This window comes from Neovison vison, chromosome 3 (assembly GCF_020171115.1).
Source record: "Neovison vison isolate M4711 chromosome 3, ASM_NN_V1, whole genome shotgun sequence".
Classification (NCBI taxonomy): Eukaryota; Metazoa; Chordata; class Mammalia; order Carnivora; family Mustelidae; genus Neogale; species Neogale vison.
In genome coordinates, this window is record NC_058093.1 from 199,314,225 (window position 1) to 199,457,015 (window position 142,791).

General features: G+C 50.8%; 1 protein-coding gene across 1 annotated transcript; it reads left to right on the forward strand.

Annotated features, from left to right (window-relative positions):
- Positions 1-12,475: 12,475 nt before the first annotated feature.
- TMEM132B (transmembrane protein 132B) lies at positions 12,476-107,409 on the forward strand. The gene is made up of 7 exons (XM_044243538.1): positions 12,476-12,497; positions 20,959-21,145; positions 66,319-66,462; positions 95,272-95,477; positions 98,920-99,190; positions 100,951-101,142; positions 102,064-107,409. The coding sequence occupies exons 2-7, from the start codon at positions 21,074-21,076 to the stop codon at positions 103,210-103,212; spliced, it is 2,034 nt and encodes a 677-aa protein (XP_044099473.1). The 5' UTR covers positions 12,476-12,497; positions 20,959-21,073; the 3' UTR covers positions 103,213-107,409.
- The last annotated feature ends 35,382 nt before the right edge of the window (positions 107,410-142,791 follow it).

Sequence of the window (142,791 nt, forward strand, 5' to 3'; positions counted from 1 at the left end):
AGACAAATGTGCATAATTACAGTCCTGATTTTTTTTCTTTTTACAGGCTTATTATCTTCATTGGAATTAATTACTGTCTTCCTTGGAGATGGGTCGGTTTGATGGGCTTGCTTGTGTTAATTCCGCTAGCTGACAGGGGGTGGGGGGGGGTGTTGAGTGAAAACCTGCACAATCCAAGGGTCCCTCCAGGAAGGTGTCCGACCCCGAGGAGCGTTGTGCCAGTGTCCCTTACTGGACTGTTGTTGTTGAACAATTTGTGTTGAAACCACAGGGAGTCTGGATTCCGGTACCGAGGGCCGCCGCACCTCTAGTCTGCTTGGAAACAGAAGTCTTCCCGTCTGTTTTCTACCTTTCCCTTTGAAAATACTATTTAGCATATGTTCTGTGACCCCATTCTTCAGCAGCCTTGGTCGAAGTAGGTTTACTACAAACGCATCCCTCTTCCTGGGAAACGCAAGGAGGTTCTTTCTTCCTGAGCGGCAAACATGAAGGCTGTCTCTGAAAACAGGAAGTCAAAGGCTGGAATTGCAGCCGTTGTGTGTAGCTCACAGTAGCTGGTCACCGAGGAATTCGCCAGGATATTCAAGTTATTGGATTCTTTGAACTCTGCCCTTTGTAGCTCTTTGCATTAGTGAGGATAATTAACGTTAGCTGTTGTAACAAATAACCTCATATCTCAGTGGCTTGAAACGCTGTCTGGGGAGGCCTGGGTGGAGTTTCTGAGCTACATCCAAGTAGCTTCATCCAAGTTCAAGTAGTGGTCAGGGACCTTGGCTGCTTCTATCCTATGCCCATGCCATCTGGAAACTATGTTTGTGGCCATGCCACCCTTGAGGTTTCCATGGAAACTCTGGAAGATCGTATAGGATGCTTCCAAAGGCCAGGCCTGGATGTGGTTTACGTTACCTCTACCCACGTTTCACTGGTCAGTCTGAGGAGATGTAACTTCAAGGCAGCCTGGGAAGCACAGCCTGCCTGAGATCCCCGTAGTAGCAGCGGCCAGCTGAACATCCGGGTTTGCTTTCTTGCTCTCGCCAAGCGTATCTGCCATTTTCTGCCCTGATTGTATGTCTTCATCTCTTGCTTTTCTCTCACCAAAATATTTGTTTCCCATCCTCAGTTTTTCTGTTTAAAAATCCAAGTTCATATTCTCCTCTACACTTGTGTTGAGCCTGAGCTCGTGCCTTCTCTGTTCCTCATTTGATCACGTGCGGTCCTGTGTCATTACGTAAGTCCTTTCTGTGGGTAGGTCTTGTCTCCTCCGTTGTTCGCTGTTCAATATGTTCCCGAAGTGGCCTCCTAGAAGAAGTTTCCCGTTTGTCTGTAAAGGGCTGCGTAGCCCATACAGAATGAGAACAGTTTCTATTTTAGCTCATAATTTATGCCAAAACTCTTAGGAAAGTAGACACGGGAAGGAACTTTTCCTCACTTGATAGACAGTATCTTCCAGAGCTCTCAAAGAAACATTTTATTAAATGGGAAATCCAGGTGAGGAAGAAGGAGGGGGAGGTGTGCGGGTATCACTGCCGACACGGTACTGAATGTCTAGCTGAGACGCCGAGACGGGGGCAGGAACGAGTTATGAAGATTACGTATCCGTTTCTGCTGTGGAACAAATCACCCTACTGTGAAGTTGTCTGAGACAACAGCCATGTGCTTCCTGCCTAATGATCTGTGTCTGCCGTTCCGGTTGGGCTCAGTGGGACAGTTCTTTCTTTGGGCCTTGCCTGCACCCTCGGTCAGCTGCCAGATAGCCCATTTGGGACACTTCACGACACAGCGGCCTAACCACGACCACTGGGAGAGAAGGACATGCTGTCCTTCCTGCAGGTGGAGTCCTAGTCTAATAAGAAGGTGAGCTTCCGGAACGAGACTGAGTTGAAGACGGGATTTATCACACTCCAGCATGTATGTATAGACACCAATCCAGTTTTTTTTTTTTTTCCTGGTTATTGGTTCTGAGACACTTTCGTCCTAAAGTGACTCATCTACAGTATCCGTTTGCCTATGCAGACATCCCTTTCCTTGTGTCTGGCTTTGTGTGCACGAGCCTTCTGGTTACCCACTCAGCTAGCATGCAGCCAGACGTCTGTGCTGTCAGCATAAACATTAGTATCACACTGGGTGCGTGTATTCTGGGTGCCGAGGTCAACTCTCCTCCAATATCCCGATTTTCTGACTTGACTTCTGTGGAAAAGGGAGGTGGCCAGTTTGAGTGACCCTAGGCAAAAGAGGGCTGAAGTACGACCCTTAATTATTTCTGAAATCTTGTGATGGCAGAACCCACCTGTGAACTTTTATGAAATTTGCACATTGATTGTGTCATGGTGCAACTCAGAGCATCTTGGAGACATCAGTGACCCTATGTCATGTTCTCTTTCGGGCACTATTTAAAACTTCCCAGTTATAAATGTGGAAGAATTATTATTTAGCTACATAAAGCCATCTATGATGTTTTAGTTTCTTGACGGTGGGGGTCACACCAGAGGTTAAGTGTGGAAAAAGGGCCAAATGGTTCTCCTTTACCCTTCATAGTAATTCTGACATTAATCCTGAGGAGTTGAATTCTTTCTATGCACCAGGCACTATGGTGAATATTTTGCATTTAGTATCTAATTGGATTCTCGCAGCACCCAGGCAATGTAGACATTGTTGTCCTCACTCGCAGATGAGGAACTTAGGGCGTGAGGAGGTTAAACCCAGGTAAGTAAATGACACAAGGCTGATGCGAACCCAAGTCCGTCTAACCTCAAAGTTCCGAGTTCGACTCCCGTTAAGGCTTGATCAGGAGGCCTGTGGTAGTTTTCAAACAGGTGGACACACTCTAGTGACACTCCTCTCATGGAGACACGGAGCTTAGTTCCTCTCCCCTTGAGCGTGGGTGGGGAGACCTAGCGACTCACTTGGAAGGACTGCACCGTCCAGACACAGTATGGGTCTGTGACTTCAGAAACCAGGTCACAGAAGGCAACACCCCACCCTCCTTCCTTTCTCTCAGATCTTGGCGTGCTGGGGACAGCCAGCTGCCATGTCATGAAGACACTTGAGCAGCCCTCAGAGAAGACCGCGGACGAGGAACGGAAGCCTCCCGCCAAGCGCCGTGTGGGTGCACCGTCGTGAAAGTAGACCTCCAGCCCCAACCGAGCCTTCAGATGACGCAGCCCCAGCTGACGTCCTCGCTGACTTATCAGACTCTGACTCAGAACCGCTCAGCTCAGCTGCTCCCTAATTTCTCACCCAAAGGAACTGTGAAATAGGGTTAATCGTTTTGATCTGCCAGATTTGGGGATCATTAGTCCTGTGGCAGTAAATAACTAAATATACATCCCTTCCAAGTAAAGATGAACCCAGGCAGGCTTGTCTGAGCGATCACCAAGCCCGAGCTCACAGGTCTGCATCGGTCAGGTTTCCTTGGAAACCTTGACTGACAGAGGCTGGTGTGGCTTTGCCCCACATCATACACTTCATTGCACATTCAGGCAATGCCGCTCGTGTGTCACTGGTGCCCACATCTCCGAATACTTCTCTAGGAGCCGAGAGCCCTGTTTCAACCCTCCTACCCTCTCCGGTGTGGCTGCATGTACACCTGTGAGCCCCTAGTTGCGTGGGGGCGCTCTGTGGATGGCCACTGGCCTGCATGAACCGGATCGGGCTCAGTCTGTCCCCCAGGCACCGTGTGGCCCACTGACTCGGTGGGTCAGTAGGTGTCTGATTCAGCTGTGGGGGCCTGACGCGGGCAGAAAACGCAACCAGTTGTCTCCCTGCATCAAAGACCAAGAGATTCCTTTTTAGCATTAACCCGAGGCCACCTTGGAAGAAATATTTAAAATAGACATGTTTAATGAGCAGGAATGGAAAAGTCAATCTCTCTCTCTGGGGAGAGGTAAAAGGGTGGGGCAGGGTAAAAGGGAGTGTGGAAAGGCAGCTGTGAGAATGACACTTAAACCAAAGTAATAAATTGGATTTCAGGAAGATTATGGGAAAGGGGGAAAATTGAATCAAGGAGGACCTTGAGAGCCACTGGCAATTGTGGGCATCTGGGGTCTGTGGGTTTCTGAGAGTGTCCCCGCCTCCCCCTCCCTCCTCACCTCCCGGGATAGGGGAGCAGAATGGGGTCTCCTCCCCTTTGTACAAACTCTGATGTGTTCGGTCAAAATCTGAGGGTCCTCGTCCATGCCCAACGGGACTACTGGGTAGCCTTATGTTGCCCCCTCTGCAGCATCCTCCCCGTACTGCTTCTTGCGGTTTGTGCAGCCAACCTCACGCATCCCACATCTGACAGCGGAAGTGTGGACCTGTCTCTTGAAACCTGAGGGGCAGGGAGAGGGAAATGGGGGGGCTGCTGATTTTCCTGCACCACATTACCAGGCACCTTGTGCCCCCACATCCCCTGGCCTTTCAGATGGCCCCCCAAAGTGGCCCTTGCAGCTCCATAGGCCCCAAGGGGGCCAGTGGCCGGGACCTGGTGGGTGCGGGTGGAGAGAAGGTTACGAAGGGGAAGGACGGAGCGCTCAGAGAGTGCGTGAAGAGTGGGAAGCTTACACAGGGCCGAGAGGCCAGTCCCTGCAGGTGAATGCTGCGACGGCCTTCTCTAGCTGCTCCACACGTCGGCCCATTCAGTCCTCACCACAGCGCCGAGAGGACCCCTCCTCAGACTGCAAGAAGCATTGTGTCAGAGGCATTTTTGGGTCAGTGACCGCTCAGACAAAGGAAGGAAAGAGCTCCGGGAGGACCTCTGCCATGGGGAAAGCATGCAGATCAGTGTTGCCGTATATCTCCCTTCTGTGCCCAGCTTGCCTCAGTCTCTCACAGGAAGCGTGCATGAAAAAGGAGGAGGCTGGGGAGTGCAGGTCAGCCCAGCCAGGTTGGCACCCTGCCTACCCCATGAAGCAGGGCACGGGAGAGAAATCTGGGAGGTAGCCTGGCGTCACACAACATGAACCCCAAATTCCGGGTGTGCTACTTGCTCTCTGGTGGCCCCACTTCCCATTCTTCTTTCCGCTCTTCTCTGCTCGGCACTTTGGGGGTTTCTTGCCAATGGGTCACTTCACCTGGGCTCCCTTGCTGCTGGCTGGGCTCAGCCCATGTCGGACACTGGCAGGAGACCAGACGGCCGGCCAAGGGAGGTCGGGGTACTCCCTCCTTCCTGCCTGGTCCTGGCGATGGCTGCATCCCACCAGGGCTCTCGCTGTCCCCAGGGGGTGCAGAAATGTCATTTCCCCACTAGCCCTGCAAACACGGGTGGTCACAGCTTGGCGCTCAGGCTCCTCTCTGAGTTCCTCATCATCCCTTCTCAGTTCTCTTGACCCTGCTCGTACCTCTGCAAAGCACATGTTCCCTCCGTCCAGTACTATTCCACCAAACCAGCGTGGAGTCCTGCTTCCTGCGGGGGGGCTGCTGGGACCCACGGCCTATGGGGCTTGGGCTCTGCCGTGTGAGTAGTGGCAGAAACGTATGGGTTTGCTCATCTCTTCTGGGAACAAGGCCCCGGTCGAGGACACGGGGCAGCATGGAGAGACGGCCCCCTCCTGTGTCACATGTGTGCTGATGTCACAATGTTTTGAGAAAGGCTGGGGTGAGAGGGATGCCAAGACTTCTTCTTCTTCTTTTTTGATTTTATTTGTCAGAGAGAGAGAGAGAGAGAGAGCGAGAGAGCACAAGCAGGGGCAATGGCTGGCAGAAAGAGAAACAGGCTTCCCGCTGAGCAGGGAGCCCGAAGCGGGGCTCAATCTCAGGACTCTGGGATCATGACCTGAGCGGAAGGCGGAGGCTTAACTGATTGAGCCACCCACGTGCCCCTCAAGGCTTCTTTTTGGTGGCAGTTCATGGCTAGTATTGGACTTTCCATTTAAGGTCCTTTAAAAAATGTAATACTTTGTTGCACTTGCTAAAGAGACTTCTCAGAACATTTAAAGTTCACGAGGGCGGAGAGGCTGCTGGAGGCCGTGGTGCCTTTGCTTTGATGCATCTGAGTTGTAACAACACGGGGTTGTGCCTTCCAGAACCCGAATTGTCTTTTACCATCGGCTCCCTGCTCGTTTGCACGGTGGGGTTTGCACAGTGGTGGGATCCTAGCCACTTAGCTCTGGATTTTGAAACAGAAGAAAAAAAAAAAAAAAAGGGAAAATGGTCTCCCTGGATTTTTCAAGACAGGCTTGTAGCCTGGGGTTGGGAGATGTTTCATGGTAAGTGGTGATGTAGGCATTTTGGGGAGGGTTCACACTGGCATTGGGTCTTTTCTTCTGGAAGCATCAGGCTGCCCACGGAAGGAAGTACTAGGCATTAAGGAGAGAGGCGTCTCCGGCAGTCCACACGGGTTTATGGCTCTCTCGGTCTCTCCCCATCTTCCCGCTGGAATATGCTTAAAAGCCAGTGGAAGTCACCACAGTTGAGATGATAAGGCAAGTAAAATCGTGCCACCAGCGGACCATGAAACGCCGTTTCTCCACTTCATGATAGACTTTCGTGCTGTCATAGTACATCAGTTGTTTTCAGTGCAGGCGGTGCAAAGCTTCCATCAGCTTCACCCAACATTGGAGGCAATGGATGGCACCAGGCAAGCCAGGGAATGGCTCCGGCTCTGGGCCACCCAGGGGCGAATCGGGGGCGCTGTCCGGGTCCTGGACCGCCCCACGTACCATCTCCCTAGCTCCCTGCCCTGCCAGCCCTTTGCCGTGCTCTTTTGTCTCCCTCACACGCAGAGGGCTGACTTCTGCCCGCTCAGAATCCCTTCCACGCGGAGCACGAGTGTTTAGTGCCCTTGATTGTGTTTCTTTCTGTGCTCGCAAAGATCCTTCTCCGGGCACGAGGGCAGACTCTGTTTAGGGTGTGAATAGTGCCATTGATTAGATCGCTGCTTCTTTCACAAAAGGCGTGTTCTAGTCGTGACCTTGGAGCCAGATCTCTGCCGCTTTCTCCGTGTGGCCCTGTGAGCAAGTGACCCCACGTTTCTGAAATCATCTTGTTGTGTGTCATTTGGCAGTGACAAGGCCTGTACCGGGGGCGGTGACAGTGTCCCCTGCGCTGTGCATGGGTCAGCTCCCCAGAGGGGCCCTGCTGAAGAGCCCCCAGGCTCGGGGCCTCCCTTGCAGGCTGCGGGACTGTGATGTCTCTTATTTCTCTGCTTGTCTCAGCAGCTGGGACTTTTTTCTTTTAATTGACGCTAATAGGGGACTGGATAGGGTTAGATCTCTATAGCCAGGGACCTGCGGTGGGGAGTCCACATTGCAGCCAGTGTCTGGAGAGCTCGGCCCCTTGCTGGGACATTGACGTTTGTGAAAAGGGCCTGTCTCACTCAGGACTGTCTCTTCGGGATGGAGGCTGGCTGGTGGAAGCATCTGGAGGTGGACCACAGGGCTGCTGCCCAGTCACCTTCTGCCTCCTGCTCATTACTCCTGCCTTGAGTTTGTGCCCGTGTGTGTGTGTGTGTGTGTGTGTGCGCGCGCGCATGTGTTCTGATGGCTGTGCAAGGGTGCAGGTGTGCATGTGAGTGTGTGTGTAAGTGCACATGTATAGGACATGTGTACTTGAACACGGCAAGCCTCTTACCACCTCGGAGCCTCTGCCCATGCTGTTCCCCTTATCTGGAACACAGATCCTTGTCCTCCACTGAAACCCCAGCTCTCACATACCTCTTCTCAGAGAGGGCTCCTTTGTTGGCTCTGTCTCACGGTCCCCACCACCTTATTGCATCTTGTCCTCATCTCTGTGTATCTCTGCACCAGTCCGGGCTAGTTGACCCTGTGAAAACACACCTCCCCCAGTCTCAGTGGTTTAAAACAACAGAGGTTCATTTTCCCACTGAGGTTCGGCTGGGGGAATCTGACCATCTGTCTCTCAAGTGACCCACACAGCGCCTCCCCTTGGAGGCTGCTGGTGGCAGTGACAGGGGCTGCAGGGGCTTGTGCTCTTGCGTGGAAGGGACACATAAAATGTGCTGGTCATGGTTGGTCGCTCGGCTCCACCCAGTGTCACGTGAGTCGGAAGCATAAGTCAGCCCTCCCCTGTGTCCAGAGCACGAGGAGCTGGAAATATCTAGGGAAGGTCGTTAATGACTGCTACACTCATTGTTTGATTCTTGCCTTGTTTGTTTTCTTACGACCTTGTAATGGTCTCCCTCCATGGAGTGTAAAGTCCAGGACAGCGGGAGCCTCACCCGCCTCGTCCACCACTGATTCCCGGTGCCAAGGACAGAGGTTAGCACCCAGTAGATGCTCAGATACATTTAACTGATCATTTGAATGAATGAGTTACAGTCCAGAACTTAGAGATCCAGACACAGAGTGTAAGTTGGTGAAACTCCGACAGAGTTAGGAACTAGGTATGGACAACGGCTTCTTTTTATGTCTTCCCAGGCATGCTGACCTTGACGTTCTGGGACAGTCCTGACTTAAATGTTTGGCTCCTGTTTAGAAGCTCACATATTTCCAATAACATGCTCTCCTTCCGTGTTCAGAAAGTGTGGTCCCAGACTCCTAGCATCTCTCACGAGGGTGAATCAGCCAGACGGCATCAGAGGAAGCAGACAAATCATTCCCTTGAGACTGAGTGGAGTTTTCAAAGAAACTGACTTTGCAGGCTCTGACCTTGAAGGTTCGGAGCTGCAGCAGGGATTTCTCTTTACTCGGATGTCAGGCCCGTGCCCCCACCTGTGCTCAGTCTCCCAGGATGCTCACGCCCTGCCCCCGCCCCCGGAGTGGTGCTGGGTGCGCCTAGGGCATTCTCATGGTGCCACAGGTCAGCTAACCCAATGGCCACCACACTGCCGCAGAGCCCCTCATTAGTGCAGCAGGGCTCCACTGCCCGAACAGATGTCACCTTTCCTGCTATTGTTCTAGGCCAATTAACGGTCGCTTTCCTCCAAGGGTCTGACCTGGTATGGACTCACTTCGGATATCGTCATTATCTGGAGTCATTGTCATTCCTTCGGGACATGCAGCGTGGACACGTTTGTGAAGTTGAGATTGATATGGGGTGAGCGCTGGGCAGGTTGAAGGTGCTGGTACATGCGAATCCCTGTTCCCTCCCCCAGCATCTGGACAGGGATGTGTTTCCCTGTCCTGAACTGTCTCGTGTGTGCGTCTTATAACTAGGTGGATGAACTGCCTTGTGGGGTAAAAAATCCAGCTTTTTACTGCTGTTCCCTGTTCTTTCACGCCTGATTCCACTTCAGAATTTCCTCCTCTGGACCAAATTGGTCTCTCCTACTCAGAGTACAACCAGATGGGTATAGCCTAGTTCCACGTAAAGAATTTCAGGGGTGCGGGAATAGGTATAATCAGCAAAAGGAGAAGTCAGAGAAGTTACAAGCACATAATCCTCCCTAATTGTGGTTGACTTAAGACTAAGACCTAATTACTATGGAGTAATTGGTCTATAAGAAAGATTTGGAAGCTGTTGTAACTCATACAATGGGCCAAGCAGGGGATGGGATGGGATCATTGGATTTTAATTAATTGGTGACAGGAGAATTCCTGTTTCCTGAAGGAGAGCTCCTCATTTAGGGAGATTTATACACTTTGGGATTCTACGAGCTTGCAAATCACTTCCATTGAATTTCTGCCCAGCTGACATTTATTGAAAAGCCGCCAGGTAAATGGAAGGTTACAAGAAGTCTAATCTGATTTTTGACCCAAGTGGTGTTCAGAATGTCAATGTATTTGTGGGCTTCTCTTAACTCTACTCAATTTCAAGGTTAATGAGGTTAGAGACTCTATTTGTTTTTTTTTTTTTTTAATGCCCCAGGGTGTCTGTCTGCCTATCTACCTTGTCTTTAATTTTTTGTTGTTGTTGTTGTTCCCTTTTGTGGTGTTGAAATAATTCCTGGTGATTTAGAGGTGCGTGAACTTTGGGAATGTCCGAGTCAAGGGTAAATATTTTACCATCTTAGGGAGAGCTGACCATCATTATCATTTGTGGTACTTCTTGGAAAATGGTTCTTGTAGCCCTTACTGATTGTCGACCCATTGTAACCGTGCCTGCCTTTGAAACATTAGCACTGGACACAAGAAGAGTATGTTCTAGAGGTCTGCTCTACAACACTGTTGCCTGGAGGTAGCCATACTGTATCGTGCACTTGAAGTTGTTAAAGGTAGATCTCACGTTAAGTGTTCTTACCACAGTGAAAAAAAGCATCAGTCCAGTGATGGCTAAGGAGTTGTCATCATGTTATGCCTCGCGGTGGACAGCTATGAACTGGAGATGATGCAGAAGCAGCTTTCTAAAGGGTGTAGAGAGAAGCAGACCCTCGGGAACAGAGAAGAGCATTGTGGGAATTTCCCGCTGTAGGACTTAGAGACTGATGGCAGTCCCCGTGCAGGGAAGCCAACTCGCAGATAGTCCAGCCTTTCCCCGAGCTATCACGGAGGGCAATGAAGATGCTGTAAACAAATACGCCCATTGAGAGAGGGAGCGGGAAGTGGGTGGGTGGACAGGAGTGAGCTCATGCACAAGGATCCTAATGTATGTACACGTGTCCTCACACACGTGGACCCCGAGGTAGCCATAGAAATACGGTGTTGAAGCATGAACTCTAAGGTTCACGGCTTTGTCGCTTACTCTTTCATGACATATTTATGGAGGGCCTCCCGTGGGCCAGGTACTTTTCTTGGAGGTACTGCAGGGCTGTAAAGAAAAATCCCTGCCCTCACTGAGTTTACAGTCTAGGAGACAGAAACAGCCCATTGCCAAGGCTAGGAAATAAAATAGAGTAAGTTTGTGATGGTAACTGCTATGCAGAAAAATCAGGGCAGGGGGTGACAGGGATGGCCAGTGTGGGAGATGGGTCTTTCCATGGGGTCTCCAAAGAGAACCTTGCTTGGAAGGTGACATCTGAGGCAGGTCCTGAAGGTGAGGGGTTCACGGTACAGATGTCACCAGGAGGAGCAGCCCAAGGAGAAGGAGGCCGCAGCAGCTGTGTGCCTGGTGCCGACGGAGCAACACGGGCTGGTGGGGCTCGAGCCGTGAGCAAGGGGACAGCAGAGTGTCAGGGAGGCAGCAGGTGCCGGGCTATGTAGGGCCTTGTGGATCTTTGTAAGGACCTGCACTTTTATGGGAACGAGAAGAGAATTCTTCGAGGATTTTGACAGAAGAGTGGAAAGAGCTGACTTCTGTTTTAACAGGAGAGCTCTGGCTGCTGCTTCGGGCAGTATGGTGGTGGGGACTGGTGTGGAAGGTGTGGACAGGATTGGGCAGAGGGAAGGCATTATAATGGTGTATGCTTCCAGGTAGACCTGGTGGGCTTTCTGGACAGATCAGAGGTGGGCTACCGAGGAAGGAGGGGTTCAGGATGAACGAGGTGTCGGCCTGTGTGACTGGAAGGGTGGGTGGGGGAGAGCACGTGGTCGGGGGGACGTGAGGGATGGGATTAGGGCATCAAGTCTGAGATGTCGGACACCCGACTGGAGCTGTCCAATAGGCAGCTGGATGAAAGAGGCTCAAATCTGGGAGAAAACTCCAAGCCGTAGATAGAACTTCTTGATTCTCACACATTAAAGCGCCACCCCTCCGCCTGCAAGCAGTGAAGTCACCGGGCGCTTACAGTCAGATGTCTGTGGCTGTTAAATACCGCTCTCAGTGAATGTGGGCATTCCTCTGATGGAGGGCTGCTGGAGACCCGGCTCAGGCCCGATCTTTGCTCAGTCAGCCACGAACGCAGCCCTGGTCCACTAGTTGTTGCCATCTTGTAATGGAGAGCCTAGCCTAATTCCTGGTGCAGGATGTTGCTCTTGTATCTCAGCAGGGAAAGCACCAGGACCAGGAACAGATTGGTGCTGATCACGGCTGCTGGCCGGGCCCTGGTGCCCCCAGTGGCCTGCAGGGTGCCCGGCTTAGCAATGCCCTTCACGGCCACCTGGAAGAACCCAGCTAGCCAGCATGCAGAGGGCACGACCCTGGGACCCTGGCCTCATTAGTAGCTGCTCGCACTTGGAGAAGCCAACCCGCCCATTAGGCAGGCGAAGAATCCCTATTTAATGAGGCCCTTCCCAGCATAGGTACACAGCGATCCTTGGCCACACAGCAGGAGGCAGATTCCTGCTCAGAAGCAGACTCTGAAAAGCAACTAGAATTTTCTGAGTGTGATTCTGGTCTTCATGACTGGGCCTGATGCAGAGCTGGGGACGCTGTCATCTCTCGGCAATGTGCAGGCCCAGGGAAGTGACTCATTGCACTCAGCGTCTCGTGCATGGACTCCGGAGGTGACCCTGGTCAGTCCTGGGGGCGCCCCTCTCCTCCCCACCTTGGGACCTGCTTCAGCCGGGTTTCGGCCACTCACTGCACCCCTTCTGGGCGCCCAGGCCGATTGCCCTTGCCAGCTGGTCCCCGTGGCTGGATGGTGGCTGGTTCTGCCCTCACTTCCTATTGGGGAGGAGAAATGCCAGAGCTCCCCTTCCCTTCGGGTCAGAGAGCAGGGCTCTAGAGGCTAGAACAGAACGCTCAGTGTGCACCGTGTCCTGCCTGTTCGTGCTCGCAGACACACAGCCCTCTCTGGGGGGCCGGTAAGAAAACGAACAATGACTGTTGTTGGCAGAGGGGAGAGGGGCTGGGGAATCTGGAGGCAGCAAAGGAAGGAGGATTCACTGTTTCACTGTTGTCTTCTCTGTATTTTTAGAATTTTAAAACCCAGCAATCTATTATTTATTCAAGAATTAACATGTTTATTAATAATGTTATTAAACCTTACTTATTAAAAAGCAACATTATGGGGGCTTTTGGGTGGCTCAATTGGTCAAGTGTCCGACTCGATTTTGGCTCAGGTCGTGACCTCAGGGTTCTGGGTTTGGACCCCCACTGGGCTCCACGCTGGCTTGGAGCCTATTTAAAAAAATAATAGGGCACCTGGGTGGCTCAGAGGATTAAGCCTCTGCCTTCGGCTCAGGTCATGATCTCAGGGTCCTGGGATCGAGTCCCACATCGGGCTCTCTGCTCAGCAGGGAGCCTGCTTCCTCCTCTCTCTCTCTGCCTGCCTCTCTACCTGCTTGTGATCTCTGTCTGTCAAATAAATAAATAAAATCTTTAAAAAAATAATAATAAATTAGCAATATGATTCCCAACTCCGTATTTAGGTGCGGCCGAGAATGTCTTGGGAACACAGAGGAGAACTAACGGCCCCCAAGGCCGGCCCCGTGCACAGGCCAGAGCCCCTGGTGCCCTCTCTCACGCCGGCCGGCGCATCTTGGCCTCTCCTCTTTAGGGGGACCTAATGGCATTTGATCCCACGAGTCATCTTCTAGAACAACAGTTGTCCTCCAGGGTGGGCATAGGAAGGAACAGAGGGGCCGACTCGGAGAAGTTGTACCTCGGAAGTCGGTATGAGGGATGGTTTCTGGGTTGGCATTTCCTGGAAAGTTTTTGGGGATGTTGTCGGCAAGATAGCGGGGGAAGGAAAAGATTAATTGTGGCGATTGTCTTCGCTGTCTCCGGGCTTGGCATGGTGATGCCGATAAAAATCAAAGATGCTGCAAGTGAGGTTGAGTGGGAGAAATAGTCCTGGGTTTGGCGGCTGAGAAGGTGTGGGGGGACGGGGCGGGGGAGGGGCTGCCTGAGTGTTCGCTCATTCCCGGGATTTATTGTTCTCAGCTCTGGGAAAAGAAGCAAACTCAGGTCACTCATACCAGCCTGCGAGGGACTTTAAAATATTTAAGAAAGAAAAGAAGATGATATCGTTGCCTTATTTCCTGGGGTTGGGACGTGGGGGCCACGGGTTGGCTGCCTTCTCGCGAGCTGGTTGAAGAGGCAGATGGGGAGTGTCCTGGCTGGATGCCAGCAGAAGTGCCAGTTGGAGAGTCAAACAAAAGAAGAAGAAACCAAACAAGAGAGAGAGAGACAGAGAGAGAGAGAGAGAGAGTCGAGGATGGCAGCTTTCTATATTTAAATAAATGTTTATTTTTAAACAAAATGTTCCTTGATTAGACAAACATATGGATATGTCCCAGCACACCTTCAGTGTTGTCCCCCAGCTTCTTCTTTTCTTACCACCTGGCTTCATTCTCTTCACGTTTTAAAAGAACTAAATACTATATACCCAATCGGAGCCTTTCCGTGCCTCTTGCTGGTTTCATTCTCTCTCTCCTCTGAGGTGGACATGATCATCATGGTGCATGTTTTCATGGTTTTTAATATAAACTATACAGAGAATGGTTGCCCACGTGCTTACCGTTTTAATACAAAGTATTAGGCCATGCGGATCCTTTTGTGACTTGGTTTTTTCCTCCCATTTTTAAAAATTTTAGATAATTAAGATATAATTAACATACTATAAAATGCATCCTTTCAAAGTGTACGATCCTGTGTTTTTTTTTTTTTTTTTTTTTTAGTAGATTCATCAAATTGTGGAATCCTCCCCACTACCTAATTCCAGGACATTTTCATCACCCCCCAAAGAAGCTCTGTACCCGCCGGTAGTCAACTCCTACCAGACAGTTGGATTGTTTTCACTTTTTGGCTGTTCTGGAAAATGCTACAATGAACATTTGTGTCCAGCTTCTTTGTGGACACTCTGCACTTTTTCTGTGCCAAGCTGGGAATTTTCTAGAAGGTTCTGACATTGCTAGGGAGCGCCCCTCACCCAGTTGAGGTCAGGGTTCACTGCCGAGTCCAGAGCAGAGCCGTGGCTAGGGGCTGGGTGGCAGGATAATACCACGGCAGGAGGCTGGGGCAGGGTGGTGGGGAGAGAAATGTTCCCAAGAGGAGGAGGAATCGTGTGAGTGGGAAACAGCTCATCAGGTGTTTACTAGCAGGCCAAAAACAAAACGTGTTTTCTCAGAGATCACAAATGCCTACAGGGACCCGAGGGACACAACACATGGATAAAGTGGCCTGTTGGAGAGTTCCAGCCCCAATGGTGGGGACAGCCTTCTGTGGCTCTGGCTGATTGTTGCCACAAGGGGGATGTGGAGTAATATCGCCTGGTCTCTCCATCTTCCCGGAGAAGCCAGAAATCCCATTTCTTTGGGGGAGCATATGTGTGGATTCTCTGCATTTAAAAATATTGGCAGCTAGTTCAAATTTCGCAAAAATGCGGTGCTGGGGACAGTTAATAAAGGATGGGTCGGGCCACGGTGAGCCCAGGGGACCACATTCTAACCTCTGGGCTTTCTGTTTAGCTTTTCCTAGTCAATCAGAAATGCAATAAAGGAGCCTCGGCCCTTGGACTGTCCCCAACTGACACAGTCTCGGAATTTTTTTTCCAAGTTCTATATAAAAATTTGATGATGGGAAGTCAGGAAATCAAACCAACGAGGAGAGAATGTTTTGAGTCTGAAAGATTCTAAGTCCCTGCTCGAGACTCCCGGCTATTAAATAGTTTTAGACCTTTGACTGCCAAACACTGCCCGACTCGTCAACCTGAAACGCTCTTCCCACGGCAATCTTTGGCAGCGCTGCCTTTGACAAAACAGAAATGAGGAGGGAGTGCCTGGGTTTTATGGAATTGCAGAAGGAGATGATTTATTCATCCCAGATCCTGAGAGCTGGTCATTAGATCAGGATGAAAAGAGCCGCGTGACAGGCAGAGTGATGGACTCGGGAGCCTCTGTCCCCTTGATGGGCCTGATGAGCAGCGATCGCTTCTTTCCTTTCTGGGCGGACTGGTGTGGGGGGCAGTCCGGGAGTGGGAAGCATGTTCGGAGGGGAAAGGGTGTGAGGAGGGACCCCAAGCAGTGGGGCTGCAGCAACTGCCTGTCTTACTAGTCTGTTGTTCAAAGATCAGCCTGAGTCCAGCCTCCTCCAGGAAGCCTTCCCTGACTTGCCAGTCTGTCTTCTCCCAACACCTAGTCTCAGGGTTCGCTAAGGACATGTTCCTCTGAGATCTTGTTCCAGCTGTTGTTGGATAGTCCTTGATACCAGATGAGGACCAACCACATCCCAGGCAGAGTTCTAAGTGCTGGGGATACAGTAACGGGCAAACACATTCGTAGGAATGTATGTGTGTGTGTGTGTGTGTGTGTGTGCACGCGCTCATGAGTGGGGGTGGGGACCAACACAACTGATCAATCAGTTAGTCGACAAATCACTTAGTAGGTGGAAAGGTAAAAGCCACAGGAAACAGAGAGCTGGCTAACGGGGCCAGAGCTGTAGGTACGGGGATGGAACTTTAGATAGCGTGGTCTGAAAGGGATTTACTGAGCAGGTGGTGTTTGAGCAAACACTGAATGGATATTCTTTTGCCTTTAGCACCTTGTGCTCATGCTGAATGGTTTGGGATAAGCTTTTCCCACGATTTTTTTTTTTTAAGCTTAAAATAGATTTACTCATTTATTCAACAAACATTTGCTGAGGGTCTGTTTGGCTTCTCGTCATCCTTTGGGTCTCAGCTCAAATGTCATTTCCTATACAGGCAGGCCCCAGACCTTTCATTGTCTCTTGTTGTAATCTATATTCTAGTTTAAAATAAAAATGGACCCTTTTAATTTAAAATTTTTTGTATTTATTTGTATTTAATTTTTTTTAATTAAAAAATTTGTTTAGCTTTTTTAAAAAAGAAATGCGATTCTATTTCATTTTAGGACAGCATCTTCCACGACCAGGACTTGCCTTCTTTATTTACCTGACCAGCAAGATAGGGATCTTATCTGTTTCGTCTACCAATGAATTCTCAGTGCCTAACGCATAATATGTGCTTACTAAATGTCACTGCATAAATCAGTGTGCCGGGGACCATAGTGACTGTCATGTTACAATAGGCTTTGGCCTTTGAAGAGTCAGGTTCATGCCACCCAGCAGTCATCTCCTTGGTATTTTGCCCAAAGGAGTAGAAAGCTTATGTCCACCAAGATGTCCTTCTGTAGGTGCGTGATTAAATAAATCGTGGTCCAGCCCAACAATGGAAAGTTATTCAGCACTTAAAAGGAATGAGCTGTCAAGCCACGAAAAGATGTGGAAGAACCTTAAATACATATTTCTAAGTGAAAGAGGCCAGTCTGAAGAGGGTTCACACATAGGATTCCAGTGATAGGACATTCTGGAAAAGGCAAAACGACGGAGACAGCAAACAGTTCAGCGGCTTCCAGGGAGTGGGCAGAGGAGGGTTGGATAGGCAGAGCATAGGGGACTTGCCAGAGGATGGTGAGAATTCTCTATAGGACACCATGAGGGTAGATGGAGGTCATCCTGCGTTTGTCCAAGCCCATCGAATGTACGCCACCGAGACTGAACTGTGAAGTCAGTCATGGATTTTGGGTGGTGGTGATGTCAACCTAGGTTCATCGGTGGTAACAAATGTACTGTTTGGTGGGGAGGCTGATAGTGGGAGGAAGTAGTGGAGAGGGCAGGGGGCTTCTGGGGAGGTCTCTGTACCCTCCCTTCCATTGTGCTGTGAACTTAAAACTTTGTGAAAAAACAAAGTCTTAAAGAAGTGAATGACATTGTGGTAGTGGAGACAGACCTACCTTCTCAGAGCAACGAGTATAAACACACTGGCCAGCCAGGCCCAAGAACATGGCTCAGAACTCAGCGGGCTGGTAACTCCTTGTCTCCCGGAATGCAGAGGGCAGCCCTGGATCTTTACAGGTGTCTGACTGCACCGTTTAGGTGTGGTCAGTGAATTAAACAAATAAGCACTGAAGGCCTACAGTTTTTTGGGTGTGTCAGCTGCTGCAGGCACCTCCCGATCCCCACGGAGTAAACAGGCTAGAGGGAGATTGGAGCTCAGCCTCCTTGTGCTCACTGGGAGGAACCAGCACAACCTCTCCCGGGACCTTTGCTCAATGTGGTCATGAGCCAGTAGGTGCCTTGCTTTTGGTCATTTAAAAATGTAATGCCAGAGAAAAGCTCTTAAGACGGAGATTCCCGACAGAGGTCAGCCTTTCTTGCTCCACTTCTAGAGAAGAAGCTCATGTGGGGAAAGCGTCAGCAGCTCAGCCTGGGAGCTCAGAACCATTTAGAGGTTGGTGGAGGTGGTGGGGGAATCATCGATGCAAATGGCACAACTTGCTGGAGAAGAGTTCAAGGTTTCGAGCCCTCCCCTCCCCCTTCTCTTATTTCTCCCTCCCTTCTTCCTCCCCTCCCTCCCCCAAACAGCCATGATGGTCATCATGAGTTAGATGCTGAGAAATGGCAGGATGTGGCTCTCGGGGACAAGCTGCTGGTTTGGGTCCCCCATACCCCTCCCCTGTCTCCATCTCTCCTCCTTCTTGCCTGTGTGTCTGAGCTGTGCATTCAAAAGCGGCCTCAGCCCCACCTTAGGGGTCCTGGAGTCCTAGGGAAGATGCTCAGCTTTACTCAAGCAGAAGCTTCCATGGGAAACAGGGCTTTGGGAACCAAGTCCTTCTGGGAGGATGCTGAGTGCTCAGCCTTGAGGGGAGCAGCAGCCAAGTAGCAATTCCTGCCTGACCCCTCCGAACACACACACACACACACACACACACACACACTTCTCCACCCCAGGGAAACAAACATATCTAATGAATATCTCACAGCCACAATACTGATCTAGATTCCTCAAAGGCAGTTGGTAATTATTAAATTGAGAGGATCGTGAAGCACTTTTCTAAATTTGAAAGGTTTATCCAGGACAGATCAAGGCCAGGTAAAGTTAATAATTACAAACCCGTTTCCATAGAAATGGACTTATTAGCAAGCATGCCAGCTGCCTGAAACTAAAAAGACCCCTTTCCTCCAGTTTGAAGGAAATGACTTAAAATAAAAACCTGTGCGTAAGTGACTCTGAGTTGATCCGTTTGTAGCTGGACTTGGGCAGATTCCTGTAGCTTGGGCAGCTCATGGGCTGGACAGTCAGAGAGAACCAGGAAAGGCCCGGGAAGGGAGGAGGGGGCTGGCCCTTTCACACAGACCCTGCCCCCTCTGCCCTAAGACTGGCTGTTTCTATACCCCTGAGACCAGAGTGCAGATTTTGCAGGATCAAATCGCTGAGAACACAGAGAGTTATGCTCCTTTTCTTCTCTTGCTGGAGGTCTCAATTTCTTGGCATTTGCCTTGCTGAGGTCTACCAAGTGCTGAGAACCCAGGAGGAATTAGAAGCAACTCCCAAGGGGCACCTAGGTGGCTCAGTGGGCTAAAGCCTCTGCCTTCGGCTCAGGTCATGATCCCAGGGTCCTGGGATCGAGCCCCGCATTAGGCTCTCTGCTAGCGGGGAGCCTGCTTCCTCCCCCGCCCCCCCGCCTGCCTCTCAGCCGACTTGTGATCTCTGTCTGTCAAATAAATAAATAAAATCTTTAAAAAAAAAAAAAGAAGCAACTCCTAAGTCATGGTTCCAAGGACAGTGCAGCCCAAAGAGGAATTGAAGATCTCGTCCAATAGGACCAAGCATCTCTTGTAGGACACTCAACAGATGGAGAAGTAAGGACTTGCTGTGACCAGAGAGGAAACTTCAGGCTGGGGAGAGGAAGGAGGGTGGCTAAAGGGAGGGCCTCCGTCCCTAAGACCCTGAAATCCCGCTGGCAACTCAGAATTAGCTCTTAGCCTCCCCTTGTTCTGCCTTTTTACTAGAGATACCCAGGTAAACTGGGGCCCCCGGGTGGGGGTTCTCCTGTGTATCCATTGTCCATCTTCTCACGAACTGAGGGATCTCTATGCCATACATGCTGTCTTCCCTGTGCAGAACACCATGACAAACAGATACTTGAGAACAGAGCTCCCATGTCCCAACCCAGCTTAACTGGGACAACCAGCTGTGTCATTTGAATAAATTTGTATTTCAGGGTGAATAGCCATTTCTGGCTGCTGGCCACAGTATTGGACAGAGCACTATCAGAGAGTTTCTTAAAACCTTGCCTGCATGGAAGAGGGTTGGGCATGACCAGTTCTATATGGAGTCTAGTGTCATTCTGATTTGAGTGGAATTCTGCATCGGGCAGGTCAGTTCTGTCAATACTATCACTATGTCTGACCCTTGCCTCTGTACCTCTTGGCTGCCTCTCACCATCCAGTTGGGGTTTTCACTCTCTTCTTAATCAGCAGGTGGGAGGGGAGCTGTCCATGGTACGACATTTCTGGTGGGCGACCAGCAAGCCCAGGTTGATTTTCAAAACTCTTTCTGCAGACCCTGTCCACACCCTGAAGGCTTCCAAGCCCATTTTGGTCCAGGCAGGCCCACTGACAGTAAAAGAATAGGATGGTTTGTGTGACTCAGGTCTCGGGGAACCATGAATCGGTCACTCTGCTGTCAGATTCCTGGGGTGGGGATAAAGTTAGCCTCAGGGGTGACGGGAAAGGCTACAGAACAGGAGTCCTTCACAAATCCTGTGCTGGATGACTCTTGTCTTAACTTTCTGTTCAGTGACGTCTGCCGCTGGTACAATGGGCTGCCTATCATTTACAACATCCCCGTCAATGACAAGGCGCTCCCGTGTACAAAAATACTGAGAATGACGCTGGTCTTTTTCATGTTTCTGTGTCCCATCCGCCTTCTTCCCCTCCTCCAAACACATATGCAGTGCTGCCACTCCATGAATTAAGGCAGGGGAATTCTTATGTCTCATCTCACTTCAGGGTCATGAAACGAGGAATCCCTGTACCCTCTTATGTGTCACTCATAGCTACGTAGTGGACAGGGAGCTATGGAGTCCTTCCCTGCTTGGTCTCCTCATGCTCCCATCAGTCCATGACGTCACCACCCTTCTCCCCAAATCATAAAGCTCTGAGTTTGAGCCACAGGTCCACAGGCATACAGATACGCAAATGTGGAATTAGCCAGAGTCCAGGCTGTGCCTCAGGAATGGAGGGAGGCTCAGGGCCCCTCGCTGTGTGCAAACATGGGGGTGGGGAGAGCTGTCTGAACTGTTTACCCAGGGAGGAACAGATGGGTTCCCACTGAGCCCTGCAGACGGACGGCCCACCCACTTGGAGGTGTGGGGGTCACTGACAGCCCATGAATCAGGCTCTGTCAACACTGTTGTGTTGGGCTTTCGACTGGCAAGGAGGAACATGGCATTCATGCCTCTTGCCGTTCTGTGGAGCCTCAGGTTTTCAACTTCACTTCGACCTGTGTTTGTTTTCCAGGGCAAATGGCACCTTCTATGAGATCCTGCAAGTGGACTTTGGGATCGACAACAGCAGCGGCCTGGCCGGGGCGCAGCCCATCACCTGGCAGGTAGAGTACCCAGTGGAGGACGCCATGAGCGAGCTGGCCGTCTCCGAGATCTTCGTCAGCCCGACATCCTTTGTGGGCATCGTCCCTCTTGCAATGGTGAGAAATCTGAGCTTCGGCAGAGGGTCACCAAGAGGTTTTCTTGGTGCGCTTCTAATGTTCCAAGAAACATGTTTTATAAACCTGTTTTATAACCTGTTATTTTTTTTTATGCACCTGATGAGAACGTTTAAGCAAGGGAAATACACTTGGATTACATTTTATTAGCCTGCTTTCTCTAATGCCTTTTTGGAAACTATTTGGGGTCTGCCGTGAATCTCTTCTCCTTTGTGGATTTTGGTGAATATTTCCTGGGGGCTCCTGTTCTTTATGGTCTCAATCTGGGCCCCCATCAGGACCGAGTGCTGGGCCGAGTGGAACGCACCAGGCGTCAGAGTGGGCACAGCGCTCTGCACGCTGAGTGAGCAGTTCTGGCTACTCAGCCTCACCAGGCAGTTCCCAGGTAGCATGGGGCCGGGCAAGCTGAAAAATGTGATAGCCTGAAGCAGCCTTGTTGGGGACTGACCCGCTGAGCCTGCAGAGGGTCCCAGAGTCCGTAAAACCACGTCCCGTTTCTGTTCTTGGCCAGGAGGTAACCAGATTTTCCCTCTGAGCTTGGTTAAGGCTCCGTTCATGACCAGGCTCAGGGGCCCATCTCAGAACAGGGTCATGCATGAGGGTCCAGAGTGTAAAAGGACAATGCTGGTGAGTCACAGGGGTCACCAGTCCCCAGGAGTGCCCCATTCCTAATACCCCTTCCCGCACTGGAAATGTTTGGTGGAACAGGAAATATTCAGCATTGCTTCAGCCTTCCATCTGGCGACAAAGCATGAGGGTCAGCACCCAGATATTCTAGAGAAATCCATGGGTGTTTCTATTATCCATACTCCAGTTGGATACCAGGGTTGAGGTCCTCGCAGATGAAACCCTACACCTGCCAATAAAGTCTGCAGTTCCCATATCGAGGTTCTTATGCTTGTCTATGCCCAAAACATGCTTTCCCTGTGTGTCCCCGTGCCTGGCTCCTTCTCTTCACCTTGACTGTTAAGAGACGCACTTTCCAACCATGTGGGCCAGAACTGGCTCTCTGTTCCTGTCACCCGGCTCTTCCTGTTCACACCTCTGCCCTGTTTCAGCTTCTTTATAGATGTTATTGGTGTTGGAGGTGCAGGGCTCCCCTTCCATCCCCTTCCTGCAAGGTGAGATCGTGAGGGTAGGAGTCCGTCAGTTGTGTCCACATCTGCGATCCTGGCACCTAGAACAGTGCCTGAGACAGTTGCTGTATGCTGTGAATGAAGGTCAGCACATGAATGAACCCCTTGCTTTCATCCCGGCTACTTGGCTTATCTAGTTCTCGAAAGTTAGCCTGATGGAGTTGACCTGCCTCGGCTACAGTCCCCACTTTGGTTTCGGTGCAGTCGCAGTCAGCAGGAAATGGCCCTGTTAAGGGGCAGAGGGAGACGGATGTGGATTTTAAAGCAGAATGAGACTGTTCTGATTCTCCAGATCAACCTCAGTCTGGCTGAGGTTGGCTTATGGTTTTACCCTGCGTCCTTACCATGGGGGCTCTGTGCTTAATGGGTGGCTCTCTGTTCATGGGGATTCTGCAGCCTCCTGTTGCTTCTGAGGACGGAATTTCGAGGGAGAAGGTCACGCCCTCCTCTGAAGGGCAAGTGTCGGTTTTGGGAAGAGCAGGAAAGGGGGCTGGAACCAGGAGAGGGGCAGAGCCCCGTGGTTGGCCAAGCGCAGAAGCCCCCAGACCAAATCCAGGGTCAGACACAGCCATAACCATTTGTCGTGGGTTGTTGGTGGCTGATTTCACGCTGTTGTGGTGTGTTCAGTGTTTGCAACAGTATAGCCTTGGCCAAACTTGGGTTTTAGCATTTCGCCGGCCCTAATCGCTGGCCCGAAGTCCCCTTCTGAGGAGAGTGCCTGCCAGTGTGGACCGTTATCTGCTCTTATTGGGCTTCAGGGGATGTGCTGGTTGTCCAGTCTCTTGGGATCCCCTTTCCTGATGAGATCTTCGTTACAGACACACGAATGCTCTTTGCTGACGGAGACACCCTCTCTCACGATGCTGCCTGAAGACCTAACTCACAGCTCCAGGCCGGGTGGGCTGTCCCTCACAGGGTCAGGGCTCGGGGCTGGGACAACACAGAATTGGGGTGGGGAGAGAAGGAGGTGGTGAAACCCACACAGGAAGGAAGGAAGAGCCTGGCAGGGCAGGGAAAGCAGGCATTCAGAATGTGGTCCTAGATCATGGGTTGGCTTTGATGGTCTCTCTGCAGGGGTCGGCGCTTCCCTGTGGGGTGTCCCTGCTCTTTTTTTTTTTTATTTCTTTAAGATCTAATTGGCTTTATTAAACGTTTCGTGAATCGGGCAGTATCTTATTTAGAAAGTAGGGAGGACTTCCAAAGGGCTACAGAAAGGGAGGGGTTCTAAAGGCAGGACAAGAAAATTATAAACAGAAAAAAGGATAATTTCAGGGGAGGTCACCTTCCATTGCAGACAAAAGGGTCTCAGGTAAATTATCTCATCTTCCTTTGGGGGATCGAGAGGGCCCGTGGGACAGGTTGCCTTATTGGTGCTCATCAGAACATTGCAGACCAACCAGTTAATTCTATGTTCCTGAGGGAGGCTGACACTTTCAGGAGGCCGGGTGTGGGGCCCCAGTTTGGTGATGTGGTCGTAGCATAAGTGACTTCATTTTGAGCCTGTGGTTTTCTATGTTATGATATGTTATGTTATGTTATGTTATGTTATCTTATCTATCTTATTTTAATTCTATTCTATTCTGTTTTATTCTATTTATCTTTTCAATGTTCTAAGATTCATTGTTTATGCACCACACCCAGTGCTCCATGCAACACGTGCCCTCCTTAATACCCACCACCAGGCTCACCCAACCTCCCACCCTCCCCACCTCCAAAACCCTCAGTTTGTTTCTCAGAGTCCACAGTCTATCATGGTTTGTCTCCCCCCTCTGATTTCCCCCAATTCACTTTTCCTTTCCTTCTCCTAATGTCCTCCATGTAATTCCTTATGGTCCACAAGTAAGTGAAACCGTATGATAACTGACTCCCTCTGCTTGACTTATTTCACTCAGCATAGTCTCCTCCAGTCCTTTCCAAATTGATGGAAAAGTTCAGTATTCATTCTTTATGATGGCTGAGTAATATTCCATTGTATATATGGACCACATCTTTATCCATTCATCTGTTGAAGGGCATCTTGGCTCTTTTCCACATTTTGGGTATTGTGGCCATTGCTGCTATGAACATTGAGGTACATGTGGCCTTTCTTTTCACTACATCTGTATCTTTGGGGTAAATACCCAGTAGTACAATTGCTGGGTCATAGGGAAGCCCTATTTTTTATTTTTTGAGGAACTTCCACACTGTTTTCCAGAGTGGCTGCACCAACTTGCCTTCCCACCAACAGTGTAAGAGGGTTCCGCTTTCTCCACATCCTCTCCAAAACACGTTGTTTCCTATCTTGTTGATTTTGGCTATTCTAACTGGTATAAGGTTCTCAGTGTGGTTTTGATTTGAATTTCCCTGATGGCCAATGATGATGAACATTGTTTCATGTGTCTGTTGGCCATCTGTATGTCTTCTTTGGAGAAGTATCTGTTCATGTCTTCTGCCCATTTTTTGACATGATTATCTGGTTTTTTGGGTGTTGAGTTTGAGGAGTTCTTTATAGATCTTGGAGATCAGTTCTTTGTCTGTAGTGTCATTTGCGAATATCTTCTCCCATTCCATGGGTTGCCACTTTGTTTTGTTGACTCTTTCCTTTCCTGCTCCCTTGTCTTACTGGCTGGTGCCTGGAGGTGGAGTGCAGTGGATACCCGTGGCGAGCTTGCCTGCATATGGAGGTTTCTCTGCTGCCCTCCTTCTGTCACCCCCACTCCCTCCCCTCAGGGGACCATCCTGGTGCTTTGCTGCTCACGGAGGCTGGTTTTATGTGTGTTGTGCACGCGGCATGCCCCTGACCATTTGACGCCACCCGGTGCTCCCCATCTGGCTGGTCTTTACTCAGGGACAGTTTCTCACATTGGGCTTTCATTCCTCTTGGCAGGAAGGCGCCGGGGTTGGGTGGTTGAGTGGTGCTGTGTATCTCCATCTATCTCTTAGAGCACTGGGAAGAGCGGCTCTGACGTGGCTCCAGAGGACCAGAGCTGTTTTGTAAAGTTGGCCATGGGACCGAAGTTGGTAGTTCCTCCTCTTGTAGTCAGTAGCTGTCGCCGTTCCCCAGACGCACAGCTGCCAAGGGGAGCATTCTGCCTACCGTGCTTGGCAGGGAGTACCTTCTACGGGCTTCTTCCTTTTCTCTCTTCCTGCCTTCCCCTTTCCCTTTCCTCTCTCTCTTCTTTCCCTTCTTCCCCTCCTTTCTTCCTTCTCAGTGGCAACTAACTCTGGGCAGCTTCTGCATGGAAGACATGACGCATCCACAGAACATCCACAAATGGGCTTCTTGCTGTATCAGTTGTACCCAGAAACAGAAACCACTTAAGTAGGGAGGACACAGGGATGGAAGCCTGAACACGCAGCTCAGCAATGAGTACGATGAGCAGGCAGACACAACAGAAGAGTCGGGAACTCTGGCCAGAGCAAGATTCCACTGGCCCGGGGCTGGAGGAAGGGGAGGCATTCCTGGGAACCAGGCCTGGGCCCCCTGAGCAGCCAGAACCCCACAGGGAATGGATCTGAAGGTCCACAGGCTCTGGTTGAGGCCGCTGTCTTGCTGGTTTTGTTGCACAACATGACTCCAATGTCCCAAGTGTGTCCTGTTCATCAGAAGCCTGTGCATTCGGGACACAGCCACAGTGAGTCCTGGATCTGCCCAGAATGTTCCACTTGGCTGGTTTCTGGTCTCTTTTCGCCTCAAGAGTCCACTCGGAGAGGCCTCTCCTGGCTGCTCAGACCAAATTAGTTCTGTCCTTCTTATACTCTTGTTCCCTTGCTTCTTGTAGACCCCACCAGTGTTCTCAGCTCACGCTTATTTACGTGATTGTGCATGTCTGTCTCAGTGTGGCTCGGATTGTGAGAAAGAATTTAAACAGAGAAAGTTTGCACTAAAGGGTCATTCTTCATAACAGAGACTGGAATAATGACGGATTGCTTAGTAAGAGATGAAGAGAACTCTGAAGAGTGTTCGAATGGCAGCCTTCACGAGCATCCACGGCTCCAGGGCTGAGCTGGGGGCCCCAGGAATGAGCCCCCCCCCCCGCCCTGAGATCCAGTTCTTGCTGGACAGGGTGTGGTCCCAGCTCATGGAACGTGGAGAACTTGCAGAGGTAGCATGCCAGTGGAACTTCCTGGAATCCTGAAGACTGTTCTTTATAGAAAGATGTCTCATCAGAGGCATTGGTGGCTGCTGGGCAAAGCTGCTGGGTGCCGGGCACTGTAGGAGCTGGGCATGGGGATGGCTTCCAGTGCTGGAGAAGTCCCAGCACGGGCGCACAGCCCATAGACAGGGTGCACCAGAACCCCAAGGCAAAGCCCTTTCCCTTGGAAACATCTCTCCAGCACCCCTACTGACAGCTCAACACGTCACCTTTTGGCAAAGGAAAGGGCTCAGGCCCATTTACATAGAGCAGGTAATGAGGGCTGAATTTGGAGCTGGGCAGCAGTAGGTTGGAAAGCAGAAACAGGATCGCAGGCTCCTGGATGGGAGGGACCCTGTTTGCTCTCATCACTGGGGACTCCGTGCATGATGCCGAGTATACAGTATTTGCTCAACAGATGAATGGATGGTCATATTTACTGTCAGAACCCAAGGCCACTGGCTGGAGCTCTCCTTTGCTGAGTCAATTTCCTTTTGCTGCAGCAAAAAATCACTCCAAGCTTAATGACTTAAAGCAACAAGAAATGATCATTTTATCGTCTGGAGGCCCGAGAGTCTGAAATGGGTCTCACTGAGCTGAAATGCACCTGTCAGCAGAACTGCATCCTTCCTGAAGCTGAGACGGAGAAGCCACATGTTGCCTTTTCCAGCTCCTAGAGGCCACTCACATCCCTTGGGCCCTGACTCCATGTCATTCAAACCTCTGCTTCCGTCATTACATCTCCTCTCTGACCCTCCTGACTCCCAGAGTCCCTTAGGAAGGCCCTTGCAATGACATGGGTGCCACTTGGATGTTAGCCAGGAAAATCTCCCCATCTCAAGAGTCTTCACTTTTCCTCTTGCCAGGCGAAGTAACATATGCATAGATTTTGGGGATTATGATGCGGACATCCTAGAGGGGCCATTATTTTCCCCCCACCTGCTTTGCTCAGGCTATTTACTGAGAACTCTCCATCTCTCTTCCCATGATCTGTTCTGTTGCCTGAGGAGCTTTCTGGGTCTCAGTGTCATCCCCAGCCAACCCACCCCCTCTGACACCTCCAGGCTCTGAGGACACTGCTCTCCTGGCATCAGGGAAGCCCTCTGCACTCTGCTTTTCCAGAGGATCTCACGATAGAGACCCCACAGGCATGGTGATCTCTAGCCTCTTTGTTTACACAGACAGCCTTTCATCCTGGAGGGTAGGGGACCACCATGGGCCTGGGGCCAGGGAGGCTTCTGTTGTAGCTCCTCCTCCAACCCCAGGAGCTGGGGAGAGGAGACCTGAGGGCAGAGCCTACCTGGCTTCTCATTCTGCATGTAGCCTCCGAGGGGTCCCCTAACTTCTCTTTGTTATAGTTTCTCGTGTGTGAATCCCAAGAAAGAACACTGGTCCTATCTGCTGCACAGTGATGTCATATGGACCAAGGGACCTAGAGCAAGTACAAGCATGCTTACAACATCCAGGAAAATGTGAAGGTCATGCGTGCAGTGGAAAGCACCCCAGGTAGATTGAACCGGATCCAACTGTTATGTCGAATTAACGACCCTCTCTAGCTTGTCAGTTTTGTTATCCTGTTCATTTACTTGGGTGATGCACATACTGGGAAAATTTCAATGATTTTTGCCTTTAAGGTAGTTGGCAGTAGAACATTTTGGTCAAGAGTACAGCTTGTTGGGTCAACCTGTTTAGACTGAAATTGGAACTTTAGTGTTTACTGGCTGGGTTATCGTGGGCCTATCACTTTACTTACCTGAAACTCAGTTTTCTCGTCTGTAAACTGAAGAAATGGGGTTTCTTGTCTTTTAGAGTTCCGTGAGGACTCAGTCGGACTACAGGGAGGGTGTTACTGTGTTGGCCCAGCATCCTGTCAGGACTCAGTCAGCTTTAGTCATCATTATTTTCGTCAGGGCTGCCATTTTCTCTGGCCATATGCGGGCACATCTGTCACACTTTGGGTGAGGGCCAAGCCAAAGTTCAGTCTCAGAGTGGGTGGTGGGTTCTCCTCCTGGAGGGAGCAAAGAGTTTGATTTCATGAGTCAGAGATTGCCAGTGGTCAGAGGTGGGGAGATGAAGACCTGTTATTTGGGGACTCGGCTGTGACGGGCGAGAGGGGGGAAGACTTGGGGTGGGCAGTCAGCTGTAACTCCACCATCCGTCTCTTTATCTGTTTGTCCATCCATCAGTCTCACTGCACCTTCTGAGGGGGCACCATGACCCTGGAAGGCAACCCAGGCTTATGATTCGGAACTTTGCTACCAAGTTGTGTAGCCCTGGGTAACATTGGAGACTGTTGACACCTTTAGGGTAGAGAAACAATCTCTACTTCATGAAGGCAAATCTGCAGCTTTGGGGTAATGTCTGATAGGACGAGGGAGAGACCCCAGGATTGGAAGCCAGGACAGGAGCTGATCCAGGGAGGAAAACTTGCAAAACAACAGTGGCAGTGATGATGTACTCATCCATCTGTCTTTCCACCCATCTGTCTGTCCATCTGTCCGTCCATCTACCATCTCTATCCATCCGTCCTTCCACCCATCCATTTTGTTTATCCAACTACCCATCTTTCCATCCATCATTCTGTCCATTCATGTCTGTCCACTCATCCATCTTTCCATCTGCCCATCCATCTGTCCATATGTTTGAACAGCCATCCATCTTTTCCTTCATCCATCCATCTGTCCATCTGTCCTTCCATCCATCCATCCGTCCATCCATCCATTTGCTCATCTATTCATCTGTTCCTTCCTTCTTTCCTTCCTTCCAGTCAATTAGTGTACAACGGACATTTATTTAGTATATACTATGTGCTGGGTTTATTATTTTTTGGTACAGGGAGAGGGAGAAAGTGGAGCTGATGGAAATTTTGGAGTTGAAAACCATTTGTGTCTGATAATTCCATTTCTAGCAGAACAGCACAGATGGTCAAAACCTTCCAAAATCCCATCTTAAAAAGGGCAGTTGAAAAAGAGGAGTGTCACAGCTCAGGGTAATAATGATGTTTTCTGCATCATCTTTAAAACCTAAAGCTTGAAAATAATCTTTTTGCAGTTCCCTCCATGCCTGGGAAATGCTAACTCGGTGCCTGTTTCTTTTCATTATGGAAGCGCAAGTTTTCTGCCTTTCCCCTTCCACTGTGTCCCTTCATTCTCTCTCACTTCTCTTTAGTTTTCTGCCCAATTACTGAGCTTTGAGCTTAGCTTAGAGATTTATTTCCAGGGGTGCTGCAGAGTGCGGGGCTGGAGTCCACTATCCCACTACCGTTCTTAAAACTAAAAAGCGCCTTTCTGCACATGCCGGTAAAAACACATTATCTTTCCACAAGGTTGGAATAAAAAAAATGAACACATTTGGTGAGTTTCTAGGCAACTGGGTACACGGGCTCCGCATAGGAAATAAACAAGAGAAATAATCAGATCTGTCCTCAGTTGTATCCGCCTGAGACTTTACCAGACCTGGGCACAAGTACTTCTTTCCTTCCAACAGGACTCGTGTGCCTACTGTGTGTTTCAGCAGATGCTGATGACGGCGGCCCAGGGCCCCAGCTTGCAGGCTGCTCCCATGCCAGGACAGTCCGTTCCATCCGTTCAGGTCCAAGAACTCACGCCGGTAGCAGGACGGAGAGACCGGGGAAGTGGGTGGGCAGTGTCAGAGCATTAAGAAGATGTCTTTCTGAGGGTCCGGTGTCTGCCCTGAGGCCTAACCGAGGAGGACGAGGCAGCAGCAGAGGGAGCAGAGCCCGACTGCCAGCAGACCCAGCTGTGGTGTGACCCAGCTGTGGTGTGAGCTAGGACCTCCAAGAGGGCCCGGGGCTAGAGCGGGTGGAGCAGGGGTGGGGGTTGGGAAGCGCTGAGAGTGTGCAGGGGAGGGCAGCGCGGGTTCCGCAGGCCTTGGAGGTAACGGCTTACGCCACACGGGCCTCCTGGTGCCCGGCACTGTTCTCGACGTCCGTATCTGTCTCCTGCAGCTGCTATGATGAATTACCACAACCCTCATGACTTGCAACAGCACAAACTTATCTTGCACTTCCCGAAGTCTGGGATGGGTCTGGGGGGCAGAAATCAAGGCGTCAGCGGGACCGTGTTCCTTCTGGGGGCACTGGGGGAAAATCAAGACCCTCATTTGCCGGTTTTCAGCTTCTAGAGGCTCTTACGTCCACTTGCATTTCTGTGTCCCCTTTCCTGGACTGTGACTCCGATCATACGTACAGTAACAACCAGCAGGCTTCCGAACCTGGGGCCTGCAGAAGGTGTCTGTTGTTAGAATTCAGGGGTCCCTGAAATCGGATGGGGACAGATAAGCCACCCCCCATACATAGACATGCCCACATATGTTTGTGCACATACACACACAGATACACACACACACATACCGAGTGCTGGTCTCTGCCCTCTGGCAGTCCACCGCTCGGGGGTGGGGCAGGGGACATACAGACAAGCTCGGCGCAGTGAGGGCACGGATGGATTCCCATTCACGATCTCCCCTTGTGGCTGCACCGCCAGCTCCCCAACCCCAACCTCCCCACCGTCAGATCTCTCTTGCGTGGTTGGTTCAGCTCCTGCCTCCACCCTCCACACCCTGCCGTCTGTACTCTGCAAGTACACACAGAGCACTCTGCTTAAACACGCATCAGATCCTGCAGACTCCGTGCCGGAAGCCCTGGGACGGCCGTCCGGTCCTCCTGCGCCGCAGTTCTCCCTCCTCACCAGCATATCCAAAGCTCGCTTCACCCACCCCGAGCCCTTTGCTACCCCAGGACCTTTGTCTGGGCTCGTCCTCCACCCAGAATCCTTCCCACAGCTCTGGACATGTCTGTCACTTGTTCATTCAAATGTCAGCTCAGGTATGGGCAAATTCTCTCTAGGGAGACAACGGTGGCTTTTTTTTTTTTTCTTTTGGTCTTCTGTACATAGACCTCATCTCAGTCATTCTACACATTTGGGAGCAGAGTGGGGAGCGTGGGGTGCCTTGGAAGGTAGGAAGAGGGGGTCAGAGAGAGAGAGAGAGGTTCCGCTGCCTGGGATGAGAGGATTTGTGGTCTCTAAAGTGGGGGGGCACCCACCTTTGACTTCCTGCCTGTTCCCCTGGGGCCATGAGAAAAGCTCACAGGGAAGAGGCTGCTTGTCATCCCTAGAGAAGTGGGACCCTGGGCACAGGGTTCCCAGCCTTTGGAATGACTCCCAGAGTCTGTGCCCATCTTGGATCTGGACCAGGAGCGTGCCAGTGACAGTCACAGTGGGCATGGAGTTCCGGCCCCTTCTTGCCTTCAGCGATAACCCAGACTCCTGGTTCTTGTTTGACAAGCAGCGAAGTTTTGAAATGATCCGAGTTGACGGCAAACTCAGATCCCCAAGGGACGCTCAGTGTCGGCGCGGGCAGATTCGGCCACTGTGTCCAAATCCTGGACCTCACGCTTAGTGGCCGCCAGACCTTGGGCAGGTGGTTTCCCTGCTCTGGGACCCAGTTCCCCGTGGGTGGGATCAGCCCAGGCTTGTGGTGAAGTCACGCGTGAGAATTATCCAGGGCAGAGCCTGGGGGTAAACGGCCGTCAAAACTAGGAGTCTGGAACAGCGGCGTGTGCAGTAGAGAACACGAGGGGTTTCTGGCCCGGTGCTATTCCGAGTTCATGGGACGGACGAGGCACAGGTGCAACATGGAGAGAGACGTTGTCACAGCAGGGGCCCCTGGAGCAGAGAGGGACCACAGCAGGTGCTCCCGCCTCCAGCTCCTGCACAGCCCGTTTTCCTACGCCTTTCTCCTCCTTCATACTCAGGGAAGCTGGGTCTTGCTGCCACAGGAGGGAGGGCACAGGCCGCGTCTCTCCCCAGGACCAAGCCCCATGAAACTGCTCTTACCCGATCTGCAGGCACCTGCTGCCAACCTGCCCACTTGCTGTAAGCGTCCATGCTGCTGGGCCAGTGGCTGTGAGTCACTCTGCTTGCTACATGGAAGCTTTGGGCACCCTGGAGGCGACTTTATTTTCTTGGGATCATTGTGCCTAATGGCACCCCCCACACTGGGCACTTAAATCTTGCGAGGCCCCTGTTTCCTCTCATGGAGCCACTCTCTCCCTCCCCGGCTGTCGGGGTTTGTCCTTTGGCCACCCGGCCTGCCTGTGGCTGACCTTCAGAGGGGCCCTTGGAGCCCCCCCCGCCCCGAGCCAGCCTGAGCAGGGACGTCCTGGCCCCCAGGATGGTCCAGCGGGGGTCCGCCGCCCCTCGGGGTGTCTGCCGTAGCTTTGGGAGATCTTAAGTGGAAGGGCAGTTCAGAAAGTTTTAAAGGCTTAAGAATGAGTGTCTTTTTTGCCCTTAGTCTTTTGTTTTGTTTAAAACTTAAAAAATAAAATCGAAGAGTGCTTGAACACATCCTCTTAAAGCGTTTCAGGTAAGACGGGTGTGTTTGCGGACCAGCCCACAATCCCAACGTGCTTCCCCCAGTCAACGGTGGTTTATCTTTCTCTGTGTTTCCCGTCTGGAGCTCTGTATCTACATTTGGACACGTATCTGTGGCTGCAGAAAACACACCCAGCTGTTTCGCGTGTAAGTGTGCGCGGCTGTGCTGTAAAACAAAGGGCGCTGTGCTGTGTATCGCCTTCTTAATGGTCGACAATATGTCTTGGAGGCCGCTTCAAGCCCATGTGGATAGAACTGCCTCATCCATTTTTTAAAAACCTGCTCTGTCATATTCTGTGACGGGCCATTCCGTCCCCTTCCCTACCGATGAGTATTTACGTGGTTCCCATTTCTTTTCTTCCCCTTTCATTTGTTACTCTGATGCACCCTGTGAGACGCCATCTGGCTTGGGGCTGGGACGTGGGTTTACATCCTGTGCTAAATGGTGGCGTGCCGGGCGGGGCTGTGCTGAGGCAGGTCCGTGTCTTGGGGCGACCGTCGTGAATGATCACCAGCCCGACGGCTGAAAACAACAGAACTTCTCACTCCGTTCTGGAGGACAGAGCTCCAAAAGCAAGACATCAGCAGGGTCACACTCCCTTTGAGGGCTTGAAGGTTCTAGGTCCTTCCTTGCCTGTTCTGGCTTCTGCTGGCTCCAGGCCTTCCTTGGGGTGTGGCCACCTCGCTCCAGTGTCTGTCCCTGCCGTCAGAGGGCTGGCTTGTGGGTTTGCCTCTGTGGGTCCTCTCCCTGTGAGGACTCCAGGCATTGGCCCATCCTCATCCAGTCGGACCTCATTTAACTAACGACATCTGCAAAGACCCTCTTTCCAAATAAGGCCCTACCCTGACAGTCCAGTGGGCATGTATGGGGGGAGGGCGGGACTAACCCACTACAGGAGCAGCAAGGGCGAGTGTCTACATGCATAGCACGAACGCGCTGACTTAGATCTAGACGGCGTTCCCCCGGCAGCCCTGTCCCACACTGTGCCCGTCGCCAGCAAGGACGGTGACTTACAAGGCTGGGAGTTCTTCAGTCAGCGACGGAGCGGCGCCCATTTCCATTCAGTCTTGCCGGTTAGACTCCCTTTGCCGGGACAAGCACGGGGTCCCAGCGCCGCCGAAACGCATTTTTGTTGAGTCCTGACTTCGCAAGTCCATCCAGAAGGCCCGAGTGCCTCTCCTTCTACCAAAACAAATTTGTTAGTGTCCTTACCTGTGGGAGGCAGCACGCAACCCTTGGCAGCAGGGGTCTGGAGTGAACCCCCCCCAGCAGAGCTGTCGGGTAGGCGCTCTCATGTACAAGAAAGAGCGAGCTAGCCTGCAAATAGCCGTTAGCTTGTCTATACACACACGGTTTCACCTGATTGATCCGACCCGGTGGCAGCCAAAAGGAGCGACTTTAAATGGTCAAGGAGAATGTGTGTCCAGTGGGAGGGAGCGTTTTACAAATGACCAGAAATAACCGTCTTTGTCGGATGAGATTAAAGCCGCGCGGTTTGCACACACTGCTGTACGCACACTTCTGACGGGCCCGACGCCGCTCACCGGCCCCCGGTCGCGTTATTCCCGAGGGTGACGCCGCTGCGCGTGGTCACGGAACCGGTCACCGCGGTGGCCCCACGTCGGCCTCAGATGTTAGGTCATTTCCTAACTTATATTTAAAAAATAGCAACATCGAAAGGGCTGCTCTTGCGGAGGGAACCGGAGTCAGCTAAGTGGAAAAGGAGAAGAAAGAAAAACCCATTAAGATGTTTAGTTCAGTTGACCTGCGTCTTTTTGGCAAACCTTTGCTGATGGGTAATTTCTGAAGGTGAATGGGAAAAACAGACCCAGTGAGCAAGTCCGGGAAAGAGACTCGTGGCTGTCGGGCAGAGGAACGAAGGATTCTGGGGGCCTCTCTTGCCGCCGGAATGTGACGGGACACGTCTTTAAGGCTCCGTCAATACCATTAATATTTATGACCTATCTCACGAAAACATCCGCCGAACAGCCCATCCATCAACGACTTCTGCTCGGGCATTGTTCTGTTGCTGGGTGATGAGGCCCGAATGACAAAATGGAGAGCAATTACGTGAAGGGTTTTATTTGCTTCTGCTTTACACACACCCTTAAAGATGGTAAAATCATCAGGAGGCTGCCCTCTGAGAACCCAATTTTCTCTTTGGAAAGAGAAATCTCCTTGACCGTCCACGTGTGAACTGGGTTGTTCGTCACCATGTGGAGTTATGGATGGGCAAGTTGTCTGTGAGCGCTGAGCCTTCCAGGTGCCTCCTCCGAGACGGAGATTTCTGGTTGGAAAGGACACTCCCGAGGCCTTGCCGATGCAAGGACTTGGCCCGCCCTGTGCTGGACTGCAGGGAAACAGGTGCGCTTAAGGAAGGCCGGGCTGCGGCATGTCAGACCCAATCCACCGCTTGCTTAAGCCCTGGGATCTTTGGCACAGCCTGCCTTCATGAACACTGGTCATCCCACTGGTATTAAAGGACATGTAATTCCCACTAGGATAGCCTCATCATCAAGGCTTTGGAAGGATGATCAGTGAGATAATGACACGTGCCCAGTGCTTGTCCCACGACGTGCGCCCGGTAAAGGTTAACAGCTCCTTCTCCCCTGCGCGCCAGCGTGCTCCAAGGGGACGCACTTGACAGCCATGGTGAGAGCAGAAATACTTCATAACCCGGGGTGAGGTCACCGACCAGTAGGATTAGGTGCAGCTGGTAAATGATCGTGCCCTCCGCCCCCCGGGAGGACGCGGCAGGACATATGATAAGGCACCATTTTTTTGTATAGGTTAGTGCAGAGCCCAGGACACCTCCTAAGCGGCTTCACTTCACCAACCGCACTTCTGATGGGCCGGAGCTTCTCCCTGCCCTGCGGAGGGCCCCAGGGCGGCGGTCCCCGGGGCGCCCACTAGATGGCGCGCGCACACCAGCTTGCGGCCACCCCTGCCCCGTGCTCCCCTCCCCCAGAAGGTCCCTATGCCCCTGTCCCTGCCCCTGCCCAGTCTTCTCCCTGCTTACCTGCCTTCTCAAGCCCTTCGCTCCCCGGGGAGCCCCGGTTTCCCCAGGTGTAAGGAAGGAAGGTGCCCTTTGGGGGCAGCCCCACCCCGCGCTGCACCTGCTGTGGGACCCCTAGCCCCACCTGTCACAGCCTGGAAAGGGGTCGCCTCCGTCCGCCAGCGCGCCGCGGCCCTGCTGCTGGAAGGACACCCGTGGGCGGCTTTTTTCTGGAAAGGCCTCATTGTTTTTATGGGAGAGGACGCGCGCTCCTGCTAAACTTCTGAACTACCTAAGGAAAGTCAGAACCGCGGCAGCCCCCGCAGGGCCATGGGTGAGATTATAGGTCTGTTACTGGACACAGCCACGTCCACGGCCATGCTCCGATGGGGGTCGTGCCCGGAGAAGTGGACAGCAGGGGACGCCCTACTTGACAGCAACGAGGTCGAACTGTGTTGCCAGCTTGTGAAGCGCCACATTCCCCTTTTTACTTGTATTTAACCGAAGACAAAGAATCTGACGTGGAATTTCTGAGCTTCGAAAACCAGTCACCGCAAGAGATGCTGATCACGAAACACTGTGACGGGGGAGTTTCGGGGAAACAAGTCAGGGCCGGAGCCTTCTTCTTTCTCTTCTTACTGTCACCGCAGGCTCCCCAGAACCTTGTTCCCCTGCTTGGAAAGGCCAGCTTTTGGTTCCCGCGCAGCAGGTTTTCTTCTCATTTTAGGTCTTTATGTATGTATTTGTGCAAAAATACTGTGTTCGGATTTATCGGGCTGCGAGGACACGCAGAGCTGTGGATAAACTAGTTAACATCACCTCACGTAGGTCCCGTTTCACAGGTGCGTGTGGTGGGAACACTTCAGGTCTGTCCTCTAAGCCGCTGTCTGGGGTGCGGCACAGCGTTGCTGACCGTCCTGGCCACGCTGTGCGTTAGCGCCCCAGGACGCATCCGTCTTATTCGTACCTGCAGCTTCGTACCCTGGACCAGCCTCTCCCATTGCCTCCAGCCTCCAGCCCCCAGCGACCGCCGTGTACTCTCTGCGTCTGTGCGTTTGACGGATTTCGGTTCCACATGTGCATGAGAGCACGCGGCGTTGTCCTTCTATGTCTGGCTTATTTCACTGAGCAGACGCCCTCCAGGTCCTTCCACGCTGTCACAGGGGTTGGAGTTTCCTTTCCTTAGGGATGAACAACTTCCGTGGACATGTGTTCCCATGTGTCCCATCTTTTATTCCCTCACCCGTCCGCCTGTAGGTTGTCTCCTCACTTGTGAGTAACGCTGCTGTGAACACGCGTGTGCAGGCGTCGCACGAGAGTCCACAGCGTCCGAGCTACCCCATAGGGCGGCCGTTGGTGGCATGTGGTCATTTAAACGAAAGCTGATCTAACGTTAAGTCCCGTTAAAATTCAGTTCTCCGGTTGCACTGGCCACGTTTCAGGTGCCCAGTAGCCACGTGTGGCCAGTGTGACTTCATTAGCGCAGATACGGGATGTTCTATGCCTGAAGACGGTGCTGATACCGACCCTCTTCTTTGACAGGTGTGTCCCTTGGACTTCTTCCCACTTTCCTCCGCTTAGACAGTGATTAGTTTTACATATATTTGCACACTTCTGAATTGTACCCCGTTTGTGTTCCGTTTCAGAACCCGACGTCCCACTTTGATGCTCATCCGTCCCTCACGTCCTCCGTTACGTACCCGCTCACTTCATCCGTCCCCACCATGGTTCCAGAAAGGATGAGTCTGATCTTTGATCACCAAAGGCCCCTTTCTGTTGCGAAAGTCTACTTTTTCATTCCTTTAGTGTCATTTTAATGAGGTCCCCGGGGGGACCAGTGAGCTAAACCAAGTGGTCAGCCGCTGCATTGGACTGAAGTCCTGAAATGCTTGGTGAACTGTGGAAGGTTGTTCAGATCTCGGGGACAGGTGGCCCGTCATTCTTTCCGCACACCTGACCGAGGGCCCGTGGGCCAGGCTGCAGGGTGGGAGCCAGGACGCATGAGGGAACCTCATTTCTTGGCATCGGTGAGGGCAGCAGGGGCATTCCACCCAGAGACAGAATCTCCTGCCTTTTGGGGGGAGATTTCTTTGGTGGCGGAGGAGGTATTCTGTCCCACCATTAGAGACCAGACGAAACCACTGACATCCTTGAGTGGAGTAGTCATGCCTTCATTTCTTATCGAGACCCAGCTGAAGAAGCTGCTGGTTCTTTCCTGAGAGAAGGAGTTGGGCCTTTAGAAAAGACCCAGGGAGGGGGCGCCGTGGGTCTGGGGGTGGGGTGGGGTCTGCCACCTCGCTCCTTTTCCCCCTTAAGCTCCCGCCCTTCTGACACGGAGATCTGTAGTAGTGAGTGCTGCCTTGCCATGTGGCTGGGTTTAAGCCTGTTGTGTAATAATGTTTTTCTCTGAAAGAAAGACCCTGGCATCAGGGGATAAGATGTTCGTGACGGAACCCAGAGAGGAGAAATCCCAATAAGGCAGACAGAAATGTAAATCGGGGTCTCGGGGAGATACCTGCATTCCCACATTCATTATGGCATTATTCACAAAAACCAAGGTTGGGATCATGTCCCTCCACGGATGTACCTCCACGGATGAATGGTTGGAGAAAAGATGGCGTATACATACAGCGGAATAGTCTTCTGCCTTAAAAAAGAGGGACCTCCTGCCATTTGCGACAGCCTGGAGGAACCTGGAGGACGTGGTGCTCAGTGAAATAAGCCAGATACGGAAGGACAGACACTGCACTTGTATGCAGAGTCTGACCTAGTCATCCTCATCGAAGCAGAGAGCAGGGTTCCCGGGGGTCAGAGGGGAAGTTGGGGAGACGCTGTTCAGCAGGCATAAAGCTTCAGGGATGCAAGATGAATGAGTTCTAGACACGGGCCGCACAGCGTCGTGCCCGTAGCTAACCACGGGGTCTCGGACGCTGAAGAGCTCCTTAAGAGGGTAGATTTCAAATCAAGTGCTCTGACTACGAAAAAGAAACAGCCAGTCCCCCGGAGGAAAATTTTGGAAATGATGGATAAGTTCATTTACCTTGACCGTGATGAAGGTTTCATGGGTGCCTGTGTGTGCTCAAACCCATCAAAATATGTACATTAAATACGGACAGCTTTTTGTCCATCATTTACAATTCAATAAAGCCGTTAAAAAAAAAAAACCCACAAAACAAAACACCAAAGACATCTGGAACCAATGGAATGATGCCTCATTGATTGATAATCCTACCTTTGCAAATGAATCAAGTTACTGAGTAGGCTCATAAATCAGGAGAAGGTCATGAGGAAGTTCAACCCAGAAGCCGAGAGCTAAGGGGATGTTAGGGACGCCAGACGGACTACAGCTGGTGAGAAGCCCTGATGGGGATCAGAAACCAAGCTGCCGGCTCAGCTAGATGACCCCGCAGCTGTGGGACACTGCAAACCAGCTCACCTGCTTTCGGGTTCTTACCCGTGGAGACAATAATACTGACTTCACAGGATTTCTAAGATCACACAGAGAGATTAAAACAATTTTTTCCTAATGTTTATGTATATATTTTAGAGAGAGAGAGGGAGAGAGACCACATTGGGAGGAGAGGCAGGGGACTGGGCAGAGGGAGCGAATCCCGAGCAGACGTCCTGCTGAGTGTGGAGCCTGACTCGGGGCTCGATCTCAAAACCCTGACATCACAACCTGAGCCGAAACCAAGCGTCAGACACTCAACTGCCAGAGCCACCCAGGCACCCCGAGAGATTTTAAAATTTTGAAATTTCCAAAGGGTGTTTTAGAAATGCAGGTTTTGTGGCATTACATCAGCATTTGGGCTTAAATAAAGCAAGTGTGCCTCTGTGCCATTAGCATTTTTGCACTCTTCAGTCTCTCAGAGGCGAGTACGGACGGCCCTGTGCATTCCTGGGCAGTTGCCAGACATCGGCCCCCTTATGCACCGGGGATGTCTGGATTCTGGGGGAGTCTGAGCTGGTCTGACCTGCTGGCCCCTGGCCTGCCCTTCTGAGAGCCCCCCAGCCCCCCTTCTCTCAGTCTCCCTGGGCTTCCTGCGCCTTTGGGCTCCTGAGACAGGATCTTTCCCCTTAGCCCTCGGGAGACGCTGTGTAGGGAGGAAGTCCCTGTTCATTTATTTATTCAGATGTTTATTGAAAGTCCGTTACAGCCCCGTCGGTGCAGGGTGTTCAGTAATGAAAGCCCTGGTCATGGTTCCTGCCCTCGGGACCAACAGTCTAGTGCAGTGTGCGGCGGGACAGACTGTGCAAATGCAAGAGAGGAAAGATTTAAATAAAACCCAGGATGAGTCTGATGCCAGACCTGTGGGTGCGGTCAGAGAAGGTAAAGGAGCCAGGCTTGTGGGAACCGTTCAGCTGTGGCCTTCTGGGACTTATGACCCATTCCTTAAACACACTGTGCATTTCACGCCAAAACCCAGGCATCACACCCATCTATATAGAAAATTCAAAGTTTAGTAAAAATGATATTTACCACTTCCTATGGGCGACGTGCCGTGACATTTGTCTCTTCTGCTCTGTGATTGTATTGGGATAGCTCGGGTGATGCTGCTTTAGAAATCATCCCCGATCTCGCAGGGACTTAAGATAATAACAAAGGTTTCATTTTGGCTCACGCTGGACGACTCACGGGCTCTTCGGGGCAGGGGTTGGCAAACCCAGAGTGCGCAGATCAAGCCTAGCCCATGGCCTGTCCTTGCACAGCCCGGAAGCGAAGAACGTTTTGTATCGTAAGAGTTAAAGAGAAATGAGAAGGAATATATGATAGAAAACTTCTATGGTCTGCAAAGCCTTTCCCAAAAGTTTCCTGACCTCTGGTCTAGTGGCTGGGCCTCACCCTTATTCCGGGAACCCATTTTGGGTCTTGGCCAGTTACTGCAGCAGAAAGAGGAGTAACTGGAAGGTCTTGCCCTGGGTTTGACCTGCTCTGTCTCCATGCTGTCCCATGCCCCTTGCTCTCACAATTCTTTGGTCCTGCTGGTGGCGGGGCTCAGCCAACCCCTAGGGGCCCCAGAAGGTGACTTCTTGTTCAGTGTCAGGTAAGGGCACCCATCTGGAAACATCGGCCTGCGGACGACGCGTACTCACGACTCTGAAGATGACCCCAACTCCTTTTCGTTGTTCTGGGAAGCAGTGGCCGGCCACCGTTCTGTTCTCTGGTTCTGCGTGTTCGGCTGTTTGAGATCCCGCGTGTGAGTGCGAGCGTGGGGCGTTTGTCTTTCTGGGTCTGGCTCATTTCCTTCAGCATCACGTCCTCCAGCATTGTTGCAAATGGCAGGATTTCCTTCCTTTTAAAGGCTGAGTATTCTCTCGTGTGTGTGTGTGTGTGTGTGTGTGTGTGTGTAGTACGTATACGGACACACGTATATAACGGGACCTACAGATCACGTTTCTGTTATCCGTTCATCCACAGACGGGCCTTCAGGTGGCTTCCACGTCTGCACTCGAGTGAACGATGCGGGGTGAGTTCGCTCTGGAGACGTCCTGCACAGCACGGTGACCGCAGTTAGCGATGACGGTTAATTGCATTGTGTGCTTGAATCGGCTCCCAGGGTAGATCTTGAGTGTTCTCCCCTCGAGAACACACGATTTTTTATTTGTCAGTTATGCCGCAGTAAAAAAAACAAAAAAACAAAAAAACAATGCTTCTTGGGGCCCGCTAAGTTGATTTCCTGACCCTCCGCGACAAAGTGACCTTGACTCTGAGAGGTGGAGGACGAGAAGACGGTTGAGGTGGCGGGAAAAGCATGGGAGCCTGGAGACAGGGACTTGGAGCGTCCGGAGAAGTCATTGAGAGGACAGCGGGGCCAGGGGAGCCCCGAACATGGCCCGGCAGGGGCCAGAGAGGCCGCAGCCTCGCAGGACTATAGGAGGAGGCTGGATTCTCTGTGAACTGTGTAGCAAGTCACCGGAGAGTTGCAGCAGGGGATCTGATCTGACTGATGTTTCGGAAGTACTGGGAAGCCCGGCTGCTGTGCGGGAAACAGACTGAGGACCAGGACGGCAGGATCGGGAGGTATTGCGAAGGTCCACGTGGAATGGGCCACGGTCTCGTGGCAGGAAGGAGGTCGGGGCAGTACCCAGTGGAAGTGGAGGGGTCCCTGGGGACGGGAAACCCCAGCCAGTTCCTTGCGCTGCCCTGAGAGAAAAGGATCGGGGGGAGGGTCCCGATTTCATTATGAGTTTGGAAGAAAGTTTAGATAATCAGGTACCATCACTGCCGCCTAGAAACCCCCTTCCGAAGTCGCCTTCAGGCGATGGGAGGTGGTTGGCCCCGAGGAAGCTCCTAAGAACCGATTATCGGGTATCCTCTCCATTCGCAAATGTCCCAGCCTAAGACAGATGCTATCGGCACTTGTGAAGTATTGTTTATCATCGCAGAGCTGAATTATGCTTGTTGAGATCACGCGCGGCGCGTTGGAACAGCTGCCAGGCGTTTGTCAGGCCGGGCTCCCGGGTTTCATGCAGGCGAAGGTTCTCGGGGAGTCTCCTCCCCGGCTCTGCGGGACCCAGCCCCACTCTGAAGTCCAGGGAAGCCCCTCCCTCTCAGACACTAACTGTCCTCATCCCGCTGGACTGGGGGGAGAAGGTGGGAAAGATGCCCTCTGAGTCCTCTCCTTGACCGTGGACTTCAGCTGTCTCTGCGCGCAGGCTCCAGCGCAAGGCTTCTGACCACCTTTCCCGCACACGGGGAGCAGGTGTCACCGTCTTCGGCACGGGCCTGGGAGACGCGTTGTATTTCTTGTCCTAGTTCACTGTGTGGTGTTAGGCCCATTACCTCACTCCTCTGTTTTCACCTCCTGTGTTTTTGTTTTTATTTTTGTTTTTAATTCAATTTCTGCAAAAATAAACTGTTTTAACTATTTGGCAACACTCTTCAGACAGGTTAGTGGTTCGCGGCTCCTAGACTGAGAAGACGCAGCGTAGGGAGAGAAAAGGAACAGCGGAAACACAGTCGTGGGGCAGAGAAGGGAGGTTCTTGAACCTTCAGGAACATCGAGCGAGCACCGTGCCCGAGGTCGGTTTATTGCAACTCTGCCCTTTGGTCCCCGCTGTGTGACCTTGGAGCTGAACCCCACGAGCCTCTGTCCTCTGTCAGTCAGTGGGAGGAGGGGCTCTCCATGGGCACTGCTGGGGGAGCAGGGGAGCAGGGCAAGGCACCCCCTTCTCAGTGAGTGACAGAATAATTTCCTTCAAGCTTGCTAGGAAATTACACGCGGCTCAAAGTAATCACACCGTCTCTTGAGGAACTCTTGCGAATTCGGACTGGAGTTTCTGAGTCTAGCTTCAGACTCTCTAGGGAACTCGTGTAAAATGTGGGTTCTCAGGCCTCATACACAGCTGCTGAGTTATTCTGATTTCACTTGCCAGTAAATGGCCTTTCTCTTCATGTCTTTAATGCGTAGTCGTCACAACAAACCTTTCGAGGGTGAGGACCTCCTTTTTCTTTAATGCGTAGTCGTCACAACAAACCTTTCGAGGGCGAGGACCTCCTTTTACTGCTCCGTGGCTCAGAGAGGTGTCCTGCGGCAGATCGGGGGTGGGGGGGCTTTTGGTCGTGGACGGCGCATCCTTCCCACCAAACTGCTTTTCTAGCATCGAATGAAACCCCTTCTGTTTCTTCCGTACAAGTGGTGAGGAAATTGAGTCAGGCAAATAATTCCATTTTTCAAATACGTTTTTTTTTTCCCCCATTGTAGAAACTTGATGAAACACAGACATTTATAAAGAAAAAAATAAAAGTCCTCTTTCCTTCCACTGCCTAGAGACACGTCTTGACACATCGATTTCCACTTTCTTGGCTCTGGATCGATCTTGTTTTTAACAAGACGATGGCCATCTTTTACTTTGGCTTTTTTCATTTTATACTTGGGTTGGTTTGCGACCATGCATAATAACGCATCCCAGAATTCGGTGGCTCGATACTGCTGTGGTGTGGTCACTCGTGCGGCAGCCGGGGTGGCTGGTCCAGGGGCCTTCATCCCGGGCGGTCGGCTGGGGCGCCTCAGGGCCCCGTGTGCAGCCCCGCGTGTCCTTGTCACAGCCGTGGTGGACAAGGGGTGAGCGGGAACGTGTACAGCGCATTACGGCCTGGGCGGAGAGCGGGAACACCGTCTCTCTGCCGTACTCGGCACAAGAGGACAAAGGCTTTCATTCTCGTCTCTTGCAAAGAAGAAGTACTCTCTCCATTTCCCCTGAACTCCAACATTCTATGCGAACGCTTAAGCTCATTTAAGACAACTTCCAATAACACGACCTGTGTCATTTTCTCCGCAGATGAGTATAAGGAGAAAATGAGGATTACGTGATTAGATCACGAGACTGTATCAGATGCTTCAGCTTCCCCAGAAAGGGAAGAAAATAGGGCTCGTGTTTTTTCCCGGGCTTGATGCACGCACGGGGGCCCTGGAGGTCGCTGCCCTCCCGTGGGTGGCTGGATTTCTTCTCAGCACAGCTGGAGAGGGGGGACCTCTGCTCTGAAGCTGGGTGAGGGCAAAGTCTGCACTGTGCTTTGCCTCACTTTGCTTCTTGTTTTTGTTTTTGTTGTTGTTGTTGTTTTTTAAACTGCTTTGCATGGTACCGTGATTGGAAGCCATACTCCAGATGAAAGCAGCTGAGACCCAGAGAGTTCTTGTGTGAGGTAATCACATGGAAGGCAGACACCCCCGGAACATCTCCTCACTCTCCGAGGCCACCTGGGGCTCCCTCCCTTTTCTCTGAGTGCCACTGCTTGATTCTCTGCAAGATTCCTTGTGTCTGGTTTTGGGACTGTGGCTTAACCTCCCAGTGTACGTGAACATCTAGATCAGTAGTTTTGTTGCTTTGTTTTATTATTTTCTTAATTAAATTTAACAGTTTTAGAACATTATTTGAATCCCTTTCTTTCTGTGGTTTTGGAGTCTGAAATGGAACCATAGATGAAGCCGCTCTGGATAGCATGTAGGGGGGTGAGGGGCACATAATCATCTAGGCCAGCTGCAGTGGAGGATCCAGGCTCCACTCCCACCAAGCAGCCAACCAGTTCAAGATGTCTGAACACACGCAAGACTGCCGTGTAAGGCTGTGCAGGTTGTGCACTGCACATGGGCATGCCCAAGGCTATATCATTCACACCCTAGACACTATAGATCTGGGAACTTAGTAGGACAGTCCTACAGCAGATGGCAATCAAGTGCCTTATTCTAACCAATTATGATATACTGGCATATTATGATAATTTTCTGAGAGTTGGAGGAGGCACTGTTTTCCCATTTGCATATGAGGCTCCCTGTGGACTGATGATAGCTTTTTGGCCCGAACATTTTTAGGGAATGTAAAATTTCCTGCAGGATTCCAGAGTAGTAACTGAGTCAACAGTCTTCCACAAACACTTGATGAGCGCTGATGACTCAGGGCTAGGCCCGTGGGAGAATCAGAGGACCGAGGAGCTGTATCCAAACAGGGAAGACCAACACGACACAACCAAAGACACACGTGGTTATGTCGTTGCCGTTGTGGCAAGTGGCAAGTGCTGTAACAGGCGAGAAGGGGTGTCATGAAAGCATACTGTGGGGTGTGAGCAGATTTGCTGCAGGACCCAGGGGAGGCTCTGGAGGGGACGGTGGTGGCCGGTGAGGGCAGACAGCCTGTGCGAGGAGAGAGAGCCGTGAAGGCTGAGGGTGTCCAGGGTGCAGGAGACGGATCCCGTGTACATGATGAGTTTACACAGGGCACAAAACTGTGTTAAATAAAACTGAATTACATAAAGAGAAAATTGCTTCCTTTTAATTCTCTTCCTACCTTTTTGCTTAGGTCAAGAATGGAGTCTCACTTGGATTCTACTGTCTTTTTTAACAACTCTCTGGTATTTGCTAATTTCCACTTTTAATAGAGAAATAGTGGGTCCTTTGCCAAAGCCTTGGACAGGCGACAGTCTCCAGATGTAATTTAATAATCCTACTTTGTTTCAATTACAGGCAGCGTTCTAGTTGCCTGGCAGCGTGGGGTCGCAGCAATGAGCGGGCGCTGAAACTGGCCAAAACCCAGGCTGAAAGGGCAAATAATCAGTGGGGAAAATGGTGCTTGTTCTGTGAACTTCAAAAGATTTGATCTGAACATTAAAAGCTCTCTTACTGTCAATTAGAGGGGAACAAAAAAAACCTTGCAAAATCAATACTTATTTAGATCGTTGTAGCCGAAACATCAGCACCACCGAGAACGGCAATGTTTTCTTTCTTGGTGTGAAACTCACTCGCGGTTGCGTGAACTCAGAGCACCTTCTCGTGTAACTCACTAGACACTCACACTGTACACGTGGCAAAACCATTCCCACGTTTTCTTCTTCCTACGGGCAATGCGGTGAGATTTCTCCAAGGTCTCCTTCCATATGCCGTTGTCTGGCTGGGTCCGGAACACCTCGGCTCTCTCCATCACGAGCACTTGCCCCCCGTGTGTTGACCAATCCCTACTGAGGCAGCGAGGGTCTCCGGATCTCTGGTGCCCACAGGGTCTCAGCCCCTCGGCCAGCTGGTCCTCGCCCAACTCCATCCACACGGAATCTCATTTTGCTCCCAACATCATTACTTCTCATTTCTTTGTTGCACTTTCAGCTCTGCTGACCGGTTCCCTCGGTCGATGATCCGCTGTTGCCAGGCGCTTTTATCCCTGGCAAATGTGAATACACTCTGCTGAGTAGGAGCTGAATAACAGAGGCACCGTTATCTGCCACTGACCGACAGGGCATCATGAATGCGACTGGTCACTCAGCAGGATGTGCATCTGTTTCTTTAGGCACTGACTTGTGGGCTGAAGAGCTATCAGAACACACTTACAGATGACACAATATACCTTGGTGGCTGAAAATTGAACCCTGTGGTAGGGAGATGGGTATTATTTAGCTAAACGGTGGTCAGTGAAATCCGTTCAGGGTGGAGCCTTGCAAAGCCAGGACTGCCTATGTGTTTAGTTTTAGGCTTCTTTTTATTCGTGGTGAGTCATAGTGACCCTCCCCTTTATGTTATGGGCGCCTGGGTAGCTCAGTCTGTTAAGCGTCTGCCTTTGGCTCAGCTCATGATCCCAGAGTCCTAGGATTGAGCCCCACATCGGGCTCCTTGCTCAGGGGGTGTCTGCTTCTTCCCTCCCTCCGGCTCGTGCTCTTGCTCTCTTTCTCTCTCTCTCAATAAATACATAAAATCTTGAAAAAAAAAAGTTTATTTAAGCAGCTAAGTAAAATCCTACAAAATGTGAATTGATTCAAAGAAGTCTCAATTATGGCATCAATTTCAAGAACTGTGCATGTCCACAGCTGGGAGGGGGTGGCTTGGGCACGAGCTCCAGACCACAGGAGGGGGTGTTCCCAAATGTACTGTCTGCTCTTGAAATCCAGGTGACTTTCTCTAAGTTCTTCCCAAAGTATCACTACAGGGCTCCGCCGGCCACGTCTGGCACTGGGTCCCTGCGCCCCTTCCTCCGAGCTGCATGGAGACATGCATGTGTGTTCTGTGAACATTTCTTTGCAATATCATGACATATCTCGAGGTCAGTGTGTATGTAGACCCCAAACATTTTCCCTTAATAGGCGTGTAGTATTTCCTAGCAATCCGTCCTCTTTTTTTGGCCATTCAGATTGTTACCTTTTTTTGTTTCTTTCTCTCTTCCTTTCATTTTTGCACTACAAACAATAAGGCAACAAGTGAACTATAGAGATTGGGGAGTATAATTGTTAAAACTGTATTGCATAATTTGAAACTTGCTAAGAGATTAGAATTCACATGTTTCTGGCAACAAAAGAAAAAACAGCCCATGCGTGACTATGTAATTAAATTATTGGGGTGAAACTTACCACAATATATATGTATATCTAATGGTTACTTTTACACTTCAAATATCTTATAGGGTTTTTTCAATTATAGCTCTGCAGTGCTGAAAAAAGAAAGAGAAAAACGTTACAAAATACAGAATGGTTATATTAACATCAGAATGATACATTAATAATAGGTCAAAGAATATTACCAGTGATTACGAAGTGCAACTTATTATGATAAAGGACTCAGTTCCTCAAGAAAACATAACAGTCCCGAATCTGTACGTGCTCAGTAACAGCTTCCAATAAAAGAAGCAAAAATTTACATAAACGAAAGGAGAACTAAACACGAATTGATGGTTGTAGTTGGAGGTTTGCACCCTTCTCCCTCGGTAACTGACAGAACAAACACGTCAGCAGAAATCCGGGAAGCTGGATCTTGGAGGAAACAAGCCATTTACCCAAGGCCACGCGGTGAGTGGAAGATCCAGAATTCTGGATCAAGAATGACCCCAAAGTGCTCCCTGTACCACACTGCAGGTATGATGCCTGAAAGGATTGATGTCCTTATTAAAATAAATAATAGAAAAATGTCCCAATAAAAAGGAGGTTCTTGCCCAGGAAAGATTTCACAAGACCCTGGCAGGCCACGTTCCCTCTCTGAGTCTGTTTTCCTCCTCTGCATGATGGTGATAGTTGGCCCTTCCCTGATTCCCAGCCGGGGATGTTGAGCGTCTCCTGACATGAGGTGCAGACGGCATGGTGTGCTACGGAGCTGAAGTCCCAGCGACTGGCAGGGGAGGGAGGGGAGTGGCAGGTGTGATGAGGAGAGAAGATGGGTTAGAGCTCATTGTACACACTGGGAGGTGACCCCCGGGCTGTGCTGTGCAGGAGCCTTAGTTTGGTCTGTAATTGAGCCTGGCAATTCCTCTCTGCATTAGGCAGTAGCTGGATTTGGCCCAGGACTCACTGAGAGTGTGTCTGAGTCTCCATGAGGGTCAGAGGAGAGACGGAAGCATGTGGTTGTTTCCGTTTGTGAGCAGCCGCTGAAAATGACCAGGGGCGAGCCAGCCCTAAGCGGGGACATCAGCCCTGCCAGCTTCTTTTTTTTTTAAGAGATGGAGAGAAGGGGGGTAGGTGGGGCAGTGGGAGAGTGAGAAAGGGAGAGAATCTTAAGCAGGCTCCACCCCAGCGCAGAGCCCAACAGAAGATTCGATCTCACAACCCTGAGATCAAGACCCGAGCCTAAATCGAGAGTCCACTGTTAAACCAGGTGAGCCACCCAAGTGCTCCAGCCCCGACAGCTTCTTAACCACAATATGAGGAAGTCAGTCCCAAAGCAGAGGCACCCGATGAGGGTTGGAGCTGAGTCTGGGTCAGCCTGGAGGTCCTGGGTTGCAGGTTACAGAAAGCTCCATTGGACTGGATCCCCTGGGAACACCCACCAACCTCGCAGCCAGTCACGGATCTGCAAGGTTCCGGATGCTGATTGGCTCTAGGCCTGGGTTCCGGGTTCATCTCCGGAGCTGGAGGTGGAGTTAGCTCCTGCCAGAAGAACCCAGTTTGAGGGAGTCAGAGGTCAAGTTCCCCAGGGCTAGAGAGGATTAGAGCAGATTTGGGGCCAGACTAAAAGAGTCTGGGCATGGCCAGTGTCCCTCTTTCTGAAGTAGTAAGTCACTTTGGGGTTTTGATGACTCTTCGAAAATAATCTCCAAATCCACCGTGACATATAAATGTAGAAATTAGGTTAACTCCGGGTCTCAGGGGACATGACACCGTCTAAATGACTGGGTTCAGTGAGTCCCTCTTTGCTTCAGTCATGCTTCACCTGCCTTCCCAGCACCAAAAACATCTCCTCACCGAAGTTATCAAATGAAGGCATAGATTTTTTTCTTTGCTAGTAATAGGATTAGCTCAAACCCAATATTGGAGCTGCCTACCTGCACCACCTCCCCGCCTTTCAAAAATATTGAGAGGGGTGTATGTCTGATAGCAGCAACCCAGAAGGGAAGCTACTCCATAGCCCCAGTATCCATACTGGTAGCCGCACCCAGAAGGGAAGCTACTCCATAGCCCCAGTCTCCATACTGGTAGCCGCACCCAGAAGGGAAGCTACTCCATAGCCCCAGTCTCCATACTGATAGCAGCAACCCAGAAGGGAAGCTACTCCATAGCCCCAATATCCTCATCTTCCTTCTTCTGAGGAGGCTGGCCGAGCACAGCCACCAGACCCCTGCATCCCCGCCGTGTGGTTACCCTCCACTCAGGTGTGGCCCAACCTGGGTGTTGTTCAGCGTGGTCTCATAGTCCTTTTGTCCCAGCCCGTGGCATTGTTGGAGAGGAGAGAGGGACTTTTTGAAGACTGTGATGTTACCCCTCCGGTATTTGGGAAATGGCCAAGCTTTGTGTTCTGGTCATTTCATCAATCTCCGATTTAGTTCATCATTTCTTTGAAAAAAAAAAAATGGAAACTTGAGGATTTTTCAGAGGGTATAGATTACAGAAGATGATGATTTCTATTTCAATTAAGTAACGAAATCCAGACAACAGGCAACTGCCTATTTGGCAACTTGAATTTATTATGAAAATGGGAACAAAGAAAAATACCATCCTCACTGGTTTCTCCAAAGTGGTGAGAAATTTGTTTGTACAAGGTTAGAAAGGTCAAACTTTTCTCTCAATGTAGGTGAGAGCCGTAGGGTTTTTTTGTTGTTGTTGTAGTTGCTTGTTTGTTTTTTTGTTTGTTTTTTCTGGTGGCATAGGTCAGGGCTGGTCCTTTGTGCCTTATTATACAATCTTAGAAAATAAGCCCTCTAGTGGGTTGACTAGCACTACCCCACCCCCACCCCCAGATATGTCCCAAGTTCTAACTTCTGGTGTCTGTGACTGTGACCTTGATTGGAAATAGGTCCTTTCCAGATGTAATTAATTTAAGGATCTTAAGAAGAAAACATCCTAGACTTCTGGTGGCCCCTAAGTCCAGTAACTGTCATTTTTATGAGAAGAAAGAGGGAGATTTCAGACACGCAGACACCCAGGAGAAGGCCCTGTGATGATAGAGGCAGAGCCTCTAGCCAAGGGATAGCCTGGAGTGTCCCCACCTCCCCCCGGAGCTGGAAGGCAGAAGGAAGGATTGTCCTCTAGAGCCTCTGGAAGGAGTGTGGCCCCACTGACACCCTGACTGCAGATTTCTGACCACGAAATCTGTGACAGAATCGATTTCCAGCCTTTGTGGTCATTTGTTATGGTGGCTACAGAAACCTAGAAAGTCCACGGTGTGTGTAAAGATTCAAAGAAGGGAGGTGGTTGGAGTTGACCTAACAAAGCTGGGAAGACAAAACAGATTTGCAGCCAGTGGTCTCGTCGCTTTGAATCCTGAGACACCATTCACAAATGCCGGGACAACCCTGCAGCGACTCTGAGTCATAATAATAATGCTAGAGTAAACTGCTCACTTTATAACCTTAACGCAGAGGCATGTTAAGGAAAAGATGGTGAATAATTTATCGGGCAGATTGGAAGAGAGGCTTCAGCGTGACCTCGCGTCTTTCCTCTTGGCTGGGTAGTGCGGAGAAGGTAGGATGAGGATGTGGTCTTCACAGAGCTTTGCTTCTGGCTGCCTTCTTCCAGCTGCTCCTCAGATAGGCATTCTAAAATGCCTTGAGCGAGCAAAGTGTATTTGGGACAGGTTTGCCTGTGGGGACGTGTGAGGAAGCCATTACTTCTGACTGGAGATGTCATCTGGGAAGCTTTCATATTGGAGAGAAGACTTTAGTAGAATCTTGAAGGATGCCTGGAGGTTTTCCACGAAACCAACGTGGGAGCAGTGAATCTGGTAAGAGACCTTTACTGAGCACCTACTATGGGCCGGGCAGTGATCCCAGTGCCTTCAACACATCATCTTAGTGAAGCCTTGTGACTTCTTTGTGAGGCAGACGTGCCATTACTGACCATCTCTGATAGGTAAGGAAGCCGAATCAGAGTGCGTTTCAGTGACCTTCCAGAGAGACACAGGTGGGATGGGGACCGGGACATCTGGCTCCTGAGCCTAGCCCTGTACCCCTCACCACACACCACGCTCCAGCTGCTCTCAGTGGCAGGAGCATCGGAAGAAGGGGGAGACAGCTGCAGCCCAGGGGCAGGTAGGGAAGGTGTAGGCATTCTCCGCCTACCCCCACCCTGCTGCCCCCAGCGATATATGATGTTTCAGTTTCTTCTCAAAGTAGGATCAGTCCTGGACCTGTCATCGGTGAGGGACCCTCCTGTACCCCTCTGTCCTTCATGTGCTGCTGCTCCCTCCTTCCATGGCATCCCTCTCCCCTCCTTTTCTTCCGACACAGTATTTATTGAATGGAAGACGCAGGAAGGAGCAATCAGAAATGGGGTCTCGTTTTGCCCTGGGTTTACTGAGGTATAACTGAGACACCATAAAATTCACTTGTTTTGCATTTTGTTGAGATGTACGGGGAGTTCTCTCAACCAGCCCCACCACAGTCAAGATACAGCACATTTCCATCCTCCCCACAAGCTCCTTCTTGCCTCTGCTTAGCCAGTCCTTTCTACCCGGCCAACCTCCGACAACTACTTGTCTAGCCGTTGTCACTCTCATTCTGCCATTTGTAGAATCTCACATGAGTGGAATCGTCCAGTATGTGCCCCGGCTTCTTTCACTGAGCATTACTGCTTTTGGGTTCATCCACGTCTTTGCACGTCATCAGTGGATCACCGCTGAATGATACTGCATTGTGCGGGCGTGCCGTGCTTTGTTTCTTCATTCACCAGTGGCTGTGTGGCTAGTATGTTTGGCTAATATGAGGAAAGACTCGGTCCCTATATGGCCATTCATTCTCATTCTTTTGGGGTGAGCTCATAGGAGTCATTCCATTGTCCTTTAGACTAAATAGCTCCTGTCTAGACATATATTCCCCCTTTACACACAAGTCCATCATCAGTAGCATTTCTGGGTCTGTTTCTAGTGCTTGGTTTTTCTCCTGGTTACCTACTCCTGTCAGATTGGCTCCTGGCCTTCGTGAATTTCACCTTGTTGAGCACCAGGTTTGGCTGTGTTCTTCTAATCGGTGTTGACTTTGTTCTGGCTTGTGAATCAGTGTGATTCTTTTGAGGTGAAATTTAAGCTTCTTCAGGATGGGTCCATAGCAGCCTTTACTGGGGCTAATTGAGCTCCACTATTCGGGCATGACTCTCTGAGCATTCTGTCCAGCATCCTCCATCCTGCAATGTTTCTCCAGTCTGGCTGATGGGAACAGACTGTGTCCAGCCTTGTGTGTGTTCCAGAATCGTTCATCCTTACAGCTTCTGGAGATCCTCTCCTCGGCCTTGCGCTCACCGCTGAGTACTAAGCCAGAGACGCCAGAGCCCCCCCGCAGAAGTTAGGATACATCCCTCACACAGCACTCCTTTCTCTCAGATAAACTACCTCCAAATTCTAGCTGCCTTCACCTCCCTAAACCCTGACCTCTGTCGTCTGATCTCAACAACAGGGTGGGGTATGATTTGAATTTACTCTTCTTACAGTAACCAGGGGACTCACCTTCATGTTTCTTTATTTCTACTGGTTTTCATAGTGTCTGAGAACAATTGTTTCATGTGTTTTCTCTGATTTTTCCAGTTACAGCAGGTGGGACATTACTGGGTCATGACTGGAAGCAAAAGTCCGAGCATTAATTTTTGGTGGGTGAGGCTGATCAAAAGGAAGTAAATAAGCTAGGTAATTTCCAAATTGTGGTGATTTCTAGGACATAAAATAGAGTCATGTGTAAAAACAGTATAGGAATGAGACTACTCAAAAAAGGCCCTCCCTCTGGGGATTAATGAAGGAATCAAGAAAGGGCTTAGCATTCTGTCTGGCACAGTGTTCTATGCTTTTCAAGTACCAATATTATATTCTTCTTAACAAGCAGAATGGCATGATGGCTATGGGCACAGACTTCTGGGTTTTAGTTCTGGGTCCAGCATTCAATAATTAAATCTTGGCTGAGTTTTTGTGCCTCTGTTTTCTTATCTGTAGAATGGGAATGACTAGGGTTCCTCCTCATAAATGTATTATGAGAGTTCTATTAATGAAACACGGAAGTATAAAGAGTGCCCACATACCACAACTATGCCATAGCATCTTCAGATTTTGTTGTTTTTTTTTTTCCCCCTTATGCCCTGAGTATGTACTGAACAAATGATTCTGCTCTGCTGTGTTCCAGAGGGAGGCCCAGGGATGTCACTCTGCTGAAACTCCCGGGCAAGCACACCCCACATTCAGGGGAGCTTTGCCAGGGTCCTGGTGTGTAGGGATGATCCTCTGGCCCAGGCTACACGAGGCAGGGCTGGACCGGGACAGGTGAGCCCCGTGGTGGACACGGAGCCACCCGTTGTACAGAGCAGAAAGCCCTGTGCTCGGATGTGAGGTCTGAGTGCTTCCTGTGTTCTTTGTTCCTGACTCTGCTCTCTTCCTGCCAGTCACCGTCGGCCTTGATTTCACCAGCTCCCTAGCTCCCTGTCTTTTCTGCCATCTCCCTCATTTGTCTGCCCCTCTGCCCCTTCCTAGTCTGTCTAGCTTGGTCTGTCTTTGTGTATCTCCCTGTCTGTCTGTCCCCCCTCTCTTTAGGACTGTACATTCTCAGTCTTTCTGTCTGTCTGCCTTTTTCTCTTTTGGACCAGAAGTTCTTCCTCCTTCCCATGCCCTCTCTTCAGTCCCTCCCCACTCCTGTCCTTGTCCTCCCTCCCTCCCTCCTTCTCCATCCATCCTCACTTGGAAGGAGCCTGCCTGAGGGACTGAGAATCAGCCCAAAGCCGGCAGCCCGGGCTCTCCTGTGCAGTGCCATCATGGGGCACCAGCCGGTCCACAGCCGCCGTACGGGGGGTTGTTCAGGTTAGAACAGACTTCACCTTGTGGCCTTGGGTTTCCGAGCTTAACCTCAGGAGTGTTTCTCTCCGAGGCGCATCAGATCTGGTTTAGCTTTTCATTGATGTTGTCTGCTTGCTGGTCCTCTGGCAACCGGAAGGTATGTTCAACTTCAGCTTGGCTCATGCTGGATGGGAGGGTTCCTTCCCCCCAGGCAACAAAGAAGCACCATGTACAGGTTACAGTTGTAACGGAGGAAGGAAATCAGAGAAAACACATGTAATTGTCACCCAGAGCTGGGAGACAGGAACACAGGACCCGCCCGAGCTGGGGGCAGCCACGGCTCTGTGCTCTGCGTGTGTCCCTGTGACTGCATGGTGTCCGTGACGCTGTCTTCCTCTTCCCTGAGCTTTGGGAAAGCCCCATACCATGACCACATATGGCTTCTAGAAGGTTCCATTCCAGCCGCTCATCCATTGTGGGAGGGTCTGGACCAGAGTCCACAAGGCCCAGCAGCCTACCTCTTCTGGTCCCCGACACGGGGTGACAACCTCTGAATGGGACTTTAACTCTGACCTCGTTTTGATCTCAGACACCCTGACTTCTAATTTCTAAAGCTGCAAGACCGATGTGTCTGTCACTCGGAGATAAACAAGGACGCCGGCTCCAACTGAAACAATGATTTTCAATCCCACTGTTGTATATTACATAACTCTGAAATCAGCCCAGTTCCTGCCACGTGATAGTTATTTTGGGATTCTAATAATTTATTAGCCACAAAGCAGTAAGTGATTTCAAAATTCAGCTCTTTATGAGTCCCCAAATAACATGGAGAAAGTTATTTCGAACAGGATGGCGCTCGGAAGGAGCTGATACAATGTGTCCCCGTGGAAGTGAGGTTCGATGTCTCCTGGGTGGCCGCGTGGAGGGAAGAGACCAAAGCTGTGTGGAAGGACGTGGGACCAGCAGCCACGCATGGTGCCCGGCAAGCTTGCCCATGCCCGTGACTAGGAGTAGCGAGGTGGTTAGGGCCACATAATGGACGGGGCTAGGGGGTCACATGCAGCGAAGGTGGTTTCCCGATGGGCCTCACAGCCACGTTTCTGTCCACCGCCCACACAGCAGGATACATGTGGCTGAGTCCTGACACCTCTCTGTGAAGCCCGAGGGTCCACAGGGCACAGATCTGAGCCAATGACAGACAGGATCCAGGAGGCTGTGTGGGGACAGAGACCACTGCCTCCTGCACAGCCTGCGGGGGACGTCAAGGTCTGAAGCGTCCCATGGTGTTGGGAGGGCCAGACCGAAAACTAGAGAGCATCACCAACAACGCATGAGCTCAATTTGAACAGACAGAGACAAAGAGATGCAAACGTCTTTAAAAAGCTAGACAGAAACAGCTACCCGGGGCTTTGGGGCTACGCGGCTGTTTCTACTAAACCTGAAGTTTTGCATTTGTAAAATATCTTTTTACGAGGTGTTCAAATCAAAGCTTGTACAGTTCTGTCTTTTATCCTTACAGCTTTTGAGTCAGGCAAAGAAATGGGAGTGTTGGCTTCGTTCTGCAGGTGAGGAGCGGAGCGGAGAGGTAGCAGGGCGGCCGGGATGATGGGCTTTGGTGTCTGCGTGCTTTTGTTCACATCCCAGCTTGACTGCTTAGCACCAGAGCGATTCCAGCCGATTGGAGGACCCTTTCCAGCCCTCCCTGATTTCCTCATTTGCACGGGGAGGATGAAAATAACAATCCTTCAGTAGGGACGTTTGAGGATGGAGTGAGATATGAATAAGACCGGTTAATTTTTATCGAGTACTTATGATGTAGCAAGCTGTTCTTCAGTGATGTTCACTTTTAGATGTCAACACCTATAATATTGTATTTATTATAAATATGCATCATTATTAACTGATAACGCACATATGTCACTTAGCACGGCGCCCGGCACTTACCCAAGTGTTTAAGGAAAGTTCCTTTTCATAAACAACGGTCATTAGGCACCAGCCATGTCCTGTATCTTTATGCACTTATTCACTGATTTGGTCCTTCATATTATTTAAAAATTTCCCGGGAGTCTGAATAAATGCATTTCCCAAATGCCTTCAGCGACATTCCCCAGATGGCAATATCCTCTCTCTCTACACGAACATGCCTTATTCCTGTTTTTAGGAAACGTTTGAGTCCCACCCATGATGATCTGTTACCTCCAGATGCTTCACCGTGAATTTCTCCAACACTGTTGCACAGGTCGAGGGAGATCATCCAAATCAGGAGGTTAATAACTGATACAGAGAATTACCTCGGCCCCAGACCTTACTCAGATTTCTTCAACTGTCCCACTTGTACTCATTATAGCAAAAGAAACATGCCTGTTTTTCTGTTGGAGGAGCCGTTCTGGGACCACCTGTACATTTGTTATGTCTGCCTGTCCTCTTGCGTCTGGGCATTTCTCAATCTGCCAGATTCAGACTCGGAAGCCTTTGAAATGCACAGGGTAGCTGTCTCATAAAACCTGCCCCCAAATGTGACTTGGGTATTTCCTTATTGTCAGATGCACTGTTTTCGGACACGCTTCAGAAGCGATGTTACGTCCTTTTCTTAGGATGTCTATTTATCCCGTGAAATGATGTTATCTTCGATCATGTAGATGACGCGATATATGCTGGATTTTGGTGCCATTTAGATCCTGCTTTTCTCTCTGAAGTTTGTAGATCTCGTGCATAGGGACAGGTTGGCACTATCTGAATATCCTGTTTCTGATCGTACTTTTAATTACCGGTGGCGTGCATGCTGACTCCTGCCTGAAGCAGTTACGGTAATAAATGTTGGTTGCCAGATGGTGATATTTCAATGTCATCATTAGCTTTTTCATTTGTTAGTTGGAATTCTACCCTAAGGATGATGTTTCCTTTCTCCCCTGTTTGTTTGTTTGTATCAGTATGGACTCAGAAGCTTATTGGATATCATATATGTCATATAATATGTTACATTATTATAATTGACTCTTACAGTTATTTATAGTGCTGTAAGACTCTCCCGGCTTGGCCAGTGGGAGCTCCTTCAAGCAGCCTCCTGGGTCCTTTTGACATTTGTTCCAACACTGTTCCCTTCTGGCTCTATGATATATTTTGGGCTCATTATCTTGTGCTTTCTGTCCTTCGGCCCTAGAATCAACCATTTCTCTGAGGAGCTCTGTTTTCCTTTCTTGGAGAAGATACTTAGAGCTAAAATCTGGGTCTAGGTGTGCTGATTGCTAAGGTGTAATTGCATCAGAAGCCTCTGAGCAAAGAAAACGAGGGAGAATGATCTAAATCCACACCGATATTTGCACACTCATAAACACACACACACACACACACACACACTCGTCCCCTGTGAGTTGATGACTGTACCCCCACTTCCAATTCATGACCAGAATTCACATTCACCCTTTCTTTTTTCCATTAAAAAATGTTATTTATTTGTTTTAGAGAAAGAAAGAGAGAGCATGAGTGGGAGGTACGGAGGGGGATATGGAGAGAGAATCTCAAGCAGACTTTGTACTGAGTGTGGAGCCCGACCTGGGGCTCCACGCAGGGCTCCATCTCACCACCCCAGAATCACGACCCCAGCCAAAACCAAGAGTCAGACACCTAACTGGCCGTGCCACCTGGTTGCCCCTCTTTTTTCCATTTCAGATTCAATTCTCTAGCAGTGCGAGAATTGGCCTTTATTATCACCAACATATCTTGTTTGCTCAGTCCTCGAATGCCCTAAAGTAGTTTTGGAATTGCTAACCCACACTGTTGTGGAAAATACACCTAACTAGAATTCAGTATGTGTTTACACATATTTTAATCTTTGGCCCGAGAGCATACAGTCAAGCGAGTATGCTGAAAGTTATATGCAACTCCTGGATTTTCATAGCTCAAAACAACTCACCCCGCAGGTCCAAGACACTTCAGCTGGAGGCTTTGCACTGCTTTACCCTTTCTCTGGACCCAGGTTAACAGAGAAACAAGCCAGTGTCCACCAACTAATGAAGGAATAAATGAAGTGTGGGTCTGTGCATACAATGGAATAATACTCGGCTGTTAACAGGAATGAAGTGCTGACACAGACTACCAATAGCCTTGAAAACATCATGCTTTGTGAAAGAAGCCAGACACAAAAGGACATGTATAATACGATTCCATTTATATGAAATGTAAGGAGAAGCCAATGTGTGGAGGTGAAAGCAGGTGGGTGGTTGTGAAGGGCTTGGAGGGTAGAGAGAGGGTGAGGAGCGACTAGCACATGCACATGGTGTAAAATATTACACGGCAGGTCAAACAATGAATTGGATCCATATAGTGGTTAATAATAGTGTGGCATGCTTCTGTTTCCTTACCTGTAAAATTAGAATCTTTTCAAAGGATTTAAAAGGATGGCAGATGGGGTGCCTGGGTGGCTCAGTCAGTGAAGCATCTGACTCTTGGTTTGGGCTCAGGTCATGATCTCAGGGTCATGAGTTTGATTCCTGCATCAGGCTCTGCGCTTAGCATGGAGTCTGCTGGAGAGTCTCTCTCTCCCTCCCCATCTACCCCTTCACCCATTATGAGTGTGCATTCAGTCTCTCGCTCTCTCTCTCTCAAGTAAATAAATAAATAAAAACTTAAAAAAAAAAAAGATGACCAACAAACAAGACATACCCACAAGCTCTTTTTTAGAGCACTTTGTTTGGCTGGATTTCACTGTCTACTTGAACATAGGTATGGGCCATAAAACCTGTGTGGAATGATGAGCTCAGGTCTAGTCAGAAGCTCTAAGAATACAAAACCCCATGCTCTCCCTTTTTTCTGCCACAGCGACAGTGGCTACTCTGAACCTGAGTCCAGAGTAAGGATCATGCCATGCAAAGTCATGAAGATTTACACTCATGTCTTAGTCTAAGAGTTTCATAGCTCTTACATTTGTGTTTTTGATCTATTTTTAGTTTTTTTTTTGTACATGGTGTGAGGTAGGGGTCTAGCTTTTTTTCCCCCATGTAGATATTCGGTTATTCTAGCATCTTCTGTTGAAAAGACCATTCTTTGAAATCTTTGAATTGTCTTGGAACCCTTGCCAAAAATCAATTGGCTGGAAATGGAACATGTGAAGCTGTATTTCTGGAAAATCAATTATGTTCAGAAAAGGGTCAGTCCTCCAGCTTTGTTCTTTCCAAAGATCATTTTGAGTACTGGAGTCCCTTCATTTCCATATGGATTTTGAAATCAATTTGTCAATTTCTGTAAAAAAGCAGCTGGAAGTTTCGTGGTGATTGCATCATCTACATAAATCACTTTGAGGAATATTATCATCTTAACATGATTATCTATTTCAATCTATGCAGGCAAGATGTTTTTACATTCATTTAGGTTTTCTTTCTTCTTTTCAACGATATTTCAAAGTGTTCGTGTACATTCTTATACTTTGGTTAAATTTATTTTAAGTGATTTGTTATTGTTGATGCTACTCTACACAATAACTTACTTTTGCTTTAATTTCACTGATTTCCTCATTTTATCTTCCTTCTACTATTCATTCCCACTCTATTCTTCACTTGTCCAATTCTGTCACAGATGGTATCCTAAACCAACAAAACACTAATATACAAAGAACTCTAAGAAACTCATTTAAAAAATACAAACAGGCAAATAGGAAAAGGAAAGAATAGTTAGAAAAATAATATATTCAAGCAATTCACAGGAAAGCAGAAGAGAATAGACAATAAAAGTACAAAACGAATGTTCAACTTACTTTTGAGCTCAGAGAAATATTAAAGTAGCAACAAAATGCCATTTTTTTAACCTTTCATACTGACAAAAATTAAACAGATCGATCCCATAAAATGGTGGCAAGAATATGGAGCCACAGTCTCATGTGTTACTGATAGATAATGTTACTACATTATTGAAAAACAATCTGTGGTACTTATTAAAATGAAAAATGTACATGCCTTTTGAGGTTTTGTTCCTGTTTTAGAAGTTTATGCATTATGGTATGTTGACCACAAGTAGAGCTACCTCTCTCCTGGTCCGTCGCCATTACAACATCACAGACTCTATTCCTTATGCTGTGCCTTTTATATCTATGCTTTCTTCGTCCATTCTGTTCTTTATTTCTTTCTTCTTTCTGCTTGTTTCGGGTTTAGTGTGCTCTTCTTTTTCTAAGTTCTTAAGGTGAAAGCCTAGGTTATTGGTCTGAGATTTTTTTTTTCTTTTTTACAATGCAGATTCAGAACCATACATTTATCTCTAAGTGCTACTTTCTCTGCATCTCATAAGTTTTGGTATGTTATGTTTTTGTTTTCACTCAGCCCAAGGCATTTTTCTAATTTCCCTTGTGATTTCTGCTTTGAACTGTTTATTGTTTAAAAGGAGGCTATTTAATTTCCACATGTTTGTGGATTTTCCACATTTGTCCTCTTTTCCTGTTCTACTTCTACTCTGTTCCTATGGGAGAACACACTAGTGAATTTTCCATTTGCATTTTTGTGCTTTTCAATTCCAGGATTTCCATTTGGTTCTTTTGTTCATAAGTATTCATAATTTGTATTTCTTTATTGGCATTCACTCATTGGGAGGCACGTTTTTCATACTTTCCTTCGGTTCTTTAAATTTTTTATTTTTTTATTTTTTAGTTATTTGAATTATTTGAAATAGATTTAAAACATTTGCATCTTTGTCTAGTAAGTCCAACATCTGGGCTTCCTCAAGGACAGTTCTTCTAGATTGCTTTTTGTCCTGTGACTGGGCCATACTTTTTTGTTTGTTTGCATGTTTCCTAATTTTGTTGTTGTTGTTGAAAAGGGAGAATTTTAAATAGGATAATGTAGCAACTCTGAAATTAGGTAAACTCTTTTTCCCTGGGTTTATGTTTACTGTTGTTTGTTGTAGTAGTTTGATTAGTGGTTTTCATGAACAATTCTGTTAAGTCTCTATTCTTTGTTGTGTGTGGTTGCTGAAGTCTTTGTTTGGCCCATTGGGTAGTCAGCCAGTTTGTGGGCAGAGATTTTCCTAGACACTTGAAATCAGTAAGTGTCCCAGTGTTTACCAAGAGCCTCTTTGTGTGTGTTGGGACATAGTTTCAATACTAGCCAGGCATTTGACAGCGCCACCTCAGCTTTCACTTCCTGATTTCATAGAACCTCAAAATCATCAAGAGATGAGAACTTAGAGCCTTCTCAGGTCTTTTTTGAGACCCAAGTATTAGCTTTTTTTTTTTTTTTTTTTAGATTTTATTTATTTCTTTGACACACAGAGAGAGAGATCACAAGTAGGCAGAGCAGCACAGAGAGAGCAATAGGGAAGCAGGCTCCCTGCTAAGCAGAGAGCCTGATGCGGGGCTCCATCCCAGGACCTTGGGATCATGACCTGAGCTGAAGGCAGAGGCTTAACTTACTGAGCCACCCAGGCACACCCCTCCCCCGCCCCCCCCCCAGGTATTAGCTTTTTAAAACACCTCTGCACATCTCATTCATCATCTTTTCCTTTTAAGGTTTTGCCCATTTTTTTGTACCAAACTTTATTCACCACCTGCAGCATCTATGAAGTTAAACAATTGTCTATAATTGCTTTTAACAAATATCTCTGGGGAAAAAGCTTTTCACACTGGTGAACTCAGACTCAAGACAAATACTGACAGCCTTGCAAGTGGGATCTTCCAGGGGGCTATCAGGCAAGTCAAATAATGGCAATTCTTGGGAATTAGGGTCTGAAAGGTCTCCAGCCCTGATCTGCTCTCTCCAGTGGCTTTGGTACTGCAAATCCAGTGCTTTTGACTGTGAATGTGGGCTATAATTTTTTAAAGCTACTGTAGGGCTGAAAAGTAGGGGATGGGAATAAATCAAGTTAAAATGTCACAAAGTTCTCCTTTTTTAACCAAGATTCAGCCATTTTTCTTGAATAAATGCTCTCCTGGTTGCATAAGCCTTTGTTTTCTTTCCAGAGTTCTAAAAAAAAAAAGATTTTTGAGCCCCCCCCCCAGTTTTCTCATTGCTTTTATGGAGAGAATTTTTGAATTTACTTACTCTGCCATTTTCACTGATGCTGCTCTAGTGTGCAATATTAATGGAAACTCATCTTCATGAAGGAGCATAAATACGCTTTCAAGAGATAAAACCTGGAGCTTGCACAAATAGGATCAGAATAAAAGACTTGTATTTTGATAGATGGTGAATTTCTAGCAGTCTGTGGCACCAGGGGATGATATAAATGTAATATTTAACAAGATAAATTGCTTTCTCATTGTGTCAGAGGCAGGTAGGATTGCCTTTGGGATTGGGGGGAAGGTTGTTGATGGACACTGGAAAACATGGTTGTAAAAATCTAGCCACATAGTCAAAAACTAAAGGAAGAAACATGGCTGCAGAGGTATTTGAGATAAAATCACAAGCTTGGATGAGTTGTGATTGGTTGCTATGAGAAATAAAGTCACCTCCCTTGAAACCCAGATTGATAAAATTATTGTGGTGTCCTCCTTAAAGGCTGTGATCTTCTACAGGGTAAAGATTGGTGTTCATTTTAGAGCATAGCATGTTGCCTATTTACATGTGTATTTGTGAAAACTTTCAGTTGTGAGTTGGCTTACAATTAAAATTGGCTTAAGTAAAGCAGTTTATTTTATATATCAAAATATCCAAAGATAGCAGACAGAGACATAGCTGGATTCAGAAACCCAGAAATCTTTCCCAAGAATCAGTCTTCTCCTACTCTTGTCTTTGATTTCCTTTGTTTGCATTTCACTTGAATCAGTCTGCCAGGACATGACATTGGCATATGTCATTGGGCCACATTTGGGTCATGTGTTCATCTGTGAAGCCTGACTTGGTAGTCTGAGATCAGCACCATCCAAGCCACATTAATTGGTAACAAAGTAGGAATATGCCCAAAGGAAAATAAAATGTCATCATTACAAACAGAAGGCTGGATGGACATTCAGCATCCACGAATGCTCATCAGGCAAAATTAATGCCTGCCCATTACACACAGCAAACACACATATGGATTTCTTCAGTTGCATTATGAATAAAATTTGGCCATTTGTTCTGGAATCGTGATGTAGTCTCCATTCTTTGTACACACTGTAATCACACCCAGACCCACATCACTATCCAACCTTTGGTGAGTTCTCATCTCAACTTCTGTAGTGCTTTCTGCTTCCTGTCCTTGCTGTATCCCTTAAATATAAAGGTACGTATGGTTCATGTCCCTGGTGGGAATGGGATACTCAGGAACATGGACTAGAATTACATGCTTTTGGACTCAACTCCTTGAGACTCCATACAGAGGAGAGGACATATGTAAAAAAATCCCAACTTATTTTTTCGTCTTACTCAGATTGGGTTGGCATTGTTTATAACTGTTCATTACAAAGTTGATTTTTTATTGACAAGTAGCTATTATTTTTCAGGTTTTCTATCAATGAATAATAAATCTATAAACTGGGAGTAATACTAGGAATTATCTTGGAAGGGTTGTTGAGTAAATTGAGTGAGCAATTAATTACATGTGAAGTACTAAGCACACTGCCTATCATCATCATCATTATCACTCATTGACTCCATCTCTTATCCATATTCAGGCTTAAGGTGGATAATGAGGGGCTGGTTTAGAAAATCAAATGTGGGACCCACTTAATGCTTGAGCTGAGATTAGGTGCTCCAAGAATGAAAAGAACACTTGAAATAATTGTCCATTGGGTTGATTCTGGTGGAGCTGACTATCGAATGTTTGGGGGATCTCACTGCTGAGCCCCATCGCCCAGCTTCCCACCGGCTTCTCCAATTGGCTTTCCCTTTGGACAAGAATGGAAGGAGCAACTTCACCAGATTCCCTTTGTGAAACTACCCAGTAGTACTTTAACTCACTCATGGAGCCAATCTCTCATAGTGTCTATGGCAATACCCATATTTACTGAGCTCTTCTTGCTCATTATATGGGAATTCTGTTCTAAGCTTTGTACACAGATAGTTTCATTAAATCTTCATGAGGTCACCACACAGCACATAGTTTTATTACCCCCATATTCCAGATCAGGGAACTCAGGGACAGGGAGAAGTAAGTAACTTGTGGCAGACCTGGTGATGGACGATAAAAAGACATTTACCCACCCTATGTCCTGCCAGGTCCACTACAGACACCTGCTCTCCCAGGCTTTTCTGCAGGTGCCTGGCCATATGACAAGCTTTGGACTTCCTGATGAAAAGGGGTAGATGCAGCAGGTGCACTCTCTCCCCCTCCCAACTTTTCCCTGCTGAGACAGTGGACAGATGGCTGGTGTGATGGGCGCCATCTTGCTCCCTTGAGGGACTGGCCAAGAGAATGGCAGAAAAGCAGCCCTGACCTCATGGCGTCACTGAAACAGAGGCTGAGCCAGTTTCAAAACCAGGCAGTCCAGTTCCAGAGCCCGTGCCTGTGACCTCTCTTCTGCACTGCTTCTTACACACCAGAGCCCGTCCCTGCTTCTGCAGAGGCAAGGCAGGTCAGAGCAAAGGTGGCTGAGACCCTTGGGGAGTTTACAGTCTAATGAGTCGTTAGAGATGGAAACATGAACGCGAGAGAAACATAAGGGGAGCATTAGTGGTTCTTCCCATGCAGGGCAGACTAGACGGTGCTCATTCACACCGTGGAGGGCAGAAAAACCCCATTCCTCTGAAGGAAGTGGGCGTGGAGGCTGAGATAGGGCGGCGGGAGCAGAGGCTGGCGTGGTGGAGGGCTCTGTGTGGGAAGAGGAGGAGTCACGCTTAGAGTGCCCTGCGGTGGGAGAGAAGAGAAGTCCGTGAGGCTCCCCATGGGGAGGGACCGTGGGAAGGGCGCGAGAGCCGGAGGGTGGGTCAGATCACCGCCGCAGGGGAGCGTGGACTCTACCTTAAGAACAAAGAGAGCACACTTCCAAAGAGCTTCAATCTAGGGGAGAAATGATCTGAATCCCGTCGAGATAAAAAAGATCCTCCTCAACTGTCGTGGGGAGCGGGGACACGGGAGATGGTTTGCGGGCCGTTGTGGCTGTGGGGGGTGGTCACGGACATGGCAAGAAGGTGAGAGGCAGGACACAAGTCGCAAAAGCGGACCCGACGGGGCCCCAGGGATCGGCAGAGGAAGTGAGAAAAGGACGTGAAGCCGGTGCTCACAGACGCCTGGGCCTGGGGGAGAGGGAGGCCAGTGGCCCTGGGCTCCGGAGGGCAGAGGTGGACGTTGTAGGACTAGTTCTCTTCTGTTGCCTGTGCTGTTGTTCGTCCTCTTCTTCTAAAATCTATTTATTTATTTGAGAGAGCAAGTGAGCGGGGGTGGGGGTTGGGTGTGGGGAGCGGAGCAAGGGGACAAGCCGACTCTGTACTGAGTGTGGAGCCCACGCAGGGCTCAATCCATGACCTTGAGATCATGACCTGAGCTGAAATCCGGAATTGGAAGCTTATCCGACCGAGCCACCCAGGTGCCCCGTTATGTGTCTTTCTCATCTGAAGCGACACGGAGGTTATGTTCACTGTGTTAATAAGCTCTGCACATAGACAGTCACTTACCAAGTGAGCCTCGAGTCGAGATTTGGCGAATGTTGGAAGGCACTCTGGCCGGTGTGTGAGCCCTGCTGCAGGCTGTGGGGTGCGGGGGTGGTGGGAAGGGTCCTAGAGGGACATGACAAGGCCCCTGCCCCCGGGGGTGGAGAAGGAGGTCTAGCGGTCAGGCTTCCTAGGGTTGGTCTGGGAGGGAATGCTCCTGACTCCGGAATTTCCGTGTTTTGGGGCTTGGGGAGTTGGTCTTCACAGATGGAGTTTTAGTGGCAGGGCGTGAGCTAAAGTGGAATTCATCTGGCTGGCAGGCCCCTGCCTGCTCGTGGGCTTCCCTGTGTGTGACCTGCATCCTCTGCTCTCCTGTGCAGGACACGGAGGTGCTGAACACGGCCGTCCTCACCGGGAAGGCTGTCTCGGTTCCCGTCAAGGTCGTGGGCATTCAGGAGGACGGCTCCGTGGTGGATGTGCTGGAGGCTGTGGAGTGCAGGTCTGCGGATGAAGACGTCGTGAAGGTACAAGGGACCTTGCCACGGGCCTGCCAGGGATCCAGTCCTCTGGGGGCCTATCCCTCTGTCCCAGGGTCTCCTGGGGCTGAAGCCAGGGTGACCACACTGAGGAGAGGGGACTGACCCCTCTGGAGGGCTCCTGTTTCCCTCCCCAGAGTGGGGACCCCTGGCGTCTTAACAGAAATAATTTTCTTTCCCTCCTTTTGGTTATAGGACAATATTTCCCTAATTTTAGCAATCGTATGTCATCTCAATGTTTGCCAACTTTCTGTGTAAATAATATTATTTACTCAACAGATTTTCTTTCCTTCTGAAGGGAAGGAAAAATTCTTCCTCTACCCTTCATGTGCTTCCAGCTGGACTAAGAGTTAAATTGACACACGACAGATTAACAGGAGAAAAACCCCAAAGTTTTTTGTAGTGTGCGCAGAGGCACAGTAAAAAAATTGAGACCTAAAGACATGACCGTGGCAGGCAATTTCTGTACTTTTAGACAAGGAGACAATGAATCTGGGAGGACTTGATAAGACAACGAAAACTTCCCTTTTGGGGCTCCAATTAGTAAGGAATTCTACCAGACGGGTGCTCTGACCAGCTCACCTGAGGCATACACCTAGTAAGGAATTCTAGAAAGAATGTGGGCTGGGGTAGTAACGTAGTAAAGAGTAACAAGGGATGTTTGTATGCCTGTCTTGTCCTTCTTACCACTTTCTCTAAATTTCCAAGCTCAGCGATGAGGATGTCTCTTTACTTCCTGGTACCCGGAAAGGCATCTTTCACATGGGACATTTCCGGTAGCAGAGGGGAGGGGCCGAGTGTCCTTGCACAGGTTGTCTCTTAAATCTTTTATTTAAAATAACCCATATGTCCCTGTACCCCTTTATAAAGACATTACAGCCCATGGTCTCAGTGTGCTAATTTTTTGTTAATATAAATAAAAATTAAAATAGATTGGCCATTAAAATAAAAATTCCTCCGTGTGCCTCCTAACTTAATTTGAGTACAGGATTAGGTAATCTGGCTATGGGGCGTTTCCTCTGCGTTCTTCATTTTAATTAGCTGTATTTAGGACTCCAAATTCAGCCAGGAATCAGCCCACGGATTATTTCATGTTCTTTGCAGGGGTCTGTGTGAACTTCCTAATTTAGAGTTTCTGCCTGTTTTTTCTTGGCACACTGGTTGGCCATTTCTTTTTGCAACAGACCCTCATGGAGAAAGGAATTGAAGCTTCAGAGCTCTGCTTTCTCTCTCAGGTTGCTAAGGGAGGCCCCCAGGCCCATCCATTCATTCTAGAAGAATAAGGCAGTAGGTTCTGTCTCCCTTCAATGCCACAGTTTCCTGTTGAGAGGGGGAATGAAACTGGTCCCAGGCTGAAGAACTTGGTGGTAGACAGAAAAGCCTCTAGGGTTCTCCTTGTGGTGGAAAAGATTTGGGAAGGGGCTGATTTCTTCTTGTGGTGACCCTACAGGAGGCTGCGCCTTAAGCCAGAGAGATGGTTTTGATAAAGAAGACTTGATGTGTCTGTGAGGCTTAATTAAAAAAAAAAAAAAAAAAAAGTTAATCCTTAGGAAACCCAAGTTTGGCACAGCCTGCTTCCTGGGCTTGGAATGCTAGTTCTCACTGGAGACAGGAGGGGGATTGGCTTCAAAGCATACACAAGCCTTGCCCTGGGGCTCCTGGCGGGCCTTGTACTCTGTGGGCAGGTCGGATTAAACAAATCTAAAGCCTGCTGTATTCAGAGTTTAGGAAGATCAGAGCCAAGTCATACAAGCTCCTCCTCACGGAAGGAGAAATAGTGATGGTGCATCGTCCTTGATTGCCTTTGACACTGCACATTATTTACTGTCCCCGTGTCACTCCAGAGGGAGATACCGGGGTGGCATATGGAGATGGCATCTGGAGGATGGCGGCCAGCCCAAGTGTCCTACTCCCGCAGCCCCCTACACCTGTGCTCCCTCCTGAGAGCCTGGGGGAGCCCCCAGGGCAGAGAGCTCTGTCTTCCAGTACTGCCTTAGACTTGCTCATTTCCCCTGCACAGAAGTAAACTAGAAACAGTCTCTGCCCAGCCTGATAGATACTTTGCTTTGGAAAACAATAGTTTTGGTGTCTTTTTGTTTCTGTTTTTGTTTTTTACTTAATGGTCACTTTTGTGGCCTCACAAAGATGGAGCTTTCTTTGAGCAAACTAGGACCTGATCTTCAGATTAACAAACTGGAGTGAGCAGACCATCAAGCTTGGAGCTGCTTCTCTGACTGTTCTAAGGGAGCCCAGGCTCTGTTGCGAATCCTGGGGTCCAAGTCCATTGGGTCTGTGTTAATTAATTGGCTGTGGTGCGTTTGTCCTGGGTTTAGTGTCAATATTTGTAGTAAATGTCGCCTCTACGCTGAGACAAACAGCATTACCCTCGGCATCCTCCAGGGCCATTCCCAACCTGGGGGGGTGGGCATTTGTTAGCACCCCATAGGGAGACCATCCCCTTAACCTGCACAGTTGTCATTCCGTCACTCCTTCACGGTTGCAGAGAACACTGTGTGTCCCCCGGGGAGAATCTTGCAGGGTTCCACAAAGATCTTTGTGCCCTGGAAGTTCTGTGTACTGGGACTGTGGTTTAGGTTAGGGAATAAGTATGAGGAAGCAGGAAGTAGGAAGATGTTCGTAGGAAGTTGGAAGTAGGAGGTAGGAAGATAAGTAGGAAGATGTAAATTGTAAATGGATTGGCTTCTTTAATTTGGGATTGAACGACTTGGGAGGGGGTACAGAATCTGAGGACATAGATGATTTCAAAAGGCTGGAAGCTTGGTCTAATCTGGCAAGATTGGGAAGAATAAATTTTAAGTTTTAACTTCTATGTAAAAAAACACACACAGTAAAGGATGCATCTTAATCGTTGTATGTGTGTGTGTGTGTCTATCATTTAATTTTTTGCCACCCTGTAAAAATTGTCAAATTCACATAGAAATCTGGATTTCCAGCTTCTTGTGAAAATCACAAGGTCAGGTTGCTTCCAGGGACCCTCACAGGGAGCTGCCTGGAGGACACCTCTGTGCGTCATGCCTGGGTCCCCGAATCGCCGCAGTCCCCACCACTCCCTTCCGATCCCCCTCGGAGGCTCGTGGGGCATCTGTCCCTTCTCGTTGCACTGCTGCTGATGGTTTTCTGATAGTAGATTTCAGAGGAAAGAGAGGCATGTCTTGTAACTTGGCTTCTGTTAAAAATCAGCAACAAATGACAGCTCTCAGTCACCCGGGCCGAGAATTCTGTGTCTTTCTAGGCACGGGAGCAACCCTGGAAATTGGAGTGTTTTCTGCTCACAGTCGTCTGGGGGGCAGAAGGTCTTTGACATCGGTCACAGAGACGTGTGAGGTTCAGGACGTGTGAGGGTGCAGCCTGGGGATGAGAAGGAAAGTCCCAGGGGTGAGATGAAGAGGGGGAGACAGGACAGCTCTCTGTAAGCCCTCCAGGGGCCATCGTTCAGGAGATAGTAGATTCAGCTACTTAAATCCCCAGAGTGGAAATTAAAAGGGAGCTGCTCTAGCTCACTATAAAGAAAGAGAACATGTATGTTTAGTGAATCCCTTTGGTTCAGATTTCCGAAGGTCAACACAGACTCAAACCCTGACTCCGCCTCCCTCTCTGTTGGACCTTGGACAAATCGCTTCCCCTCTCTGAGCCCCATTTGTTGTCTATAAAACAGGGATGATAATGACACAGTGTGGAACCTTCCACAGGGAAAGTCAGCATATGCCCAGAGGCAGAAGTACCAGTAATCAAAGGAGTCCTTGAAAATCCCTGAGAGGACACCTGGCTTCAAGAAATGCAAAACACAGTTGATATTTAAAAAAAAAAAAAAAAAAATTGTCTCCTTGCATTCAAGCTGTGGCCAGATCTCCTGGGGCTTCGTCGGGCAAGGCCAGTTTGGAAGGGAGAGCTTGGGGTATCACCGTTAGACTGAAACAGAGTTGGTGGTGGGACATGTGCCCGTCTTTTATCCCTCTCCCTTGCAGCTTCCACTGGAAGTGTCCTCCGACGCAGCCTCCAGTCATTTCAAGCACATGTCATTGAATATTTGCTTGTCAAACCTACATGTGATGGAGTCCCACGATGGAGCTTTGGGGATAATAAATAAATAAGCTTCTATCTGAAGGAAGTCACTTGGCACTGGATCTGTAACAGATCAATACACCTTCCTATCTGTGTATTTCTGCATATCTTCATATCTATGTATGAATACCCATTCATATCTGTATATTTTAACCCCGACATGATTGCAAGTCTACAGAGTCTATGGCTTTGTCTTACTAGCAATGCTCTCCCCAGTCCTAAGCAGAATCTAGAACATGGTGGGGGCTCAGTGAGTATTTGTGGACTCTACCAATGAATGACGCATGAATGCTAGAGCTTCCCAGAGAGGACAGGCCAAGAGTGGTTACTGGATCCTCGTCGGAACACCTCCAGTGATGTCCTATTACTGGAAGCCTTCAAAGAAGGGGGTAGGGGGGCATGGCATTAAAGACCTGGCTCCAGCACTATGACCCAAGCTGCTTCTGTTCTCCTGGGGGCAGTTCTTGTTCCACAAATACTTAACTGATGATGGACGTGTGGGGGCAACGAATCAGGTGCTCTGGGAGCCGCAGAGGTAGAACAGTATGAATTCTGTTGTTGGGAACTGACAGCTGAGCTAATGCGAATTCACAGTCAACATTGGTTGAGAACATAGTAGGTGACAGGTGCTATTTTAATGAGGATGTTAGAAATACGGGACCGTCTTGTCTTCACAACAAGACTTCAAGGAGGTGATCCTACTATTGCTAAGTTTGTACACGAGGAGCGGGCATGTAGACAGGTGAGTAAGTCCCTGGGGCAGTGCATGTGGGGACAGAGTTCCCAGGCAGTGGCCCCTGGTCATCTGGAAGGGTCTTCCTCTGACCCCCCATGACCAGGAGCAGAGCCTCATTCTGGGGCTTTCTGATCCAGAAATCTGGGATGTTTGTCAAAGACTTTTGTTTTCCTCCTCATCACCTGGAAGGTGGTGTATTAGTTTCCACTTGCTGCTGTAACAAACTGCTGTGAACCTTGTAGCTTAAAGCACTTTTGTTATCTTACTGTACGGGTCAGGAGTCTAGAGTGGGTCCTTGGGGCTGCATTCCTGTCTCCTTGCGTTTTCCAGCTTCTAGAGGCCCCTGCATTGCTGGCTGTGGACGCTCCCCCATCTCCGGTCAGCACTGTAGCCTCTTTCTACCCTGCTCTCCCGCTCACTCTCCCTCTCTGCCTCTGGTTCTATTTATCCTGTTTCCGACTCTACCCTCTTGCCTCTCTTTACCAAGGACCCTGGTGATTACATTAGGCCCACCCAGATGACTCAGGCTAATCCTTTCATCTCAAATCCTTAAATGAATTAACTTTTTCCTGTGTGTGTGTGTGTGTGTTTTCTAGAGCAGCCATAATAAGTTTCCTCAAACTCAGTAGCTTAGAGCAACGTACATTTATTTTCTCCCAGATCTGGAGGCCAGAAGTCTGAAATCAAGGTATTGGCAGGAGTCCACTCCCTCGAGAAGCTCTAGGGGAGGATCCCTCCTGCCTCTTCCCAGCTTCTCGTGGCTCCCGTGTCCTTGGCCTTGTGGCTGTGTCCCTTCTCCGGTCTCTGCCTCCGTCTTCACTGCCTTTGCATCACCATATGGCCTTCTTCTTTTATAAGGGTGCTGGTCAGTGGAGTGAGGAGCCACCTTAACTCAGAATGATCTTACCTCGGGATCCTTCATTGCATCTTCAAACACCCGTTGCCTGATAAGGTCATGTTCCCAGGTAGCAGGGGCTACTAGAACTTGGACAGAGCACTTCAGGGCCACAGGTTACCCCCCTACAAAGGTATCACTGTAAGGTATCACATTCCCAGGTGTTGGGGAGGAGGGCATAGATATCTTGGGGAATGGTCTTTACGCCCCCCCCCTAACATATTTTCTTGTCTTTGCTAAGTTTCTTTAAAGGTCTTCAGAGGAAGGGAAAAAAATGCAATTTCCATGTTGTAATTATGATTGAATCCCTGACTGTCTATCCTTCTGACTCAGTGATGGCCTCATGTTCTCATGTGTCGCTAATTGCACTGTTTGTCAGAGAAGTCCTGTTTCTGGAACCACAGCAGCCAGCCACACCTCAGTCAGTGGGGGAGGAACTCCTCTACGCGCGGAGAGAAATAAATGTAAGCCCATGCTGGTCTTGAAGATGGTGCCCTCCATCTTTTGGCTGCCATAATTAAGTTCCCAGCCTCCCGGTGTTGGCTGGACTTGTGATAATGAGATGCTAAAGACCTCATAAAAGGGCTTTAACATTTTAAAGCCTTCTCTACCCCAGGGAAGGATCTTGTTTCCAGAGTTTGTCTGAGAAGGGTAAGGGAAGGCGGTGGAAGTGGGTAAAAAAATGCAGAGTTTTCTGCTACTTGCTGAGCAATGTGTGGGGAGCTGGTCACCAAGAGAACCCAGTGTCCCCTGTGGAGGACACCAACTTTGATGGAGAAGCTCCTTTTCTGGGTTTGGCAGCACCTACAAAAGGCCATGTGAGCCCATTTTCTCCGAGGTGGTTGGATTTGTAGAGTGGATACGCTGGAAGGTTGGTGTGCCCTGAACATGGTCCTTGGAGAAACACTTTGGAGCTGGTGTCACTGGAGGGACTTGGACAGGTGTGGTAGGTAGTGGCTAATGGGTCAGTAGTGTTGACATCCTGTACTCATGGGTTTTGTTTTGTCTTGTTTTCATTTGGTTTCACGTCACAGAAACCCAAATCCACTGTCTTAAGCCAACAAAGGGGCAGTGTATTGAGTTGTGCAAATAAAAGGGCAGGGGTGGCTTCAGGCAAAGTTGGATCCAGGGGCTCATCTGGACTTGGTCTCTCTCCTCAGATTCTGCCTTCCTCTCTGGAGTTCTGCACATCTTTCTGTGCTCATGCTGTTTCCTGTGCCCAGCTCCCCTCCCCTGTCCCCTGCACCTCTGGACATCCCGCTGTCCTCTGGTTTTTGCTCAGGACCCCCCACTCCATGCATCATCTCATTCCTGCCTTTATGTACCCCACGGGTCCCCCCCTCCATGGGTCCCCAGGTGGATACATGTATTAGGGACTTGTCTCATAGCCCATCCTTGTGCATGGTGGTACGTCTGCCGCTTGAGGGCAGGGTCCATGTCCCATGGGGGTCCTGTTCCCAGGGTCTATCCGAGTGGACAGTCACAGCCACACAGGCTAACACACCCAGCGACACCGTGCCAGACTCCGTTCTGCTTGTTTCAGACACAGCGCAGTGATCCACCCACACGGCCCCACGTGGTGGGCGTGAGTGTCACCGTGTTGTACGGCTCAGGAACCCGAGTCATTGTGCTCAGTGTGTTTTGAGTAAGCATTAGTCCACCGCCTGTCCAAGTTCATCACACCAAAAAGTGGACAAGCCGTTCCTCTATTTCCTCGCTTCTTTTGTAGACAGACGTTATAAAGACAGATGTTTCTGGAAACCCAGATGTTTGTGTAAGAGTGTTGACTTTTACATGGTGGCAAGTCCTTCATTTGGAAGATCTCTGCAGAGCACATCTGGCCTGGGGCTGCTGGTCTGACCTTCCCGCCCTGGGAAGCAGGACAGGAAAGGGAAGACTCTTCTACGTGGCAGATGGGGGTGGGACTGGGGGGCGTGGTCAGGACCCCACAGGTGTCGATGAAGAGGCCTTCACGAGGCTCTCTGCACTGACTTCTTGAGAAAGGTCCTTGTCGGGGCTGGGCTATGACAGGCTTCCAAGAAGCTCTCAGACTGATCCTAATTTTATGTAGAAGGAGACAGAGAGAAATCCAAAGGAGGCTTAAGGCGATTTCTTTCTCTCTCAGCAATGCCTGGCAAAAATTCCTACAGAGAACACTGCTATTCTATTTCTGGGCATGAATTTCCTTCCCTTTGCCCACCACCAGGAGCCAGGCAGCTAAGAATAAGTTATCAGGCAGCTTGGCTGTTATTGCCCGATTTTGTCCTCCTCTATGCCCAAGATTAGGACTTTTATTGTTCCTTCCTAATTGGGGACGGGGCATGCATTTCCTGTTGGCCGGGGGATGGGCAGGGCGGCCTTCCCAGCACTTTCTTCCAGTCAGCACCACTGTGATTTCAATATGAATCAGCTCTTTTCTTTTCTGTCTCTGGCATCTCCAATTAAGAGCTGCCATTCTGGAATTGTTTCTGCGTAATGCAGAGAGATCTTGGAATGAGCCAGAGGGGGCCTGGAGCCCCCTGCCTGGCTCCCTCGGTCAGCACGGCCATGTGCTCCTGCCCTCCTCTCCCGGTGCCTCCTGTGTGCTCTTCTCCACCCTGCCCTGCTCAGGTGCAAGGTCAGGGGGTGGGTGCTGGAGTCTTGGGCCTGTGAATGAGTCTCGGATATCAGGCAGGGCCTGGGCCTCCTGGGGACATCTTTATTTTGTGTTCAGTAGGAGGGAAAGGGACCCTCGTTGATGTTGTGGTGCTTGGCTCACAATTTAAACTCTTGCCTGGCGGCCCTGGTGGGGAGCAGAGCGTATCAGCTCCCTAATCAGATTCACTGGGTTTCCCGAAGAACTCCAATAATTTGCACAAACTTTAGTAGTTAACGGGGTCACTTACCCAAAGCGGGACGCACAGGTGTGAGTGGATTTAGGTACGAAGGCAAAGTGTGGAGGACGCTATCACACGTGACCATTTTTCTAACCTCTTTTGGTGGTATAAGGGATAGACAGCAAACCGCAGATGTTTAAAGCATACAAATTTGACGTTCCAAGTCCTATCGCCAGACTCAAGAGAGTGAACATATCCTCAAGCCCCGAACTTTCTTCATGCCCCTTTGTAATGTGTAATGGGCCGCTCCTGTCCAGCTCTCCAGTCGTCCCCAGGCAAACGCTCACCTTTTCTCCATCCCTTAAGAAGGATCGTCATTTTCTGGAGTTTTGTAGAGATGGGATTGTAGAGAGTGCGTTCCTTCCTGTGTCTGGCATCCCACACCCACACCCACACAGTGAATCTGAGAGTCACGCATGCTGTTGTGTATCAGTAGCCCCTCCCTCTAACTGCCGAGTGGCAGCCGCCGTACGGCCATACCACAGATCCTGCATCCGTTGATGGGCACTCGGCTTGTTCCTAGTGCTCGGCTGTCACCACTCTTGCTGCTGTGAACATTCATATAAGGGTTTTGTCTGGACGTAAGCTTTTGGATTAGAAAAAATGGAATCATTTGGTAAGTGTACGATATAACCTTTTAAGAACCTGCCAGATGGTTTCTAAAGTGGTTGGGCCATTTTACGCTCCTGTCGTCAGAGCGCTAGTTCCTCCATAGCCTTGTCAGCACTTGGAACGCTCAGACTTCTTAGTTTTAGCCCGGCCACTGGGTAAGTGCGCGTATGCCATTTTCGTTTTGACTTTTCCTTCTTTATAGATGAGCGATGTCGGACAGTTTTCATGTGACATCTGCCATCCACCGATCTTTGGTGAAATGGCTATTCCGATCTTTTGCCCGTTTTTCTTATCGGCTTGTTTGCTGTATATTATTAAATGTTGAGAATTCTTCCTCTGGTTACAGGTCCTTTATCCATTATGGAATCTAAAAGTCTTTTCTTCTAGTCTGTGGTTTGCCTTTTTCGTAACCACTTGGCTCTTTTTTCTATTTTTTACAAATAGGGTCTTTGGAAGAGTGTAAGTTTTTTGTTTTGACAATGACCAATTTATCTGTTTTTTGGGTTATTTTTTGTCTTTTTTTTTTCCTTTTGCAGATTATACTTTTGCTGTTGTATCTAAGAAATAATTGCCTAGCCCAAGTTCATAAAGATATTTCTCATATGTTTTCTTCTCAAAGTTTTATAGTTTTAATTCTTATATTTAGGTTTATTTTGAGTTAATTTCTGTGCATCACGGGAGCTAAGTACATCAATTCATCTGTTTTGCATATGGCCATCCAGTTGTTCCGACACCATTTGGGAAAAGACTGTTCTTTCCCTAGTGAATTGTCTTAGCGTCCCTTTTCAAAAAGAAATTGATCATATATGTAAGATTTAATTTATGCATTCTCAGTTCTATTCCAATGAACTCTAAGTCTCTCCTTAGGATGGTACCACATTCTGCTGATCACCGTTGCTCTGTGGTGAGTTCTGTAACTACGATTAGTGAACCCTCAAGCTCTTGTTATTTGTGTGTGTGTGTGTGTGTGTGTGTGTGTGTGTGTGTGTGTGATTGTTTTGTCTCTGCTGGGTCCCTTAACTTTCCATATGCGTTTCTGGATTGGTTTGTCAGTCGCTACTGAAAGACCAGTTGGAATTTGGGGATTCTGATCAGTTTCTCACTAAATCTGTAGATTGATTTGGGTAGTATCACCATCTTAACGTTATGTCTTCTGACCATGGGTGTGGGATCGCTTCCCATTCGCGTGGCCTTTAATTTCTCATGACAATACTTTAAATCTTCAGAGTGTAAGTTTTGCACTTCTTTTTTTTGTATGTTTGTCCCTAAGTATCATATTCTTTCCGTGCTATTGTGAATGGGATCGTTTAGTGGTTTTTATTTTCAAATTGTTCCCTGCTGGTGTGGAGACACTTATTTGGTTTTTGCATATTGACCCCGTATCTTGTGATTTTGCTGGGTTTGTTTATTCGTGTTAACCCTTTTTAAGTGGATTTCTTAGGATTTGCTATATACCAGATTGTGTCCCCTATAAAGAACAATAGTTCATTTCTTCCTTTCCAATCTGAAAGTCTCTTATTTCACTTTCTTGCCTAATTGCCTTGGCTAGAATCTCAGTAGAATGTTGAGTAGAAGGGCACTCGGGTGGCCGTCGGTTAAGCATCTGAGTCTTGATTTTGGCTCAGGGTCCTAGGATCGAGCCTCATGTTGAGCTATTGGACTCAGTGGGGGGTCTCCCCCTAATCGTGCATTCTCTTCCCCTCTCTCTCTCCCTCAAATAAATAAATCTTTAAAAAATGTTGAATCGAAGTAGTGAGCATACACGTTTTTGTCATTTCTCTGATCTCTGGGAGAAAGCACTTTGTCTCCATTAGGTAAAATGTTAGCTGTGTGTTTTTTTCTTTTCTTTCCTTCTTTCTTTCTTTCTTTTTTTTTTTTTTGGTCTTTTATCATGTTGTGGAATTCCCTTCTATTCCTAGTTTGTTGAGTGTTTCAATGCTTTTTTTGTGTCTATTGAGCCGATCACATGGTTCTGCCCTCCTAGTGATACAGTGTTCTGAAGCTATTTCTGTGGAAGAAGAAAGTTTTGGAATATCTTGGAACTCCCAGAGCTTCATAGGTTGGGAGATAAGAGCATTCTGGGCCACCTCTGTTGGGTTTTTGTTGTTGTGTTTAAATAGAGGTTTGTAAATTCATGCTGCTCAGTTTCTCAACTCCAAAACAGATGGCAAAAGTTGCAGCCACACAACATTGTCTTAGACTCAGGAGTAAGCTCATTGCCCGTCCGTGCCTTATGAAATCAGTCTCAAGCAGAGTGGGTAGAGGGAGGCTTCTAGTTTGAAGCGTTTGTCATATAAACATAAGCCACGTTTAGTGATGGACTTTCTAGAATGCCAGCTCTCTGGGGTGCAGATACTAATCAGGGCAGGGAACATGATCTGATTTGGCTCCCCCTGGCTAAGGAATGTCCAGTCCCCTTGGCCCTGAGCTTGATTTTAGAAGCAGAAGCCCCTGATGTTCCCTGACATCTGTTTGGGCAGGGATACGTAGGCTGGTTTTGTGTGTATCCTACATGGTGATGTGAATCTAGGTATGAAAGTGTTTTTCCCAACACAACAAGGGTTTGGGTCATTAGTCCTGGCACATCCCTCCTGGCCCCTGGTGTTTGCACACAGCCTGAGAGGGGCATCTCAGACGAGGGAGCTGGGCCAAGTTCCATCACGTCATCTTCTGTGGTAGCTTCTTACTCTGCTAAATTTGTGTGCTTTTTGTTGAATTTGTTTGCTTTTTTGTTAAATTTGTTTGCTTTTTTCTGTCTTGATGTAACACGGCTGGTAAGCAGGGTGGAGGAGGGAAGATCAGAGATCGGGAGCCAGGTCAGGGCGCGTGCCCGCACGAGCTGTATGTACATAAACAACAGACACACTCGTCTTCACACCTTCTGGGTTGGCGGCCCCGGGAGCGTAGGGCATTTTGCGCCTGATCCCCTTCCAGCCAGAACAGCCTCTGCGCACAGTGGGCCCTCAGCAAGCATCAGCTGAACGTATGAACTTCAAAAACGTCGAAAAACAATATCCCAAAGAAACAAATATCACTAGGTGGTCAGTCCCTCGAACCTCACATCTGGTTTGAGAGAAGAAATGGCTGGGATCTCGGAGCTGTGTCTGGCCCGGCGCGGCCACGCTGGGTGAGCACAGCTCATCGGGGAATTAGGCTGCCTGCTCAGGCTTTTCACTGTTTAATCTGAGACTGGATTTGTGTCGGAGAACACCTCAAGGGTAGCTCCCATTCTCCAGATCCTTCTCGGGGAGTTGTGGGTCTGGGCCCCAGCGCAAGGGCTCCAATCTGCGTGTTTCCGCTATGGCCAAGTCTGGACCTTCCTCAGTGAGTTAACGGTGACCGTGCAAGAAGTTTTGTGATGGTTATCTGGGAGAGAAAGATGGGCTCCCTGTTCTTCATCCCAGCCCCAGTACCCCCCCGTGGTCTGGGGAGCTCATTCACAGCAATCATCAGCCATCAGCAGGAGCAGAGTGAGGGGTGCCTTCCCTTGGGGCCGAAGGACCCCGTGTGGGCTGGTCTTTCCCTACAGACCACGTCTTCCCACTCACGTCCCTTCCACATGCACGGCCCGAGCAAACGCTACTGCGGGACACTGCTTTGGGCATCAGGGGTGGAGGGTGTGATGATGTGTTGGTTTCTTGGTTCATTCATCTGTCCTCATCCCCAGGCTGCCAGCTCCACAGGGGGTGGGACCTGGCTGATGTCGCTTGTGCTGCCTCCCCATCACCCAGCACCGAGCTTGGCCCTACAGAGCAGGTGCTCTCTGAGCGCACGGCGGATGCAGGCTCATGGGGCAAGGGGCTCCCTGGTGCCGGAGATGATGCCGCCATTCGTGGGCTAGGGCAAGCTTGGGGTCTGGTGGGCCTGGGTTCTAATCCTACCCCAGCTGTCACTCTGGGGAATCTTGGGTAATCTGCTGTTCCAAACGAGCCTAAGAGGCCGAATTTTGTGTATGCCGATAGCTAGCATTTATCAGGCGCTTCTTAGGCGTCGACGTACGAGCTCTTCCCGTGTGTGAATTCATGGGGGTTCTCCCCTCCCTGGATGATCTGAAGTCGACTCGTGTGAAGCATATCCTGAGATGAAGGTAATGGTCTCCCAGTGACACAAATGTGCCCTCGTTTTCTCTTAAACATTTCAAGTATCTGTAGAGAAATTCACTCATGTCAGGAGCCAATGGACATAAAAAGAAGCACCACAAAGAAGGGCTAGAACGCCTCTTCCAGCCGAGAGTTACAGGGACCCACGCGGCGGGACACAGGGACCCACGCGACGGGACAGCCATAGATGAAAGGAGTCCCCTGAGAAGCTCACCGATTTCCCCCAAGGATGCAGAAAGTTAGCACGAGCAGTTTGCCAGCGTTCTGTGGATGTGTATGGCTAGGTCAGGATGGACTTTCGGAGAGTAACACTGCCTTTTGCAGCTCCTGGAAGTATAAATTCTGTCTCAGCTGAAAACAAAGGAACAGGATTTCTCAGGTGGAGGGAATGGCTCATTCAGCTGTCTGTTACACAAATGGACCCTTATCCCTTCCGTTTGCAAGGAGGATGGGTTTCATTTATAGTCACACAGTCAATTTATTCATTTTTTACTGATTACATCTTCTAAACAGCTCTTGGATTAATTTGCCATGGAGACATCTAAAGCTGAACCTGAAATGCTAAAAGAAAATCTCAGATTTTAAGCTCTTCTGTTCACTTCCGTTCCTCCTACGGCATTGGGGTAGCGTTCCACAAGCCCCCAACCCAAATGTGCTGTATGTACTTGACCACTTCTAAACCTCAGCATAACAGCCTCTTTTTAAAAATTAAAGACCTCAGCCCCAAGCGATTGCCCTAATAAAGTCATCCCTTCATGCTCTGGACAGCGGAGCACTTTCCGTCATCAAGGGTTTCAAGCGTATCTTTCCCCAGGGCATATGTTCCCAAGAGGAGAGAGAGGCATGTATCAACGAGTTCCTGACACCCTTGGTGTCTAACATTTAATAAATAGTTGGGTTACACTCCAGCTCCTTCTCTGTTGAGCACAGCTTTGCACAGAGAAGTAGACGGCCCTGTGTGGAGACAGCCTGTTTATTAGAAGGTCACGCCTCTGGATGGCTGGTTTCTCATGTGCCGTCCTGGACAGCCTCTTTGAGTGACAGAACACTACTAGGAATCTTGCAGGACTTACCAGCTCTGATTCTAGAGCTTGCACTTGGCCCTGGTTCAGGCTGAATGGCCTTTCTCAAGTGCACTGGGCAAATGAACTTTGGTTTCATAAATATTATGTAAATAATACAGAATAAGAAAAACCTGTGCAGAGATGCCACTTCCTACCCTTGCCCACGTGGACATCACTCATCAATTCCGGCACTCCTTCTGGCGAGAGCCCAGATTCCTCCCCAAGACAGAGCTCCCTAGAGCAGCCACTGTGAGCAGACCCGCACTGGCAAGCAAGACAGACCTGTTTCCTATTTCTGGTAGAGTCTGTGGAGCTGAGAAAGGGATTAGTAAGCACTGAAGCGTGTGGTCTATTGAAGCCACGCACGGGCCTCAAAATTCAATGTGTCGCGTGGAAAGCGAAACAAAATCAGAACTTTCTGTGCTGCACCACTGACATCCCGTCCTATTCTGTGGACCCCTGAACAACCCCGGGGGAGGGGCACCAAGCCCCCCACTTCCTGCACAGTAGAATTCTGACTCCTAAAATAGTCTGCTATTGACGGGAAGCCTCACTGATAGCATAAGAGTCAATGAATGCATATTTTGTATGTTCTGTGTATTCTACGCTGTATTTTCACAGTAAAGTACGCCCCAGGAAGTAAGATGTTGTTAAGAAAATCATAAGAGAAAATACATTCACACGACATACTGTATTTATGGGGGAAAGCCACCTGTAGGCGGTTCCACACAGTTCAGACCTCTATCGTTCAAGGGTCAGCTGTCTATCCGGATGTCCTTAGGCCAGAGGCCATGAAACAGTAGGCTCTGAGGCAGACACAGCCCTCAAGACCTCTGTTTGGCCAGGAAAGTACTTTGTAAAATGTATATGCTTAGATGCCAACATTCAAAAAACTAGTCAGTTTTACCAAAACCCTGGATTTCCCATTTCCCTCGCGAAGTTGGATCTCTGGCAACCCCAGGGTTCTCGTGTGGCAGGGGTAGGCCGCGGAGGAGAACTGTCCTGTTTGCCTCGGGTTTGGGGTCTCCCTTGAGTTTGCCACAGTCCCCAACAGCAGACGACCTCTTCCTCGTTTGGGTCACCGCACCCCCCACGTCCGGGAGGGGGTTTGGTTATTGAGCCAACACCCTGCTGCTGCATCCCAGGCCAATCGTGGGGGTAACGTACGGTCTACCTGCATGGGAACTGAGATCTACGAGAAATGCATTAGGCCAGTTAGCTGTATTAGTGAGAAATAGTAAGTAGACCAGGTGCGATCACCTTTACGTGCCCTGGATGTTAAGTGGGGGCTCCACAAAGCTGAGTCATTTCATGAACTGCTTTAATTTCACCATGGGGCTACTTCTCGGGCTGGCCGGAGCAGAGTTTTGATACCCAGAATGTCACGTAGCTCAGGCCAGGCTGGGACAGACACAGAGGCCATTGGGGAACGTCTGGGGACTCCGCACTGCAAGGCACTGCTTGCTAAACCCTGTGACTGAGAGCCAGGCTGGGCTCCCAGGAGCTGGTCACCAGAGTACGACTCGGGACGCCCAGCCCTCTCCTGGCAGCCACAAGCGCATCTGGTCTCGGCTGGCGCTTCCCAGCTCGGACCTTGCACAACCCTGTCTTGTACATTTCGCTCCTCCAGCTACTGGAGGCTAAGACCCTCTTCTGCATTTATGTTTCCCCTTTACCTGGAGTCTCAGAGATAAAATCTCTCAGCTGCCAGTTTGTCCACCCAGGGTTCATAATTCAGTGTTTTTTTTTTGCTAGAAAAGTTTCTCTCCAAGAGAAATTCTCCTAAGTAAGTGCTTTCAAAATAAGTTTGGAAAGCATGAGCCCTCTCGTTCCCCTGAGAATATGCTTATCCTGCCAAAATGCTCTTCTTTTATGGGACTAATTGATGTGCAAGCCCCGAACACCTAAGCTTGTGACTCTGGTATCCGGGCCAGTGGCAGCTAATTACCGGTGTCTCTCTCCAGCAGGCTCCGGGAGTGCGGTCGGCGCGGGCACGGGAGGCTGGGCAGGGCCATATGCTGGGCTTTCACCCGATCAACAGCTCCTAATCCCTTCTGGGGCACTGTTTGATGAAAGCGAAGGGCTTGGATCCCTTCCTAAACTAACAAGCGTTGGTAGTGCTTTTAAAATCTCCCTGTGTCAGGGGACGAGATGCGAACATGAAAACATTCCGCAGATAAGCGTATGCTAAACTTGACAATAAATCATCACCTCGGGCCTCATTTGCTGGTGTCGTTTGGTTTAAGGGGCAAAGAAAGTTTCAGAAGCACTTGTTTGGGAGGGTGGGTTCAAACCTTGCTGAATACGATTTGGACAGAGATTTTTTTTTTTCCTGCTAGTGTGAAAGGACCGGAATTCTTTCCTTTCTGCACAGGCGCGGCCCAGTAAGCAGAACACGGGGATTGTGCCCTGCCCTAGTACCAGTGATTAAGCAGGAGATGAAGTTGAACAAGGAGGGCGGTCAGGGGGCCCTACTGGGCAGGAGGTGTCCTGAGCGCCTCAGCTGCCCGTGCCCAGCAGCCCCTCCTTGTAGTTCAAGTGGACTCAACCCAGGGAGGCCTGACCACCCTGTAGGTGATTGTTCGACCAATCATGGCCTCCTCCAGGGCCAGGACACTTGGATTCATTTTGTGCCCTCGGAGTCCTCCCCAGAACCCACCATACGTCATCACTGGCCCCTCACTGCGCCTGAGTTTGACTCCCAGACTTGTGTGAACTCTCTGTGCTGTTAAGACGGATTTGTCGGGCGCATGGGTGGCTCAGTGGGTTAAGCCTCTGCCTTCGGCTCAGGTCATAAGCTCAGGGTCCTGGAACTGAGTCCCGCATCAGGCTCTCTGCTTAGCAGGGAGCCTGCTTTCTCCTCTCTCTCTCTCTCTGTCTGCCTCTCTGCCTATTTGTGATTTCTCTCTGTCAAATAAAAAATAAAAATAAAAAAATCTTAAAAAAAAAAATAAAAGACGGATTTGTCCTCCCCACTCGCCGGCCCCAGGCTGCATCTCTGCGTGGGTCATTATCAGATAATCTCTGAGGTCTCTTTGAGCACCAGGACCTCAGAGGTCAGCAGTGGAGTCGTGTGTTAGATGGGAAAGGACAGAAGCTCAGCAGCCTCCGTTCTGCCCACCGGCCCCCCAAGGTGTGCACTGGCCGAGAGGCCTGGACAGCCCAGGAGGTACGGGCTGGCTCCGGACTGACTGCTTTGTAGAGGTGAGGAAAGGGTACCTCCCAGGTGTGGTCCAGCTCAGGAAGCCAGACCGGCCTGCGTGAGAAAGAATGGATGGAAAGAAACGTGACTGAGTGCAAAGTTGTGCTCAGACCTGGTTTAGGGAGAACTCGGGGAGTCTCCTGAGGGCGGGGGCCTTGGTAGGACCACAGGGCTGCTGAGAGCTTGTTGGCTGGAGGTTGTGGGGGGCAGGGCTCACAGATGGGTAGCCACTGGGTCTCTCTCATGGCCCCAGGCCATGATCCTTGCTGCAGAGAATCAAATAAGGCAACATGCTTGTCCTCAAAAGCCTTGCCTTCCAATCTAGGAGGGCAGAGAAGTAAGCATGGATAGGGCAGGTCTTAGCATGTGAAGATAAAAGAGATGGATACAAGGTTCCTGTAGCCAGAGTCCTTGGACGTTTTCTCCTAGAGTGCTCTAGGAGAATTAATACCCATTTCTGTGTAATACGTAAGCGGCTTGTACCACTGGCGGGAGATGCAGACATCGCCACCGATTTCAGTCCTGATGTTTGCGTTTGCCTTCATGACCATACTAGAGGCCCGGAGGTCTCAGAGCTGTATTGCAGGATTATTTAACTCTTGACGATTCAACTGTATGCATTCGGCCCCGAATATCGTGTACTCACATTGACATACACACCCGCACACACACGCGGTAGGGATGGTGCATCTGATCGTTGGCTGTTCGCCTGCCTGGTGAAGTGTGAGCTGGTACCTGTGGGCACAACATGCTGTAAGCGTCTGCCTGCCGTCATCAGAGACTTGTCCTTTAGGGGCAGGCGAAGGGGTCGTGTTGGCTTCGTGGACCTCTCCCCCTTCAGGAAGGCGCTGAAGAGCGGGCTGAGGCCCCACAGTGGCCCAGGGCCCGTGAACTGTCGGAGGGACTCAGCGCTGTCCTTACGGAAAGTGTAGGCAGGGACAGCAGCCGGAGGAGCGGACACCCCGGAGTCCCCTGCTTCCCTCGAGCGCTCCAAGCAGAGAGAGGACGGAATGGCCTGCAGACGCCACGCCCCCCGCTGCGGTGTGTAACATGTCAGCCGCGCCCATGACTCACGGAGATCCGTGGCTCCGTGTGTACTTCTGTATTAGAAATCACAAGCTCTGTGCTTTATGAACGAAAACGGAGCCCTTCTTGTGTAACGCCGGTGGGATGCGGTTTTACCTCCGTTCACTTCGGAGCCCAGCTGCCGTTTGCGTGGGCCATTGGGAAGAGGAGGATCGGTTTTAGACGCAAACGCTCGCTTTGTGCCCAGGGAGGCCAAATGGCATCGCGGAGGAGGGAGGTAAGACTCGGGTTATGCTTCCGAAGTCCCACGGTGTTAGGGTGTTAGGTTCAGTAATGCTCCAGGGACAGCGCCGATGACCAAGGTGGCGTGTTAATGCTTCCTAACCGAAGGGAGGGGGTACAGGAGGATATCAGAGAGCTGGATGCATCTGGTTCACGAAAGCCTGGCGTCCTCTGAGGGCCCGCTAACGTGACCGGTGCACGTTAGGTCCTGGAGATTCTCACTGTCTACAGTTTAACCTGAACATATGGCTCTTTGCCAGAGTAATGCACGAGTTTTTATTTTATTTTATTTATTTTTTAAAAGATTTTATTTATTTATTTGACAGAGAGAGATCACAGGTAGGCAGAGAGGCAGGAGAGAGAGGAGGAAGCAGGCTCCCTGCGGAGCAGAGAGCCCGATGCGGGACTCGATCCCAGGACCCTGAGATCATGACCTGAGCTGAAGGCAGCGGCTTAACCCACTGAGCCACCCAGGCACCCCTGCACGAGTTTTTAATAAAGCAGCTTCAATCGAATACAGACTGCTTCCTTTAGATGCAGGGGATTCCACTCGTGCCCAGAGTGGCCCCCAGGGGAAGCTGTCTCCAGCCCTTCCCCCATCTTCCATCCCAAGCGCTTGGTGGGACTCACAGAGCTCACCAGGGGTACAGACTTCCCTACATTTATAGACCCAAGGGCCTTCCCCCTACTCACAGTAGCCTCTACTTGGTCTTTGGCGAGCCTGTAACAGTTTTCACCCGGATTTCCTTTTACTGGCTTATGCGGCATCCTGCAGTGTCTGCCCAGGGATGCGTGTGCTCAGTCTCCCTTTCTCCCTGTGGGCATGTGTCTTTCTCCAGATTCCAGGGTGGTCTGGAGCCCCACAGCTCCTTTCTGCTGTGGGTTTAAGACACTTTAACTCCGTGAGTTTGACAAAGGGTGGGAGGAAGGTTCTTTACAACCTTCTACATCTCTGGATTGAAACTGGGACCTGGCTGACTTGATTCTGTCTCTGGTTTTTATTCAGCCAGGAATAACCCACGCCTCTTATTTTAAGAATACTTTATGTGAAAGCCAAGGACGAACTAAATAAAGAGAGGGGATCAGAGGTCGCAACAGGAGAGTACAACAGGAGACTATCGGGGCAGCAAAGAGCTTGGAACGCTGGCTCTCCCTCTCCACTACGAACCCGGTGACCTAACTGAGCCTTAGTTTCCTTATCTGTAAAATGGGATCAACTATAACTTTCCCACAGTGCTCAGGTGCAAGATTTTTCCAATTAAGGGCCACTTTTCCTGGGCTCTCACCGGCATTTTGTAAAAAGTGATGGCATGGGACGGCTCACATGGAATGCCACTGAGAGGAGTGAATGGAATGGGATGCAACAGAACAGGACAGAAAATTCAGAGCGACTTACACATAGTAGGGTAAGTAGCTTTTCAGGAACCTTTAGCGGCTGTCCGTACCTTCTGTCCGTACTTCTTGCGCATCGGCCATGACACAACGTGTAGTTTCTACGGTGAGATTCACAACACGTCATCACCGAGGGCATCAGTTAGTTACTCCTACGTGACAAACAGCCCCGTATCTCAAACGCAGGCCATCGCAAGTACTTTGTCATTGCTCATGGGTCTTCAGGTCTGCTGGGGTTCAGCTCATCAAGGTTGCAAGCACCAGGAGGGCAAAGGATAAGGGTACGGTACTGGGGACCGTTGTAAAATCTGCCACCTGCGGCAACTGAGAATCTCAGACACTATAGTGTTTCATACGTCGTAAAATGCAGTATTGCTGGGTTTCATCTTTAGAGAAGTACCCCTGCCTCCCCTGCTTTTCCTGTCTTCCTCCCTCCTACCTCCCACCATGGAGCTAGGGGGACGAGAGAGGTCATACATGTGTAAGAGAAGTCGTCACGGACCCCCACCTTCGGACCTGAGAAACTACTCCTTCTTTCCGAAAAAGGCTTTGCTCTGTGTTGCCATCGGTTGGCCAACTGTTAACTTGCACTTCTGTCTGTGATTTTGTCTTCTTTCTTATTCCGGTGACCAGATTGAAAAGCCTCCCTGAAGAGGTCCGTTTTTTTCTTGCTACATGACAGGTACTGGTCAAGGGTGCCGGAGTATTACGATGCGGATTTCTATCAGCGACTTAGGTTTGATGCTCACTCGGGAAATGGTGATTCCGTTCGCTCGTTCTCAGCCATAAGCTCCGGGTGGTCAGGCAACGGATTTCTTCTCTGACCTCAGTATCCACGCTGCTAGTGGGTATTTGGTGGGTTTGGTGCGGGGCTGAGGGGCTGTGGGGTTCGACCTGCGAAGGTTGGGAAAATGAGCCCTTTGAGCTGGATGGACGGTTGGGACTCACGGACACTCGCCGCCTGACTGTAGCCCGGTCTGCAGCCAATTCGCCAGCAGATCTGGTGAAGCTCGGAGTGGCAGCTGCGTTGATTCACTCTTACCACTGCTGTTAGGGAAATCATGATTACTGGGCTAGTGATGAGCCCTCACTGTGTGCCAGGCTAAGTGAATTCTGTGGTTTGTTGTATTTCACACTTCGAACAGGTGCTCTCATCCACTGTACCCCCCGCTTATGGCAGACCTCCTTAAAGAAGGTCTCCTTAAAAAAGACCTCCCAATCCCATTCTGCCTTGAGCCCACCCTCATGAGGTGTTTGCCTCTTGGGCTCCCTAGTGCCCCTGTGTCAGGGTCTCCAGGGCATCCTGCGTGGCCGATGCCGCAATCAGACTTCTGTCCACACCTCACCTGACTTCGCGGCAGCACCGATAACCAGTCACAAGCACCTTGCGACTTCTCCAAGCACCTCCGTCACTTACCTGCCGAGACGCCTTCTCTGCTGTGCCCTCCCTTCGTCACACACTGGCCCCGTGTGTTCAGTGTCCTGCACTCAGTCGTCCTAGCCATGACCTCTACGTGTTGGCGTGCTCGAGGCTTCCACGCAGGGGTGTTACTCAGGGTCCTGGCTCGGAGTACTGGGATTTCTGCAGCCCGAGCCCCTCTCATGAGCGCTACACTCCTGTCCCAGCTTCTCACTTTGCATCTTCATCTGCATGTCTAATGAGCATTTCAGACTGAATATTTTCAAACCCAAACTCCGGACCCATTCTCTTCCCCGGTCCGCCTCTCCTGTAGCCTTCCCTCCTCTCGGGGACGGCAATGCCCTTCATTGGGTAACATCCAACCCCTTGGCTACCCTTGTGCCCACGTGCCCTCTCTTTTTTGGTTGCTGAATATGGCAAGAAAGTCCCTGCCTCGGGGCCTTTGCTCCTCCCATTTCCTCCACTTTCAGAGATGTGCACGTCCTTGTGACTCACTCCTCACCTCATCAGGCCTCTGCTCAGATGCTGCCTGTCTGGGGTGGGGGGCTCCCTGCGCATTCTTAGAGCACCCCTCTGTTACCACTGCCTGTGCTCACACGGCTCCGGCTTCCTTTCCAACCCACCTAGCGACTTGATGTGCCCTCTGTCTGCTTGCTGTTCAACTTGTCTGCCTCTCCCTCCCCAGCACCCAGGACAGCTCCCGGGTCTCAGGTGACATGAACCAGACACTTGTTAAATGAGTAGATGACCTATTCTTGTTTTGCAGATGAGGGATCTCAGACAGAGGAAAGTTATGTTACATCAGAAGACGCCTCGGCCCTGATCTTGTCTCTGCATTCTCTGAATGATGGAGTCATGACTGTCCGAGCTGGAAGGCCTAGTGCCCCTGGGCTCGCAGGGGCAGAGTCTGGCCCCAGATGATGGGGAGTGATGTTCAGAAGTCATGAGGGAAGCCTTCGATCGAGGGCCCTCGTCTCTGGACCCCAGGCTGGGACCCGGCGTGTTACTCTCATTCCCTGTCCATGGCCTTAAGGACTAAGGATCAGGCCGGTCTGAACTAATCTGTACCTGATACTTGGTGATGCAGAGCGCATCCCGGGTGCCTGACGCAGGGGCAGGGGCAGCAGTGGACCAAAAAGAGGCACAGGGGGTCTTCTGGGACGATGGGAATGTCCCGTGTCTGAGTGTGGTCATGGTTTCACGGGTGTGTGAACCACAGACTCCACCAAGCGAGCCTTTAGACAGACCCAGTACATGACGGAGTCTCCATAAGCTGGGCACAAAATCCTGGCGTGTGTACTTAGGTCTTGCTTTTCCCAGTCACGTCCTTCGGGGGCAGGACCATGACTTCTCCTTGTGCAGGCTGCACTGAGGTCCTTATGCTCTGTGCTGAGAAGCCCCCTTGCTTCAGAGGGGCCAAGTGCGAACCCCTGCCCTGCCCTTCTCCAGTTCTGATCCCTGGGCAAGCAGCCTCTCCTGGGCCTCAGTTTCCACATCCATGCCATGGGGACAGAACCCCTAATGTGGAGCATTGGGAGGATTTAATGGGTAAGCGTCTGTATCTAGTTTTAAAAGCAACGCATAGTAGGTGCGTAGAAAGCAGTTCCCGATGGCTGTTATTTTGTGTTTCTTAGAAGTGTCCAAACTCAAGGCAAAATAGATATTTTGTGAGCACCTACTGCTCCCTCAGACAGGGCATTTTTGCTCATCATGGTGATAAATATAACTTGTTTGATTCAGATCGACTGTTGAATATCAAAGGTTTTTTAAGGTTTTTTTGCTGATTGTAATATGGGACTTTAGCCTTGTGTGTGTGGGTGGGTGTGGGTGTGGGTGCGTGTGTGTTTGTGTGTGTATGAACCGTGGGAAACGTACTATCTGACCATGTAGCTTTTTCCCTTTCTAGTGCTTTCTTGGGGTGGGGGAGGGATCTCGAGAAGAGCCTTATGTGCAGTCCACTGTCTCAGGACAGACAGACAGACAGATCACGGGAGTGGCAAACTCAGAGGGCAGCTGAAACACAGATTCAATTCTTGCCTCTTTTTGAAATAGAAAATGAGGTAAAGGATACACCTTACAGGACCCCCAAGGAAACCCGTTTTCACTTTCCTGTATTGCTCTGAGGTAATGTAGCTGCGAAAGTATAATTTGACAGTGAAACAGTGACCTCCAAAGGCGGCCTTCCCAAGGTGACACAAGCCCTCTTGCACACGCTCATACACCGACAGGGCGGGGGTCGTCTGCTTCCAACGTCCACGTTCCCGTCCTCGGCTCTTCTATGAGGTTTCACAGTATTGGGTGTTCGATGCTCCGCGGGGGCTCAGAGAGCCCTGAATGTATCCGTTAGAAGAGAGGCGGGAGGCTCTGATCTCGACCTTGCTGTCGTGTCTTCTGTCCCCGACACACACACACACACACACACACACGCGTGTGACATAATACAGACATCTCAGTTCCTAGCCCAAAGGCCACGTTCATGCTGGGAATCCAACGGGTCAGCTCTCTGACCTGCAGCTTCCTGAGCTTTGCCCTTTGTTTCTGCTCCTGGTCTGTCTCTGTCTTCTGAATGTGACTGACCTGATGACTTTGTCTAAGGCTCCTCCCCCTCTTCTTGCCCAGGCGGGCTTCCCGTGGGGGCACCCGGGGGAAACCACTGAGACCCCTTCCCTCCCAGCGTCTCTCTGTTGAACACCTCAGTGTGCCATGCACTGTGCTAGATGTGGAGACCCAGCAGTTCAGGGGACGGGTCCATGTTCTCAAGCAGATCACCTCCACATGGGGAACCAAGACAAGAACAAGATAACCAGCAGGAGCATTCAGATGGTGCCAAGTACTGAAAGGGAAGTTGTACAGCGCTGGGTCGGTCGGGCGATCCGGTGTAACCCGTAGGAGGTGAGCCACGGGATATGCGCCATAGGACTGTTGTACGTGACATGCTGTAGGCAATGGGACATAGTGTGACTACAGTCTACGCAGGCGCACACACGGTAAATCAGAGGCAAACAGTGTCCCAAAGATGCAGAGTGACCAGGTGAGGGAGTGCCAAGTTAAAATGAGAAATGACTCAAGGGACACCTTTGGCGGAGTGACATTCCAGCTGTCCTATAAGATCTATGCTGCTCTTCGGGGCAAGTCACAAAAAGCCATGGACCAAACGGCTTTAACAATGAGAGAAAGTGAATCACCTGGATCCGAAGGCCTGCGGCTGGCTGGTGACAGGTGGGTGGGTCCGGTGGTTCATCCCGGCCGGGGGGAAGGGGTTCCTTCTCTTCTTCCATACTCGCAGCGTCCGCCTGGTCCTCAGCCAGCTCCCTCACGGCTCTGAGATCACTGCTGCAGGCCTGTTGTCATCTGCAGGGTGACAGCGTCCGGTAGAAGGAGGGCAGCTTCCTGAACATCTCAGAGCAAGGAGACCCTTTCCAGGGTCACGTGAGCTTCTCACACCTCATTGGCCAGAACTGTGTCACACAGTCTTCCCTAAGCCAATCACTGGCAAGGAGAGTGGGGTAGCCTGGCGGGCTTGGCGGGGCCCATGATGGATGGTGGGGGGGCTGTGTTTTTGAGTAAAATTGTAGTCCTGTTGGGAATGAGGAAGGTGTGCGCCTGCTGGGGTCGGAGTGCAGGTGTGTGCTTGGACGGCCAGTAGACACCGGTTCATGATTCTGCAGACCTGGACAATAAGCGGATCTTGGCACAGGTGGGTCCTGGAAGGGCCTCGGGAGGGGCACGAGCCCCGGGGAGGTCCAGGGCGAGAAGAAGGAGCCCTGGCAGGGAGCCTGTGCTGGGGACGGGGTGTTGGGCAAGGCCGGGCTGGAGGAGGAGGAGGTCCAGGTCATCAGTCCTGTACACCATCACTGGGAGTCTGGGTTTTACCCGGTGAGGACAGGAAGTTGCTGGAGAGGCCTGACAGGAGCAGGAGGAGGAGGGAGGATGAAGCCAGGGGCCGGCAGTCCTGGGGGCCAAGGGCTCACATCGTTGCCCACACCCTCAAAGCCTGGGTCAAGAGGCACTCTCTCCTCTACCCCGGATTCGAAGCAGGGGCAGTGAGGATCGTGACCCCCACCTCGCAGAGATTTTGTGGGGACCGAGCGTGGGAGGAGAGGGCTGCAGGCCCTGAGGTCCATCCAAATGGGAGGTGCCTACTGTCTTCGTCCTCATTATTTGCATCATTATCTGTGTTCCCTAAAGTCACTGCAGACACTGAACTAGCTAATACTGAACCTTCGGGAGGAAACACACACGCACACGTAGCCCATAAGCTGAAATCCCCAAATCAACTCATTCTGGAGAGTCTCTCTATTTTACAAAGAGGGAATGAGGTTGGAAGTGTGAAGCGGCTCGCCTAGGGCTGCCCCATGACCCCTGTGCTGGGGTCGGGATTTGAACCCGATCCCGCTGGCCCTTGCCCAGGAGCTCCGCACACTCCCTGCCCCGCTCTGTCTGGTGTCCGTCCTCCGGTCGTCCTCTCCGCGGGAGGGCTGGCACAGGAGGGCGGAGCCTCAGCTCGTCTGGCTGCAAGCATGTGGGGCGGGAGGCGGGGACTCAAAGTTCACTGCTCTGCATCCGCTGAGACGGTGCTGGGAGCAATACTGGCGAGTAGATACACTTGGGAACATGGAGTCCACAAACAGGAAACATTTATTCCCTGGTGGTTCTGGATGTGAGGAAGTGTGAGACCAGAGTGTGGGGGTTTGGGGCGAGCCTCCCTCCCCCACCCCGGGTTTACAGACCACATTTTCTGGTCCTATTCTCACGAAGGGGAGCGGAGGGAGGAAGTAGGCTCCCGGGTCTCTTCCTCTCGGGGCGCTGACCCCACCACGCGGGCTCCACACTTTGATGCTACTGCCCTTCAAAGGCCCCATCTTCAGACATCCTATTGTGGATGAGGGTTTCAACATGTAAATTTCGGGGGGACACAAATGCACAGTCCATAAAGCTGATATAAGTTGTATGCAGTGTGGTGCAACTCGGGGCTTAGCCTACAACGGGACTCCCCTCATCTGAGCTGTTTTAATCCGATTCATTAAGGATGGCAACACATACTGTCTTCCAAGGACACACATGTCCCCAGAGAAAGCAATCGAATGAATTCCTAAGGCCTCTGACTTTGTTACCTTCTTAATTTAAGTTTTTCCACTCCGGCCACCCCTCATCCCCTGAAAGATGAGGCGGTCTTTGGACTGCACAGGCTCCGAAATTTCCTATGCACAGAAAGGGCCCTGCGGTTTCCAAAACAGGTGTGTTACTGCTGGTGGGACATGTTTCGAGTGCTTCGAAATGGGAGTGTGGGTGGGTGGGTAGCGACCGACAAGGAGAAACCAGGATTTTCCGCAAATGCGGGAGAGCCGAGGTCTGGACTGCAGGAGGTGGGATCGGGAACGTTCTAGGGCCGGTGCCGGCCGGCTGATCCCGGGAGAAGGCAGCAACTGCCATCGGTGAGAGGACCCATTCTCCTGAGGGGGGTCGCCCGTGGCCGTCAGGGGTCTGGGTGTCTGTGTCCCACTGAGTGCTCCTGCTGGGCTCCCAGCCCTTTCCGAGTACCCGAAGGAAGGGCATCGGGGCCCGCCGCTGCGTCAGCAACACAGGGATCTACAATAAGGACATGCTCCTCTGTTCTGTTTCTGCTCCAATCCAAGATTTTGTTCGGATTGCTCTCTTCCCAAGCCTGGGCACAAGACAGCTGATTTGCTCGGTTCCTCGTGTTTCTTCTCCCTGTCCCTGGAGGGCTCAGTCTTCCTTGCAGGATGGGAGGGGGCCCACGCGTGGAGCTAGCCTGCACTGTTGCCCTCCAGCTCCCTGAGCCCGGGGTCACCCAGTCACTGTCACTGGGATTTCAGCCCACGTTCCCATTAGTGACCTTGGTCAGTTCTAAAGGGGCCTGAGGACATGGGGACATGGCAGGTGGACATGGCCAGGAGCCGGGAGGCACGGGGGAGGGCTCAGCAGCCGGCTGCTCAAGCCCCTCCTGGTTCTCGATTTCCCTCTAAGTGAGCTGGGTGCATCTCTTCCTTCTCCTTCTGGGGGCACATTCATGCTCGAGGACTCTTCTTCACTCGGTGAGTGCCGGGACGGGTGGGGATGATAATTTATCTCAAACAATAAGGAGGTTGGCTTTTGGAGTTTGGAAGTTGATGTTTCTGACCTTGCTCTGGACCTGAGCATCTGGAGCTCGCAGGGGAGGTCTGGGCTGTGGATACTAACCCCGGTGAGGAAGAGAGGGTCAAGAGTACATCCTCGTTTGTGGCTTGCACCCCAAAAAACAGTGGGTGACCTCAGCCAGTTTGGTCACATTGTGGGCCCCTTGCAGTCGTGACTCGGTGACAAACTGTTGATTGGTGCATCCCCTGCACCCGAAGTGACCCTCGCCCCCTCCACCCTCCCCACCTCTGTACCTAAATGATACTTTCCTGATGGCCCTGGAGAGACGTCACCCACATCTTTCTGGTTTATCCAGAAGAGGTGACATGAGATGGAGGCTGGAATTGTGTGACAAGGAGCCAGCGGACACGGGCGTTGATGGGGCAGCCCCCGAGACAGAGCCAAACCCGGTGACAGCAGCTTCCCTCAGTGATCCAGTGCAATGGGGCAGCAGTGCTCATACCCACACTTCCTGAGTAGTTTCTGACAAAGACGTGAATCTAGTGCAAAGCTTCCTTGGTTTTTCAGAAAAGATCCTCCTTATGGCTTGAATAACGTGGGGTTTTTTGTTTTTTGTTTTTAGCAACATATGGCTACCTTCTAGGCATCCTCAAATATGGTGTGGGAGGAAAATATGTTGCACCTGGGGTTTGATTAGTGGTGGTTTGAGTACATAAAAAAGGTGAAGTAAAGAAAAAAACACACAAAAGAGGCAGCAAAGGTTATAGAACTCCATTAAATTATGTTTATGGTTTTGCTTGTCAGTATTTCGTAATACAGAATGGCTTTCCTGCAGTCTATTTATCAGTATTTGTCACTAATTAGTGCCTACAAATTACCTTCTGTTCGAGTCATGTTCTTCTGGTTGTCTTGGTGTCTAATAAATCAGAGTTCACGAACTTTCGCTGCCCCCGCCCCCCGTGTCCCGCATTTTCCTGCTGATGCATCTGGAGACTCTGCTTCTCCCAAAGGTCTCCAACCACTGCGACTCCATTTTTGTGAACGGGAAGGAAATGAAGAGCAAAGTGGACACGACCGTGAACTTCACGCACCAGCACTTTACCTCCCAGCTCGAGGTCACCGTCTGGGCGCCCAGACTCCCCCTGCAGATTGAGATCTCAGACACGGAGCTGAGCCAGATCAAGGGCTGGAGGATCCCCGTGGCCTCCAACAGGAGGTGAGGAGCTTGGGGGTGGGGGGTGGTCTCAGGCCCCTGGGACCCGGAGCACAGGGGGAGGCAGATGGCCCTTAGGGGCCCAGGACCCGGGGAGGCAGCATCTGCCACGGGCACAGTGGTGTGGGTCTGGGGTTCCGAAGGATCTGACTTGGGGACTCACTAGGCTTCTGATGAGGAAATCATCGCGGAGCTGTGAGTCGTGTCCTCCTCAGGGAGTAGCTGCTGGAATTCAGGGTCATGTTGCACCGCTAAGAAGCACCTAGTGTGGGGTATAGTTATTTTTTTTAGCTTCTATTTCCCCGTTGTTCCTCCCTGTTATTCATTCTCAGGTCCCTGCTTGTAGGTGTCAGCCTAAATCCATGGAGCGTGGCGTGGTGGTGAAGTTGCGGGGTCTAGAATGAAACCACTGAGTTTTTACTCCGGCTTCCCCACATAGAGCTGTGTGACCCTGGGCCCGCTGATGAACCTCTCTGTTGCTCATCTAGCAATGGAGATGATGCTCTTACTGAAGGGCGTTGTCCTGAGTCTGAAGTGACACACTGTGGACCAGACAGAATTCTAAAGACGACACCCAGCAGGGTTCCCATCTCCTGGTTATTCACTCACACCCTGGTCTGGTGCTTCTGGGAGTGGATTTTACGGGGGTAATTAAAATTCTAAACGCACCAGCCTTAAGACGTGGAGATTATCCAGGTGGGTCTGACCCATCACTTGACCCCTTGAAAACAGAGTTTTTGTCTAGTTTGGGGCCGGTACTGCACAGCGTGTAACCTTTTAAAAAGGACGTGTTTTTATCCAGCATAAATCCCCAAATCCACCGCTGTTCTTAGCCGTATGGAGAATTCCCGTAACCGTAGCGCTGAGTGGTAATCCGTGGTTTTTCCTCTCTCTGCGTGATGAATCAGCTGTCCGTGGGGGAGGGGGCACCCCTGCTGTGTCCAGCCGGGCCCGGTCACGGACAGAACTGCTGCGACACTCCTGGACAAGTTTCCGTGTGCACACGTGTCTTCTGGGGAAAGTGCCCCAGACCATCATTGTTGGGTCGTATGAATGGGACATAGTTAGTTTCAAAAGAAGCTCCCGAGCTGTTCTCCAGAGAGGCTGTCCCGTTTCACGCCCATAGCAGCGACGGATAAGTCACCAAGTGAAGCCACCGTTGCCGGCACTTTCTGAGCTTACGTCCTGTATGGCCCCTTTTACAAAGATGTGGAAAATGGGCAACAGACTGGTGGTCGTCGCCATGGGTTCGGGAAGGAGCCCTCGGCTCCCCCATGGGGACAGACGAGTCCTGTGTCTTGACTGTTGTGATGGTTGCACGAATCCTCAGGTGACCGAATTGCATAGAAACACACACGCACACACACATGCACGCGCACACAGGTGTCCCAGTTGAACTGCTGAAATCTGTTAAACTCAGGGTCTGTACCAGCGTCCGTTTCTGGATCCTGGCATTGGACGGCGATTATGAGAGACATTAACTCTAGGAGTGCTGCAGAGTATAGGGGGTCTCCCTGTATGTGCTTTTCTAACTTACTGTGAATTTCTAATTAATGCAAAATTTAAAGTTTTTTGTTTGTTTTTGTTTTTGTTTTTGTTTTTTTTTAAATAATAGAATGCTGTCCTAAAAGAACAGGACCATTTCATTAATATGGTATTTCTAGGACTTCATGTATTCACTCATCACATTTATGATACTGCCCCCCCATAATATAATCTTAATATTGCTCTCTTTTCACTGTTATTCCTTTATTTAAGGGACATTTGACCTTGCTGTCAAAACTGGTCCACTGGTAAAAGTTAACATGAAGAAAAGAAGTGTCACTGTTACATTCTGTGTAGACACTGCTGTTTGTCCATGTGAGATGGTTTCTTGTAGGTTGACTAGCATGTGTGGGATAAGCGTCAGAGGCCCCCCAGTCCCCGCCCCCATGCCAGAGACCTTCATCCCCTATGGTGTCATCAGGAGGACTGAAAGTAAACTGGGAATCACTTTTCCAAATGTCATTCCAAGGTTTTGATCCTATGTCCCTTTGCAACACAAAACCATCTCACCTGCCCGAAGAGATGATACTCGCCCCTGACTTTGGAAAACCCAGGATGCTTCTTTATAGGTTCTGGTGAAAAGTTTTCCTATTATTTTCCCAATGGAGCCTTGCAGGGAGGCGGAAGGATCTCTTTTAAAGAAAGGGGATTCAGAAGTCACATGGAAGTCTGTAAATTCACTGTTCCGTGGCTGTGTAGACCACGTACCAACCACTCCGGGCCTCGACGTCTTTGTGGGGAAATAGAAACAAGTCTGGGGGCCATTTTGAAGATGGGCAGAGTTTGCTCTGAAGAGGAAGAGGGAACAGAGGGGTACGGCGGCCTGGGCGTGGATCCCGCTTCTAGACCGCTAACTGGGCGTCCAGGCCAAACGGCCTCTCCGCTCCGTGCCTCAGTTTCCCCACTGTAAGATCAGGATAATGAAACACCCTCCCTCCCTGGGGTGGAGCTTAAAGGAGTCGCAGGGGTGTGTCGGTCCGTCTGTGTCAGCTCTCATGGTCACGTGAGCGCGTCCAGCCGGACCCAGCCCGTAGAAGGTGTGACTCCGTGCGTGTGAATCCCTCCCGCGGTTGCTTCTGACACCACCCTGTCCCCCGACGGTCGCCGACTGGTCGCCAAACAAGGTCCTCTCCCAAAGCACATGGGACAGGTTCATCTGGAGTGGAAGGTTCTGGAATAGAGGATTTCTCTGGTGGGCTTTGCACAGGATAGCGAGAGGAGCGTCTGGGGTCCACAGGAGGAGGGCAGAGGCCGGCGAGGACCTGCAGGCCAGGGTGCTCCTGATTCCCGTAGGACCCCATAGCTGCTCTGTGCCCAGCACTGCAGGGTTGGGGGTGGGAGGTGGGGAACCTCCCCCACCCAGGGCTCGGGGAAGCCACGCTGCCCGGAGCAGAGGACCTCAGCCAGCCCAGAGCCAGTGCCAAACTGTCACACCCCAGTGGGTCACGACCATCTTGCCGTCCCCCAGGGGCCGCTTCTCCTGCTCACACCTTGACCCAGGTGACCGTCCCGCACACCTGGAGGGAGCAGAGGGGCGGGGGTGTCCGGGGTCATTCCCCGGTGGGGGAGGTGCACCGGCCTGTGTGGGGCTGGAGGCGTAGAAACTGGTCCCAGCAGCTCTTCCCACCTGGGACCTCATGGCCTCCGCAGTGGGGACAGTTTCAAACCGCAGACTTCCAGAACACCGGATGGGAGGCTGCTGCTGCCTGCATGGGGCGGCGTGTCCTGCAGCGCTGGGCCCTGAAGGCAGGGGTGGCGCTGCCTCCTGTTCTTCGAGCAGGTGGGGACAGTGGGGAGAAAAACCACGTCGCGGATTCTGTAGGGTCCCGTGCAATCTGGAAGACCAGTGTGCCAAGCCCCTCAGCACCACCGCGTTCAACCCGGTTTGTTTGTGCCCCAGGCCCACCCGAGAGAGCGAGGACGAGGAGGATGACGAGAAGAGGGGCAAGGGGTGCTCCCTGCAGTACCAGCACGCCACGGTGCGCGTCCTCACCCAGTTCGTGGCCGAGGCGCCCGACCTGGGCCAGCTCAGCTACATGCTGGGCCCCGACTGGCAGCTGGACATCACCGATCTCGTGGCCGAGTTCATGAAGGTGGAGGAACCCAGGATCGCGCAGCTCCAGGGCGGCAGGACCCTGGTGGGCCGGGAGCCGGGCATAACCACCGTGCAGGTACGCGGTGACGCCCCGCCCCGCCCCGGCCGCCCCGACGAGTGGGTGGGTGTGTGGACGTGAGCGCGGGCGTGTGCATGCCAGAGACTAGAAGGCAGCGCAGAGAATTCATCAGTATCAATAATCTAATGTAAATCAATGTTTGCATAGGGGGGAGGGTTGGGGAAAAATAGGACCTAACTTCTTCCATCAGTGAAAGCGAAATTAAATGCTCGGCAGAACCGACCTCTCCCCCCATAATAACCGACTCCTCACATATCACTGATAGAAGTTGGTCCAGCCTGAGGGGGCTGGTTTTATTTTCCCAATCCTGAGGGTTAACCGCTTACCTATATATTACACTTCGGACAGCAGACAGAAAATTTTTTTAAATAGCCTATATTTGTACTAAAAATAACCTTTAAATCCACAGATACATGCTCTGTATTTTATTAGAATAATGGTAAAACGATTTCTCTGGTCAGTTGTAATGGAATAATTATGGAGAAAGCAGCATGTTTTTTAGTAAAAAATTTAAGGCGTTGCCACTGATGGTTAACAAAGCCCTATTTTAGGTGGTGCCAAAGCTGATGTTGATGGGCTGGCCTAAACATGCCCTATTTTGCATGACTTCTTTATTCCGTGGAGCACATTATCACAAACTGAGCAGCGGAAGGCAGAATCGATTTATTGACTCGGATTAGGTCAGGCGTCGACGTGAGCGGGCCTGGCTTCCGCACTGGGGACATCACAAGACTGAGACAAAGGTGGCGGCCAGGCAGGGCTCACGTGGGGGGCCTCAGGGAGAGATTCCCTCCCCAGCCCGTTCAGGCTGCTAGCCACATGTACCTCCTCACGGGCCTGGGACTGGGGGGGTCTTCCTCATGGATTGTCCGCTAGGTTCAGTCACTGCTCCGAGAGGACACCTGTGTCACTTCTCACGTAACAGCTGGGTCAAGTCCCTCTCCCATGTGGAATCTCTGTGACTTTCCCTTCCGCTACCAGCCGGGGAAGGCTCTGCTTGTATGGGCTTCACGGGACGCCAATGGATCCCCTCAGGGAATCCAGGATAAGCTCTGTGATAAGGCAGACCTGCTGTGTGAACGTAACATCATCACAAGAGCGATTTCTCATCATCATGTTCCCAGGCTTGAGAGATAAGTGAGGACATCTTGGGGGGTGGGTAGTTCTAGAAACCCTGACGACTAGATGTTCCTCTCCGTTACTCCCCCTAGTCGCAAACTAGATGTTAAATTAGAAGCAGTGGCTTCTTAGGACCTTAAAAACCCCTCTCCCACTTTCCTTACGTGGTCTCCAGCAGTGACACAGCGGCTCACACCGCGATCACTGTTGTCCGTGGGGAACGGCTCGCTGCCCCCTGGAAGGATGGCCGCAGGAGAGGCTGGCAGAGCCCTGTGCCCTGTAGGCGCTTTCCCACAATTTTGCCATTTCCACCTCTAACTGTTAGTGTCTGGGAAACGTCGTCACTGTCTGAGTGCCTGGGAGACCAAGGCGGGCAGTCTAGGTACTGCCTCGCAGTTAAATTGCGGTCTTCTTGGGAAATACAGTCGTATTCTCGTGGCCTGAACCAGGGGAAAGGCAACGGACCAGTACTTGTCATACTCCTCCCGTTGGCAGGTGCGTCAGTGACCTGCAGCACACTGTGGTCCCCACAGGCGCGCTCCTCCAGCAGAGAGCTGAGGGAACGCGCTTGTGGAAACGTCCGGCGGTCCTGACCCTTGTGTGCGGCAGACCCTGGAGCTTTCTCGCTTCCTTCGAAGGTGCTCTCGCCGCTGTCTGACTCCATCCTGGCCGAGAAGACGGTGATCGTGCTGGATGACCGCGTCACCATCGCAGACCTGGGCGTGCAGCTGGTGGCCGGCTTGTCCCTTGCCCTGCAGCCTCACAGAGCGGACAAGAGAGCCATTGTCTCAGCGGTGTCGGCCCAGGACGTTCTCCGGGCCCCGCAGCAGGTGGGATTCCAGAATCCTTGAGTCCGGGTCATTTGAGATCACCTCCCTCTCATGTCTGCGGAGGAGATCAGTAGAGCACTCGTAGCTAGGACGGGAGGCCCTTGAAGATTCTTTCTGTCTCTGGTCGGGGTCACCCTGTCTCTTTTTGAGAAAAATACCAGGGACTTAGATACATGTGGCTCGTTTTTGCTTTTATCCACCGACCACAGGTCCATATCCCGTTTGCTTTACCGCAGCCTTATCTGTGCTCGGCACACCCTGCTAGACCATGACCAAAGGATCCCATATTGTCATTCTGTCGAAGCAGGTGGTTTTTGATACCTGGAAATTCCATTTCAGCTGCTCAAACAAGCATGGCTAATGGGCAGCCAATCACTACTGTTTACAATCATTGCCATCTCTAAAGCTCTCCTCTGTCTTTGACCTCGTGATGAGGTTCATCAAGGCACCTGAGCATGGTGCCTTTCTGGTGAGCTCTTCTCCTAAGGCATCGTGTCCCAGGCCCCTCTGCCGGTGCGTGTTTCATTTCCTCGGCACTGGCTTCCTAATAAAGGCTATTCAAAATGATATTATCTGGGGCAGTAGCCCTGATGAACCTGATCTTGATTCAGATCCGTGGCCTGATCTTTCAAAGTGTTTTTTAGAAAGGTCAGAGTCAACTTCTGTTGTCTGGCATGCAATAAATTAATATGCACTTTAATGCATTCCTTAAAGTGTATCATCATTTGCTTCTCACGTCAGTGGGGCAATCGTGCATTCTGGATGCCAGTTCAAGACATGCCAAGAACCAGTCAAGATCATAAGACATAGACGTTTACTTTCCTCAGTCTCTATATTTAAATAATTTTCTATAGGAAATTGTGTGTTTGCAATTTGAAGGAAACTGATCATAACATAATTCTTTGGTTTCATTTTTCTTAGGAAGCAATAGTCAGTTCTTGGATTTTGTTCAGTGATGGTTCGGTGACACCCTTAGACATTTATGACCCCAAGGATTTTTCAGTTACTGTGTCATCATTGGATGAAATGGTGGTGTCTGTCCAGGCAAACCTTCAGTCCAGATGGCCGGTGGTGGTCGCACAGGGTGAAGGGCAAGGGCCCTTGATTAAACTAGAAATGATGATTAGTGAGCCCTGTCAGAAGACCAAGAGGAAGAGCGTTCTTGCCGTGGGTAAAGGAAATGTCAAGGTCAGATTTCAACCAAATATTGATGAGCACCAAGGAGGCACCAACGACATTGAGGGCATCAGTCGGGAATACAAAGACCACCTCAGCAATTCCATAGAGCGTGAAGGGAACCAGGAGAGAGCAGGTCAGGAGTGGTTCCAACATGGCGCCTCTGTTGGCCACGAGGAACGTAGCGACAAAAGCACAACCCCATGGTCTCCCCAGGAAGGAAAGGATAAGAAGTCACTCAAGAGTGGCGGCGCAGACGCCTTCACAAGCTTCCCCACTCAAGGGAAATTACCGGAACCCAATAACCCCAGTGACCTGACAGTGACCTCCAGGGGGTTGACTGACTTGGAGATCGGCATGTACGCTCTGCTCTGTGTCTTCTGCCTGGCCATTTTGGTCTTCTTGATCAACTGTGTGGCATTTGCTTGGAAATACAGACACAAAAGATTCGCCGTGAGCGAGCAAGGCAACATCCCCCATTCCCATGACTGGGTCTGGCTTGGGAACGAGGTGGAACTTCTGGAGAACCCCGTGGACATCACCCTCCCATCAGAGGAGTGCACGACCATGATAGACAGGGGGCTGCAGTTCGAGGAGAGGAACTTCCTTCTCAATGGCGGTTCCCAGAAGACCTTCCACAGCCAACTGCTCAGGCCCTCTGACTATGTCTATGAGAAGGACCTGAAAAGTGAGCCTCTGAATCCATCGGGCCCAAAGCGGAAGCGAGTCAAGTTTACGTCCTATACCACCATCCTCCCGGAGGACGGCGGCCCGTACACCAACTCCATCCTGTTTGACAGTGAGGACAACATCAAGTGGGTGTGCCAGGACACAGGGCTGGGGGGCCCCCGGGACCTCAGAGACTACATGGAAAGGCTGCAGGACCCCATGTGAGCTCCTTTCTTACGTTTGTATTCACCTCTATGCCTTCTGTTTTTGGAACGGTGGAGCAGCGAGTTTGTTCAGCAATAGGGGGTGATTTAACAAAGCTTCGTTTGGGGCAGTCTGGGGGGAGGGGATCCCTTTCTGAGCAGGTGTCAGAGGCCCGGAGAGTAACAGCAGCCGGGCTGTAAGCCGGGAAATGTCTCGAAAGCAGCCACCTGTAGCTCCTGGAGAAATTCTGAGACGACAGTCCCATCTGCGACCTGCTCCTAGCTCAGTTCAAACACACTAAACCTGGCCCCACAGACATTGTTAGTCATCTCGCGACAAACGGCCGCGTGGGATTCGAAAAGGCTCGGGTGTTGATTTTTCTACTCCTAGAACTTTTAAAGCACAGTGGACACTCCTTGCCCTTGGCCTGAGATTGGACGTTCGTGAAAGATGCTGAATGTAGCCGCCCTTATTTGTTACAAGGCTGCTCATTATTTTTATACACATTTGCACCTGCACCTGGTTCCTTTGGCCTCTGGAATTCTTTTTGAAACATGAAGAAAAGCAATCATGGTCTCCTCTCTCGGAGACGTTTGATTTTCCCATGAGTTTTAGTCGCCGACGTTCGCCGCATCTGGGTTGAACGTCAGGTGCTCTCCGTTGCCCACTTCCCTTACCGAAGGGGCGATGTCTGAGAAGCTTATCCTCACACTGTTCTCCCTTCTCTTTGTTGTGGAACGTCCTCGTATATCAGACTGGGACACGGGATTTTACATAAAATATTAATATAGTGCGAGGGAGGGCCATCTTTACAGTTTTCTATACGACGCTTACAAACTTTGACTTGTCAACCACATTTGTTTTTATCTTCTGCTTGTGGGACATTCGTGGGGGACTCCTGGAGTGTATTTCTGAGGGCAGAAAGACCCTGAGAGTCGTATTTATACTGGTGCTTTCCGGTCAACACAATTTGTTATCCAAGCTGAAATCAAAATTTTAAATTACTATGACACAGAAAGGAAATGGTGTAGGAATCAATGTTCAGGTTACACTTCTGTTTTACCAGAGCAAAAAGAAAAAAAAAGAAAAAAAACGAAAGTAAGTAGAATGATGTTTCAACTTAGCAATATGTAAGAATCCATCCATATAATGACCCCCCCCAAAAAAAAATAATCAGTCATGGCTCCCGCAGGGCTCAAGCCTACGCAGGGTAGGCACTGATGGAGAAAGGAATGGGCTGGCTTCCAAGTTTCATAAAGTAAATGACTGTAGGAGAGTTTCAGAAGCAGGTAGGCAGAAACACCCTAGCTGCTGGAAAGTCAGAGTGACAACAGGAAAAAAAAAAAAAAAGTGTGACCCCCCTGCATAATTCACAAATTAAAAAAATGTCTTTCAAAAAAGAGCAGGAAGGGTTCCAAGCCGAGCAAAAATTTCAGATTAGCAGAGCAGAGCAACATTGTATGCCGGGACATAGCTGGGAAGACGGGCGCGGGGGGCTGGCCCACCTCTTCCGCGCTTTCCGGGGCCATCTGCGTGGCTGGTGCCTGGACCTGTAAAGCCAGAGTCGCGAAGACCCGCCGGAGGGGCAAGGAAGCGGCTGGTTGACTCCATGCGGCGGCGGAGGAGCGAGCCGTGGGAACAAGAGGCTCTGGGGTGTCGTGGAGCTCTCGGTGCACCCAGGAGCACGCCGACCCTGCCTCCTCGCGCACCATGCGGCGGCCACAGCTTCCTGCCTGTGTCCCTTGCCCACGGGACAGGGCGGAAATCAGCAGCGCTGTGGGCCTGATCTCTAGAGGCCCGCGTCCAGCCGATCTTGTGTTTCCGATGGGGGCTAAGGGCTGAAGCTGGTGAAGTTCCCAGAATCTTCTGATCTGATGGATGCAAGAAGCCAAGAGACCCAGGCGTTGGCTTCCGAGCGAGTTTACAGAGAAAAGGCTGACGGGAATAGGAACTACGCCTGAGAGGAGGCTGCCGCCGCTCACCGAGGACTAGGTGCGGAGGGAGCTCGGGGCCCCCCCGGGAGGACGCCAGGGAGTTCTCACGCTAAGGCCGCGTAGCTCTCCAGACTAGGCCTGCTCACTGTGCCGCGTTCTCCACGTTGTCTCCCTGTGGATCATCAGCATTCCGAAATAACGGGAGCTCTGTGTCTGAAGCGGAGGCAGCTCAGCGGATAGAGGGGGTGAGTCTCACACGCGCACACGCGTGTGTGCCCCCACGCATGTTCGGCAGGCTGCCCCCGCTGCTGCAGTGAGGCCCCGGGTGGCCGAGGGCGGGTGATCTGGGAAAGGACAAGGGAGCGTTACTGAGAAGCTTGCGCATCAGAGCCTTTCCTGGGGTCGGAGCGCTTGCTGCAGACAGAGCGCAGACCTGGCGGCCTCAGAAGCGGGAACGTGCCAGCGCGTTCTCGGCGCCGGGAAACTGACCGCTGCCCTGAAGATGCCTCCCAAGGGTGAGCAGGAGTCCCCCCCCCCCGGCGTGATCCGGGCTCTGTACCCTCTGCCGGCTGCCGTTCACTCTCACTTCACCTTGAGAGTCATGTGGAAGGTCCTGGGCGGGGGCAGGGGTCCCTTTTACCCACGGCACACACTCACTTGGATGCACACGCGTGTGCACATGTGTGAACAGAGAATACAGTATTTAGTAGAATGGCACTGTGGGCTTCTCCCTGACTTGCTGTGGCCACTATCCCAGCTCCCCAGGATTTCGGTGAGGTTCTTTCTGTCCTAAATGTTTCCTGCTTACCCGCTCACCAAGTCAAGGAAGATTGCTTATTTTCCAACCAGATCACTTAAAATGAATAGGAACTATGCCCTTCAATATCTAAACCAGAACGGGGAAAAGATGTCACTTAGGAAACCTTGAAATCCGTTCCCTGGGGGCCTGCACGTGCCTGGAGTTTCCAGGTTTCTCAGAGGGGGAATAGCCCATTGATCAGTGTGATTAGTCACCTTAGAACAACAGGGATCAATTTCCCTTCCTCTCCCCTTGCCCCCCAGGCCAGTGCCAGCCAGCCTCCTCGGGGGCCGCAGGCTAGAAGCTGGGCGGGTCCCATGGATGGGACTCAGACGCCCTCGGGGACCAGGCCACCTAGAAGTGGGGGGTGTGAGGCCAGTGTTCCCAGCTGCCAGATGTACCCCCTCCCGGGCCACACCCTGGGATCCAGGAGCAGCTGCCACACCACGGAAGTGAAGCTTAAATGCACCGTGTTACCTCGGCGGGGAAGCAAGAAGAGCCTGCCAGTGTCCCAGAGGAGCGCCCCCGGCAAGCTTCTGGCTGACGGTGTGCACCGACAGAGGACGGACTGACCCCCCAGCTCTTCTGTGTTGCGCCCTGCCCAGGGTCAGCTCCCAGACTTCAACTCCAGGCAGAGGGTGTGCGTGTGTACACGTTAGCGCAGGGAGAACATAGATTACTTCTTGTCCCATTTGCCCCATCCGTAGATGAGCACTTTGTACATTGTTCATTTCTAAGTTTTAGGAAGTCGGCCTCTGTGTATTTTGACCCTTTGCACCCTTTCTTCAGCAATTTGGAAAGGCATCCTCCTAAGAGGGGTGCTGGGCCTGGTCGAGGCTCTGTGTCAGAGAACCAACCAACCCACCGTCAACGACCACACAGAACAGGTTGCACCTGCTTCCTACGCGTCTCTGGGACCATTGCCTTTTCTCTAATCATCTCAAAAACGGCTTCAACTCTCCATCCTCGTCTCTGTAAGTGACACGATCGTTGACAGACCCGGCAACCCTCTCCTCCATCGAAATTCTAGACGTGTGATGTACCACGTATCCCCTGTGATGTGGAGGGACAGGCCGGGTGGTGGAGGTTACGGGAGGACACAGCTGGCAGATATTTTTGTATGTGAGATACACAATACGCCTCACCAAGAAGTGTGCTGGAATAGATACATTTTACAGCAGAAGCATGCAACACTGTAGCTTTTAAATGTACAGCCTTCCCACTCCGAAATATCTGAACCCATGGTAGGGGAAACACCGGGTAGGAACGCAGCCTGGACAGGGCTCGGCTCGTTGGCGGTATCACTGATGGAATCTGCCAGAATATTTTGATCTTACTCTTCATTACTTTCGGATTTTTTTTTCCTCTTTTTTTCCCCCCTGGAAATACTTAAGAAATAAAGTGACTACATTTCCCAGCATAAAGTATATTCTAACCACAGGGTAACTCATCATTTTTAACATGAAAATAAACATTTAAACCTTCTTCCGTGGTTTCTTTATTTTACACACACAGCCCCTTTTCAATTTTAGCCCCTGTATGATTTCGCTATATTGGTATCTATTTTTTTTTTCTTCTTAGTCAGAGATTTTTTAATACCTCTGATAGAGCAATAAATAGAAACCAAAAGACAATGTTTCTTGAAAGTTACCAACAACGTTCACCTTGGAAAGCTTCTTATTTGCTTTCCCAGCCGGGGGACACTTATCCCAGGATGTCTCAGAAGGAGGGCTCGTGGCACCCACGTCCCTGGCCAGGGTCACACCGTCTTGGACTCAGCGCTGACATGCAGGATGGTGGCCCCCGGCCTCTGTCTCCCTTCTGGTCTTTCTTTGTGAATGACTCATTCGTGTATGTATGTGGGACAGGGGCGTGGGTGCTGAGGTCCAGGACAGGCAGAGCTATGGAGACATAAGAAAAACCCAGGAGCTGCTCAGCCCACACAGTTCTTCCATTGGCGCATGTGTCCTTCTCGACACCGCCAGCATTACCTTTGGCGTCTTGGCAAATGCTGCCCCTTGCTCTCAGGATGAGGCACTTACTTGGTCTGTCACAATATGTTCCCCTTCTACACGGGCTCTGAAGACCTCATTTGGGGGAGTGGGTGGAAACCTGGGGGCTTGGCTTGTGAAATCAGATCCACAGAGTAACAGGCTACAGATGAACCCCCATGCTCTCCCGGGGGCAGAGGATTTCCCGCTGGCCACCTCTTCTTCCTCCTCCTCCTCGTCCTTGGAACACAGGAGGACAGAGCCATGGCCCCCGCAGGCTCTCCCCAGGCCCGAGGGTATACACACATAGTCCAAAAACTTGGTTTCTAAAAGAGAAGAGAAGACAAAGTTTGGAAAAAGAAGGTTTGTAAAAGAATGAATATTTGTTTTCTTCGATTTTTAAGTGTGTGCAAAATGCAAGCCCCCACATTTCCAATTTGGGGGCTATTACTTCTATGGTTTTACGCAGGTTAGATCGGTGATGGAGGGGTTTTTTGGTTTGTTTGTTTGTTTTTAGAAGTTTTAAAAAGATGAGAAAGTGCAGAAGCGATGCACTCGGGGTCTTCTAGGAATCGAGGTGAGCAGGACACTGTCATTTCTTAGATGGAAAATATCAGTCCAAGTCCAATAGGGACTCACTGCCCTGGCCCAAGAATGTAGTCATGTCATCAAAACTGGACAATCTTCATGTTCCATGAGATGCCTTTATGATTTCTTTGGCTTTAATTATTGTCCTCGATCAGTTCAAGACGAAACTTTTTAATTTGATCTTGAGGATTGAAATCTGGTTAGAGACTACAGAATCCAAGAGGACAGGTGGCCTTTTTAATGGATCGGCACTGCCCGTTGGAAGAACGCACTTTCCAAGCAGAGGGATGAATGTTGCTCCGGGATTCGGGGTCTGTGTGATACCGACCTCTCGACCCGTTTGAAATCATACTCCTCTAGGCTTCAATCACTGTTGACCTGACCCTTCTATCTTTTCTTCCTCTGGCCAAAGAGCACGTACCACTTTCTGGTTCCCATGGTAAGGTTGGAGCTCAATGTGCTACTTTATGATGACCTCCTTTGTAGGAATTTGACTCGCCAAATGAAAGAACACCAATGCCAGTGTAGACGCTGCCCAGGTAATGCAGTTTCTTCACCTAGAGAGGCTTCTTTGGAGAGTGTGCCTTGTGTTCTTTGTCATGACAACTGCAGGATCTCGTGTTTCATCTGGGTCGGTTCCCACTTAAGGCAAACATGCTCTAGACCCAGGGATATTTTAGGCTGAGAAGGAGCACCCGCCAGGCGTTGGTAAAGCACACCCTCCCAGGTTCTCAGCCCCGTATTCCACTCTCCGGGTTGTGCGTCTCTCCTGGGCACATCTGGAAACTTGCGTGGGGGCCTTTTACTGTCCCCGTGGCTCAGCTGCTGTAAATCGCCTACCACTGGCAGTTTCCAACCCCAGAGACGCCAAGGCTGGCCAAAGGAGGGACCCACGTGCTTCCTCTGGGTACACAGACCACCAAGCGAGGGACTTCCCTTAGCTGCCCTCCACGGGGAGCCTTATTTTGAACATCAGTTTTAAAATTCAATGTGGATTCCAGGAACGAATCTATTTTCCAATCCTCCCCCTCCCCCGCCCCCCATGACCATGGAAGTTCCAGGCATGGTCTTGGGTTTAAGCCAAAGTATGGAAGGCAGGAGCTGAGAGTAGAGAATTAAGTCGTAAGTGAACAATGATGGGTACCATGCAGCAAATCAGGGCTCTCGGTGGGGGGCCACATGTGTCTCCCCGTGGTCAACGATTCTTAAGATGCTGCTTATCTACACCAGGTCTCCAAAGAGCATGCTGCGTGCTCCCAACTTAAATCTGTCTGATCCCCTGACTCTTCTCAGGCAGGGGGATCTGATCTGGGCTGCCGAGCACAGTGAACGGCCAAACCCACACAGCCCGCTTCTGGTTGGCTTCATGGCGACAGTGGGGGGTGGGGGGGGTGTTTTGGTTTGGCATTTAAAAAACAAAGGTGTTATCCCCTACCTTCTGCTTTTCTGAGTTGGGTTCTTGTTGCCTGGTACACGCCCGATATTATGAACGGAGCATGCTGTAATCACATTGTGCTTCTATATACTTTCTCGGTTGTATGACGTCTTTCTCATATTACCCACGGTTTTCAGGATGATCTGTTGTGTATGTTCCTTGGTATACTGAACATATCTGTAAAGGCACTTCCAAACATTTTGAAAATGAAGAAATAAAACGTGTTGGACGATTCCTTGTTATAGTAAAATAGTCAATTGGTAGGTTCCAGGAAATCACCTCATCCTCAAATAGGTGTTCGAAGGAGGATATTAAGGAGAACTTAGGTCCAGTGTAAAGGCAGCTGGCCGTGTCTTCAGAGTGTTGCGGACAGTTATTGGCCGAGACCCTGAGAATTAGAGAAAAGAAGGGTTGACTTAAATACGAGAGCAAGAATCCAAGGGAAGGAGACTTGCTTGGTGCCCCAGGGGAAGTATTCTGGCCGAACTCTACCGGTTAGGAAGGTGCCTTCAGGAAAGAGGACAGTGGTGGTCCATGAGTTTCTGTAGTGAAGACATGCACATTCCGTTCTTGGAGAAAGCCAAGAAAAGCTCATCTTTCCTTAAAGCTTACAAAGTTGAGTTTTCATGGAAGAAAAATCTTTATTAAGAATCGTCCCTGCCAGGCGGGGGGCAAGCCAGTTTCACTTATAAAATTTATGTCCCAGGAAAAACCCACGTAGGCACCAAAAATTCTAGTTCAGATTCATTGTCTTGGGATGCGTTGCATTCAATTCGAGGAGGACTAAACCATTTCAACACACCGGTCTCCACGACGCTGCAGAGTGTGAGTGGGAAAGGGACCCCATCCCAGCACGCTCGCTCACGCTAGGTTGCCCGAACTAAAGCCCGCCAGGCTGACCATGCCTCTGTCAAAGTGCAGCTTTAGAGAGGCAAGCTCCCTCCCCAAGGCAGTGTCAGGTTGGCTGTCCCAGGCGTCTGTGACAACTGTGAGCCCACCGTCCATGCTCCCAGTTCAGCGTGATCGTTACAGGGGCCTGGGGCGGCTTTGTAACCCAGGAAGTGGTCAGCGAGACTCTAGACACACAGAGGTCTCTGCGGAACTCCCCTCCCTTCCTGCAAAAGGCAAGAGCTCTAAAGAGAGAACAGCTGGTGTCACGCACGCATTCTGAGCCTCGACTCCTTCAAACAACAAGGTGGACCACAACTCAAGAAGGCAGCATCGCTGGGACCTTGGAAGCCACTTTGACGCAAGCTCAGTCTGCATGAAGGAACACCAGGTGAGTCTCCAGGGTGCGTTGGACGGACCAGCACATGAAGGAGAAGCCTGCTCGGTTACCGGGCCATTAGGGGTCAGGGCTGGTCAAAGTGGATATTTTTGTATTCTGTTTTCATGCTGCTTGCCCTGAAAATAGTTGGCATGAACTTGAATACTGTGTATCCAGTTTCTAGTTTTTAACTCTGCAGGATTAATAACAGATGGTATCCGAGTTCGACACCCCTTAATAGCATTATTTTTTTCATAAAACATAATGGGGGAGCTTGTAGTTCCCATTTTTCTTGATCTACCAAAATGTTAAGGCCATCCTGGACCTCTCGGAGCTTTCCAGTGGCCCATATGGCAGGAATCAGAATGTGCATTTAGATTGTCGAGGTTGGGTGTGGGCAATGGTCCTTTCTGTGCACCCTGGGAAGGTGGCCCAGGTGGCCAGTGAGGGTGGGGGCAGGTAGACGATCCCTGTTCGCTGTTTCCCCACGTGGATCAGATCTGCTCCCAAGGGGACTCCTTCCTGCTCAGTCCGGAAATGCTAGCCCTTGGAGCTCCTTTGAGGAACACAAAGAGGTTCTAAACATGAAGGTGTGATACATCAGGGATCTCTGAGTTGATGAGATCTTTGTCCCGACCCATCCCTTCTTCTCAGGGAGGCTCTGCACTTCCTGTCCTTCCTTCTGGGACCTGAAATCGGGGTCTGACCTGGGGACACTGGCACCAGGCCTGGGGCAGCCTTAGCCCCATACACACCCAGAGTCTAAAATGCAAAGAGAAATCCACCAAACTCAAAATGGCTACAGAAAGACAATATCATGTCAGCTTTGTTTGTGGTTAAGTTTAGAAGCTGTAACATTTTCATGGCTTTTGGAAACAATTCACAGGTGAGACTTTCTAACAACAAAGAATTTCCAAATGTATACAGTGATGTCCAAGTGATTGTAGCCACTTATAAAGAATAAGGATTTAGGGAAACTAGATATTTTTGGAGGCAAAAGAATTCTATTTCATATTTACATGTGGTTGTATTTCAAATGTTCGATCTGCCTTCAAGTATGACCTCACTGATGGAAGGGCATCCAGGGGTCCACAGAGACCTTAAGTGAACCCTGGTTCCATGGACCGTCTGGAATTTTCCTCATCCTGATGATGAGGTGTGTGTTTGGAGAAGGCATGACCACAGGAAACCTATTAGTAAATTATGAAAACACTGATACTATTCACCTTACATTTTATTTAACTTTTTGTAGTCACAAACCTGTGGTTTGAAGATTCTGAACTACTTTTCAAAAACTTACATGACCTTAGCAGCAATATTCTAGGTAGTGAAAACCACCAAATATGCTCTATTGGACATTAACATAACATTATAGAACAAAGCAGAAAACCTCCAGGTGGGTTCTCACCTCGAAAAGAATATTTCTGTTCATACGAGATGACGCAGAGACAAAATAACCACTAACTTACTGTGACAGTAAAGGGTCCAACACATCAGCTTTGTCTCCAGGTTCATGGATCTGGCAGAAGGTCTGCAGAACCCCATGTCCTGAAGATCCCAGGAGGAGAAAATGCTGACAACAGTAACTGAGTCTTGATGGGCAGATAAAATCAAGAATTTCCAGGTTGAGGGACTAGAACATGCTAGGGCAGGAATTTCCACATGCTTGAAACGTCCCATTAGAGCCTGGCTGAGTGGGGGCAATGATTCCCATACGGGGGTGGGGGGGCCAGGGGGGTTGGTGGCTTCGAACAGGAGAGAGATATGGCCTGAGATGCAATTTTTTTTTTTTCATAGAGAGAGTGTGTGAGAGGGGGTGGGGAGGGCCAGAGGGTGAGGGACAGGGAATCCCAAGCAGGCTCCGCGCTCAGCACGGACGTGGGGCTCGAACTCATGACCCTGAGATCATGACCTGCGTCGAAATCAAGAGTCAGCTGCTCAACTGACTGAGCCGCCCTTGTGTCCCCCTGAGATGCATTTTTTTAAAAAGATTTTATTTATTTAACAGAGAGAGGGATCGCAAGTAGACAGAGAGGCAGGCAGAGAGAGAGGGGGAAGCAGGCTCCCCCCTGAGCAGAGAGCCCGACTCGGGGCTCGATCTCAGGACCCTGAGATCATGACCTGAGCTGAAGGCAGAGGCTTAACCCACTGAGCCGCCCAGGCACCCCCTGAGATGCATTTTAAAGATAAACCAAAGGCACACCAACCCCACATAGGGCTCTGCATTAGCCACCCATGTGCTGTCATATTTCCCGTTCCAAAGTGTCCACCGTCGTGTGGGAGGTGGGGAGCCTGGGCAAACCCAGCCAAATCCTGGTAATTCCTAAAAAACAAAGAAAATGTTTAGAAAGTGTCGCTGGAGGACTTGGGCTAAGCAGGTACATTCGAGGGCACGTTTGGGTCTCATGGTGCTTAGACTGTCGAGCATGACTTTTCTCCACATGTGGTATAAGCAGGACATGAGGCTAGCTCACTTGGAGGGAAAAACAAAAACAAACAACAATCACCACCACCACAACAAAACATAAAAAGGTGTTCCGGGAACTTAATCTTCCCCCTTGAAGGTTTCAGGCCATATATAAGGGTTTGAGAAGTCTGTCTATAAAGCAGTATTTCCCGAAATTGTTCTCCATGCAAAAGACTCATGTCTAGAATATAGAAAGAATCACCTGCGCGTTAATAAAAAGACAAATGGCACAACTGAAAATGGGTAGAAGACCTGAGTCAAAGCTTCCCAAAGGAAGATCTGTGAACAACACAATGAGGGGCTTACATCATTTGTCATTAGGGAGATGCTAGCCTCAGTGAGAAGGAAGTTCTACCTTCTGCCCATTGTGGCTAATTTCAGAAAGACCAAAGCACCATTGTTTGCAGTTTTGTGGAGGAGGCAACACTGTCAGACTTGGTTGGTAGGACGTCCAAATACTATGCTCCCTTTGGAAGACATTGTATCAGTTTCTGGTTAAGTGAAATGTAGATGTAACATATTAACTAAGAGTGGCATCCTTGGGTATTTACCCCAGAGCAGTTAAGAACACAGTTCCACCCAAACAAGGATGGTAAGAGTGAGTTCATCGGAAATTGATGAAAACCGGAAACAGCCCACACAGTCCAAACAGCCATCCAAGGAAGAGTGAATGAATAATTGTTTCTTTTTCAAACAGTGGGGCAGGGCTGAGGAAAAAAAAAAAAAAAGCTACTTATTTATTCCTTGCACCTTATTAATGTAATGCACTGGTTTTTGAAATGTAGTTTCTGTATTTAGTGAAATAACACAAAATCCAAGAGGACACACTATATGATCCAATTAATATGAAATTCAAGAATAGCAAAAAAAAAAAAAAAAGTCTGGGAATAGAAACTACGGCAGTGTTTGCCTTCGTTGATGATGTGTATTCACCGGAAAGGGACATTGACTTGGGTGATGGAAATATTCTTTGTTTTGAACAAGAAATGCATTACAGTTCACACAACTAGACACTTAAGACATATCCGTTTCTTTGTAGGTAAATTATACCAAAGTTCAGTCATGGAAAACCCCCAAGAATTCAAAAACAAAATAAACCAAGCCCAGATGTTCTCCTAGAGATCGTTTCTGCTTCTGTCCCTGCACCGGTGGGCAGATGCTCCCCAATCTCAGGATTGCCACACCTCCCCCGGCCTCCTCAAAAGAGAGAAGAAAGGAAGACTTGGAGATTTTCGTGGGCTTTGTAGGCAGGATGGGGATTTGGGGCTGCGGAAGGAAGAGTTTCGGTGAAGGAAGGAAGGAGCAACAGACGGGACCTCCCCCTGCAGAGGATCCCACCTTGAGTCCTTGAACCGCAGGTGCAGAGAATGGGCGACTGGCTCCCCTTCGATTCTCTGAGTTCTCGGTGGGACCTGTTGTGGTCTGGAGTAGGCACTCACAGGCTGGTCTCCCCCAGCTTCGAGCATCCCTAACTCATTGCCACCTTACGCTGTACAAACACCTTCATTACCTGGATGCCTTGACAGATAAAGGTCCGCACTTCACACTCAGCCTCAAGGATGGTCTTTCCTGGTGGCCTCGTTCAGGTTCCAAGGGGAGCACCTGACACTCCATGGTGCTGCGTGTGGCCTGTTGTGGCCCAGCAGTGCATGAAACCAGAGGCGGATCTGCAGCGCCCTTCCGGGCTGACCACCACACCCTGCCAATCCTAACTCATCCCAGGGCAGCGGCGCAAGACCTGACTGGGGTTGTCTGAAGGCTGGAAAAGGGGCTGGTTTTGCTTGGGGCTTCCTGGGACCATGGTAGCCAGGGCTTTTGATTGCCTTCCTGTAAATACACAACTGATTTTAAGAAGGAAAAAAAAAAGGTAGCCCAAAGCTGTTCTGCAGAAATCTGAAAACACTGTATCACAAAATTCCCGATAAACTTTGCTTGATGACACAGTCTATGGAGACCTCATGCCACCTTCGAGTGGGGCTATCACCTTGAACAAGTGAGAGACACTTCATTTGGCAACAGGTAATAAAAACCTGAAAAAATCGGTTTCTTTGGGGATGAAAGAAATGGAAAAAGAGCCCAGTCACCTTTCCTTCTGTTTGTGGCTCATATTCAAGGATAGCTCTCAGCCCTAGACAAAAGCACTCTCTAATCTCAAGGGACTGAAGCAAAAAAAAACAAAAAAAAACAAAACAACAACAACAACAACAAAAAACCTCAAAAGCACCTTAGATGACCTCCCAACCACTTCCAATGTCACCGGTGGATGGTTTGGGTGATTTTGAAAAATCCAACTCTCGTTGCGTTTACATGCCTACGTATTCCGTTCTTGCCAGAACAGCAAATATGTTGCACAAAACAGAAACAACTGTTATTTCCAGTCTTGATATGCACACATTCTGCTAATAGTCTCTACCTCTGGCTTGCGGATGCATTAGGGAAGGTTGTATGGTTCTATTTCCCTCTTTGCATCTATGCCTCATTTTCAGTATAATTGGACGGCTAAGATAGGAGAGTAACAGTCAAAATGGAAGCAATAGTGTTCTTGGGTTATTCGTGGCTCTTAGGATACGACTTTTGCAAGTTCCAGTTCTAAAGGAGACTGAGAGAGAAAGGGGCAGAGCTGGTTACTCCGTACTCAAACGGAGTCTCCCGGACACTCATGCAGCCTCCCACAGTCCCTGCTCGTACAGCCCCACGGACACCATCAGTTTGGGGGGGGTGGGTAGGAACGGCAGGCGTGCGTGTTACATGGCTATCCCTCTGCTCACCTGGCCAGTCTGTTGTCCCATCTGACCTTTCTCACAAACACAAGCACAAATTGTTAAGAATTCCAAGACAGTGACGGCAAAGCATGAAACCAACCCGGAGGAGGGAGAGGCACATGTTGACTGTAGGACCAGAAACACGAGATCGTTAACCCAGACATGGTCACTTACGGTGCAGAATGTTTGGACGAGTGACCTAATCTCCCCGATCTGTTTCTCCGTCTGTAAAATGGGGAGAGTGGTACCTACCTTGTAGTAGATGGTTACAAATTAAATGGAATAAGACAAGAAGGTTGATGCTTCCCATGTGTTATTTTCCTCCTGTATGCAAGGCCTTGCCAGTCGATGGGCTCAACACAGAACCGTTCCATGATCAAGTTAAGCCTGTCCCATTCTCGAAGTCTTGTGCTAGAGACCCACTGCGTCGGTGCTGTCCTCCTGGTGGGCCGCTGGGGCCAGTTCAGGGGTCAGAACCCCCTTCCTCTCTGGCAGGCTATCACGTCTGGCCACGTGTTTATGGATATTTCAAGCCTTTTCTGAGTATTCGAAGGAAGAAGGAAATTCGAAATACATATTCTAATCAACATAGGAGCTGTCAGTCACTGACTTAATTTCATGCTCCCCGCAAAGTTAGATTCTACTTAGCTCCCCAACTTGTCGTTGGGAATATTGAAGCATACACCACCCTAAACCCAACGGACAGAGCTGGGATTTGCATCCAGGCAGCCGAACTCCTGCCCCTCCCGCAGACTGTGCTCTTCTCCAGTTTCAGGAAAGCTCACATATTGCAGAGCATGTCAGAGAGGGGGTAACGCTCTGCTAGCTGCCTAGTCTGACCATCACACCATAGCGTTCTGTGCCCAGAGTGAACTTTTTTAAGAGCCCTGGAGAAGAGACACTTCACACTGAATTGTCAGGCACCTCCACCGATTGAAAGGCAAGGAGATACGAAAATAAAAGTACTTGAAAGTCCAAGTGATATCTGCCAGAAAATGTGGCCCACTCTGGCAACTTCCCCAACACACTGCCTCGGAGGGCACCTGTTTTAGCAAGTGAAGCCCACATCTGCGTTTTGTGTCCTGGTTTAGTCTATTAAAAACCGGATGTCCTGTCATCGCTTGCCCCTCCTCCCCTTGTCACATGGCTGGGTACCCCTCTGAGCCAGCCACCTGTGGTCAGTTACTCATCCTTGTGGTAAAATGTGAGACACCAAATAGACCAGAAGCAAGAGATGGAAGACACGAACACACCCCATGCCCCACCTCCCCCAAACCCATTAGCTTTAACAAACTGACAATTGTGTTTTCCTTGGAGAAAATGCAAGCCCGCAATAAATTACCCAGTAATTTTTGAAATAGAAAACATGGTCATTACCCCAGAATATCAGGGTACAAACATTTGTAGGAAATTTGCAGTCTCATTAATTCTCCATATGGCATGTTTGGCCTCAAAACGGAGTGAAACGTGAAGTGAATCTCACTGTCTCACTCTAAATTCAATACTACGGGACTAGATGTTCGATTTCCCCTGTGATTGATTATGTAATGTGTGTCTATTACGGGACATCTATTTGCTCTGCCTTGGGGTGATTCGTTTCTATGCAGGGAAGATATGCTACAGTGGGTGCCTTGTGGTTGTTCCCCCAGACCGTCGTTCATCTCAATGTGTCCACTGGCGCACCTGCACACGCGCAAACACGTGAGGTTTACATCTGTCTTGCCTCTGTGTACACAATCAAACCGTCACCAGCTTCCCACTCATGATGATGCCTTATGGCACCTCTGCTCATGAGGATGGAGGGGACTGTCCCAGCACATCTCTGCTTCTGCTTCAGCGGTTCCTACGAGGACTTCCATCTAGGAATGATGAAGACAACTATGGAGTACAATGACAATGTCATTCTGATGATGACAGAGAGGAAGAGGATGATAGCAACGGGCAACGATGAGGTGGATGATGTTGATGATGGTGACGCTGGTGGTGGTGACGCTGGTGATGGTATTCGATGACAATGAGGGTGATGAAGGTCACGTACAACAACAATGATGATAATGACAGTGATGGTGATGGTGATGACAGTGATGGTGAGGATGGTGATGATGGTGTTGATGGTGACGGTGGTGATCCTGGTGATGAGGACATTGGTGATGGTGTTCAATGACAGTGAGGATGATGATGGTCTTGTACAACAACAATGAGGATAATGACAGTGATGGTGATGGTGATGACAGTGACGGTGAGGATGGTGATGATGGTGTTGATGGTGATGGTGGTGATCCTGGGGATGAGGACGTTGGTGATGGTGTTCAATGACAGTGAGGATGATGAAGGTCACGTACAACAACAATGATGAGAATGACAGTGATGGTGATGGTGATGGTGATGACAGTGACGGTGAGGATGAGGATGATGATGGTGTTGATGGTGACGGTGGTGATCCTGGGGATGAGGACGTTGGTGATGGTGTTCAATGACAGTGAGGACGATGATGGTCTTGTACAACAATGATGATGATCAAGCTGACGATGATGGGGATGGGGATGATGGGATGAGGAAGATGACGGTATGTACAACAGCAACGATGATGGTGATGAAGACGCTGGCGACGACTGGTGGTGGGGGGCTGCCCAGGTGGGGTGGAGCGTTGGCCCCCTTCAACCAGGCATCACACACATCCCACTCTGTTGTCTTTCCCCTTGGTCACGTGACCTGCTTCAACCCAAATTTTTGTGATGGACGTTTATGCACTCTTCCTTCCAGTGCATGCTTACTGAGCACCAACTCTGTGACCGTCATCGTTCTGAGCTCCGGGGATGTGACGGCAAACAGAACTGAAATTTCCGGGGCAGGAGACAGGTGACAGACAAATACATAAATGCGGGTCGCTGTGGGTAAAGGGATGCGGAGAACAGTGAAGCGGGGTGGGGACTCAGCTGGGGCGGGGGCAGTGGTGCAGAGAGGAGTGGAAAAGGGGACAATCAGCAATATCGCAATAACCCCTGGGTTAGTGGGGGCATGGGAGTGTGCCAAGAGAGGAGCAGCAGTTGCAAAGGACTCCAGTCTGGGAGCGCATGTGATGTGTTGGAGGAACAGCAAAAGGACAAGGGCGGGGGTGGGGATGTGATGGGTGATGAGGTCAGGAATACTGACGGGAGGGGCTCCCGATCATGCAGGGTCTGGGAGCCTTTGTGACTCCCACCAAGCTGGAAGTGGAAGGCAACCACCATGGATTCCCCTCCTCACCAGGGGTGTCCCTTCTGTTCTAGCCCGTTGGGCCCTCGGGCCTCATCATATGCCCCCCCCCACCCCGCAGTAAGGGGCAGAGAGTTACTGTGGTAGACAAGCAACCTGGAAATATTTTTGGCAAGCAGAACTAACCGCTGCTTAGTGAGTGCTCTGTTACGGACGTGAGCAGAAACCCCATCACTAATAAAAATGCACAAGTCAAATGACTTGGGAGAACCGATGCCATCTTCCAGCTGGAGCATTTTAACCTCGGTCATAGTCTCTGGCGTTCTTGCTGTGATCAGTGTTGAGCTATGGGGAGTTCTGAAGTGACTTGGTCCTATCGGTGAAGTCATAAAAGCACACAGGGATCGAGAAAGCATCCCCAGGGATGGATGGGACATTCCCACCTCGTCTGGCTGCCCTCCGGTCCTCTGTACCGCACGCCTCTCCAACACTGAGCGAGCTGGATGCAGAAAACACGCGGGAGCGTCCCTTTCCCCATAACCGGATGCTCAGATTCAACCGTCAAGCCCACGGCCACTTCTGCCACGGGGAAACAACAACAGTAGATTCTTCCCTCGTGCAAATATGTCCTGAGCAATGCGTCAGATTTATAACTACGAGATGCTACAAGATAATGAAATGAGTATTTTAAACATCGTGCCCTACTTAAGTGACAGTTCAGCTTTTGCGTGGGTTGGGCATCATCACACTGTTTCACTGGGTGGGGTAAATACTCATCAGGCTGCAAAGACACCCTGTAATTAGTGCTTGGGGTGGGGGAAACTAGGTTTCCTTTGCCACCTGTAGCTCTGTCTGGCTCCTGGTGTCCTCGAGCCCAGTGGGAAGGAATCCTTCCCCCGCAGCTGGTGGGTTTTCTGCAGCAGTCAGGTGGGTTCTTGGAGCAGGTGACACTATCTCTACTTAGCTCAGGGTTAAAGGCTAATTCTAGACCTGGAAAATTGGCTTAATCGCCAGATCTAATCACCCACAAATAATGGGATGAAGTTCAGGCTGATGAGTCAACCAAAGCCGTTCTTTGGTTTAATGGGAAGCAGAATCTGTTCACAGAGCTGCATGTGTTTACTCACCTGTGCCCCTGATGCTCTGTGGGCCACCTTCCAGGATCTCATTGAATTCTCACCCCACCGGTATGAGCTGGGCACACTCATCCCAGGGCCGGAGGGGGCCTCGGGGACTGGAGGGGACTGAGATTCAGAGAGAAGTCTCTATCCAAGGTGCACAGAGAAGGAAAGAGCTGAGATCCCATTTCAGGCATACATGCCTCCAAGACATCCTGAGGGGTGGTTTTGCAAAGTCCATGGGGCAATTGCAATTCTCTTTCCAAACCAACCCTTCCCCTACCCCCCACCCCACCTGCGCCCGCCAGGCGCCCAAAGCAAAGGTGGCTTCAGGACTTGTAAGAGGTGGGGCTTCTGTCCTGGGTGCACAGGCGAAAACTCCGTCCAGCCCACGCAGCAGCCCCAGCCCTGCAGGGCCAGGCTCTGCTCGTCTGGGATTGGCTTCCGAAGGAGGTCACAGTGCCCCTGCCCGCCTCTCTGGAAGCTGGTGATCAGCGCCCCAGGCTGTGAGGTCGGGGCGGGACGCCGTGTGCTCAGGCGCGCCCTCTCGTGGGCGGGAATGCATCGCGCGGATCGCTGATCGGGTCCTGAAGGTGGAACGCAAGGGCAGGTGGAACGCACCTGCGGCTTCAGCACCCGCCCTCGCTCCCGTTCTTTTCTTTCCTGCTCTGCCCTTCCCCGCCACTTCTAATCATCTGTTTAAGTCAATGGACCTTCTCCCTCCAAAACGCACAAGTGAGCAGAACTCGGCTGGAAATATCAAAATTCAGCGGCTCGCAGACCCTCTTTGCCGCTCACCTACAGGAGGCCTGGCCCTCACTGGGCCTCCGCATCTAAGGGCTGATTTAAAGAGAGGGCTGGGCCACTTCAGTCTCCCCCCAGACTTCTTTACTTAATATAGATAAATAAAGTCAACGTGGGATTTCCGAATACACGGTGTATTTTCAATACTTACGTTTGAATAAGCAAATGTAAAAGGTATTACACATCGTTCACAAGATACAGGATTTGGGAACGCTCTTCCTGGGACCACCCAGGAGAAGCAGACTGGCGTTCCCGGCCAGTTTTGTGTGATGAAGTTCTGTTTTGCCCTGTCCTATCCGTGTGGCCTGGACACTGGCTGTGTAGCTTTCTTGGGACATAACTCAAAACAAACAAACCAACAAACAAACTAAAAAACCCAAGCTGATTCTGATGAAGCATGTCGGGCCTCAGCCCAAACCATGTTTGTTCTCCTTCCCCCACTGAGATCCCCGGCCGGAAGCATCTGGCTTCTGTCTCCTGTGTCCAGCACCCGTGTGTGTGTGTGTATGTGTGTGTAGGGCCAGCATGAGTGCTTACGGACCCCCTGCACTGGCATGCCTTGGAGGGTTTCTGATCACAGCAGAGGCTGCCTTAGTGAGCGCCTGGGGTGTGCGGCTGCAGCCCCAGAAGGAGAAGAGATGATTGACCCCCTTTCTTGGGGGAGGGGCAGGGGGGAGGAGCACGGAGAGGCAGGGACAAGCACCAGGGGCACTTGTGCCCAGGATGTCAGGAGTAACCATTGGGCTACCCCGATTCTGCAGGAGGAAAACAGAAGATAGCAGGGAGCCAGGATGAGCCAGGACGGGGCACACGGTGGGGGGGTAGCCGAAGGCTGACCACAGTGCTGATTTCCCACTTTGGCCCAAATGTTGGTGAGATTCGAAGATTCTTTTGATGGTGGGAGACAACACAGTGACCCTTGGAGGGGTCAAAGGCAGAGCTCCTTGCTGCTTACGGTGCCAGGCGGGGCCACTCGGGGACCCAGGACGGGCAGCCGGGCAGCCGCAAGCTGGGACTGCAGGAGGAGCTTACAGATAGCCGGCGGGGAGGGGGAGGGAAGCCAGGCTTTGTGGGCTTCCCGGGGACTGGCAGCGTGAATAATTTTGTGGCTCTGGGGGAACCTGTCTCAAGTGACTTCGTGTGTGGCCCCAGGGACCTAGCGAGGCATGTTGTGGCTTGCAGCCTCAGACCCATGTCCTTCCTCTCACTCATGTCCCTGGCTGGTGGCGTGGTTGGAAAAGCCACCGGTTTAGTGAGCTCTCCCGCCGCAGGACGGCCGGCTGGGCATTCTCCCCGGGTTGTTAGTGCCCTAACGTAATGTCTCCAGGAAACAGCTGCTGTTGAACACAGCACTGTGGGCACAGCCATGCCTGACTGCTTCCTATTAATTCCGTTTATAAATCACAGAGTAAAGTGGCTGGTCCTCAGAGGAAAGCAGCAGGACTTGGGGACAGTGACACAGCCATTCCAACCTCCATGTAGGGAAGTTGCTGGAACGTTGTCCATCACCCTGTTGGTTACTCCGATTTCCTTTACAGGATGGGAGGGGGAGAATGGTCTAATGCCTTGGTTCGCTCTCCACGCTCCTTGGCCCAGGGGCCACTGCTGTGTTGGAGTTTGGGGTTGGAGAGAGAGAGACAGAGACAGAGCAAGAAAGGTCACTGGCATTTTCCAGACCCTCCCCACATCTTGGGTCTCGTGGAGGGTGGCTTTCATATTTCCTGAAGGATGAACTGTCCGAGTTTCTTTTATTTATTTGACAGAGAAGAGAGAGAGACAGAGAGCGCACAAACAGGGAAGCAGCAGGCAGAGGCAGAAGGAGAAGCAGGCTTCCCACTGAGCAGGGAGCCCGGTGCAGGACTCGATCCCAGGACCCTGAGATTATGACCTGAGCTGAAGGCAAATGCTTAACCCGCTGCATCAGCTTCTGTCATCTGCTTCCTTCTCTGTACTCCGTACAGCCCAGGCCGGTCCCAGAAAGACCTGTGACATTTGGCAATGAAGGACCCTCATGCCTCTGTCCCCTAAGAGTGGAGCCGAGTCTCTCTGCCAGCCCAGGGCGGCCTGCCCGGCAGACGGAGTCGGTCTGGCTAGGGACAGCACCTGGAGCTCCTGGAGGCCCTTAGCGGGGGAGATCCCGGGAAGTGCCTGGCCACGGGGGGATGGAACCCTGTTAGAGAATGTATCTCGCTAGTGCTCCAACCACACCACCGAATCTGGCAGCAGGTCCGCGGCCGTTCCGTCCTGCGAAGTGACGGTGTCCCCTGACGTTCGGTTTGGGAATATTTTTTCCTCCAGCTGCTCTCGAAAAATGGCAGCTTGGCTTGAGAAAAATACACTTCTCTCATGGTTCCCATTCCACAGGCATTTTCGGCTCGTGGGATTGAATGCTGTGTGCGTTGTTGACCCCACTGGACCAGTCTGGACCCTTCTTCCATAATGAGGCATTTAATGATGAGCCCAACAGAGATTCCAGTGTTTTCCTCTAGCTACGATGTCTGTCAGTCAATACCCAGAATAAATCATAACGAGCATTTGATTGGGCGGGTTTTGGGGTCAGCTCTGACCGTGTAGACGTGCCCTGCCTTACGCTCTGGCTTCCTAATGACGCCTCCCAACTGCGCTGGGCGGCCGCGGCGGAGGAGGCGGAGTTCCTGGTCCGGGCACCTCGGCCCCTCTGAGCTTGGCTTCCTCACCCGTGAAAGGTGGGGAGCTTCGTCCAAACCAGGGGCTGCGAACCCGGCCATTCGTAAGGTGAACATATTGTTTTTGAATCTGACATTCTCCCCTTTCTCAGGGATATTTTGGGTCTCGGCCTATGACGCTTTCAAAGGCTGAATAAAATGGGACCATGGCGCGGAGAGCACGGTGGGACCTTGAGTCTGGGATGGTCAGGGACCCCCTCGTTGCGGCGAGGCGGGGTCAGCCACGGGAAGGGTACGGTCTCTGAAGTGGGGACAGGCGCGGTGTATTTGAGGGACAGAGGGAAGCCCCTGCAGGAGAGGGGGAGGGACGCAGGGCTGGGCTCTGTCTCGGAGACGATGCTTTAAGGATGCGACTGAGTTCGGGTTCACGGTCTAACTTGACCCTAAGAGATTCCATTTTGTAACAGAAAGCAGAGAAGTCATAGGCTGCGCTGGAGTTTCCCCACAGGGGGAGGGGAAACGGCTCAGTTCAGACATCTGAAAGGGACAGGCGGAGACAAAGGAACATTGGGTTTTGATCGCCTGCTACAACCTATACTTTCAAGGTATCAGATCCTGGTGAAGGGGGGAAGTGAGAGAGGAGATAGATGTGGGTGGATGACATCATGGTTACAAAGCTCTCGTCAGCACCGCCTCCTCGGTCCCACCTGCTCCGTGTCTGTCTGGGCTCTGTCTCCTCCACGCAACCTCCGCCCCCCCACCCCCAGCACCAGGGTCAGGAGCACCGTAGGAGGAGCCGGCGGAGGGCAGGAACGCTGCCTCTGGGAGCAGGATGCTTCTCACTGTCCACAGCGCCTCACACACCTCCCTCCCTTTGGTTTGCAAGACCCCCAGGAGAGGCAGGACAGGTGTCATCCCCGGTATGTTACAGCCGGGGACGTGGAGCAGGTGCAGCTACAGAGACAGTGTTGTGAATCGGTGGGATGTCTGGGGCCGGACTCCGTCCTCTGCCCCCTGGGGCCCTGCTGCTCCTCCAGGACTCACAGTGATGACCTCTCGCGGCCCCGGGACCAGACAGGGAGGCTTCAGGACGGTGCTGCGAAGCGCAGCGGACGGACGCAGGGCCACCCCTGAGCCTTTCATGAAGTGCTCTGGCTGGAGGAAGGCTGGGCTGTTGGCAAGGTCGCAAATCAGACGAAAACCTCAAGTTCCCTTGAGTGGAGGCTCTTCCCAGGCAGCCCTGCCTGAATGCCTGAGCACAACTCAGCCATCCCACCCCAAGGAGGAGGAGGGGGGAGACACCCCAGGGTCGCTGGCGGGGGATGATGGTCTTTCCTTTGGTTCTGAAACCACAGAGTCAAACCACAGAGTCCAGCTCCAATAAATGCTCGTCTATCAGGCTCGTTAGGTGCGGCGGTTACCGTGACATCACAACCAGAGGGAGAAGGGCTCGGAGGCTGGGGAAGTTTGGGAATCGGTCCTGAATGGATTAGCATCTCATCTGAATAATGCGGGCACACTATTTATTTTACCGTTGGCTTCCCAGAGATAAGCAAGGAGGCTCCCTCCTGCGGAATGCCTGGGGGGTGGGCTGGCTGGCTGAGCATCCCTGGGAGGAGGAAGGGAGTTATTTTTAACTCACCGTTCCAGGAGGAAACACACAGACACATCAGAAACGCCGTGGGGGTGACTCTCAGCTGTGGGACAGAGAAATGGCCTGGGGTCTGCCGTGCATCATTTTCCAACTATTCTGATCCCAGTCATTGCTGTAAACACCGCAGGCATCTAAGATTCAGCCCATTTCGGCTCCTTAAATTATATCCTCGCAGTCTGCCCTGGAGTGATTGTTTAATGAAATCTGCTTTTATCGGGCAGTGAAACCAAGGCAGATGGCATTCTGATGGGGGCATCAGCCCACCGTGGGCAGCGGGGTGGGGTGGGGGGGTGGGGAGGAGCACTCCACTGGCGGGGGGGCTCCAACTCAGAGACTGTCTGGGCTTGATGTCAGCCCCGTTCTGAGAAAGGATGCATATTTCTGAACTGGAAAGCAATTATTTGCATTCACAGTTGGCTAACGGAGCTCGGAACTTTTTGTAGGGTCACTTACCAGACTGACAACAGGAAGTCTCATTGACTATTTTCCGTAAGAACTTCTGGCTGCCGGTGGTAGAGGGCTGCCGCACCTCTCACATGCGATGGCAAGAAGCCGACCAGGTTCCTGGGCCCCTATAATTAATTTCCACACACCATGCTTCGTCTGCACCCGGAAGTCTTTTTTGTTGTAACTCTTCATCCCATCGATCTAGGTCAGAGCTCTGAACTGTGAGTAAAAGCATCGGAGGTGTCCATCCACTTTTGCAAGTGTGTCAGGAGAACACACACGGGCACCTGCTAGACTCGCAGAGGTGGGGAGAACATTTGGAAATTGGGCTGGAAAACACAAGGCAGTCGCTCGCCAGTTAATTTCATACTCAAGTGACGTAAGCAGTGCTCTACGTTTTGTATTATTGCCACTTTGGGGAAGGATACACCCAACCCCAGAAATATTCAACCCCAGAAAATATTCTTCATATATTTTTCACGGGTCTTGGATTTTCACACATAATCTTAGTTTCTTTGCATTCTGAATCTATTTTGTATTAGTGCCAAGTAACAGAATGTTTACCCAGAGGAGTTTAAAACAAGCGAGATTATTATTTCAGACATCAAGACGCCCAAAGTTGGGCAGCTAAAGGGTTGGCTTGGGAGTTTGCCCATGTTTCCAAGGACCCAGACTCTTCCTGTCCTCCTGTACTTTCCTCAGCCTATCTATGGTTTTAAGCCCTCTCCCCTCCTGATCACAAGATAGCTGTCAGTGCTCCTACCATCACATCTCCATCCATTCACAGCCCAAAGCAGGAAGAAATCAAGTTTTGTGTGTTTGTGTTTGGCAAGGGAAGGGATTCTGACAGAGGTGAACCATCTTATGGGAGAAATTAAGAGAAAGTTCATTCCTCAACTATGCTATTCCTGGGGAGGGCAGGGTGGGCACAGCCAGGTCTGAGCACGAGGCAGTCAGGCTGGAGTGGGCCTTCCTAATGGCTCACTGTAGGTCTTCAGAGAGTTCCCACAAAGACCTGGCATCTGCATGAAGGAAGGCAGGACCACTCGGCTTTCTTAGGGACCAGCCAGATGGAAGGCTGACTGACAGCTTCCACTTTGGCAAAGAATCCAGACATGGGCTTGGCTTCTGGCCCCAGAGGGGTGGCTGGCAAGGCCTGGCTGGGGGTGGGGAATTGGGGGCTCGGTGCCCTGAGCTCCCCCTAGGACCATGCAGGGCCATCTGTGGGTCTGGGGAGGGCGTGATGGTGTGTGCGGGAGTCCTGCTGTGTCTTGTCCTCATCCAGAGGATGTCCAGCTGGGTGGGGGGCTCAGAGTGGTTCCTGCCTCCCGGTGTGATGAGCAGGGGGTCATGTAGGCAGTGGTCTGGGGCTCAGAGCTCTGGACACAGCCAGGGCTCCCTAATGGTGGGGTGGCCCTGGGGGCTGGCCATGTTCCTCTTAGGATACAACATTGGAGATCTCCTTTCTGTGATCGTCCATCTGCAGAGAATTCTACAAAGCCCTCAGTCCGGATGCTCTTAACTGGAAAGTCCTAATAAATGGAACTCGTCGGGTGGAAAGTCCATCAAGAAAATACGGGATGAGCAAAGAAAGGTGCCCATGTTCACAGAATCTGTGCTGCTGATGCACAGGGTCATGGCCCACGCTGGAAGGAAAGGTGACAGCGACACTTTCGGGCCCAGGTCTCGTGTGCCCCATTACGGACTGGGAGCCCACTGTCCTCTGTGTTAGCTGCCTGAGGCCCGCCGCTTGCCAGCCTTCCTCAGACCCCCTTCTGGGTGCCTCCGACAGTAATGACTCTGAATGTCTCTGGCATGTTCCTAGTCCCTGCAGCTTCCGCTAGTGTAGAACGACGTCCCCCTGTAAGCCAGGGAGCAGGAGGGTCTGGTGGACTTCGCCTCTGAGTCCTCAACAGAGTTTGCTTGGAAATGAGAAGACACAGTCCCAAAGCGGGAGATGGGAGCGCGTTTTACTGGCTGGTGCCTGTCGCGTTCTGCTTTCTTCCGGAAGAATCCGTCTTGGCTCTCTTGCTCACACTCTCGGATCCGAGCCGAGGAGAGCCGCCCCTTCCACGCTCCCACACCGGGGGCCTCCGGGCGGATTCGGTGGGTTTGCGGGTGGAGGCAGGCAGCAGGGCAAGGCGAATGCCAAGCGCGTGGCCCAGAGCTCCCGCTCGGCCCTGGGCTTCTGCTGCCAGCCGGCTCCTCACCCGCCCTTGTTTCCTGGACATGCGTCCTGGGTGCTTGTCACTCGGGTGTCATTCCTGGACCCGGTCCGAGCCCCCTCACGCTGCACACTCTCTCACGCAGTCTTTGACGCACTGCTTTCCGTGGAAAACACCATCTGAAGAGAAACTACCCATCCCTGACACCATCACCCACACACCTCTGATGTCATCACAGCAGCGGAGGCTGCCTCACGGTCATGGTCGTTCTCAAGGTCAGGGCAAAAGCCAATGCGTTTCAACCCACGGCCTTGCACACTCTGCTGGTTCCCGGAAACACGTGGAACCGTGGCAGCAATTGGCGAGACAGGCCACCAAGGCCTTTGGGGGGTGACCAAGGAAGCCCACATCAGTCCCTGCCGCTGCCACAGCCACCCAGGAACAGCGGGTAGAGGGTGCTCTGTGGTGTGGAAGGACGGCATCCGAGGGACAGAAGGCCTCACACACCTTGCTTTTTGGTTGATTTTGCCTTCCGTTCATGCAGAAGCTGGTCCAGGGTCTGCTACCGGGCCCTACGAGGTGCTGAAGGCGTTCTGCGGTCCTGGGCGTCCCCGCCGCCCCCTCATCTTTGTGTCCGAGCTGCTGTGCCCCGTGCCTGCCGCTTACTTAACATTTTTCTTTCAACATATGTCGCTGAAATAACAATGTTTTAGAACAGAAACGACATGAACACGATGAATGGAGAACCGGTATCATCTGCCTGAAATAGAAGATAATTATGGAAATAAATGCAACAGAAGGAAAGCCTTACATGGGATGTCGGCTTGCTGGTCACTAACGAGGGCGACGGGGACAATTAATTTGAGGGGAGCCCGGCACGGCTCAAGGACCAGAGCGGGAAGAATTCTTCCCCTCCGGGTGCTGGAATCCCCCCCACCCCACAGCTGCAAGGGGAAACTACTTCTTCACCGGGAGGTTGACGTTATTAAGCTCAAGTTCGGTAAAAAGAAAAATACTAATATGGTTGAAAACAGTCTGACTGTTCCTAAAATCCCTTCCTCCACCATCATGAGTTTGTAACCTCCTACTTTGCCGCGGAGGGTGCTGGGCGTCTGCCTGGTTTGGGGCAGGTGGTCGGTGGTGGCGTTTTTGCCATCCCCTCATCCAGAGCGTGGGCCACAGTCATGGAAGGCTGTCACGGTTGTTCTGTCCCTCTGTGCCCATCGCTGGCATGGGGAGGCCACTTGTGACCGTTGTAGACGCCCCGAGGAGTCTTCTGACATCCAAGAATTTTCCTCTCCCATCAGAGCAGCAGCGATGCCCGAAGGCCCCTCTCTGTCGCTCCGCCTCCCGTCCCATGAGGGGCGACATCCCCAGGGTGTGGCGTCTGCACTGAACCCGCCACCTTGTTATTCCCAAGCACCGGATTCCACACCCACACTGATAAGCTGCGGGTGGAGGGTTGGTCTACGGCCTCAATGGCATTGCTGAGTTGTTTCCTGCCCAGTAAGTAAGTAAATAACAACTAGCCTTCTGGATTCGGAATTAATACCTGAGCTCTCCTTGCCTGCAGGGGAGCACATTCCTAATAGACACATTGTTTCTACTTACCCTACCCGGCTGGCTCTCTCCCTCAGCCAGTCCCTGCTCCCCCTGCCCTCCCTGCCCTTGACCTTCCCCCCAGCCATGTCCTTCCAGGCCCAGCTCCAGGTCCCGCTCGATACTCAGCTCTGAGATACAGGATCCCAGGGTGACGATCTAACTTGGAAGCGACCCTCATCAAATCGTGAGCACACACGAGTAACAGTAGCAACACGATTTTTTGGAAGGTAGACAGACCAAGAAACGAGGGAAAGCAAAATAAATTTGAAATGACTCTACCTTCCTTTTTTCCTGTATCTCATCTGTTAAATGCCTAGTAAACACCTCGGAAATGCCTGGCACTCCCCAGCGCAGGGTGTGAGGACATGGGTTTTGTCACCATGATGGTTGACATTGCTGAGGCTTCCTTGTGATTGTGTCTCACTGCCCAGAGGACCGTCTCTTCCTCGGGGACCCACGGCGCTCGGGGCCTGTGAGAGCTCTTTCATATGATTCAGAGGCAAAATGCTGTCTGGCTTTGGGCTGGGGTGGGGGAGTCACGGAGCAGGGGAAATGATGGACAGTAAGCAGACGCATGTGTCTTTCTTCCTTATTCTTGTTGGTTCAATTTGTAGCCGACTGCCTCTTTCCTAGAAATCAGTCTTCAGTGGTATCGATTTCTCCCTGACGTCCAGCGCCCACCCTTGCCCTGCTCTGATTTCTGCTGGGGAGCTGGTCCCGACAGGCTGCATTTCCTACCCCCGTGCCCACCGGCTTCAGGGTGAATTTGACCAATAGGAAACATAGTCTGTGTGGTGGTGGGGGGGCCCAGGCAGTCCTCCCCCTCTGCATCGGGCTGTGCTCCGGGCAGTCCCTGCAAATTCTCCCTGGTTCTGCTCTTCCCAGGGAGGTCCTCCTGCGTGGCCCCACGGGCCGCTGGGGAGACCCCACTGGGGATCCTCCTCTTTGAGAGCCCAGCTCCTCCCTCCATCCCTCGGGTGCTGGTCCCTTCCTGTGACTACTCACCTGCAGGCACTGTCCCCCTTCCCCGTTGCTCAGTCCCCAAATCAGGAACTCGTCCTACCCTCCGAGCCTTCTGCTGCGTGCTCTGTCATCTCGGCAGGACCCCGGCTGAAGCCCCCACTCACGGGGGCACACGCTTCACTTTAAACGGGGAACCCCTGTAGCAAGGGTTCAGTTCGGTAAAGAAGGGGAGTCGCTCATTCATTTGTTCTCGCATCTCGCAAGCATCTGTGGGCAGCGCGCCTCGTGTCTCCCGAGCGGGCAGAGATGAGCGAAGTTGGCTGAGGAGCTGCAGGCTGGCCCGGAAAGGCGGGGGCCTCAGCTGTGTGGGTCCTGGAGGGCAAGTGGACAGGTGACAGGATTAGGTCAGCGATTTCCAAAAGTCACCACGAGGGCTGCGCAAAGCCGGAAACTGTGTAGACCTGGTCCTCCCCTGCTGGGGCTGAGGCTGCTTAGCAAGGTCACGGCCCCCGCCCAGCCGGCTCCTCCCACCTCCACACCCGGGACCCGGGCCCCTTCTTGGGTTCGTCCAGACATGCTGAGTTATTATGAAAACATCCTTTTTCTTAAAAACAACAATAAAAACAAAACAAAACAAAAAAAAACTTGGCTTCTTCTTAAATAAATTGATTCCAACAGGAAACTTTAATTTGCCTCATCAGTGAAAAACCAGTGTTATGGGGCCCCAAAGAGCAGGCAACCAAAAAATGTCATGAACGCCAAGAAGGTTATTGAATTCTAGCTGGTGTTCAGCCCTGAGCTTGAGGTCTGGTTTCTCCTGGACAGAAGCAAGATTTTCAAGCCACCTATCTGCACGGAAGTAAGATGTCTGAATGTCACCAGAGGACTTGGAAGAGAGTCAAGAAGAAAATCTTTACGGAACCCATGTCGTCATCAAAAGTCAGGCAAAGGAAGCTTGACGAAGAAGGCCGGCCATGTCCAGAACGTGGGCAGCTCGTGTTTGCTCGAGAATTCGAGCAAATTCTCTTTGCTAAAGAGCATGGAGCATGTGCCTGGAGGAAATGTCCCACAGGGATCACTCCGTCATATTAGTTCGTGGCCCGTGCAGGCCCTTGAGATGGAGACCTCGGCCCCACGTTTGCTAAGTCTGCAGGAGAGACTCCCGATATGGACTCCGTCCCAGGCCTAGTGGGGGAAGGGGGGGTTCGTGCAGGCCCGGGACCCAGATGCAGAGGTGGCCACAAGGTCAGATCCAGGTCAATAGCTCCTATTCTTCCTGCTCTTTGAGGCCTGGATGAACAAAACCAAAGGCGGTTTTAGGGATGCCGCGGTCTTCGAACACGATGTTGGAATCTCATTCGGCCCCGAGCAAATTGGAAATGGCAGCGGCGGTGTCCTCTGTCTAAACCCGGCAGATTCTCCCAAGTGGAAACTTGCGAAATTGCATTATTTGTCTCAAGTCTTTATCCCGTAGGATCTATTGATGAACATAAACGGGAAAATAAAATTAAAGTTGTGTGAAAGATTAAAGCCGTTTCGCCCTAATGAGAGACATCTGTTTATCCCTGTTTTGTAAATGTGCATTCACCCACTAGACAGGATTTTTTTTTTAAGTTAGACATAAAAGTTAAAAAAAAAAAAAGAAAAGAAGTAAAACAAATCAAAGATGGTTCCCGGTACTCTGGGAAAATTGACAGACCCAAGGCCAAATTTAGTTAGAAAAGCCGTGTTTCGAGAAAGGATCTGGAGTGTTATTTCACAGTTTCTGACGCACGTGTTTGAAATTCCGTCTCGCAAATGCTCTGTCTCGTGCTCACCCAGACTGTCCTTCATTTGTCTCCGGGACAGGAACTGACGGCGTGTCTTCCGTGTGTGGGATGATTCTAGAGCTGGGGATGAATTAGTGAATAAGCCAGACACGGGTCCTGCCCTCAGGGAGACTGGGTCGTGTTGGGTGAGGCGGACAGGGATCGGTAACCCTGAGCGGTTAATAGTGACCTCGCCTTTACCACGTGATGGACACTTTCCTTAGGGCTTTTCCTATATATGTTTACCTTTTTTATTTTTTATTTTTTTTAAAGCTGGCTCCATGCCCAGCATGGAGCCCAGTGCGGGGCTTGAACCCACAACCCTGAAGTCAAGACCTGAGCTGAGATCAAGGGTCAGGCACTTAACCAACTGAGCCACCCAGACATCCAATGTATTTACTTTTAAAAATCCTCTGACAATTCTGAGAGGTGGCAGCTCTTGCTGCTTTTGTCGCCATAACACGGGTGGGCCAAATGAGGCACAGAGAGGTTAGACAACCAGCCCGAGATCACACAGTAGGCGTCGGGAAGCATCAAGTGCTGTGAATCCTCCAGCAGAACAAGACGGTAGCGCGTGAGTGGTGAGGAAGACGTGGTCGGGAAAGCCGTTTGCGTTCACTTTGTGGCTGGTTCCTGCTCTTGGATCATGACCCTTCCCGGCTCAGCCTTTGTGCCAGATGGTGAGTGTCCGAGGTGAGTCCTTTGGTCATGCTCTGGACCTCAGTGCCGGGCAGGGGGCTGGGGAGGGGTGGCTTGGGCTGGAACAGGCAGGCAGAGGCACAGGTGAGTAGACCGTGGGCCCCCAGGGCTTCCTTACACCCACCGATTCTTCCCACCTCCAAAGCCCCAGGCTGAATAAGAAATGATAATCAAGAATGCCTGTGGCACAAGGATGGCCCCCCCAGAAATCCACATCCTGTTCCTTGGGAACTATGAGTTTGATACCTTATGTGGCCAAAGGCATCTTGCAGACGTGATTCGGTGAAAAACCTTAGGATGAGAGGTGAGCCTGGGTTATCAGGGTGGACCCAGTGGCACCCCAAGCATCTCTGTAAGAGAGAGGAAGGCGTCCAGAGTCCAGAAGGATGTGAAGCTAGAAGCAGCGGTCACAGGGAGGCTGGGCTGCAGACCAGGGATGCTGGGCGACAACCGGAAGCCAGAACAGAAGGAAAGACAGACTCCGCTCGAGCCTCTGGAAGGTGTGTAGCTCTGCCTGCCGATTTCTCTCAGACTTCCAACCATCCACCGTAACTGTGAGACAATAAATCTCTGTTGTTTGAAGCCACCAAGTTTATATTAACTTGTGACGGCAGCTGCAGGGAGGGGAGACACTGTCCGTTGACGGCTGGGGACCAAGTTCTGGCGACGTTTCCCAGCTCATCCCCTACCTTGAGGGGTGACGAAGGCGTCCACATACCTAGATTCTGCCTCTCCCTGTTGTTGCTTCCCTTGAGAGCCTGTTCCTGGGCTGCCCTCCTAAGTGCAGACTGGGATTCTGCTCTGCTGCCGCTGGGTCCGATTGGGTAGCCACGGGTCAGGTTGGCTGTTCTCAACAGTGGCTTAAAATCTTACATGTGTGCACCAGGATGTTTGCACCTGTTGGCAGGGGAGGGGTGGGGCGGGAGACTCATGCATGGGCTGGGACAGGGGTGGGGGGCGTGGGGGCTAGTCTGGGACCTGAGGCTGCTCCTCAGCACGTCAACACTGTCCGATTTCTGGTGCAGAACTTGAAGCTCAAACATTTTAATCCAAACTCAGGTTTTTAAAAAACTTGTTTATAACGGTTAAAGAAGGAGGCTAAACCCATGGCTCGGTTGGGCATCTTGGCTTGTAAGGTTTACTCGGCTAGGCCTATGATACCGGGGGGTAACCCCAGCAGCTGCGGGTGGGCCCAAAGAGGGTCTTGGCGGAGGCAATCAGCTTGAGATGAGGTCCTACGGCAGTAGCGTGGACCCGAGGCCAGGGGCTGGTGTCCTTAGGAGAAGTCCGTGGGACAACACAGACACGCAGAGGGAGGACCGCCGTGGGCCCATAAGCCAAGGAACGCCAGGGACGGAGGCAGCCACCGGAGTATCAGGCACCGGATTGGTCAGGCAAGACAGGATTCCTCCTGGAGCCCTCAGTGGGAGCTCAGCCCTGCCCCACACCCTGATTCCCCTGCTGTTTCCCTGCACGGTCCGTGCCTGCAAAGCCCACAGCCCACAGCCCAGGGGAGGAAACAGCCACACAGACAAGCCTGCGGATCGGTCTTTGGGGACGGTGGTCCGGCTTGCCAGCCAACACTGGGCATCTCCTTAATTTTAGCGCATTTCGGGGAGACCACAGCCCCCCAAACTGAGGTAGCCTGGACGTGCCCAGCTCTAGTCAGTTCACGGCAGGCTTCCTGCCAAGGCCACAGCCATCGGTGTGTCCTGGGGCCTTGACATTGACCACAATTACCTATGGCTCTTTCATGCAGGGAATCCACTCCAGAAGGGGGGGTAGGAATGAGCCTTTCATGCTGCATTCTGTTTACCGTGAGGTGTTCCTCCTTCCCTGCCCTCCGTGGCTGGTGGCCTCCTGAGAACCCCGTGTGGATCTTTGTGTGCAAAATTCTCATTACCGTTCCCGGGGTGGGCAGGCGTCTTTTTCTTCTCGCAAGTTTTATTTCTTGGTTATCTTCCGGGAAGGCGCAGAAAAAGCAAGCTCTTGGCACAGGTGTCGTGTTAACGGTTACCCGAGGACACACCGAGACGGCCGAAGGGGGGCATCTAGAGTGTGGGATGGCGTTTAAGGGCAAAGGGACGTCTGCGGGGAGGAGAGCAGAGGCTGTGTGGGAACTGGGTGCAGCGGAGCCTGGACGGGCTCCGGACGGTGCTCGGTGTGGAGGGGGAGGGAAGAGCCTGGACGTGCTTTCCTGTGACGGGGACTGGGACCCGGGCGGAGTCCCGGGGGACAGGGATTTCCCCAGAGCTCAGCCATGCCTCCTTGCTGGGAGAATGAGCATGGCCCTAACTAGACCCCCTTTTTATTTCTTTCTTTTTTTTTTTCCAATTTATTTATTTTCAGAAAAACAGTATTCATTATTTTTTCACCACACCCAGTCCTCCATGCAAGCCATGCCCTCTATAATACCCACCACCTGGTACCCCAACCTCCCACCCCCCCCTTTTTATTTCAAAAAAAATTTTGAAATACTTTATTTTTAAGTAATCTCTACCTACACCATCAGGCTCGAACTCACAAACCTGAGATCAAGAGTCACGTGCTCCATCGACGGGGCCAGCCCCGTGCCCCCGACGAACACCTTTTTATAAAAGGGAGGCAGTGAGCCTTCCCCTCTGACTGCCCTCCCCAAGCGAGAAGTTGGGAACCTTCTCCTCTCCAGACCCACGACGTCCCCTCCGGCCGAACAAGGGTGTGGACGAGCTCGGAGAGTCGGTGATGTGCAGAATAATTCTTCAGCGACGTGCCTCTGGGAGAACCAAAGCCGGTCCCCAGCCCACCACTTCCAAGAAGTCCTGGAAAGCAACATCTTATTTTTTAAGCGACTCGCAACAGGATACGAAAGCTCCATGGCCGGCGATAAGGAAGCCCGTTCAATCGGCCAGATTCGCTCACCGTCCGTGCCTCTCTCCCCATCCGCAGAGGCCTCGCTGGAACTGGAAAGGAACCCGCAGCTCACTCGCTTAAGCAGACATCCGTGTTGGGTGCACATGTCCCCAGGTCCCTTCTGGGCCTCCCCTGCATGTGAGTCCTCCCCAGCACGCCTCTCCTGTATGCTGGAACCTTCTAACGGGCCTTCATCTCACCCCCTCCCAGCCCCTGGAATCCATTCTCCGCACGGTAGGCAGAGGGATCCTCCTCGCCACCCAAGCCAGGCCGCCCCTCCAGCCTTCCACACCGGGCTCCCCTGCTCTCCCCTGCCCCCCTGCACTGGCCGTCCCTCCCACTTCCTTGCCCTCTGCCCCCAGCGCCCTCCGCCTGCTGTCACCTGGCTGAGTGAAGCCCTGGTTGGGGTTTGCCCCCCTCTGTGGGACCTGTGACCTCTGGGGAGGGGCTGGGTCTGCTGTCCCCGCGGCTACGTTCCCTGCTCTTCTCACGGGGTGGGCACTGCAGGCTTGTGTTGAAGGTATGAATGGTGGGTTCATGACTCTGCCAGGCTGAAGGACAAAGATCTAATCACTGCCCTCAAGAAGGTTAATAATTGGGACGCCTGGGTGGCGCAGTTGGTTGGACGACTGCCTTCGGCTCAGGGCGTGATCCTGGAGTCCCGGGATCGAGTCCCACATCGGGCTCCCAGCTCCATGGGGAGTCTGCTTCGCTCTCTGACCTTCTCCTCACTCGTGCTCTCTCTCACTGTCTCTCTCTCTCTCAAATAAATAAATAAAAAAAAATTCTTAAAAAAAAAAAAAAAAGAAGGTTAATAATTAGTGGGTATTGATGGATAATGTGTACAACGCGGGAATTTATCCCAGACAAGTGTGGAGACTCTGGGGAGGAGGAAAAAGGGCCATCTTCCCAGGGGGCGGCCTCCTCGGAGCCCAGCAGGGAGGACTGGCGGGTGCTGTGCTGACCGACCCACGGGTTGGTTTACCGATACACATGGCTTCTCTTCCTGCTTTTCCTGGTGGCAACTTGATTTTCATTCCTGGTCTATGTAGTTACACTGAGGCAGACCCAGCATCCTGGATGGCCGGGGCAGGCTTCCCTCCCCTCTGTAGAGGGAGGACAAGGGTAGGACCTCCTTCCCTTGAAGAGGTGGGGAATAAATTAGGTGACTGTGGGAAATAAATTTGGTGAATTCTGCCATGGGCTCAGCAGGGGTCTGGGACCCCTTATTACCTATTAGTGTCGGAAGCCGATGGTCCTAGGACAGGTAATGACGGTCGAGTTTGCAGGAGTAGTAAGAGAATCTTTGTACCCCTGGTGTTTAGCTCCCTGAAGAAACTGGTTTAGAAAACCGGGGGGGGGGGCATCACGAAAGGGAGGCCGACAGGTGCAGACGAGATAATCATGAGAGGCCCATTCTGGCCTCGTGTCCTGAGGGTTCTTCGTTGTGGATAACAGAAATGAGTGTCGGAGCTGGGGACAGGGGACATGTGCTGCCTGGCCATGGGTCTCCTCTTTGCACACCTTTCTCTGGGGTCAGGTCCAGAGGCGGATGTCCGCTCTGCCATGATTCGGTTTCCTCCACATGTCCAAAGTGGAGGAAGGCTGAGATAGAACATTCGCCCTCCTGAGTGGCGAGGCCCCGCAGGCTCACCCCGTGGGGTGTAGCCTCCCGAGCAAACCTCGACGCAACACAACCCCACCCCAACAAGGAGTAATCAAGTGTGCCCCAGGGTCCGGGATGCTCCTGCTTTGGGAGAATCAAGGTTGGTAATCTGTAAGCTCTCTCCCCGGTTTTACGATTCTGGAAGTCAGACCAGGTTTGGGACGAGATTCTGCAGGGGCCTCTTTGACAAGCCATGTATGTTTTCAGAGAAAAATGAAGTTTACTGAGTCATGGCAAGACCGTTCTCGCCCTGGTTTTCATTTCACAGACTGGACCGATCAGGTGATGAGTCCCAGAACCACGTGTGCACGGCAGGTGTCTCGGGCTGCAGGGAACAGGATTCGACCGGAATTGGCTTGCGTTAAGTCGCCATCGATTAAAAGGAAGGTGAAGTGCCTCACGGAAAGCAAGAGGGGTGTTGCACTTGGGTGTCAGAAACTAGGACCTGGGGAAGACCTCGGGACTGGTGGGTGCCCTCTGTCCTTGCTTCCCATCCCTCCCCAGCTGTCCTGCTGTGCACAGTGGCTTTCTCCGAGGCAGGTAGAAGACGGTGTTCGGTAATATCCACAGCCAGTCTTAGTTCTGGCGGGGTCAGACCTCACGGTGGAAATCGACGCTGTATCTGATGTTTTTGCTGGTTGCAATGAGGACTACACTAACCACAAAACAGCTTCCAGTTTTGACCTATAGAGACGTCCTCTGTGTGGAGGCAAGGGCTGTCCATTATTTACGTGTTTGGCTAGTGCCTAGGACCCGCTGGGACCCATAGTTCTGTTCTACAGGGTGGCCAAGTTAGGACCAAATTATACTTATTAATGATTCTATCAGAGTTTTTATAATAATAAAGCGATGCTATTTCATTCTCTGCCAGACTGAAACGAACACCTCTATTACGGGACTCCGTGTGGAAGCCCAGGGTCTCTGATGGGCTTGACCACTTCTTAGTCATGAAGGAGAGAGAGATTTTCAGCTCTCCAGCTACTTAGGCTGCAGTGTTAGAGTTTTCTCCCTGGGGAAGTGAAGAGCCTAGTCTCTTAAAAATGCATTATGTTTGGACGGCAAACCTCTCTTTTGTTCTACAGTATATCCACTTAAACAGAACCTTTTTTTTAATAAAAAGAGCATTCTGGATGTCATCTCAGTAAAAGCGCCTTACAAAAGTGTCCCAAGTTGTTTGCATTATTTTCTTGGCAGTGATCGAAAGGAACAGGATGCTGGATGGAAAAAAAAAGGCAACATAGATTCAGGTTTTGGGTGCACGTGCGTGTGTGTGTGTGTGTGTGTGAGTGAACGTGTGGGCGTGTGTGTGGGCACATGTGTGTTGGGAATAGAGAGTTTTGCCCGGGATGGTTGCTTAGCTCCACTTTTCATATATTGTTCTAGGTGGGAGCGAAGTTCCCCCTGAGGCACATGGGGGAAATGGTGGCCACGAGCTTGTAGAGCACAGTCCAGCCATCCCAGGAAAGGGTGCACCCGTGTGCGGGCTTACAGAGATGATCACAGAGGACGGCAGTTTGAGTCTGATGAAGTCCGGAAAGGAGAATGTGGTGCAGAGGGCGAGCGAGAAAGGAAGGGGTTAGGGGGAGTGCGAGAGGGCAGAGAGGAATTTGGGGATTCGTGGAGTAAGGGAGTCTCAAGGCACAGTAAGTGAATTACTGGTGAGGGATGGATTCTGCCAGAGGAGGGTTCTCAGCACAGGCTCAGGGATAGAGAGAAGACAAAGCCGTGTGGGTGTGTCGTCTTCTGGATTCCGGGAAGACAGGGCAACGTCGACATGTGACCCACCCTGAAAAGCAGCCTTGTTCGTCCTCTGCCAGGGTCCTGACTGTCCTGGGGAGTCCCCAAGCTAGGGAGGCTGGAGGGCACCATGGGGGGATGGTCCCTGTTTTATCCGGAAGCGGGACAGATGCCCTCTGGCTTCCGCTTCCGTCTCCCGTGTGTGTGCCGGAGTAGGGAGATCCTTACCCTTTCTCTCCGTCCCTCATTTTCTCCTGCAGAGCCCCCTGACTCTGCTCTGTAGTATCCAAAAGAGATAAAACCATTCCCGGACAAGCCTCGGGCCGAAGCGTGTCTCTGTCGGTCCCCAAATCCAGATAAACATCTGAACTTCTGGACCCTCCTGGAACAGAGGGATGCCTGGAACGGCGATGCCTCAGGGCACTGTGCATCATTACATCTAACGTCATAAGCCTGAGACCATTATCTTTCCCATCCAGGCTCCCCGTAATGGTTGCACAATGACTGTTCCTGCGTGGCCCTGGCAGAGAGAAACTTTTGAGCAGGTGTTATTAAAAGGCTTTTAATCCATGAAAGCCTAACCAGCTCAAATGGGATGAAAGCGCTGTCCTTTCCCTACCGAGGACGCACGAGGCCTCTTTATCTGATATCCACCATTTGCTGTAATAAAGATTTTGGATCAAAGCTGATGAATCAAAATGTGTTTTGTGAAATGTTTTGGCCAAGAGCTCTCGCCATCCATAACCTCTTTTATCGGATCCCTCTCCTTTGAGAACGGAGGGAAGGACGTTGTGTTATCTCTGAAGTCCCTCCAGCGGCAGAGCTGAATTCCCTTTTTTTCCCTCCACCTGTAAGAATGCCTGCAGCATCATTCCGGGGGAAGGGTATAGGGGTTTGTGGGAAACAGGTTCTGAGTTCCATTGTGTGTTTGGAGAAGCTGCCCCAGGGGAAGCTGCTTTTTTACACAGTACATTTCTTTTCTTTTCTTTTTTTTAAAAATCCATTTGTGTCTGGAAAAATGATATGAAACATTTTTGTGCCCATTTTTCGTTTTGGGAGAAATCCCTGAAAATGGGTTGATTCCGCTCCTGGCTCACTGGCTTCCCAGGAAAGGGTCCCTCTGCACGCCCTCTGAGATAATGACCAAAAATCAAGAGAAGAGGGACAGCAAACGCTGGCCTTGTGCTGGAAGTTTGCAAATATTTCCTGAGCTCTCTGATCTGCACACTTCATCGTCCTCTCCTGCTGAGACGATGAGCCGGACCCAGAGCAGAGAGGGGGACCTGCTTTCTGAGCCAGGTCACAGGCTGGTGATATTTTTTGAAGCAGAAACCGGCTACTTGGTCACCAAGTACAATGACCTTTCCCAGCGACCCCAGCCTGAGTCCTCCTGGCTCTCGTCTGTCCAGTCTCCTGTGTAGCTTCATGCTGTCCCACCCCTCATCTCTAGGTCAGGTGGAGAGGAGGTGCTGTAGGCTCGGAAGCCCCGAGGCTGCGGGACATAATTCACGGCTGCAGTCAGTGTGGCCCAGCCCCCAAAGCTTCGCATGGTCAGGTGGGTCTCCTAAGATCCCAGGCACGACCCGACAGCAAGCTTTGTGAATAATTTCAAAGGCAGCTGAGAGTTGGAGGCACGGGTGTTGCGGGTGGTGATCCAGCACCCCGAACCCAGGGCTCCAGGCCCTTTCTTGACGGCCAAGAGCACATCGTAGATCAGATTTAGCAAATGAGATCACCAAGGAACGTGTTTTTGTGCGAGTGTGAGTCCCCCAGAGAGCACGTGCCCGAAAGGATTCCATGCAGTGGATTTAATGGGGGAGAAGCCCGTGAGACGGGAGGAGGCAGGGGGAGGGGCTGTGGTCTACGGGGCAGATCACGATCTGGGAAAACTGGTGGGGATGGGAGGGTCCAGCAGGCGGAGCCTCCGGCAACACTGTGGTCCTGGGAAGGTCTCCACCAGGCCATCGGCACCGTCTGAGCCGGGGACACCCATCAGAGGAAGCCCCCGCTGGGCAGGCGTGGACGGCCCATCCTCATGCCGCACTCCCCAGGGACGGGTTGGGGGCAGCCTGGGGGAGGCACGGCCTCAGATCAAGGCCACAGTGGGGCCCCAGGGGCCGCAGGGGGAGCGTACCCGCAGCTCTGCCCCCACACGGCAGCGTCCTCAGTGGGGAGGTATGAGTAGGACATCTGCGTGGCCACCAAGCAGATGGTCATAGTTGGTGCCCAAAAGTGGTGTTTGGTCATGAAACACCTTTATTGTTCAACTGCTGTGTGACTTCGGAGTCACTTTTCAAGGAGCCGGGTCTCATAAATCTGTAGACTCCAGATAAACTTACCGTATGTGTCGCTAGACAGACCTGGTCTGTCTTACGCTATTAGATCAGACTTCTTGCCAGATTTCCTGATAAGATCGCCAGATTTAACAAACGCAGCCATAAGAGGCCTAGCTAAGGCTTGGTTTCGGATAAACACTTTTTTTTTTTTTTAAAGTATAAGTATGTCCCATATAATATTGGGGACATACTTATACTAAAAATAATGTAGCGGCGCCCGGTTGGCTCCGATGGTAGAGCACGCGACTCTTGATCTCGGGGTTGTGAGTTCGACCCCCACGTTGGGTGTAAAGATGACTTAAAAATAAAATCTTTTAAAACACGGAGTTCACCCCAAAGTCAAATATACCCAGGCACCTCGCGTTTGCATTTGTGCGATCTGACAATAATACCTCCTGTTTTCAGCTGGCAATGCTCTCCTCTAACTGGAGGGTTTGTGAGTTTCTCTCTCCCCATTATCCACGCTCTTCCCGCCCACGGCCAGCACAGGCAGACTGGGGAATCTCTGCAGCCACAGAGCACTCCGGGACAGTGCTGAGTGTGGGAGGGGCTCTCTGGGGAGGAATAAAGCAGGACACCCCAGGAACGGCCACCACGGGAGGCCACGTCACGTTCTCGCGCGCCGA

What these genes read in the sequence shown, in the direction of transcription:
- TMEM132B (XM_044243538.1), top strand. Translation starts at nt 21,074, where the DNA reads ATGAGCGAGCTGGCCGTCTCCGAGATCTTCGTCAGCCCGACATCCTTT. An exon ending in CGGATGAAGACGTCGTGAAG is followed by an intron (nt 66,463 to 95,271) that starts GTACAAGGGACC and finishes CTTCTCCCAAAG; the next exon opens with GTCTCCAACCACTGCGACTC. An exon ending in CGGGCATAACCACCGTGCAG is followed by an intron (nt 99,191 to 100,950) that starts GTACGCGGTGAC and finishes CTTCCTTCGAAG; the next exon opens with GTGCTCTCGCCGCTGTCTGA.